The 116,451-nt window shown below is 36.3% G+C and overlaps 9 protein-coding genes across 26 annotated transcripts in view; 5 read left to right on the top strand and 4 right to left on the bottom strand.

The window, feature by feature from the left end:
- Window positions 1–10,197: 10,197 nt before the first annotated feature.
- Window positions 10,198–31,597, bottom strand: LOC112052468 (G1/S-specific cyclin-D2). Its single transcript, XM_024091561.2, has 4 exons — window positions 31,082–31,597; window positions 27,158–27,373; window positions 23,617–23,773; window positions 10,198–13,161 (listed from the first exon to the last, which is right to left on the bottom strand). The coding sequence occupies exons 1-4, from the start codon at window positions 31,316–31,318 to the stop codon at window positions 12,878–12,880; spliced, it is 894 nt and encodes a 297-aa protein (XP_023947329.1). The 5' UTR covers window positions 31,319–31,597; the 3' UTR covers window positions 10,198–12,877.
- Window positions 31,598–35,400: 3,803 nt separating this feature from the next.
- Window positions 35,401–36,869, top strand: LOC112052462 (anaphase-promoting complex subunit 10). The gene is made up of 3 exons (XM_024091549.2): window positions 35,401–35,718; window positions 36,170–36,406; window positions 36,590–36,869. The coding sequence occupies exons 1-3, from the start codon at window positions 35,622–35,624 to the stop codon at window positions 36,799–36,801; spliced, it is 546 nt and encodes a 181-aa protein (XP_023947317.1). The 5' UTR covers window positions 35,401–35,621; the 3' UTR covers window positions 36,802–36,869.
- LOC112052461 (translation initiation factor eIF-2B subunit epsilon) lies at window positions 36,718–41,943 on the bottom strand. Its single transcript, XM_024091546.2, has 10 exons — window positions 41,726–41,943; window positions 41,530–41,654; window positions 41,062–41,253; window positions 40,485–40,668; window positions 39,810–40,054; window positions 38,798–38,917; window positions 38,070–38,377; window positions 37,815–37,997; window positions 37,345–37,625; window positions 36,718–37,093 (listed from the first exon to the last, which is right to left on the bottom strand). Exons 1-10 carry the CDS (start codon window positions 41,816–41,818, stop codon window positions 36,884–36,886), a joined length of 1,941 nt encoding a protein of 646 aa, XP_023947314.2. The 5' UTR covers window positions 41,819–41,943; the 3' UTR covers window positions 36,718–36,883.
- Window positions 41,944–44,103: 2,160 nt separating this feature from the next.
- LOC128198204 (uncharacterized) lies at window positions 44,104–48,690 on the top strand. The gene is made up of 2 exons (XM_052882288.1): window positions 44,104–44,160; window positions 44,878–48,690. Exon 2 carries the CDS (start codon window positions 44,887–44,889, stop codon window positions 46,327–46,329), a length of 1,443 nt encoding a protein of 480 aa, XP_052738248.1. The 5' UTR covers window positions 44,104–44,160; window positions 44,878–44,886; the 3' UTR covers window positions 46,330–48,690.
- Window positions 48,691–48,998: 308 nt separating this feature from the next.
- On the top strand, window positions 48,999–57,048 carry LOC112053640 (Bardet-Biedl syndrome 7 protein homolog). Its single transcript, XM_052882287.1, has 15 exons — window positions 48,999–49,758; window positions 49,854–49,977; window positions 50,199–50,313; window positions 50,384–50,513; window positions 50,998–51,191; window positions 51,604–51,784; window positions 51,858–52,042; window positions 52,245–52,362; window positions 52,456–52,596; window positions 52,984–53,216; window positions 53,298–53,456; window positions 54,074–54,183; window positions 55,933–56,035; window positions 56,255–56,376; window positions 56,450–57,048. The coding sequence occupies exons 1-15, from the start codon at window positions 49,657–49,659 to the stop codon at window positions 56,584–56,586; spliced, it is 2,154 nt and encodes a 717-aa protein (XP_052738247.1). The 5' UTR covers window positions 48,999–49,656; the 3' UTR covers window positions 56,587–57,048.
- A 522-nt stretch (window positions 57,049–57,570) lies between these two features.
- LOC112053641 (probable 28S ribosomal protein S6, mitochondrial) lies at window positions 57,571–58,387 on the bottom strand. Its single transcript, XM_024093123.2, has one exon. It carries the CDS (start codon window positions 58,219–58,221, stop codon window positions 57,769–57,771), a length of 453 nt encoding a protein of 150 aa, XP_023948891.1. The 5' UTR covers window positions 58,222–58,387; the 3' UTR covers window positions 57,571–57,768.
- A 372-nt stretch (window positions 58,388–58,759) lies between these two features.
- LOC112053642 (THO complex subunit 2) lies at window positions 58,760–82,269 on the top strand. Of its 3 annotated transcripts, none has more exons than XM_052882286.1 (30): window positions 58,760–58,919; window positions 59,556–59,721; window positions 60,070–60,311; window positions 60,404–60,537; window positions 60,615–60,871; window positions 60,954–61,103; window positions 61,730–61,899; window positions 62,715–62,880; window positions 63,632–63,801; window positions 65,083–65,281; window positions 66,398–66,648; window positions 67,620–67,737; window positions 67,923–68,055; window positions 68,581–68,744; window positions 69,828–70,081; window positions 70,353–70,512; window positions 71,044–71,292; window positions 71,670–71,890; window positions 73,013–73,181; window positions 74,390–74,500; window positions 75,578–75,749; window positions 77,007–77,091; window positions 77,203–77,272; window positions 77,359–77,428; window positions 78,050–78,090; window positions 79,857–79,955; window positions 80,191–80,248; window positions 80,488–80,558; window positions 81,561–81,610; window positions 82,115–82,269. In XM_052882286.1, exons 1-30 carry the CDS (start codon window positions 58,852–58,854, stop codon window positions 82,146–82,148), a joined length of 4,302 nt encoding a protein of 1,433 aa, XP_052738246.1. In that variant the 5' UTR covers window positions 58,760–58,851; the 3' UTR covers window positions 82,149–82,269. The 3 variants fall into 3 exon arrangements, 2 of the variants coding, with proteins under 2 accessions (XP_052738246.1, XP_052738245.1); XM_052882285.1 differs by having other exon boundaries at window positions 75,563–75,749; XR_008250936.1 differs by lacking the exons at window positions 80,488–80,558; window positions 81,561–81,610; window positions 82,115–82,269 and having other exon boundaries at window positions 75,563–75,749; window positions 78,050–78,811; window positions 80,191–80,233.
- A 4,955-nt stretch (window positions 82,270–87,224) lies between these two features.
- Window positions 87,225–100,530, top strand: LOC112053635 (uncharacterized). 9 transcript variants are annotated; one of them, XM_052882283.1, is made up of 5 exons: window positions 87,225–87,402; window positions 91,549–95,593; window positions 96,559–96,679; window positions 99,816–99,971; window positions 100,047–100,525. In XM_052882283.1, the coding sequence occupies exons 2-5, from the start codon at window positions 91,563–91,565 to the stop codon at window positions 100,233–100,235; spliced, it is 4,497 nt and encodes a 1,498-aa protein (XP_052738243.1). In that variant the 5' UTR covers window positions 87,225–87,402; window positions 91,549–91,562; the 3' UTR covers window positions 100,236–100,525. The 9 variants fall into 9 exon arrangements, with proteins under 9 accessions (XP_052738243.1, XP_023948886.2, XP_023948885.2 ...); XM_024093118.2 differs by having other exon boundaries at window positions 87,225–87,544; XM_024093117.2 differs by lacking the exon at window positions 87,225–87,402 and adding an exon at window positions 87,592–88,014 and having other exon boundaries at window positions 100,047–100,526.
- A 9,168-nt stretch (window positions 100,531–109,698) lies between these two features.
- The window catches only part of LOC112056416 (MAP kinase-activating death domain protein), a 43,625-nt gene continuing 36,872 nt past the window's right edge, over window positions 109,699–116,451 (bottom strand). For 6 of the 8 annotated variants that reach the window (XM_052882328.1, XM_052882323.1, XM_052882326.1 and 3 more), the window contains 6 exons: window positions 114,921–114,993; window positions 114,514–114,560; window positions 113,709–113,909; window positions 112,841–113,209; window positions 111,793–111,890; window positions 109,699–111,001 (listed from right to left, as the gene is read on the bottom strand). In XM_052882328.1, the coding sequence (XP_052738288.1) occupies window positions 110,845–111,001; window positions 111,793–111,890; window positions 112,841–113,209; window positions 113,709–113,909; window positions 114,514–114,560; window positions 114,921–114,993 (945 nt within the window). In that variant the 3' untranslated portion in view covers window positions 109,699–110,844. Of the gene's footprint in view, window positions 111,002–111,792; window positions 111,891–112,840; window positions 113,210–113,708; window positions 113,910–114,294; window positions 114,420–114,513; window positions 114,561–114,920; window positions 114,994–116,451 lie in introns of those variants that run through there. The other 2 variants (XM_052882324.1, XM_052882330.1) reach the window with 2 other exon arrangements.

Genomic DNA, 116,451 nt, shown 5'->3' with positions numbered 1-116,451 from the left:
TGTCACTGAGGAAAATAAAAAAACTTGTAATTAACGATCCAGGTAGATACTAATGAATGACTGCTGGTACATTTAACTTTAAATGTTATTGCAACTCGAGTTTTTGATGATACCAACAATGGATGTAATTTTTACGGTACGTATAGAAATGTTTTGCAAGTTTAGATAGATTCTGTAGCAGGAAAAGGTTTCGCAGTGCGTGTGATTGATCGCCGTGTAGGGGCGACCGGCGCGAGCAGTGCTTGTGTACTACGGAAAGAAAATGTTTTTTTCAACAACACATCAACCAAATGTATACGCATTAATAGTAACCATAAATAGATAATATCTCAGAATACAAAAAAAGATAATAGTTACTTAAGACAATAATTGTACTTTACTCATATCAGTGTTAAAGATACAAATCAACTTTTGCTTGTCGTAAGTTTAGATAGAATTCCCGCCAACCCGCATTGCAGCAGCATAGTGGGTCTAAGCTCCACATCCTCTCTCTTATAAAGAGGGAGGTCTGGCCCTATAGTGGGCCGTTAAAATATGTTAAAAATGATAACTGTACCAAACCAAAGCTGATGTTTGACGTGACGTTTGAAGACACTAAGAACTTGAGACCATAAGAAATGAAAAATATGCTACGAGTATTTGCTGTACTATAAGTATTTGCTGTATTTATTGATATAACTGCCTCATTAGTCCAGTGGTTAGTCTATGTAAATTCGGATCACAAAGTTCGAAATTCGAGTCATGGGTCTGTCTATGAAATCCTGGGCTGTTAAAATAAAAATGTTCTTGGTTTGAATAGTGGGTCGAACTACGGAATATTAACTTTATTTCTTCAATAATTTTGAAATATGAAACTCTTGGAAAATCGGTGACGTAACAACCCCGAACCGTGAAGAGCAAGTTAATCTATCAGCATGGGTCATTATTATTAAAATCTTATATTAAAATTATAACAACACTTTAGTGTAAAGTGAGAAAAAAAATTAAATTTTAGGTGTACCTAGATAATATAAGTAAATAAAAATCCATGCCTAATTACAGCTTTGTAGACTGTCTTTGAGTTAAACAGCGGACAGACAAACGGGCCGATGAACATAGCGTAACTGTAAAGGGTCCTTATTGTACTGCCTCGTTGGTCTAGTTTAGCTTATGTGGCTTCGGATCACGATGTACTAGGTTCGAAAGTGCAGGCAATAAAATAGGTACTAAGCTTTTCTCCCTAGAAATTTTCAGTACAAATTTTCAACCTGGGGGTGGAGAGCTGATGGTGTTACACCCCTTTCTCGAGCACGTCAAACCGTCACTTCACATCTGATAGTAATCGTTGAATAGCCAAAACATTATCTATCATATATCACCCTAAGACCGCCAACCAGCATGGTGTGTTTAACTCCTATATCCCCTCCAATAAAAAGGGAGCCTTAGCCCTAGTCGTAGTAGGCTGTTGATTATAATGATGAAGAAAGAGCAAAACTGTATTATAACCGGTGGTAGAGTCATTAGTTACGAACAGACTCGACATTTCAAAACTGCTTGTAAACTAAGCCTACTTGAAATAAATTAATTTTAGATTTTATTGGTTCCTTGTTGACTACGGAACCCTAAAAATAGTAATACACTAGTTGTAGAGCACAGCGCCGCAGTAGGTACGTGAGAACAGGGCGCGAGTAATATTCGCGCGCCGCATCTCCCGCGGGACGCGCGACGCATCCCGTCACTTTATTTATTATTCATCTTAATTGCAACACAGTTACTCCCTTTTTTATTTTCTCTTTGATGTACATTCTCCTAAAAATTAGAAATGTATTTGTGTCGTAGGTATGCGACTTACTAGTCGCATACCTACCTAGTAGCGGACGCACGCGACTTCGCCCGCGACAAAATCGATGCATACTTGTGTACGGGGCCATTTTAGATGATTAAAAGTTACCCTTAAAAGATAGATTTTTTTTTTATTCTTTACAAGTAAGCCCTTGACAATCTCACCTGATGGTAAGTGATGATGCAGTCTAAGATGGAAGCGGACTAACTTGTTAGGAGGAGGATGAACATCCTTTCGGTCTCTACACGAAATCGTACCGGAACGCTTAATCGCTTGGCGGTACGTCTTTGTCGGTAGGGTGGTAACTAGCCACGGCCGAAGCCTCCCACCAGAAAAAAAATAGATATGCCATCTTGATTTTTTTTGTAGAATTGATAAAAGAAGTGTCTTGACTTTTCCGGCACTAATTTTCGTCATAGATATTTCAACCAAATAACTAGATAGTTATTTATGTGGAAGTTTTCGGTATATAAATTATCGAAATTTCGTGTTTATTAGTTGAAATATCTATGTCGAAAATTGTTAGTAGTGCCGGAAAAGTCACTTCTTGCGGTCTAATAGATACCGAATATACACGAAACCGCATGAAAATCCTTTCAGTACTCTTTAAGTTTATCGCAAACAGACAGATATACAGACAGACGCTGCGGACAACTTTGTTTCATATTATATATAAGAAAATTATTTCATATTATATATAAGAAAATTAATATTTTTTTAAATAATAAATACGAAAACTTAATATCTACCATTTAACTTAATAATAGTAATTTATTTTATATCATGGAAATTATTATTATTAACAAGTCTTTATAAATCAACAGATTTTTCAACTAATTCCAATATAAGGTATGACGAAAAGATCGTCGGCATGTTAATAACAAAGGTGTCACACCAATCCGAGATCTAAGCATAAAAGAATAAGCGTCGCTCATTCGTTTATTTACCCTGCAAGGGGATGAAAAACAAGTCGCCAGTAAAATATGTGATCACTTAGCAACCTGCAATCAAACTGCTGCTGCGTTGTTTTTCACTTTCGCTAACTGTTTTTCTTTTCGTTTCTCTTACTAGACTACGCTACGGCCCATTTTAGACGATATAGTAAATTAAACGAGTAAAGTATAAGGCTATATTAAAAAAGTATAGCCTGCCTCTAACCAACTGACTAATTGGTTCAGAGGTTAACCCATGTGGTTTTAGATCCTATCTCCGAATCTGGGTCAGACTATGAAATACTTAGGTATTCAAGCTTTTACGAGTATAAAATTTCCAGTTAAAATTCTCAGCCCTGGCCCCGGAGTTTGTAAATTGGTGGTGATACTGTTGTTACAGTAACATCACAGTCGCCTGTATGATGTTCAAAATACGTAGGTACTATTAAAGTGAATCGCGGCAAACTGTCAAAAGTGAAACGAACTGTCACCCGCACCATCCTACATGAAACGAATTGTAGCGATGTCTGTTCTGTGATTATAATTTATTGTTAAATCAAAATGAACGTTTTCTTTAAATTGAAGTGTTTGTCTATAACTTCAAAGAAACTGTGTTTTCTCAAGTGTTTATAGTTATTTACACGATACTAAAACACAGTCAAACTTTTCAACATTTGTCTGTCTGTCTGGAGACAGTCTGTATGTCCGGGATATACTTAGACTCATAGGACATTCATTGGAAGATACAGGAATTTATTGAGCACCATATAAATAGTACTAGCGGACACCCGCGACTTCGTCCTCGTGGAATTTAGTTTTTCAACAATCCCTCGGGAACCGTGGACTTTTCCGGGAGCCTATGTGTTATAATATATCTCGAGACCAAATTTCAGCTAATTCGGTTCAGTAGTCGAGGCGTGAAAGAGTAACAAATATTCATATCATCAAAATCATGAGTTTTCGCAAATCTCGGGAAACCGGAAACTCGGGATTTTTTCGGGTTAAAAAGTATCTAAAATAAAGTCTAAAAAGTAAAGCCTATTTTTATTCCAAATTTCAGGCAAATCGCTTTAGTAGTAGCGGCATTAAAGAGTAACAAACATCCAAACATCCATATAAAAACATCCATACAAACTTTCGCGTTTATAATATTAGTAGGATTCTTGCCACAATTCCACGTGGGCATGATTTGTATAGTTATTAGAATAAGTTAGCTTAAATTCCTTATTGTATTCTTTCTCAATAAAAAAAAGATACTACTTTTTATCTCGGAAGAATCCATTGTTCCCTGTGGATTTATGTAAAACTGAAATTCCAGTAGACAAGTCGTCGTCCAGGAGTACCTAACATATTTTTGACATTGACGTTTGCATCGCTGACTTGGACTATTAAGAATGTGACGTATAGTTCAGTTGTCGTTAATTAAAAACAGTGCAGCATGGGGTCGCAGCCGCCCGCGCCCTCGGCCTCAGCTCGACGCGCAAATTGAATTACGCGTCGCACGCGCTCTCCCATAACCGCACCATTATCAGATTAGTTGCAATACTCCGAGCATGCGATTACTACTTCTTTGTTTTGCTTTTGATTTACAGCTTACTTGCAAGGTAGGATTTAATACCACATTTTAATAGTTCTTAGGCCCGGGAGTATTTATTTTAAGGGATCATGACCTGCTCAAACTTTGTGTGTGTGAAGTGTGGCGGTTTGGACAATATGAGCGTAGAGTACCATAGTGATGATGTGATTTCCTTGCCAATCTTTAGTCATTTTCCAGATTTTAGTTTTTAACCGACTTCCAAAAAGGAGGAGGTTCTACGTTCGGCTGTATGTATGTTCTTTTTTTATTCCTTACAAGTTAACCCTTGGCTACAATGATGGTAAGTGATGATGCAAACTAAGACGGAAGCGAGCTTACTTGTTAGGAGTAGGATGAAAATGAGACAAGACGGAAGTCCTGGGTTCGATCCCCGACTAGGCCGATTGAGGTTTTCTTAATTAGTCCAGGCCTGAAGGCTTCGGCTGTGGCTGGTTACCACCGTACCTAGTTCCAGTACCATGTCGTGTAGAAACCGAAAGGTGTGTGGATTTCATCCTCCTCTTAACAAGTTAACCTGCTTCCATTTTAGATTGCATCATCACTTACCACAACTTACATCGACATTTAACTAAGCTAAAAACTAACTTAGCTAAAAAAAATGCACAGCTCCTTTTCCAATACAGGTCCGTAGTGAGTTTTCAGGGTAGATCAAGAATAAATTTATTCTAAAATGGGATCAATCAATTGGACTTTTCAACGGACGAAAAAGGCTCTTAATTCGACGTGTATACTTTATGATTTCTGTTTTTTTCATGTGTTTTTTTAGAAATGACTGAATCTAACACGGTTTGGCACCAGTTTCAAACTGATTTTTAATTTCCTTCGTACGTTTGTTTTTGAAGTCGGTGGTAAAATAATAAATTTTTACATTATGTTTAATTTTTCAATCATATTGCGTATTGCAGGTCAGGCAACAGTGACGCTCGTTGTGTGTACAGTTTTCTGTAGATTGCCAGCACGGAGAGGGGCCCGACGAGCACCTGCGGCCTGCGCCTGTGATTGATGAGCAGCTATCATTGCCACTACGATACTCGGCGCCCGCTACCGTAGCTTTGAAGGTACCTACATAATAAATATATCTACATAGTTATATGTACCTACAAAGGTACATACGTACCTATAGAAAATCGGTTAATATTATGAAAGAAGATGGTCCATTTCAGGTCCACTCTTGTACCCCGTATCATTATAAAAAATACAGGGTATTTGTTAAAATATAAATAAGTGGATAAATGTAACTAAATAAAAATAAGAAGAAATAAACAAAATTAAAACCCTTGAAGTTTTTGAGTTATATCAAGATGGCGCCCTTAAAGCAACTATGACATGACATTTAACAGCTAACGTCAAAACGACTATTGCGTCGAAAATGTCTTCAATCCACCATTGTTACTCATATTAGTGTTACATTTCTTGGGAGAGAATGAATATTATTTCGAAAGAATTGAAGTAAATTCGTAGATTTGTATAATAGAAAATAATTAAAAAATTAATTTTCTTTTATTTCCGCCAGGGTACAATGACTGATTCTGGGCTCCATACAATTTTGGACCTTCTCCTTTTATGTAGAAACGTCAGTATGTATGGTTAAGTGTACCTACCAAACACCGATTACTATAACTTTAAATTCTAAGTAAATAATAAATTTATTTTGCTTTCATTCCACGAAAATGCACGCGACTCCGTCACCCATACCTGGCAAAAATTTCTCTACCTACAAGCTCCTTTTTGTAAGTAGCTTATTTTTCTCAGTGTAGCTTACATACCTTACCTTAAAGATGTTACGGCATGTACAACTACCAGTATATATCGTTTATATATGTTATGTTTAACGGTAACACAAGGTTTCACCTGAAACCCAGCGCCACAGCTCACTGAGGCATAGTGCTGAGGTGGATACCTTTTTTGTCCACGACCAGATATTTGTATGTTCTGTTTGTTTATTTTATTTTATTACTTGTGTGTGGACAAATAAAGATATTCTATTCTATTATATTTTATGTTACGTTAGGATTATTTATTTATTTATTTTATTTATTTATTTATTATAATCATAACTTAAAACTAGCCTTACAGGTATCACCTAATTCGCTAGCTTAGTACTATATTATAAATCTAAAACTTAATTCTATTTACCTAAATATATACATTACAATTAATATTACCTACTTAGTATAACAAATACACCACTCAGCAATCCTTGTGAGTTCACTCAGAGTACAAGAGAAGATGTCGATGTTTTCAGCTACGACGTTCAGAGTGCGAAGTGCGCCCGTCAACGGAGCTTTTTTGGCTAAAATAGTACGTCCGCTCGGTACCACCAGCAACTGAGGCTTGCGTCTCCGCGACACGTAACGGTCCGGGACGTTTAGGCTCACCTGTACTAGTACCTCCGCATTATACACCTTTCCTCTTAAGAGTTTAAAGATATATAACACGAGTGCCAGTTCCTTCCTAACCCGCAGTTCATTATATCCGACCATACCTAGTATAAATAACGTTGGGTACATTAATGGATAGTATGGGTATACCCCATACAGCCTCATATACAAATATCTAATGAATTTATTCTGTACGCGCTCCAACATAAGGCTATATTTAACCTCATGTGGAGCCCATATGACCGAGTAACTTTCTAACTGGCTTCTCACCAAAGCATTATAAAGCACTATTACCGCTTTTATGTTGCTGAAGCCCCTAACAGTACGTAGCAAAAAACCTAAATTTTTGTAGGCTTTCTTGCAGCACTTTGTTATGTGTGTATTACACGTAGCTACCTATAAATCTGATAGCTCTTTAGTTAACCTTAGACCAGTGAAGGGGAAGAATCCTGTAGACGCAGGTCGAACAGTGCTGTCGCTTGTCAAAGTAGCCGCCGCCGGGTGTTTGAACAACTAATGAACGGCTCTCCGGAGACGGCGTGTTTGCGCGACGCCGACGCCGAGCGACGCCCCGAGCTCTCCTCGCCTGGCTTTTTCGAACGGATGGCTTTGCGGAGTCCCCAAATACCCCCTCCGCCCCTCCGAGCCTCCGTGTGTTTACTCCCCTGGTGTCGTATCGGACTTTCAAGTGCAAATGGGAAAATTGTAGATAAACCTCCTCTGACCGAAAAGCAAAATTTAAATTGAATCTACGTGTACCTAATATAAATATCGTCGTTATCAACCCATATTCGACTCACTGCTGAGCTCGAGTCTCCTCTCAGAATGAGAGGGGTTAGGCCAATAGTCCACCACGCTGGCCCAATGCGGATTGGCAGACTTCACCTACGCAGAGAATTAACAAAATTCTCTGGTATGCAGGTTTCCTCACGATGTTTTCCTTCAACGTTTGAGACACGTGGTATATAATTTCTAAAAATGCACACAATTGAAAAGTTGGAGATGCATGCCCCGGACCGGTTTCGAATCCACACCCTCCGGAATATGAGGCACGGCCCTAATTTTGTGTACGTAATGGTAATAGATACCTCTTTGTATTTTGAATCTTATTGCTCGGTAAACGGTCCGGTCAACGGTAAGTAGCTATAACAATATGTTCACTGATTCATCATCGGCCTATTTTAATGGCCCACTCTGCAGAGCCAAATCTCCTTCTTTATAGGACATAGGAGCCTACCGGACGCCCGCGACTCCGTTCGCATGATATTCTGTGTTTTACAAATCCGAGGGAACCCTGATTTATTCCGAGATAAAAATAACAAAGTACTACAAATACATCCAAATAATAATTTCATCCAAATCGGTTCAATAGCTTAGCTGTGAAAGGTAACAGACAAATAGACAAACTTAATTTTGCATTTATGTTTTTTACTCTTATTCATATTATTTCTTTTTTTTATTTTTAACAATGTCAATATAAATACAAAACACTATTAAAATTTTAAAAAAAAAATCAACCCAACCGGTGGTCAGGGCTCCAGAGTGAGAAACCTCCTCACAATACGCGCCGTCTCAAGAATCACTGCCTTTTCCGACTTTTGATCCAACAGTTCAGCGAAAGCTTCTTAAGGTGTTGGTCGAAGCTTTTCGCTATAAGACCATTGACTGAAACAACTATCGGAACAATAATAGTTGACTCAACATTGAATTCATATTAATAAGTACTATGGATGGATAGGGATATGGAGATTAAACCCATCACTATGCTCCAATGCGTGTTGGCGAGCTTACAGAGTGATAATGTTTGACTAATTATTAGATATCGATTATTATCAGATCTTAGAGTAAAAATATTTACTCTAGAAAAAAAAAACCAGAAACATATGACAGGCCAGTGTTGTTCTGAGGAATTCACAGTATGAAAAATTGAAAACATTTGTGAAAAACTGAATTTCACGCGTTGTCGTGCGATGTCCGCTATATGTAGGAGCTCATCGCCATCTACAGTATATTTTTTGGTTTAAGTAACTACAAAACGTAGAATGCCATCTCTTGATAAATTATTAAACTAAATAGAACTTAGTTCGACCAACAACGCAACTTTACTAGCGACATCTATCCGAAATGTGAAGAACTAAGTTGAGAAGCATGTTTTTATAGAAATACAGATGGCGCTAATTATGATGTTTTAAACATAGCAAAATTGAGGGCGCCACAAGTACTTTTCAAAACTTTCATCGATGTTTTCTGCAAACTTTTAAATCCTGAATTATTGGCTCGTAGAAGAAAATAGAAATTAGTTTAGTTCCATAGAGAGTAGGTACATTATACATACCTACTAACTAGATTCTTTGTATTCTGCAACAAGTTTTTTATTCTTATGGTCAGTTAGAACGTAGCCAAAAAGATGCTGGTGAGTTGCCAAATCTTAGATTGGAAATAATTTAATGTATTATGTTATCACAGAATAAAGATGATCCAGAATGAGTCTTTACAAACAGCGTGGTGAAGCCGGTGAAACCCATAAAATACGTCACGCGTCTCCATGACATCAGCACAAAATGTTTTCATCATTTGAATTTCAAAATTTAACACTAACAATAATTACGTAAATTAATATAATAATTAATAATTACCTAGAAAAAATACTCCAATATAGTTCTTTAGTTTTTGTGAACAGTTTTTAAAATAGGTATTTAAAAACATAAGACGCCATTTTTCTTGAATACCTAATATTGAAAATTACTGATGCGACGCTTTGTCGTTTATAATATTACTAGCGGACACCCGCGACTTCGTCCTCCCTCAGATCTCTTTAAGCCGGCTCTATCGCATTTGTTCCTATTGGAGACCTACTAACTGTAAACTACCTCCATGCCCAATTTCAGCTTTGTACATCAAGCGGTTTTCAAGATTTCGTGATGACCTTTTGCATTTATATATTACTAGCGGACGCCCGCGACTTTGTTCGCGTGGAATTCAGTTTTTCACAAATCCCACGGGAACCATGGATTTTTTCGGGATGAAAAGTAGCATATGTGTTAATCCAGAGTAAAATCTACTTCTATTCCAAATTTCAGCCAAATCGCTTCAATAGTCGCAGCGTAAAGGAGGAACAAACATAGATTCACACACACTAATATACAAACTTTCGCCTTTATAATATTAGTGTGATACCCTTGCGAAGACGGGCCGCTATATTTTTATACGTTAACAGTATTTCTGTAGTGTATTTAGTATAAGCATTACACCCAGGCGAAGCCGGGGCAAGTCGCTAGTTATACTTATAAACCTTCCTCTGCAATCACTCTCCCTATTTAAAAAACCCCAAATTAAAATCCGTTGCGTAGTTTTAAAGATTTAATAGGGACATAGGGATATAGAGACAGAGAAAGCGACTTTGTTTTATGTAGTGAAGATATAAAAAATGCATAAATATATAAGGATATACAGTAAAACAAAGGATTGTTTTAAGTTATTTATTTTCTTTTTTTAAACCAAACCTGTACAGATCGTCTCCGAAAACCTAGCAACTAACACACTTAATCAGCTGAATACCGATAGGTATAAATGTGCATAATACATAACAAAATAAAAAATATAGACTTATTGTGAATTATCATTGTAGATACGTTTGCTTTTTAATTTAATTCATTTTTAATTCCGACAAAAGCTCCTTTTATAACCAATATTTCAAACCCTCATAATTACAATAGTTTTAAGACTTAACGAACTTTTAAATTATAACGAACGTTTTAGTTTATAATTTATTAATAGCTCGATCAGATAACAATCGTGTAAAAATGTCTACGTGGTTCGAAGCCAATTTAAAGAAGCTTTCATCAACTTTAATTGTTTTAAGACAAACTTGTGAGCGCGATCATTAATTTTCCTAATTAGTTTAATCACCATCGCGTAACGTCGGACACGCTTCGGTACTTTAACTTAAAATAAATCTCCCTTACAGAAGTTTACAATATAAAGTTATTCAATACAATATAAATTACAGAAATGCCGCTTGCTCTATACTATCTTAGATCGTGTTAGGAGTTTAAAGGAAAGTCACCAATATGCGTAACTTATATCCACATAATCAAGTTTCTACTTTACCAAATAAAACAATTTTTCAAATTACAAATAATTAATTTTATAATCACGAATCTAATGCTAGCCACCCACGCTCCGATATACCCACATGCTAGCAGCGCTGCCGGCATGACGTCCGGTAAAACTCGTCGTTGCATGCATGTGGGTATGTCGGACTGTGGAAGGCTAAAATTAAGAGAGAATAGTATAAGGCAAGTGACATTGCGACGTTACACTAATTATTATTATTATTACTATTAATAACTATTCATAAGTAAATCTACATATAAAGTTTGGTCGAAAACAGGAATGTATAAAACATGTGACTAGAATTTACTAAACTTAACATCGACCTAAATAAACAAAAATTACATACTTCAACATTTTAACTCGAAATCATCTAATATTAAACATGTAGTGCCCCTGTACACGCATTTTGTTTAGAATCTACGAAAATTGAGATCCTATTTAGTTCATCATACAAGACACACGAAAATCTCTATAAACCTACTTATCTTAGTACATAAATATAAACATTTCAAATGTGTTCGAAATTCGCATACAGATGTGGACTAACAAATTACATCTTGTGCTTAAAATCTATACCGGGAAGTCCGTTTGGTTTTGGATGTAGTGGTAAGACGACAGCTAAAATTATTTTGTGTGTATATAAACTTAAAGTACAGGTGTCTATCACGTGGAACTACCGCGTGCTACATACCTGCAGTTTTAACTGAACAGTCAAATTGTTCAGTTAAATCTCCGTATGTGGTATTCGTCAGTTTTAACTGTACAGTTTATCCTAATGATTTTGATTGAAAATTCGATTAGACAAATTTTCACAGTTATAACTGTAGGTAGGTCTGTAGTCCAGGTAACTCCAAGTCCCTTCAGTTTTACACACCAACGCGCTGTTTATCAAACGCTTATCTGTACACCGTACCACTACATCCAAAGACAAACAGACTTTCAAAAGCAGTTAGACAAACTATTCTGATTACAATTATAGGCTCGCAGAAAAGCATAACAGTCTTAAAAAATAATTTTTGGAATCAACGGAGATCAACATAGAAGAAAACTCAATAACTGCACTTTCGAACTGATCTACTAATCTGTTTATTTGTAAAAATAATAAATAATAAAAAAAAAACTAAACCTAACACTAAACAAATAGGCGTTACATAAATAATAATTTGAGATCAATGGGCAACTCCAATAGTTCCAACTTCCAAGTTAGCACTGAGGAAATGCATCATGTACTTCGGTAATCGGTAAATAATGATATATTTTTCATACGACAGTATCCAGACTCATTCTTGTACACCCAGGTGCGCGACACAAAAACTATCGCAACAATGAAATGCATTCAAACGATACATAGCAATAACATCAATGCCGATGAGATCAATTGACTCCATATTTATATAGGACGCATCTATGCCGGATAATGCCGGTGATTTGCAGCAAGAATATTTTTTTTTTGTTTTTGATACAATGTACCGATAACAAAGTTTTATCTTAAGCAACATACCAAAGATTTATCTTACGCATGCACTTTACTTACGGCCGTTTTCAATAACCTATCTATCCGCCATTTCGTTTACTAAAGTTAAGAAAATCTATATTTCTGTTCTGCTTTTCAATAACCTACTGACAGATAGTTTGACTATGTAAAGATAGTTTGTCTGTTACTGATAATCAAGGATAGATATATATCCGTAAACTTGGGTAGGTTACTGAAAACGGCCTTTAGTAAATAAGTCTACTATCGAGCCTTTTAATGACATAACTAACTACTAAAAATTGTAATTCCTTGTAAATCAAAATTTTCTGTAAATAATGATACCTTTGATGACGATATTATCAATATAGTATCACGGCTCTATTAGTCATTACACACGTAAGTTCTAAATTTCTCTGCAAAAGAATCCTCAAAAGTTCTATTTAGAATACATAGAATTCTTAAAGAATCCTCAAAAAATTCTAGATAGAATTGTTTTCTACAAATCACCGACACAAATAATTAGTAATTTCACTACATTTCTTACATATCAAACTATTAGAAGCGTACATCTTGAACGTCCGTCGGAGTGTCCGGGAGTTGCGTCTGGTCTGACGCAGTCTGTTTGACTGGCTGGACATGTCTGGCCCTGGGCTCCTGGGGCTGGGTCTCCCTGGCCAGTACCCGCTCCACGTGTCGGGCCACGAGTTCAGCGGCCGCGGCGGGCGTCCGCGTGAGGGTGCACAGGTCGTTTATGGTCATGCGCACACGCAGCCCCCTCGCCGCAGCCGTTATGCACGCCACAGCGATCATCGATGGTGGCACCAACAGGAACTCCGTTTCTGTTGGCAAGAGAACGTTTGGGTCATTGAAGTTTCCTATTACATAATGTGGAATTTAAATTAAGCTGTAAACAATTAAGTTAAACATTATTGTATTAAATCAACTCAATAAAGCCGCTGTCGCTTTTTTGATGCCGCAATTAAAAGCTTATTTTCACAATAGATATTTACAAATTGTAGCTTATAACCTTCCTTTTTGTGTATAACAAACATTAGTGAAAATAGTAAATATCAAAATAATTATGTACTCGTAGCAGTATTTAGTATTAAGAAAGACATTTTTAGTACAGCTTTAAATTTTTACGATATAGGTAAACAACGAATTTAAACATTTTTCTATTAAATCAACTCAATAGCCTTGCCGCTGTCGCTTTTTTGACGCCGCAATTAAAAGCTTATTTTCACAATAGATTTACAAATTGTAGTTTATAACTTTCTTTTTTGTGTATAACAAACATTGGCGAAAATAGTAAATATCAAATTAACTATATACTCGTAGCAGTATTTAGTATTTAGAAAGACATATTTTTTAGTACAGCTTTAAATTTATAACCTAAAATTATGACGCTGATGATTACTACGAGTATTTATGTTATTGATGTTTCTTACAAATTTCATCTATAAAGCTCCGTGGTATAATATGCGGATACAAACAAAACAAGCTCGCAGGTAGAGTAGCGCATCTGTTGCAAGATAATTAACCAAACCGGACAGGTGGCACGGCACCTTGCATCTCAGCGTCCTGCGTCCTTGCATTTACTCCTCCACGTCTTATTATACCGATCACGAAATAAAACAACACGTGGTCGAGTTATCATTTGTATTACGAACGAGCGGGACTTGAGATCTTACTCGTATCGTAACCTTTGATATTATTTTTTTAATATTATATTTCTCTTATCCAAGTATTCTGCCCAATACGAGTCCATAACAGTACAAGTATCTATACCTACTATATAAAAAAGACAGTAAAAATCTAGTGTATGTTATTGGATCTACAATTTATATGTGGTGTCCCATATTAATTAAGTAAAGTCTGGGACAATTAAAAGATCGGATGCAAATAAACAAGCTATCTGATAAAAATCACAAGGACGAATAAGATCAATTTGTATTGAACTTTCTTCAATTTGATTGACCATATTGATATTATTAATGTTGGTCAACCATACTTCTGGCCAAGGTATGTAACGAAAGATAAATGTAGGAAGGTATATACACTCCGCTTCAAAAATTGCTCGGCCTGTCTATCCGAACCTTGATTCAACAGCCAAGTGAAAGCTCCTACCAATTGAGTATCGCAAAAGTTAAAATCCCAAGTTCGTCTTTAGGGGGCTCGCTCCAAAAAAAAAAAACGACCGCGTTACAATTTGCACAATACGTGACGCTATTGTTCAAGAATAAGGAAGGAAAAGTTGAACAGCTGCGAGATTTGTGCCTGCCGTCCCCGTCTGCATCTTTGTGCAATGCGTATGGGACAATGGACGCGGAATAATGGTAATTTACATCTTAAGTTCGCTAGCCAAGGGCGCAGCTGCGATTTCGCCAGGGCCAAGGCGAGATTCTATTGTCAGAATTTATTGGAGACTAATATCGAGACGCCCAATCGATGGCTCTCTTATTTATTACCGTTAAATAAGATAGATTAACCGAAGCGATTTCTTATCGTGTAATAGTATTATTCATACAGAATAACGTGGCTGTCCACACACGATCAAGCTTAACATCAAGTAAGTAGGAAGTTTAGATATGTAGGCTGTGAAAAATATCGAAAAATGACTATGGTTTCGATATTTTTTTCACTGTCCACATTCCTAAGCGTCCTTAACGATAAACTTGATCGTGTGTGGCTAGCGTAATTACAATTTGAAAGCTTTACTTTAGTAATTTCTTTCATGATTAACGGTTGACTAGTTGAAAAGAGAAAGCGTTACAAAAAAAAAACGTAATTATTTTAGTAACTATGGATTAGAATATAAACTTTAATATATTAACTAGCAGCTTTGTTAATCAAAAAGCTGTATATAAGTAGATACCTTAAGAACAGCAAAAAGTAAACAACAGCCGGTTTAACAAGCGCATCGAAGTAGGTATTCCTCGTAATATTGCATATGTACATATTTCTAACGGCGAAGGAGAGGTGATGAAGCGAAACAAGTAACAACTTGGAACGATTAGCTCGTAGGAGCCGTGTGTACGAGTAGCTGAGGGAAGTCAAGACGGCAGATGTGACGCCACCTGGCGACCCTTCCGTTTGCTGCTCCTGAGGTAACGGCGGGTCACTGGCCGCCTACACACGGCTAAAGCTCGACACATACGTGTTAGACATAGGCGCTGATAGTGTTAAGGTGCTGATAGACTTGAGCATTCACTTGTAATGAGCATTCGTGCGAATGTTACATCACAGAAAAATGCGAGATCATTTTAGCGAGCACTCTAGCGAGCAGATTTGCTTGAAGCTTTTTGCCGAGCCAAGCTTCTGTCATCATTTTGATGAACATCGAATAAAGCGTTCGCTTGAACTTGAATTCTCAAGATGTTCGTAGCAATATTTGGCTCTATGCTTGGCTCGGCTCGTTGTTCAGTTCGACAAATATGAAAACGGCGAATGCACCTAAAGGCATGTAAATATAGTCCAATATTCAATAAAATCCCAAATTAAGACTAAATTCAACCTTGAGAATTCAGTTTAAGGTTGAATTTTCAAATACGACTACTTGAATTGAGTGCCAAGAAGTTGTGTGGCACTCATTGAGTGGGGACGTTTTTTGGTCGCTGATTGTGCATCCGCTTTTTAATAGGAGATCGATGTCGGGACTGTCTAATTTCATTGACCATTGACCACTTTATAGTAGGTATTTATAGTACGATAAAGTATAATGATTTTTTAAAATTGAAAAGCCTCCGATTCCATATTTAAGATGATAACTGACTGTCTGACTAGCAAACTGAGTGTATCTATAAATAGAACGTTAGAATTATTATATTAATTAGTATAAATATAAATTATAATTAAACACAATTCAGTAGAAGTAACACACAACCAATGTGTTTTGTTTTATGTTGTTTTTATTATATTTTTATTTAAAAACAAAAACAGGAGCTAAAGTCTTAACCATTTACGCCCTAACTCTAACTTAGAAATTCCTTTACGCTACGTTATTAACAATAACTACCTGCCAAGTTAAATAATAATAGAAAAGTCGGTCCACTCGAGTAGGGTTCCGTAGTTATCTATTAAGTTAAGCCGCACTTAAAATATATAATAAGGACTAATTAATTATTTAGTGATAAGTACTTGTCAATCAAGATATTAAAATAATTGCCCAAAAACGATGGTTTTATACTACTAAAACCCTTCTTGAAAGTATCTTACAATAAAATAATCAGGCTTACTTATGATTATGACCACCTTTGTCTCCATCATTAAACCATCTTGATAAATCTTTTTTATGCATATTATATGTACAATTTTTAATTATTCAAGCCGTTTCGATCGATAATACTTAATTATTTATCGTATTAATCAGGCTAAATTAAGTATGTACTGTGTTTTAATACTCTCTGAGTTTGTTTAGCTGTTCCACGGATAGCCAGAGAGACGGACGGCCATGCACTATTAGGTTTCCTTGTTATTTAACAACGGAACCCTAAAAAACAATATCGCAACACGCGAGTAGCTCGTTATTTTAATTAGAAAAAAAGCCTTACACGTTAAGGTCAAGCTTGCGGGTAACTAATTAATTCAGCCCCAACGGTTTAAGGAAATGAAAATCTAAGTGGACGTAGACCTTTACATGTGGGTAAGGTTTTGATACACAAGGTGTAACGTTGCGAAAAAAAAAACTATTTTTTAATTATTAAAATAATAGTCAAAATATAAAATTAAATATATAACATTTTAACATTTATATAAAAGTGTAATATAACATGTTATGCAAACGAAATCGACGGCATTTAAAGCGAGGCAATATAAATGTTCTAACTAGAGCCGTAATAACCCAGTGGATATAACCTCTGCCTCCGATTCCGGAGGGTGTGGGTTCGAATCCGGTCCGGGGCATGCACCTCCAACTTTTCAGTTGTGTGCATTTTAAGAAATTAAATATCACGTGTCTCAAACGGTGAAGGAAAACATCGTGAGGAAACCAGCACACCAGAGATTTTTTTTCAATTCTCTGTGTGTGTGAAGTCTGCCAATCCGCGTTGGGCCAGTGTGGTGGACTATTGGCCTAACCCCTCTCATTCTGAGAGGAGACTCGAGCTTAGCAGTGAGCCGAATATGGGTAGATAATGATGAATATATAGGTACATATAGAATCCTAGATACCTACGATGAGGGTATTTGCTCAGATGTTATTTTATTCCAGCAATTTATTCCAACAGGCGCGACTGTGTTTGTTTGTTTAAGTTTTAAACCTTAGCTGCTAAACCTACCACCATGGGCAAATCTACATTGTCACAAGTACAGAAAAAATCATACAGCAAACAAAGTACCTACTGTTCTGAGGTAATGAAATAAATTCGATCATCTCTAACTAAATTGATTGACAACATCATTATTAAAGCGTGCTCACGCAGATCATATAGATACATAGAAAATAGATTGACAACGTATCAGGGCGTATATTTTTAACTGAAAGGGCAGGAACACCGATCGTAAAAGTTACGGGTAAACTAAACCCCATAGCAGGTACGTGTAGCTCATTAATGCACCAAATACGTATGCCAGCGTTATCAGATGTATCAGGTAGTAATCTCTGACGGTCACCGGACCGGAGCGGGCCGTTGCGCGACAGGTTGCCGTCAGTTGGCACGGACATCTGTTGGCACGAGCCAAGGGGCAGGCTAAGAATACACCCCCGTCTTACCCTATTCCTAATTACCCCAGCCGATGTAATGAGCGTCATACCAACAGACTTCAGGAACCGTTAAGTTCCGTTTGGAAAACCTGCCCCTCTTCACCCTCAGCGAATCCTTACTTATACAAATAGATGCAGAAATGCAAGGGTTGCAAATAGTTAATGTCATTATCTAATTGTGTGGAACTAGATGTAATATAATACTGAATACGTCTAATGTCTCATTTTGGAATGTTTACTTTCGTTGGGGGTTCTCAAAACGGTTGCTCGTAAAATCGGTTGGGTGTGCTTTGTTGCGATTTCACTACGCGTATGAATTTTAAGTAATGTGAGAAATGCTAACTGAATTTGCATGATGAATCGCTAATTTAAAGTTACCGAGTATATATCAATACACTTTAATGATAAGTATTTTATATACTAGAACAGTTACTGCTACTTATTCACTTTTGTTGCATTATTCACTTTTCTGAAGCCATTGGTTACATTTAGATAATTTATAATATTTAATATTATTTATTGAACCACTACTTAGACCACGTTTTCCCTAAGCTGTATCTATTCCTTCTACGAATATCCAATTATTAAAAAATACTTATTTACAATAATTCAGAGTATTTCCTTACTACATTTAATTTCATTGGAATAGGTCGGAAGCGAGAACGGATATATTATATTCATACATTGAGGTTAGTATACGTATCACAGAGGTGTGAGTCGCTAAGTATCGGGTTAGATAGCTAAGGGTCGGGTCGCCAGGTGCGTGCTGAGACGCTCTTTGTCGGGGGCCCTTTGTCGCGGGTTTTGGGCGACGACAATGGCCGCGGGACGTCTTCGCGCATTGTCGCCACTCAGCTGGCGCGGTGGCTCGGGTCGCTCCCCTTCGTCGCCGACTCGTCTCATAAGTCACCGCGACCGTGACACGGTTACTTGCGTTGTGACTTGTGACAATAATAACTGGCAACGCTTGATTGCTATCTTTGGACGTTAGATTATCTAACTCAATCATACGTGGGATTTATTAACGTTTCCATATACGTTTTTGTGTAAAATATTTGCCACTGTCCAAGGCTGGTTGGTGATGATGAAATTATGTAGGTAGATACGTGTTGCATATTCGTTCGTAAGATTTAAATAATTAAAGACAAAGTTACATAAAGTGTTTCACAAATGCGTGCGACAGATTCTTGTCTTGCCTATATCATTATGTATCTTGCACCTATATGTGACTTGTCCATAGCCAAAAAATAATTGACTAATAGTTATCTATACTAATATTATAAAGAGGAAAGATTTGATTGTTTGTTTGCATTGAATAGGCTCTGATACTACTAAACCGATTTAAAATATTCTTTCACTGTTAAGAATCTGTCCCTGTGTGCTATCGTCAGATATTGATTTTTCAAATATACGAAAAATATTACAAATTAATGTGAATTAAGAAACGTTACTGTCAAAAGTTTCATTTTATATTGAAAAGATTCAATTTAACCCAAACCCAAAGGGTAAACATTAAAGCCATGTTTCAAATTACATGGGCGTAAATCGTAAACAAACCCCGCCAGTAAGATGAAGGAAATTTAAAGGGTCAAGAGGTGTTAATAACCTGTTAACACCTAGGGTAATGCACGATCGGTTACCGGCAATTACGGGTACTTCCGGCACCCGACACCCAACACCGGTGTAGTGGACACGAGCCCTTAACATTTCCGCTCATAATCTAATCAATCACCGCTGTGCGCTATTACAATTGGCATATTCTTAAAAGTTATATAAAAAAACTAGCCAAGTGCGTGTTGGGACACGCACAGTGTAGTGTTCCGTAGATTAAATTAGTACATTAAACCCTTATTTAATGCACAAAAATACCGATAACCATTATACATTTTTTATGATATAATATGTGCATTATTAAATTATGATTGGAAAATATAGATAAATTATGTATACCACTTTCTTCTATCTTCTAAAGTCTATAAAGGGAGAAAAATTATAATTTTTAATTATCTATTTTAGACGCTGTTGTAAAGCAATGGAGGGTAACCAACTGTTGGTCATAAATAACTTTTTATCGGGATGCGATGGACCATAGGGGCCATGCAGGGTTAAGTGTCATCACAGTCCTTAAATTATTTCTACGACCGAAATAATTATACTTAACTCTCCTACACCATTCGCTCGCGGTCGTTTGTTTAATAACTTGGATTTTATAAGCTCCTAGTCATACGCGGTACGCCATTGTTGATTAGACAAGCTTAACAACTAAAGTGTTTTTCAGATAGCATAGGTACGGTGACAATCGCCTTTATGACGTTCATTATATGTACTTTTATCGTGAATCGCGGCAAACTTTCAAGAGTGAAACGAACTGTCACTCGCACCATCTTAATATATGATATTTACAAATCGTAAGTAGGTATTTGCTTACATTAAATAAAAAAAAAATCTGTGCTTCAGACTTTTTTATTATTATTCCGATATACTATTACAGTTACTAGTTGCAGTTAGTATTTTAACCACTTCAGAATTTTCTTATTAGCGGACAAAAGACCACTGCTTACTTAATAAAATTTGAATGGTTTTATTTTACTTATCTAAGAATTAATGATTTTAAACAACAACAATCTGACAATGACAATAAAAAAAATGACAATAAAAATCTCGTCGTTTTATCGTGGTATGTACCCGTTTAAATAACATTCATATCTAAGAATTGTTTAAAAAAATAAAAGCATGAAAGTACCAAAACGAAAAATATATAAGACAGAATCAGTGTGTTTTAAATAAGAATATTTTCAAAATATAGTCCATTTATTTAAAAATAAGAAACTTTAGTGGGACCGAGAACTTATGAAAACCTTTATACACTTTGCGCCAAAAAAATAGTCACCTTTTGAAAAAATCTTTAAAAATTCTTAAAGTACCTAAGTGGATAACGTCAACGTGGTCGATACATAAAAATATTACGTAAACGAGCACTAACATCAAGAATAAGTAAGTTTAAGAATCTTGAAAGTTAATAATCTACCTACAATAGGTATTTATAACATAAGTAACACTCCACATACTCGTTCATGGTATTTTAGTTTATAAAGTTAGATAAACAAAAGCTCGTAAATGTTATAGTACAGAACCGTATCGAGCATATGGTTGTATGGTGTACCATAAATCAGATTGCGTCGAGATAACATAATCGCTTTTGTATTAAGCTGTACAAATCTTACTCGGAGAGAGAAGAAAAACAAACAACTAGGTATAAAACAAATAAGCGTACTCTTCTCTCAAACTGTAAAACAAAACAAAACAAAGGCAAAAGACAGGGTTGCCAACTAAAAACGTTATTGCAAAAACTATAAAAGTGTTTTATAATCATTTGCATTATAAAAACTAACGTAATATTTTGAGTTTTGTAAGATTGGTGCGTTTTTTTTTATATTTTTAGGACGATTTACGTAAGAGTATTAGGGCCGTGATAGCCCAGTGGATATGACCTCTGCCTCCGATTCCGGAGGGTGTGGGTTCTAATCTGGTCCGGGGCATGCACCTCCAACTTTTCAGTTGTGTGCATTTTAAGAAATTAAATATCACGTGTCTCAAACGGTGGAGGAAAACATCGTGAGGAAACCTGCATACCAGAGAATTTTCGAAACTCTTTGCGTGTGTGAAGTCTGCCAATCCGCATTGGGCCAGCGTGGTGGACTATTGGCCTAACCCCTCTCCTTCTGGGAGGAGACTCGAGCTCAGCAATGAGCCGAATATGGATTGATAATGATTACATACGAGTTTGTCGTGTTTTAGACAAAAATAATAAATGTACGTATTTATCTTGACGCTAAAAGTTGATAATAACTATAGGAGTCAGCGAATAGATGCCCTCATTCAGAATACTTATAATACTTACTCAGGTTTACATATTAAGCACACTTAATCGCGGGGAATACGAAAATATGTCGTAAATAATGAAAGCTTTAAACCGCGAATACAGAAAGTTGGTCATGAATTTTACCCGGGAATAGTGAAAATACAAAATCAAAAACCGCGAAAAAAAAGGCTTTGAATATACACCATTTGTACCATTTGTATATACCCTTATAAGCCTTATACCCTAAGTATAAACTACGAGTACCTTTGTAGGTACATTATACACATAAGTTATACTAAATACTAAATACGTATAAAGCTATACAAATTATTTAAACGCAATTGCAATAATTTGTGTGTATTTAACAAAGGGAGGTTTTTGGAAAGGGTCAGTCAGTGGGGTGGGCCACAAGGTGCGCGATAGATATCACGGCACCAACAGCATGTGCGTTCCAATACATCGAACCCCCTGTAAATGCTAGTGACCACTCCACTGCACTACACGCACTCTAATCGCATTATAACAATAGGAGGACATATTTAGTGGGTTTTTGTGGCGCCCCATAACCAAAATTGTGATGGGGCGTCATAGCACAATCTATTGTGCGTCATAGAACAGAATTAAAAAGCCAAAAAACTAACATCTTAACAATAAGCCTGAATTGACTCTAATTGGTCCTTAAGTTGTAACTTCTTTTTGAATCAAAATTAAGTTTAAAGACATTTTTCTTTTCATCAGACTCCTATTACACGAAAAATCACAATTTTCGTAAAAATATGTACAAAATATGTCATGAAACAAAACTACGAGGTACGAGTAAATAGAAAGTTAGTTTCCTAAGGTATTCTGGAAAAAACATGTGGGTTTTATTTATGTAATTTATGTAAAAATGAGTTTTGCTGATTTTAGGTTTCAGTTCGTACATAAACTACCTAAGCGGCTGGAAGTTAACAGAACTGGCTAACACAATAGTCCAAGCTAGTCAGGAGTAAGTAGATATAGGTACATGGTCGTTGCGATGACTATTAATACGGACACCGATTATCCATAATTAGCATTAAGTCAAGGAAGGCCAAAGTCTATAGGACCCGCATGTTACAGCAACATATAGCTACCAACTCTAGAGTTCTATAGATAAATAAGCATAAATTAGTTTTTTAGATTATATTATAACAAAAATATACTCGAATATTGTCACAGGTAACTTCCTGAAATGCGGAGGGAGGGAGTTAATAAAATTTATTGTATTCAAACTTAATTATTCAAACCTTTTAATCTTAGAATATCCTTTACTTCAAGCTCGAACTATCATCAATATTCTCTTTCAGTGCCTTTCTTTTGAGACCCCAATAGAGTATATTTGCCGACATTCTTTAACCCCCAGAACTTGTAAACGGCTTAACCGATTTTCATCAAACATGTCTAAAAACACTTGCACATAAATCACCCTTTCATCCAAAATAAAGTCAATTGAAATCGCTTCATCCGTACAGGAGCTATGGTTCCACAGACAGACAGACACGTCAAACATATTATAACACCCCTCTTTTTGCGTCGGAGGTTAAAAATTTATCATATTGTTACAAACAACAAATCGTACCTGCGCCTTAACGACCGCTATTCAGGATTACACAAAGTATATACTTATTGGTTTCCCATGCTGCTTGTTGTTCGGATTGTTTTTAAATGTTTTAATATACCTAGAATATATATGATAACCTCTAATCTCACCTGTGTAACAAACCGAGGTAAGTGTGAGCGCGTGGGTCCGCACGAGAGGGTTGCAACGGCCCCAGGGTACCCGCGCTAGGAGTGGCTCCACGAAGTCGAAGGCGGTCGCTATGGAGAGCTGCCAGTTCAGCCGCTGTAGCAACATCACTTCCCATTGCTGAAACAAATTACCATATTATAAAATAACCGTTAGTCCCATTAAAATTGTAACAAATTTTCAAGTTGTAACAACTAAACTACAGGTACAAAAGAACAATCTGTAGTCGGATAATTTTAGGAAGGGTTATCAAAATCACATTGATCACATTGACATGGCTAAAACAAACGTTAAACATTAAGGATATCTAGAAGGATAATGAAAATAAGAAGCCGTGATAGCCCAGTGGATATGACCTCTGCCTCCGATTCCGGAGGGTGTGGGTTCGAATCCGGTCCGGAGCATGCACCTCCAACTTTTCAGTTGTGTGCATTTTAAGAAATTAAATATCACGTGTGTCAATCGGTGAAGGAAAACATCGTGAGGAAACCTGCATACCACAGAATTATCATAATTCTTTGCGTGTGTGAAGTCTGCCAATCCGCATTGTGCCAGCGTGGTGGACTACTGGCCTAACCCCTCTGATTCTGAGAGGAGACTCCAGCTCAGCAGTGAGCCGAATAAAATATATATAATGAAAAAAAGATTTCTTCGTTGAAACTAACTAATAAATGATAAGCAAACGTATCTATGTTTATGCTATCATCATAAAAAAGCCACTATAATACCGAAGCCATAATATCAATGCCTCGATTTAATTCTCAAGCAGCTAAAGTCAAGTGTGGCACTACCGTCCCTTTCACTTTTTAAATCCCATTCATCGGTAGCTTTAATTTTTAAATTACTCTACAGTCAAGACATGTATAAAATAAACAAAGATGTTCACGCAGTACAAGACGTATTTGCAGCTGAATCGTAACCGTCATACACGACGGCTCAGGCGGAAACCGCAAAAAATAGCGAATCATATTACAATTACAGCAAAGAAAAGGGCAAAACAGGGAAATCTAGGGACATTGAGAAAGGAAGCTTTATAATGAAATGAAAGGGGTCATTATTACGTATCTGTTTTAGTTCAAAAAATAAACCGAAATCATTTAAAATGCAACATTCCCACACTTTTAAAATTACGAATAAAATTAAATAGCAAATACTTAAAATTTTACCGCCAACATTATTAATTCACTTATGTGGCGCATAATTAATTAAATAAACTATAAACTAAAACAATTTTCTTTTTGTCGATGCCAACTGTTTACTTATCTATCGCACCATAGTATGGGAACGTACGCCTCCACGGCTTTCGACCTCATTATCATGCGCATTGTAGACTTATCAGGATCATCACCCGAATTAATTGCAAGGAAGTGTACGCTACGAGTACTATGCCATACGGTACCTCTGCATATAAAGAACGATGAGCGTTTTCTCACGGTCACGGTTCATAATTAAGGCATAAGTAGGTACACATTTTACCAAATGTCAGGACAATTTACGAATACGCATAAATATACGAATACTAGCTAAACTTGCGAGTATGTACTGTGTGGGAAATGAATTAGAATTACCCGAAGAGCAAGCTGTCATACTTCCCGAAAAAGATATGGGTGTTAAAAAAAATGATCACTCAAATTACAGTAAAACCTCTGTAAGTAAAAACTTGATGGGAGACGGAGACGCCAAACATTCGAGGTAGAGCTTTCAACTTTCAAGGTTCCCACTTGAGCTTATTTTGTGAGAAAATATTGGTACTCTAGTAGAGGTTAATGTTACAAAAGAAAAAATATTTATTTGCAAATTAAAGGTTTAACTTATGTCTATGTAACTCGTATCAAATTGTTTCATAGCGCTGATGTAAAAAAAACATCTATTAGGTACTTATATACTGTTTTAAAATGAATATAGAGAGGATTTATCGAGGTTCGCCATAAAAAGGTTCTACTGCAAATATTATGCTGCATAATATTAATTAACTTTATCACATATTTGTACTGGTTCTTAACGACAACAAAGCTTCTTAACTGTTAGATTTATATGCATGTGTAACTCGAATCCAGTCCTCAGGATCTAATAGGACGTCATTGTACAATGGCTATAGTGATCTATTTCAAAGCAACGATATAACAGCAAAAAAAAAACCATTTGGTAAGCGAGGGTGATAGTGCGTGTGAATAATGTGACAAGTCAAGCTCACGGTCTCTACGAAACTAATTGAACGAATCACACCTGCCTACCTGCTCACACAATATTACAATTACGACAATATGACAATCATATTCATAATGAACTTGTGTGAATTTTTATAAAACAATAGTGAGAGTTTGTATTTGTATCTACTATCCATCAAATACTACAAAAAACTTATCAGAGTATCGTGACACGTCTTATCATATGCATGTGTGACGGTACTACCCACATATCCGTCGGAAGTAGAGACTAATTCCATACTTGGCCACTCATTCGTGCCTTCTCGTAAGGAAGACGGCGTTTGTGTACATTTTTTAAGTTAGTCCGAGGAAGAAGTAATTACCGGAAGCCTACAAGTAGCACTTTAAGGAAACAGGCAATATAATGGTGTCCCTTGGGGTGAAGGAGTGACATTTGACTCGGCTAATCGAGTTCATTCACGGTACAATCAAAACAATGCACTCCGCTTTGCGGTTGTCGCAGGATGTAAGGTGTGTTGCTTTGGGACTCGGTGCCTTAATACAGATACTGATCTACTTTAAATTATATCCTACCTTCTTCATAACTATTTACTGATCTATCAATTTATAAATATCACAAATGCGTAATATTTTTTTATTATTAATAACTAAAACTTGAACGCAAACTATTTTTGGCAATAATAGGCTATAACTTACTTTGTTTAAACTGTTTATTTAATAACTGCGAGTATTTACCGTATCATCCACTTAGGAGTTTCGTCTTCTATTCGGAAGATATTCAGTAAGAACCTATTATAGGTAGGTATAACTGAAATTCTAGTATACGCCTACTTAATAACAAATTACCTACAGGTATAAGTCTGACAAAAAAATAAAGAACCTGGATTGAGGGAACCACAAATCGGTACTTTTTATGACATTGATATTATAAATAAATAAATAAACAAATAAATGCGCCGGAAATGTAGTTCATAAAGACTTACCCTAACTTCGAGTGGGTGTACAGATTTGTCGGTGTAAGCGGAGAGAAGATCCATAGAGAGCGGATGGTATTGACGGAACTTGGACGCTAGGAGTAGCGCAGTGACTGCGAGCAGCTGCAGCTGTTGTCTCGAGATAGCTCGCTGCGCCAGGAACCTGTCCTTGTAGCTCGATATACTTACCCTAACTTCGTGTGGGAGTACAGAGTTGTCGGTGTAAACGCAGAGAAGATGCACAGAGAGCGATTGGCATTGACGAAACTTGGACGCTAGGAGCAGCGAAGTGACTGCGAGCAGTTGCAGCTGTTGTCTCGAGATAACTGGCTGCGCCAGAAATGTAGTTCATATAGACTTACCCTAACTTCGTGTGGGTGTACAGAGTTGTCGGTGTAAGCGCAGAGAAGGTCCACAGAGAGCGGATGGCATTGACGGAATTTGGACGCTAGGAGCAGCGCAGTGACTGCGAGCAGTTGCAGCTGTTGTCTCGAGATAGCTCGCTGCGCCAGAAACCTGTCCATGTAGCTCACGGCCAGAGGGTACACCTGCTCCTCGCACTGTTGTTCTTCGCAAACCTGATAAATCATACATGTTTTTACATTTATTATTGTTTTTCTTATTCAATTCAATACATACAAATAAAAATATGTCTAAACATGTTTTCTTAAGGGTGGGGTGGCTTTCTAGTGGTAGGTAAAATAATTTTCAAAATCGGTTCAGTAGATCCAGAGATTATCACCTATACAAATTAACACAAACTTTACTTCTTTATAATATTAGTATTCCTTGAATTCCTTGTTAATTATGAGAAAAAAATACGTTCAAGCATACCTAGTCAAAATATTAGTAAATAGGTCACGAAATAAACCTATTAACTTGATACCCTAATCAGACCTAAACTAATGGCTCTAAGTCCAACAAGTATCTACGAGTAGATAATAATACCTATAATATTTCGACGAAGGACTTGAAGGTTAACAAGTTTAAATTCCTTTGAGTCGACTGCTTTACCAATATTGTTCTTTAGCTGAATATTAATAAAACTGTCTGTTTATTAATTAGCTATCAATCAGTATGGTCCCGTTTAATATTTTCTAATGAAACAATGTGTTTTACAAAAAGTTCATCGTTGGCGCAGTGGTTAGTCGATAGGTAGATTCGAGACTTCCAATCGAGTCGAGAAATACATAATTTACAAAGAATACTATCACTATCAGCATCATTATCATCATATTAGCCGATGAACGTCCACTGCAGCATAAAGGCCTTTTGTAAGGACTTCCAAACATCACGATCCTGAGCAGCCTGCAGCCAGCAAATCCCTACGACTCGCTTGATGTCGTCAGTCCACCTCCAGTCCAGTCACGCAGAGATACTCCGAGCATAGCATAACTCGTTCCATCGCCCGCTGTGTGACTCTGAGGCTTCTTATGAGGCCCATAGCTAACGACCAGAAGTATATAGTTCCAACCTCGGTAGTCTCTCTGTCCGAGACAGAATACTATACACAATAGGAAATACTCGGTTCTTTTTATTCTAAGAATTTTTCGGTAAAAATTCTCAGCCCGAAACGGGAAAGTTGGTGGTGTTATACCTACCTATTTTTACTAATTATTAATTAGTTATTAGTTAATACAAACCAAGTTAGAACACCATCGCATTAAAACCTAAGAATGTAAGGGCAGCCGTTGAATACATACATACGATAGAAGACGCTTTTTTGCAATCGTGGTTACGCTAAAGATTCCGTTGTTCATTGAACTTGAACAGAGCCTTCGTAAAAACTACAGCCCTATTGTAAAAAAGTTTCCGCTCGCAGCCTGCGTTTGTAAGGACTCGTAGGTAGGTACAACACGAGCATCTATCGTAATCACACGTGCAACGCGAGAATTATGACGGCGTTCATCTTGACAATACAAAGTTTTAGCTACTTATAACTAGCAGACTCCTGCGACTTCGTCCGCTTGAAAAGCGATGCAAACTTTCAACCCCTTCTCTTTTTAATTTTTAATGTATTACAATAATTAGAAGTCCATCAGTTTTCAAAATATAACTCAAAACATAAACGAATTATATTTAAAAAAAAACTGCAGCCCCATTTGAACCTTAGGTAGAGTTTTTAAAATCTTGAATTATTTTTAGTATTTTTCTGGTAGAACAAATACCATTTTTTACAAATTTTATGATTTGAAAGATGAAGGACTTCCCATACAAACTTTCAATCCCTGTTTCACTCCCTTCTGATTTTATTTTCGCGACAAAAAGTATCCTATAACCTACTTCGTAATATAAGTTGTCTTAAACAATGATTTTATACTAAATGTCAAGTGTTACTTGAATTAATTCAGTAGTTTCAGCGTGATACTCGGTTAACAAAAATAGGGACAGACAGACAGACAAAAAGATAAAAAATGTATTTTTGGCTATATTTGCCTTGCAAAATAAAATTTCAAAATCAACAAAGTACAGAATTGGACCTGTTAAAGTTCGCGTTAGTTTTTTTTATAACTCAGAAACACTATTTACTCAAGTCCTCATAACAAAGGCTGTTATTGGAAACCATGTTTAATAGGTACCTTTATTATCGTCTTGAGATTGAAAGCATTGGATGATTTTTAAATGAACGAAAAGAAATGCGAATTGATTGCCTATGAAAAGTACCTACCTACATATGTGCATACTTCAGCCGGGCTAGCACGGGCAAGGGATAAAATTTTTATCCACCCATTATATCCACTGACTAAGGATATAAATCCACCCGTCATAGCATGACCACAAGGGAAAGACAAATTAATCCCCGATTGACATTACGCGTGGAGATCTTTTCCTCGACTATGGCATATGGAGTGGATAAAATGATATACTTTGGGACTTTTGACATTTAAACGCGATAAATTTATCCCTGTGAAGTTGATGTGGGGATAAAACTTTACTTAAAAAAACAATTATGTCTCGCATGTTTTGGTCTTTAACAATTGCTTCGCAATATGGGGTAGGGTAGGGGTAGGGTAGCGGTAGGGTAGGGGTGGGGTAGGGGTGGGGGTGGTGTAGGGGTGGGGTAGGGGGGTGGGGGGTAGGGTTGGTGTAGGGGTGGGGGAGGGGTGGGAAGGGGGGTGGGGGAGGAGTGGGGGAGGGTTGGGGTAGGGGTGGGGGTGGGGTAGGGGTGGCATAGGGGTGGGGTAGGGGGGGTGTGGGCGGGGGGTGGGGTAGGGTTGGTGTAGGGGTGGGGGAGGGGGAGGGGGGTAAGTGGGGAGGGGTTGTTGGGGGAGGGGGGTTAGGGGCGGGGTAGGGGTGGGGTAGGGTTGGGGTAGGGGGGGTAGGGGGGGTAGGGTAGGGCAGGGGTAGGGTAGGGTAGGGTAGGGGTAGGGCAGGGGTAGGGTAGGGGTAGGGTAGGGGTAAGGTAGGGGTAGGGCAGGGTTAGAGGTAAAGAAGGGTAGAGTAGGGATAGAGAACAAGTGCACTTATGTCAAAACGAAGCTTGACCGGGTCCGCTAGTATGATAGATACTATAGATACCTACTACAAACCACCGCAAAAAACAATCACCAAACAAAACAATGCCAACAGAAAACAGATAAATAATATGCACAAAAAAACCAAATATTATCAAATTTACGTTTATTTCGGACTATTAATATACCTAATGCCAATTTATAAGATATATACAAATGGGTTGACAAGTCTTTCCCTCCGTTTATCCACCGGGAATATTATATCCACCGACGTGCCCATGCGCGGTGAGTGGATAAAACGAGTGTGGGGGATAAACGTTTTATCCTCTCCCCGTGGATAAATTTCTCCCTTGCCCGTGCTAGCCCTGAGTAAGTTAAAATCTATCCTCATAGTGTGCTCAAAGTTAAATTACAAGCACTCTAAAAGCGCTTTAATCGAAGGTAGAAGAAGATATTATTGTTATGAAAACAGTCAGAAAAAAATATTTACCAACTCAATTGTGACATTAGGTACCTGCTTATGTAATTAGTACATGCAATGTATTTAAAAGAATGTGCCTAGTTAATTCAAGTGGTTATTGCTTAGTTAAACTACTAAGATTAAAACAGAAATGTATGGAAAACACAAAATCTCTCAAAAAGGGTCATTCACATTATCTAAAATCAGCTGTTGTCGGAAGTTAGGAGGCGATTGTAAACATTTTAATAAACAGTATTTGTCATGTATTTTCCATTATCTATTAGGTAGGTGTTTCAATTTGTAAAAAAAATAAAAGATACAACGAATTCATATAGGAATAACATTACAATAATTAAAAATTCGAGTTTTACCTCAAGCATCCAAGTTGTAACAACTTTTCTCATAAAAGGTTGAATATCAATTTGTACATGTTGAAAGTAATCTGTGTGCAAGGCGTGCATTCGTTCCAAGGTGAGGAGGTTCAGCAGCAACCTGGGATCCCGGTCCAGGGCCCGATCGGGTCCAGCAACACACATGTCCATGACTCGTCCACTATTATTGCTGTTGTGTCCAGAATTTTGCAGATTCTCTCCACAAGACAAATCCATTTTAAACACAAACTATCACTATGTAACACTATATTGTCTGTGAGTTAAGTCCAGCTAATACTGCACGTAAGTTCACGCAATGTTTTTGTTTACGTGTACACAAACAATGTCACAGTTTACACAGCCGCTCGGCGAGCGGCCTGCAGCCAAGTGCGTAGAGCTAGTTGTCGACACTCGACTCGACTGACAAGCGTGTATCGGAACGCGCGAGTGTCGAGCTTTGCCAGAGCCCTGCTAAGGGCGAGTCCCCTCTCCTCGGGTGGCTTTCGATTCAACCTTTTATTATGTTTTTTGCACGTAAGGCTATTTGATAAAAACTTAGGGTTCCGCAACAGAATCTTTTGTCTAATGACAAAAAAATCCTAACTAGCTGTCTAACTGAATCATCAACGCAGAATTTAAACTTCTGTTTTTCAGGTTTAGTATTTAATAATTAGGATTCTGTGATTTCTGAGCTGGGAATATAAGTAGGTTTAATTCATAATGGGTTGAATTTATGGAATGATTCAAATGAATGAGCCACAAAAAAAGAATTTTTGCAAATTTTAAGCTTTTTTTACTTAGGTTATCCATTATAATTTCAAATATATCCATATAGTCGAGCGGCGAGAGACCTAGGTATCCTACGAGTATAATATTATGTAGTTATCGATGTCGATACTTAAAGTCCCGTTTCCGAAAGTCAGAGTACACCACCGGAACCCTTATGACTTGCGTGTCCGTCTGTCACAGTCCATTTTTTCCGAAACTACTGGAGCGATAAATTGTTTTACTTGTGAGGAGAAAGATGGAAAATTTAAAAAAAAATATTTGCAAACTTCCATGATTTAGTAACTTTAAAATAAATTGTTGTCAAGTGAACAAAAATGGACCACACTCCCTCCTTAACTTCGAAACTATTGAACCTAAAAATTCTGAAACTAGCTTTCTACTACTTATAAATTACAGGCAAACCTATAAGTTCATGGTTGGTGGGAGAACATATTTTTCAACTGTAATGTTTGGTTTGTAGAAAAATATTTATCGAAAAATACGAGGCCACATGTTTTTACTTACAAGTCAGATTGTAATAAATGTGATAGATCGTACGGAACCCTCTTCACACGACTTCAACTCGCGCTTCTTCCGTTTTTTATTAGGGTTCCATACCGTAGAAGTAAAAACGGGACCCTATTACTAAGAATCAGCTGTCCGTTCGTCCGTCTGTTACAAGGCTATACCTATCTCATGAACCGTGATAGTCAGACAGACTAAAGGCAAATTTGGGCCTTTTATGGGACTAGATGAGACTTTTGGGACTAGTACTTAATAAAAGGTCCCAATATGTAAACTTGATAAAACAATACATTTCATTTCAAGATGATTTGTTAAATGTATTTCAGATTTTGTTGCCGCTATAACCACAGACACTAAAAAAAAACAGAATACCTAAAATAAATATTTAAGAGGGCTCCCATACAATATTGTCGTTTTTAAAGATCCCTTTACGAACACTTCGTACGCGAATCCGACACGTACTTGGCCGGTTTTACTAAAATTCCAAATATGTACCTATAAGCACATAAGTAATAAGTAGTAGCAAACTTGGAGTTCTTATCCAGCTTTTCAGCAATTGAATTTTTGATGAATGAGATAATATTATTGATGTACTTACCTGATACGCGTGTATGATTTAAATAACTAGTAGGTACTAGTTACTACAAGCAGGTATTATTATTCATTGAAATAAAAGAAATGGTAACACGCCGTATTTAAATTTTTACTGCCTAAAATAATAACAATAAAAATTATACATTACAATAAAAATTATAAAACGAGAGGTGTTTGTTCAGAGGGCGCACAAATGCACGCGCCGGAGGAGGGCGGAGGGCTAGCAGCTGCCGACGGCCGGGTGCGCGCGCGCCGGTTGACATTATATTACAGAAAATCCCGACACACCTGATCTCTCAAACTAGTCATTACAACTCTCCATCCAAATTTCTATAGAATCAGAACAAGTAAACGCGTGCCCCAAAAATGATCCCCAACAAAGCGTGCGCTGTTTCGAATATAATTACAATTACACGTCTCAATTCATGAATATTTAGCTCAAACTAGGACAATTTATTAAAATTTCTAACAAGCTCAGTCTTGGTTTTATTCCGTTGGTTTACACTCCTTGAACTGCTTATTGTAGTAGGGAATATATAGACAGACGGCTTTCCAATCGGTAAAATACACCAAGCTTATGAAGCTAGCCGCACTGAACGCGACCACAGAACCCTTGAATGCAAATAACTGTTCCAATTGCTTTTTCCCTATTTGACCAAAACCCATATTTGAGAACTAGGAATTTCAGGAGGAGCGTAAAGACAAAAGCTCACTAAAACTTTAAATAAATTCGAAACTGCAGAACATTATAGCCACATTCACTTAGCCAAGCTTGAGTTATAAAATCATTGACCTTAAATTCTAAAATGCGTAATTTTTATTTCGAATTATTTTTTCCATGCCTTGTCAATTTGCGTGATTGTCATGATCGGTCATATTAATCATAGGCTACGACAGTGAATCATAGATTTATTCAACGACATTTTGATTTCATAGATCCTATGGTCCAATTAATAATCTAATCGTACTAGATTAAAGTTCAGTTTCAACGCGGTTGCAAAGGTTTCAACAGTTTTAAAATCGTGATAATAATATATTGTAACTGTGAGGATAACTATGAATAAGTAATTATTATGAATAAGTGATATTGTTAAACTACGAGTAGCGGACGCCCGCGTGAAATTCAGTTTTTCAAAAATCTTGTAGGAACCAGGGATTTTTTTGGGATGAAAAACAACTCAATGACCTCCTCTATCTACCACACAGCCTCGTTAATCCTATGGTTTAGCCTATGTGGTTTCGGAACAAGGGGTTCTGGGTTCGAAACCTGGGTCGCGCTATGAGATACTGAGATTTTCTTGTAAGAAATATCAAGTAAAATTAATAAATTATCATCATTACCATGTGATAGTGATCGTTTATTGATTTAATACCCTAAGCCCAATAATATTTTATACTAGAGATGGGGCTCTAGCACATCAAAATTGAGGCGGACAATTTACTTATATTTAAAAAATCTTGATAATTCTACTTTAATAATTAAATCATTACTTTATCATAAAAAGTTTGCTACAATGTTTTACTACATTTTAATCATTCATCTTTAATTTGTCCACAACGGGGACAAGACAAACTAAGGTCGTTGATTAACCACTCATTTGTACGGGTCCATAATACAGCCTGAGTACCTATTACGATATTTTTTGAAGACTTATGATTGGTTTGTTTGATCGCTTTCTTGTTTGATAAACTTGTTGTTAACAGAAAAAAATAATACACAAAAAATAAAACAGCTTCAAATGTTACTTCGCCGCTTTGTGGTTCACCGGCGAACATTTTGCCTTAGAAGAGTGATAAAAAATGTATTTTTCTTCAAGAAACATACTTATATTAAGCCAATTATTTAACCATCTGGTTAAATATCTGGTTGTGTGTTCAGTAAGAGTAAAAACTATATACCTATAGATAAATATATAATGGAATTAAAGACAAAGTTGTGCATGAGTGCGCTCAGTGGAGTCGCTAAATTCGGATCACGTTTTGTGGCGATTTTGCAGGGACGACGTAACCTATGTAAGTATACTCAGTATAAAATATTATTGCCAAAGCTCGCCAACGCGCATTAGAGCAGCGTGGTGGGTCTAAACTTCATATCCCCTGACCTCTAGCCAAGGAGGCCGGGCCCTGTAATGGGTGGGCCGTTAAAATAGGCTGATATTGATGATCTTTAAAATCGGCCGTCCCAAAGATTAACCAGTACAAACAAACACAGACAAAATTTTCAAAAATGCTTTTTTGTGTTTTGTTTTCATGTAAATAGAAACGCGATGAAAAAAGCAATAATCTCCATTTAAAATTGGCGCCGTTTTAGTCATTTTGTTGTTTTAGTTCTAAAATATTCCGTTTGCGGAAATAATAGCGCTGTTATGTCTAACGTTTTCGTGTATGTACACTTCTTCTCCTTGGAGTATATATTCTTTGCTACAGATTGTTCTGTGACATGACACTGACAGTGAAGCGACTGCTTTTTGTTTTTTGCAAAAATAAACTGAATTTCTGAATGCTTCATTCGTGTAATTTTCCAACATAATTTCATAAATTACTCAGATGTGATTGACTTGAAACTTGCACAGAAAATATAAATTCTTTTATATGTTCATAACCTCGATTATCAGAGTAAAGTATTCAATCGTTTATTTAAAGGCAATACAAAATGACTTCTGAAAAAGATCCTTTAGCTAGTGAAAGGTCTGGAACTGTTAGGGAAGTTGGCAACCATGCTATATGGAGTTTGTCCTCCTGCAAACCAGGTATGTCAAACAAATTACCTATTACTTCATTATGGTAGCAGTTTAGCTAGATTGTTGTTTGTTTAATATAAATATTTTTTCTTCAAATTACAAGGTTTTTTTTCTATGCATGACCTTTTGTATACATAGATTCAAATAATCACATTGGTTAATTTTTTTTGTGAAAAAGATTTTTTATATTAGAGACTCAACTTTTGCTTCTTGCCTATATCATTGTGCTTCTTGTTTTTTTTTAAATATATTTATCCCAATGGTTCTTGAACACATTTTGTGACTTTGCAGTTAATACATCCTCAGGCAATTTATTCTTAGCATTTATTCAAAGCTTAATTACTCTTTTACCGAGTGTTTGAAGGATTTAGGGAAAACTTTTTAGTCAACAATTAACTTCTATTTTATTCTTCTAAGTCTATAGTATTGCTATAAACATTTAGATATTTTTTCAATGCAGGATTTGGTATTGATCAATTAAGAGATGATTGTATGGACACTTACTGGCAATCAGATGGTCAACTGCCGCACTTAGTTAACATCCAGTTTCAAAGAAAAACCATGGTTTCACATATTTACATTTATACTGATTATAAATTGGATGAGAGTTATACCCCAAGCAGAATCTCTATACGAGCCGGAACACATTTCAATGACCTACAGGAAATAGAAGTAATTGAATTAATAGAACCCAGTGGTGAGTTATTCTAAAAGTCTGAGTCACGCTTCTGAGAAATGTTTATGTTTCTATGACACTTTCATTTAATATCTTTATTTTATCATCATGTGCTTAATTAAGTAATTGAAACTTTTGCAGTTTTTTGCAAGCTAAAATCATTATTTGAACCATACTATAAATTAATTCAATATCTCTTTTCAGGTTGGGAAATGATACCAATCAAGGATATCCATGATAGACCAATCAGAACATATATGATACAAATAGCAGTACTGAGCAACCACCAAAATGGAAGAGACACACATATGAGGCAAATAAAAATACATTCCCCATGTGAACCAACTTCATTTGATATCAACAAATTTAGAAATTTTTCAACTGTACAATTTCAGCAATATGCTACAATTCGATAAAATTATAATCTTAAAACAATAAAGTTCTAACTTACAGCTGTATCCAAATTAAACTATAATTTATAAACAATGTTTTATTTTATTAATCAGAGTCTTCACTTTCCTCACTTGCTTCTTGCAGCCATTCAAAGAACTTCACAACTGATGTTTGATCAACAAGTACACTTTCATTTTCTTTCAAGTCTCTGAACCACTCTGTCAAGGAATCTTCATCAACAATGTCCGACTCATATAATAGATGAATCACTTGTCCAGCTTTTCCATTTAGCCATTCGTTTTTAATGCAGCTATCCTAAAAGTTAGAAAAAAATATTTTAATTTTTCTCTATATAGAGCTATTATTAGCCTATTAAACTTCCCTCAAAATGGTAAAAGAACAAATATGAATAACATACAAAGGACATTTATCTTTGACAAATCAAATGAAATTCAAGCAGAGAAATTCAATATTAGTTCTACCAATGTATGGTTAGTTTTGTAGGTTTGTACACTAACAAAATAACTCAATATTAGACTTAAAATAAAACTATATGAGATACTCACTTCTACAGCTCTTAAACAATCCATAATAGAAGATTCACTTTTGATATAATTTGCAATCACTGGACGGAAGAACTTCAAAATGTCTTTCACAGTATTGAGTACACTTTTGCTATCAATCAATACTGGCATTGAAAGCAGTGCTCTTATGACAAAGAAGTTCACTTCATGCAACTGTATATTATAGGCATATCTTGATGAATTAATTTCTAATATTAGGTAATCACATTTCAGTTTCTCTTCATAGCCTCTTGCTAAACTGTCTATTACTTCTTGAAGGAATACTGAAAATACACAGTTATAATAACAATAAATAAAAGCATACTGTAAAACTTATCGTGGTGAGCAATGCTAATTTGAATTTGTTATTGGTAATTGGTAAAAATCTCACCATATTAAAGAATTAGAACTTGGTCTAGAATTGAAGCAAAATATAATAAATATGTTGAATAAGATTTTTGTTTTTAACTTACTGTTAGTGTCTTCTGGTACTGGAGAATCGGGTAAAGTAGATTCAGCACTGCTATCAGAAGAATAGCATGATTCACTGTCACTCCATTCCTTTTCAAATCCTACAAACTCATCTTCCCCATCTTTAGATGATTCATTCTCCCACTCTGTTCCACTTTCAGATGTTGACTTTAAAAGTGTTTTATCTATAAAAGATTACTTATGAGACAAAAAGTTTTATCAGCATAATATTTTTTCAACAATGATTGTATACTTGCCATTCTCAGTATTCATTTCTTCAAATATATGTCCTTTGTATTTACTATCAGCATCTATACATACATTGGCTCCAGCTATTACACCTTCTATATTAGAATTCTCACCCACAGTGCAGTTGTTGTCAATAAAGCTATTCAATATTTTACTATTGTCTTTAACAACTACATTGTCCATAATATGACTACCTCTAATTTCAACATTGTTTCCGATTTTACAATTGTTGCCAATCATAGACTTTGAGATTATTGACATGTCACTTATATGTGTGTCTTCTCCAATCAATACTTCCTCTTTTAATAAACATAATCTAAAATTTAAGTTAATAATTTTATTAACCTATACTAAAGCCATTCTCAATGTTCACTATTTACCAAGAAACAGATAAACAGTAAGTATGTAGGAAACTCATGTAATTTTATAATAAATTCATTTTAAGTTATGTATTGTTTTTTTTTATAAAATGTTATACAAAATAATTGTTCTAAGCTTATTAATAATTTCATTAATGTGAGAACATGTATATTTTAATAATTATTATTAGGTGTGAAATGCTAGCCATTTATGCCCTCATTTTTAATTTGTTTATTGATAAACAGTGCACATCTAGCAGTGCTGGATTAAGGTAACCTGATGCCCTAAGCAATCTTTGTGTGCCCCTCTATTCTTAAGAAATAATTGAAAAATTATAATCTTTAACATATTATTTTAACCATCTTTAAATGTTTACCTGCTCAAAGTTGAATTAATCTTTCTAAAGTTGTGGTTTCCCATAAACATGTAGCTGTTTTTGTAAAACGACCCTGCTTCAATTGACAATGGGTATGCCCAGTTGTGTAGAATATCCCGACTAAAAATTAAATATATTTTCATTAACTTAAAAAAAAACAATCTATACTTATAATAAATCTGTAGAGAGGTCAATTCTGTACATGAAATATATTTCCAAAATAACTATCAGGGGGTGATTAGTGATCGATACTGATGCCAAAAATGCAATCAGTAAAATTTTTGTCTGTCTGTCTGTCTGTCTGTATGTTCTTTATAGAAACAAAAACTACTGGACGGATTTTAACGAAACTTGGTACAATTATTCTACATACTCCTGGGCAGGTTATAGTATACTTTTCATTACGCTACGATCAATAGGAGCAGAGCAGTTAAGCTTTCGTCGCGTGTACAGCCTTAATGGTTAAAGCTACATGGAAATCATATATGACGGAAATGTTCTCCTTAAAATTATCTATAAAAACACAACAGCATATATATGTCTATCTTTTATGGTTGACTCACAATAACACGTGTAACTCCCGATAGCTTAGCAGTTCGGAGCTTTCTAATTATATTTGTCTACTCTTATGTTTATAACACTCATCACTCATCCCTAATTAAAAAAGTTAACATTATTACCTATTCAATAAAAAAAGAATCATAAAAATCGGTAAAGAAACACCAAAGTTATACAAAAAATACGCTGAGCCATCGCGCGTGAATACTAATTCATGCTATATGGATTATTTTTGTGTAACGTTTGCCGCGCTCGATGCGACTCGCGGGGGGGGGGGAATAAATAAAGAAGTGCAGCCTTAATGAGTAGGGTAGGGGTAGGGTAGGGCAGGGGTAGGGTAGGGGTAGTGTAGGGTAGGGTAGTTGAAAGTTTACAACGACTTTCAGCGGACGAAGTCGCGGGCGTCCGCTAGTATTAAATATAAACAGTCATTAAGGCCGAACAGTTATCTCACCAAACAGTTTGATATGTTTTCCAGTTTGTTATGGCTGCAGCATATTGATGTTCCTTTATTAATGTATAATACAAAGTACTTGCTAAAATATCCTCATTTATTAGGATTCCATGTATGAAATCACTTCTGGTCTGAAAGTCAAAATTATCAGAGAACAGCGGTGGCACTGATGGAGAGCAGAGAGCTATGTTTGCATCCACTAAATTGTGATGCAACTTGACTTCAGAGTGCTGTAACACAATTTCCTGAAAATAATACAATTTGTTTTTTTAATTGTATTATAATTTTCAATCATTAATTTATCAAAGCTATAAAATAATATGTATAAAAAGTTTCATTTGAAACAAGATCATAAACAATGAAAAAAGGTAGTCTTTTGCATGTTTAGAGTTTTATGCATTACTTCAATATCAATATATTATTAAAAACATGTATAGCATGTGTGGGTAATTTTTATGTAATCTGGTGCCCCCTAGTACAATGAAAAAAGGTAGTCTTTTGCATGTTTAGAGTTTTATGCATTACTTCAATATCAATATATTATTAAAAACATGTATAGCATGTGTGGGTAATTATTATGTAATCTGGTGCCCCCTAGTAATAGCACTGAGTTTGTATTACCCTGACGGTACATTTATTATCAAACACAGTAAGTTAAAGTTAAATTATAATTACCAAAGGCAAAGAAACTGAAGCTTCCTTTGATTTTGGTTTATATTTCTCATGCATCAAAACCTTATGTGTATTGCCGTCAGCTGCCAGTAATAAAGTTTTGTCATTGCTTATTAACGGGTGCTCCCAAGCCACCTCTTTATATACAAGCGTCATTGCTGCTCCTTTATCTTTCTTACAGGTTTGCCTAATTAAATAATTAATTAATCATAAACATTCAATATTATTATTTTTCTTCACAAAATATTAATTTATTTAATTTCTTTTTTATTTAATAGAAGTTAATGCATCTCTAGTAAAAGCTTATTATCTAGTTTGAAGGACTAAAAGGAATGTTCTTTTAATATTTATTTTTAAAAAAGTACTGTAGAGTACACTGAGCACATTTAGCTGTTTGTCCTGTTCATTATCATCATCTGATCTTGATTGTTACAGTGTCAAACATTATCAACCTGTGTTTGAGCAACTTGGTAACTTATGAGTTCTAAAAACCAGTTTGTATATTATGAGAGGCCTGTCTCCTCAGCGAGCCATTGAAAATAGCCGGATGATGATTCAATAAGATAATATAAAATATTACTTATGTTGCTCTAACAGAGCAGCGAAGTTTATATTGGTGATTGTGTTTACTCCTAGCAGCACAAAGTATCCACGGACCATTGCAGCAGCGTCTATTTCTCTCATTACATCTCCCATAGTCTGACAAATGTCTGAACTCATGATTTGCACCTCCATCATTAAAGTCCATGGCACTTTGTCTTCCTTACATTTTCTGAAATATTTGCATTTATTTTAGCAACTGGAATGCCAAACCAAGGTGTCTAACGTAAATCAAGAGTTGAGATTTCAACACTGAACAAACGTGCCTTCTCCATCTATATGACACTGTCGAGTAAACTGTGCTCTGTTGGCACAAATGAAAGACTAAGAAGAAATATACTTAATTAAGAGCAATGCATCAAATAAGCATGCAAGTTAAAACCATTGATTTAGTCTGTCCTTATTATTAAATTAGTAAAGTGTATAGTGTTACGCCCCTATTACATACTTTATGTGATCTTTAATTTTAGTGGCATCTTGACAGCAAAAAAGTATGGCTTCTCCTACACCTCCAGATACCAGAGATTCCAGGACGTAATCTATTAGAGGAACACCTGCTACGGGGAATAAGCCCTAAAAGATACAACGTGTATTAATTTACTTTAAAGTTTTATTAAAATAATTAGAATTAGACTTAAACTCACCATGGGTTTGCTTTTGCTAATAGGAACAAAGTTGTTATTAAAAACATCCATTATTACCACTGCTTGAACCACATTTTCTTTATCGTTTTCCATTTTTTTAAATAATATTACAGTTTTATGTATTTATCATCAAAAAATTGGTTCATGTACTTGATCTTTACGTAAAACTTTTAGGCAAGGAACATATTTTTAGGTTATGTTATTATGACCACAAACGTCAAATGAAAATGACATTTAAATGATTTGACGTTTTCACTTTTATGGTTTTTTGTCTGGGTGTTAGCATTTTTGAATCACAGCTTTGAGTACTTGCTTTTAGAATCACAGCTTCTTTTTTACACTTTTTAGTAGTCTGTGGTTAAAAGTTTAAAACGTAGACATGGTAGTAAATAGACAGACGTTATTAATGGTCTAAGAGACAGACACATAAAAAGACTAACTTCACAAAAAAAGAGACAAGGTGACTTAGACAATCAACACAAACCAGCATTTTAGGAAGCTCTTTTTAAAACGAAAACGATTACAACAATGAAACATCGATTCTATAGCAACAGTTTTTATAATCGCGTTAGATCATTGCTTTTTGATCTTTGCCAGAGGGGTATCGGTTAGCGAGACAGGTCCTGATAACTTAAGACCATTAAATTGTCTAAGCCTGATAATAATGGTCGAAGGTGGGATGGGATGGGATGCGATAGCGATTGCTATAGCGATAGCGTTAATGGAATGGAATAGAATAGAATGGACGACCCAAACCCCGATTTGAGTTTCAATTTTAAACCTAAATCAAATTATATTTCGTAACTTTTTTCATGATTTATGCACATCTATATTACTTGTACACTTTGCTTAGCGTTTGTGGATTATGAGAAAGCCTTCGATTCGGTGGAAACCTGGGCTGTGCTAAGGTCATTGCAGAGATGCCGAATTGATTACAGGTATATCCAAGCGTTGAAGTGTTTGTACGAAAACGCCACTATGTCAGTCCGTATTCAGGATCAGACTACGAGGCCAATCCAGTTGCAGCGAGGAGTGCGTCAGGGAGATGTGATCTCTCCGAAGCTATTTACCGCCGCATTGGAAGACGTCTTTAAGCTTCTGGACTGGGGCGGACTTGGCATCAACATCAATGGCGAGTACATCACTCAACTGCGGTTCGCGGACGATGTAGTCATCATGGCAGAGACTGGATGACCTTAGTACCGTAAGATGCCGCATCTTTGCCGACCTAGCCCTACTTTGCCTGTTGTGTTTTTTTTCATTTTATTAGTAAAGTATTATATCTATCATTTCCAAACTGGACGAGTTATTATAACTCGTGGCAACACTAACTTTTGTCTGTGGTATAATATTTGTAAATTGTCAGTCATGGGGGTGAAACTTCCGCACAGTTCGCTTACGTAAAATATTTTGTATGAAGTGCTGTCTTCCAGCGCTCACGGTACAAAAACTTAAGCGAAGTTTTCTCAGGCACAATATAGATGGCACGCATGAAGCACATTATTTGATTAAAATCACTCCTGTTCAAACTATAAAAATTTTAAAAAATATAGTTTCAAATATGACAGTTTAGCTTAGCTGTCTTTGAATTTTTTCTGTTGTTGCTATAGTGACATGTTGTTTAAAACTTGGTGACAGTGGTGAACGAAAAATATTAAAATAAGATGTAATCGTTACAAATAAGTGATTATACTGGGTATTACTTGTGGATTTTGTGTGCATAGTTAATAATTAACCATGGAACATGCTCGACCACCATCGGAACTATGTTCAGAAGGCGGCCCGGTGTGTCGCGAAACGGCGTGGCGAAAATGTCGCCAGCAATTTTACGTGTTCTTAAAGGTGACCAGTGTGTAGATGTTATCAGTGGTTATTTATAATCATAAACGTCAATATTCATAGTTGGTGCACTAATGTTATCAGGCTGCTGAAGTGCATTAAGATATTTTCATAATCACAAAAGAAAAAATAAATCGTTGAATAATAAGAATCTTCTTTTCTTTCTTTGATTAAAAATCCTTTAATATTTGAAGGATTATTGCAGTTTGTTTTCCTTATTTCTATATATTTATAAAATTTGGCAATTTTAAATATTTGGGTACATTAGTATTATATAGTGAAATAGGTGATTTTGTAAATATTATGTTTATGTTAAATTTTTTTCATTAATAATATATAAGAATTAAGGAAAACAAACAGCAATAGTCATACAACTAAAATATAGATTGTACTCGTAGAGAGAACGCCATCTATGGGTAGCCAATAAATCTAATTAGAATGCGCCATCTAGTGATCACGGTACATAATTTTTTTAACTGAAATGAGAGTTGCGTATCTATCTCAATATATAATGTATCATCTATGTTGTCAGTGAGCTTCAAAAATTGGTAAATGGAGGCCGCCGGTCATTTGTGCGTGCGAAAACTTTTTAGTTTGTGGGTATTTTAGTATATTTATACTGATTTCAAAGACTTATACTATATTATAACTCATCTTCCGTCTTTCTATCGAAGATTTGCGCTTTTAACACGATTTTATTGATGTAAAATTAAGAAAATATTAAAATGCTGTCCTTTTAAAAAAGAGCGACGAAACTTTGCCTAGGGCTAGGGTTGCTACTTTTCAGTTTAAGATAGAACTAGTCAAATCACATGGTTTCATATTCGAGTTAAGTTAAAACGGAGAATAACTTTTCAATTTTTGTTGTCAAAATGTTTGCTATTTTTATTAATGTCATAATCTATCTATGTACCTATCCTACTAATATTATAAAAACGAAAGTTAGTATGGATGTATGTTTGTTTGGATGTTTTTTACTCTTTAACGCCGCTACTACTGAAGCAATTTGGCTGAAATTTGGAATGAAAATAGATTTTACTCTGGATTAACACATATACCTATGCTTTTTTATTCCGAAAACATCCATGGACTCTCGAGATTTGCGAAAACCTGATGAATTTGATGGTGTAAATGTTTGTTACTCTTTCACTCGGCTACTGAACCGAATCACCTGAAATTTGAACTAGAGATAGATTATAGTATGAATTAACACACAATACTTAAAAAAAAAAAAATTCTACGCGGAAGAAGTCGCTGGCGTCCGCTAGTATTAAATGATCCAATTCTTACATATTTTTTTTCCTTTTTTGTAGTAATTGAAGATGCCTCGCCAATACGTTAATTACTCTGCCGAAATGTTAAACGTAGCGGTGGATCTAGTTAAATCAAAAAAAATATCGTCATACGAAGCAGAGAAGCAATTTGGCATACCCAGGCGAACAATTTTGAATAAATGCAATGATCATCACCAAAAAGCTGTAGGTCATCCTACACTTCTAAGCGCAGAAGAAGAAATCCTAATAGCTGATACTGTGAAAGTATCAGCTGAATTTGGCAGTCCCTTAACCTTATTAGATTTACGTATCGTGGTGTATCACCACTTAGAAAATAATGGAAAATCACATATTTTTCATGGAAAGATGCCCGGGGAACGCTGGGCACGTAATTTTTTAAGACGGCATAAAATGACTCAACGTATAACGCAGAACATAAAGAAAAGTCGCGCATCAAAGTCCGTTGCCGAGTTAAATGAATACTTCAAACACCTAGAAGTTGAAATTGCAAATGTACCTCCGTCGAATTTACTCAATTACGACGAAACTAACCTGAGCGACGACCCTGGTTGCAATAAAGCGATATTCAAAAAAGGAATAAAGCACCCTGAAAGGGTAGTTAACTCTAGCAAAAGCTCGGTTTCAATTATGTTTGCCGGCACTGCTGATGGAAAATGTTTGGCACCATACGTAGTCTACAAGGCCGAGCATTTGTGGAGTCGTTGGTGTCTAGATGGTCCTTCAGGCTGTCGATACAATCGTACAAAATCAGGTTGGTTCGACATGGTATGTTTCGACGACTGGTTTGAACAAATTATTCTACCCTGGGCGACTGGCTTAGATGGACCAAAAGTTATTATTGGCGATAATTTATCATCACATATAAGCGTTTCTACTGTAAAACTATGCCGCGAACACAATATAAGATTTGTGTTTTTGCCGCGAAACGCTACTCACCTCACTCAACCGTTAGATTTATCATTGTTCGGTCCAATGAAGAAACACTGGCGAACGATTTTGCTGCAGTATAAACTAGCAAATCAAAATGCTGCAACTATAAACAAATGTCATTTTCCACAGCTACTAAAACAATTAATAGATAAACTACAAATAAGTAACGAGAACAATTTAAAAAGTGGTTTTAAAGCTGCTGGAATTTTTCCCTTTAATGCATCAAAAGTTACTCAAAATATACCTGAAGAGACCGGACAGATGAGGCAAAAATTTGATCACACTCTTCTAGAGTACCTGAAAGCTTCCAGAGAGTCGAAACCAATGTTAGGAGGTAGGAACCAAAAATTGAAAATAACTCCAGGGAAATCAGTTTCTGGGGAAGATGCAATAATAAGCCAAAAACCAACTGAAACCAAAGGAAAGCCCACTGAAAAAGTTTGTGAAATAAATAACTTGGACAATAAAAACGAATGTATGGAAAACATTAATGAAAACGAAATTCAATTATCCTTCACTCCACCATCCCCTAAACCTTAAAAAATAAAACTTCTTTCAGAAGTTAGATTTTCTAAAGATAATAAAGCGTTCTACAATATAAGTAATATGGTACCATTAAAATTAACCAAAATTGATAAGGACACCGATTTGTTTATTAAAAAGAAAAAAAAAGTTGCAAAGAAAAATCCGCCAAAGAAAAGAATGCGATTAGCTTCAGGTAGTAGCACGTGTGAAAGCGTTGTTCAAATGAGCTCACATAGTGATTCAGACATTTTTGATATTAATACATTAAGTGATAGTGATAATGATGACATTTTTGACAATGTATCAGGCAGTTGGATCCAAACTGATAAGGAAAATAATATTGAAATGACAAATAACAAAAATAGTTTACAAAAATATAATTTTGCAGAAAAAGATAATAAAAATATGTCCCATGTAATAAAAAATCGTAAAAATCCCATTAAAATTACAGAGAAAATAAATAAAACCATCAAAGAGTCAAAGGAAGAAGGAAAAAGAAATCTGGTGAGTGAAATGACTACTTATGAAAGAGAAGTCATTGATCAAAACGAAGATGATTTCAAAACGTTGATTGATCAAAATGAAGATGATTTCAAAACAAAACGAGATAAAAGAGAATCAAAACCAAACGACATACTAAAAAAGACTGAACTAGAAAATAAAGATTCATTAGCTTTCAATGTAGGAGATAAAGTTTTGACTAGATATTTTCAACGCAATTTATGGAAATATTACATCGGTGAAATAGACAGTATTGATAATATAAAAAAAACATACGCTATATCATATTACAAATCAGTCGGAAAACAAAGTAAAGATAATTTAAAATTCATTAAACCAAAACGGGTCACCGACAAGGATATCATACCAGAAGATTCTATCGTAAAAACTGTGGATCTTCTGCAAATTTCTGAAACTCCCGAAGAGTATATTATTATGTTTGATGAAGATGGTATTTACTTTTGAAATATTTTAAAAAAGTTCCTTTAGTATCATAATTTTTTCTAATAATCTATAATCTTGATACCTTATTTCCATTTTATTTGTGAGACTATATTATTTTCAAGTTTTATATAATAATGTTACCACCGCAAATAGTTTTATTTAATTAGGTAGTTACCTAAGCAATAAATATGAATCCTCAATGAGTGTTAATTTTATAATTGTGTGCTACAATATAAATGTAAAAAAGATTATTAAATTATTTGATTATATTATGTCCTTTTTCTTTGTGACAGCCCTTGGTAAATCCCTAAAATAAGTTCTAGCATACAAAACTTTGCCTACCGACTTAAAAATAAATATAAGGGTGTTGGGATCAATTTGCGTATATGGCATGAAAATACACGAACTCTTTAGTAGATTTGTATATTTATACACTGCTAAGGTAGGTAAATAATAAAAATGTGTAGCTAGGCAATGTTAGTGTTTCGACAGTTACATTGCCTGGTTCTTTAGAACGCAATTTCTCATTCATCTTTCTGGTTTCAAGCGATTATTGACTCTAAACCAATAGGTTAAAGTTATATCTTGCATATTTGACCAAAATAACCTAAAATATTCTTAAAACTAAAACGTTATTTTTAAAAAACCCCGAAATCAAGGCAAAGTTGGAGCATTTTACGGTACCATGCTCAATGACCTCAGCAGAGTTTCTCAACAGGTGGGCCTAAAAATGAACATGGCTAAAACGAAAGTAATGTGTAATGCTCATGTATCGCTCCACCCAGTTATAGTTGAGAACGCTGCACTCGAAATTGTAGACGAATACGTATACCTAGGACATATGATCCAGTTAGGTAGGTCCAATTTCGAGAAAGAGGTGAACCGTCGAATCCAACTCGGATGGGCTGCATTCGGGAAGCTTCGCGACATCTTTTCGTCCGAAATTCCTCAGTGCCTGAAGACGAAAGTCTTCGAACAGTGCGTGTTGCCAGTGATGACCTATGGTTCCGAGACTTGGTCGCTAACTATGGGCCTCATAAGAAGGCTCAGAGTCACACAGCGGGCGATGGAACGAGCTATGTTAGGAGTATCTCTGCGTGATCGAATCAGAAATGAAGAGATCCGCAGAAGAACCAAAGTCACCGACATAGCTCAACGAGTTGCGAAGCTGAAGTGGCAATGGGCGGGGCACATAGTTCGAAGAGCCGATGGACGTTGGGGTCCCAAAGTGCTGGAATGGCGACCCCGCACTAGTAAGCGCAGTGTTGGCCGACCCCCCACCAGGTGGACTGACGACATCAAGCGAGTCGCAGGGATTCGCTGGATGCAGGCGGCTCAGTATCGTGATGTTTGGAAGTCCCTACAAAAGGCCTATGTCCTGCAGTGGACGTCCATCGGCTGATATGATGATGATGATGATGATATTACTTGTTGGTACTGGGAATTATAATGTACATATACAGCCTTTCTTGATGAGTACTGTTTGCCAACAAAGAAATTGGTAGAAAACACATGTCATTTAATAACTTATTTATTTTAAACTAGCGGACGCCCGCGACTTTGTCCGCGTGGAATTTAGTTTTTCTGAAATCCTGCGGGAGCCATGGATTTTTCCGGGATGAAAAGTAGCCTATGTGTTAATCCAGAGTTAAATCTATTTTCATTCCAAATTTCAGCCAAATCGCTTCAATAGCCGCAGCGTAAAAGAGCAACAAACATTCTAGTGCCAGTGTGTAAGTATGTTTGTTCATCATCGTTCATCATTTTCACACTTACACACAAACTTCCGCCTTCATATTATTAGTGTGATTATGTATGGTTTTTTTTATAAAATGTTAAAGAAAATATATTAACCATATCTAGTTGTTCTAAACTTATTAATCAAATTAATTTTCATTAATTTAAGAACAAGTTAATTATAATTATTATTAGGTGTGAAATGACTAGTGATTTTTACCCTCATTTTAAATTTGCTTGTTTGTAAACAGTATTCATCAAGAAAGGCTGTAGTATAGGTAGGTAATTAGGTATATGTCGTCAAGCCAAGATATTTTGGTACGGCGGTTTTTTGAAATCCTCGTGTATAAACGGTCAACTGTTTTTTATTTAATATCTTTAAGTAACATAGGTTAAATCACACATCAATCAATTTCTGAAAAGTTCATTAATATAAAACGAAGTATCGAACTCGGCATCGAACATAGTCGGCATACATGGCTATTATTGTAATGTTTACCATTTTCTGTTACCATGATAACGCTCATAAATAAAGAAGAATATACGTTAAAACTAGATACTTTAGTGGGTAGTGACCGTAGTGGTTGTTTGTTATTTAGTAGTAAAACTAATTACGTTATATTTTAAACTAAATTACTTACTATAAAAATAATTCTGAAAATGGATTACGACTTAGCACGTATCGATTATACTCTATGTGGTATAACATATCCAGATTCCCTGAAAATACTCCCAGCTACGGAACATAAATCACAACAAAAGGTTTTTTATTTTCTTAAATTTAATTCACTTCCTTCCTTAATTGCACCTGTTAAGTGCAATGAATGTTTCATAAGCTATATATTATGCATTTTCAGTTCGTAGTAGGGGACAAAAATGGAGTATTGCAATGCTTGAGTATAAAAGACGAAGAACCCCTAGTTCAATTTAAGACTTTGCCAGGAAAATCAATTACTTCGGTGCAACTTGCATCTTCATCAGGTAAAATATTATTAAGTATCCAATTCTGTAAATAATTATTTCAAATATTTAAGAACGAAGTAGATTAATTAAAGATATAAAAGCACATCCAGTATTTATCTAAAGCTCTATAAAGTGCTTTAACAGGATAATAATAAAAACTAGGTAGTAGTAGTAGGCAATTAATAAGAGAAAATTATCAAGTTAAAGAGATACTTACGTTTCAATAAATGTAATTACAGGAAACAATGCTGAAAAAATTTTCGCAGCCTCAGGAAACGAAGTAAAAGGTTACACTAGAAAAGGTAAGGTATTTCTTAGCATCGAAACTTCAGTGGCAGAAACCATCACATCCATGTAAGTAATGGATTTCATTTCGAAATGTATACGTTCTAAATTTCTTGTTAAATAGAATTTGTATCCTTAGGTGCGTATTCGGTAGTGACTTGGTACTCTGTAGTGGTCGAACAGTCACATTCTACAGGGAATTACAAGAAATATATTGTTATATGTGCGATGATAGAGTTCTTGATGCCGTTGCATTTACCACGCCTAATGTAAGTATGGCATCTATACTAATAGTATAAATCTGAAAAGTTTGTTTGTTTGATTGAACGCGCTAATCTCAGGAACTACTGGTCCGATTTGAAAAATTCTTTCAGTGTTAGATAGCCCATTTAACGAGGAAGGCTATAGGCTATATATTATCCCCGTACTTCTACGGGAACGAGAACCACGCGGGTAAAACCGCGCGGCGTCAGCTAGTATTAAATAGATATGACTATGAGTACGAATATCATGGATTTTTAAATTTAATTATTAGGTTTTTTCCAATTTCAAAATACAGGTATACTTTCTTTATTCTTCAATAGCTTCGGAGCTCCGACAACGTAAATCTATAGGTACACATTTACTCAAGAATCCATAATAAGACAAATCGTACTCCCGTGTACTGCAGCCACATTGCATTAAATATCGTTGCATTGCACTAAAAAGACACAAATACCAAAGTATATCTTTGTAATACCCTCGTTTTTTTAGAATATTAAAGTTCGTCTTCTTGTCCTGATCGCCAACAAAGAAGCAATAATAATTGAAAATGGAAGTCTGTACAAGCGCACGTACATAGCTGCTGGGCCGACTCGTATCACAGTCCCATCATGTTTACATGCTACAGAAATCTGTGTATTTTACGGAGGTGCTGATGGTTCTATTGGAGTAATATTCTATGAGGAGTAAGTGTTATTATTTATTTATTATTATTATTAATTAGTACAGACAAATCCATTTACACTAATTAAGTAGGTACATGAAAAAGAAAAGGAAAAACCCCTCACTAAAAATAAACAAAAGTAAGAAAAATTAAACAAAAAAACGAATGACATAGGTACAGATAAAAAAATAGCAATAATGACTTTAGCAATTACAATAATTATAACAAATTACAGAAAAAAAATATTTAAATTACATCCTCTTACAAAATTGCAAGATATCCCTGCACATTTTGATCCAATTAACTGCAAAAATATATGAAAAACGTCACAGTGTGGAAACTCCGACATCTAGAGCGGTCAGAGTGCGTGGTATTGGAGAAATGAATCCATCATGTTTATACATATAGTTGCATATACCTGCGTTATTTTTCAGATCAATCTTGTCAAGCAAATGTTTAGTAGAAGGATGTTGTTTGGGTTCAGTTATGTGCGTTGGATGGTTTAACAACAGTTCAGGAACTCATCTAGCTGTAGGTCGACACGACGGGTCCATACAACTATACCTAATCAATACGGAAAATTTGAAAGAGAAACCTCGTTTGAAGTTCACTTATGTAAGTAGTTTTATAGATTTGTAAAACGAGATATAACGGTTTTTTTTTAATTAATACCGATTTTATATTCTAGTTTTGCGGTGAGCCAGTTACGTCTGTGTATGGAGGTTGCATAGGTACAGAAGAGCCCGAGTTGTTAGCAACAACTTTTTCTGGAAGAATTTTTGGTTTGCGATCACGTAGACTTGTTTCAGGAAATGTTCCTACAAGTAATACTAAAACAGTGGATGCTTTTGTTACGCGACGCTCCAAACTTGAGTAAGTAATAAGTACCTACTATAGGCTATAGGTATAGGTTGATATTGATTCTGATTCTGCTTGAAATTCCAGGCGGCAGGTCTAAAGTGTTTTCAAGCAGAATGGAATCCAGTAAAATTTCCTAAAAAAAATTATAATACTTTTTAGCTGTACGTATGTGTAGTTATTCGTAAATGCTTTTTAATCAATATCATTTTTGTAGGAACGAAGTAGCAAGGTTAGAGAAACAAGTTGCAAATGAACGGGATAAATATCAGCGGAATACTCGATCTATATATCCGGGAATATCAGCACCGCCTCTGCTGGATATTCAATACGAGGTATTTTAGAGAGTATAATATACATATAATACTCTGTATATCGCAATATATTGCGAATATTAAAATTGTTTTTCATCATATCTTTTTTTGTAGCTTTCAGGAGCAACGAGTAACAGTTGGCAAGAAGTGAAAATTATTTCAGCGGTTGCTCTGGATATGTTGTTTATTTATTGCGAAAACAAACTTGACTTGCAGACAGACAGTGCTGCCGTTCTTAGTTTGTGTTCAGCTCAGGTAAGATATTATTTTGATTAATTATGCACTAGCCTTAAGTCAGCCCTTTAGTTTTCGTAATTTTGTTTCGCGTTTAATATATTATTTTATTTATACATATATGTCCCTGCTCTGCGTGCATTCAGCTCGAAAAGAAAGAAAAGCAATTTAAGGTACAAAAGGAGATCCTCTCTCTCCAAAACTTTTCTCCGCTGTCTTAGAAATGATCTTCAGAAATTTTGAATGGGAAAATATTGACGGCCGCACACTTATGATTTCCTGATGATTTTGTGATAATCGCAACACCTAAAGAGGAATCCTTTATTTTTTCTTTTGAAATATATTATATTCAAGCGTTTACGTCAGTTTTAGCAAAACGTTAAATAAGATATTATCTTATTTTCACAGGAAGCGACGCATCCAGAACTTCTTGCAACAGTTAGATGTCAAGCAGGAACTAGGCGGCTCTGGTTGCGTATGCGCACAGTGTCTTCTGCCGAGACACAGGTCGAAGGCACTCGGGTTCTCATTTATGTGTTACCGGCTGGCGCCCCAAGAGTAGCACGATTAATCAAATTACATTTACCTACTTTGCCACATTATTCTAAATATGAGCCAATAGAAGTAGAAGAAAAAAATAGGTGAGGAAGACTTAGTAACATTCCCTCAATCGATTTGGAAACGATACATTTATTGACAATTTTATTCTCATTTTTTTATAGTTGTTGGTGTGAATTGCGGGTATCTGGCGGTTTTTCAGTAGCAGAAATGACAGCCTGGTTATCAGAGGCTCTTCCAGGGGAATTACCGCGACCAGCTAATAATGTTGCATTCGCACGTTCTCATACGATTCTTGGAACGTCGTTAATTTGTCGATATCAGTAAGTTAAAATTGTAACCAAATATAATGTACACAGGTAAGGAATAATTATTTTTAGCAGATACAGGAGTTGATTACAAAAATAAGAAAACCAATGTCGAACAAAGGTTATGATGATTCACAATATTTGTTAGGAAAACTTTATTAACAAATCAAACTGTAACCAAAATAAGAATGGTTCAGCCATTCTCTGGAATGAACTTGAGTAGAGTCACGAATTTGTGATCGTTGTTTGTAGGGTTAAAGGCGCCTTTGACAGTTAACTAACACTCCCCTTTTCCACTCAAGTCACTCTCCCTGCCTATTCCAAGTAACCCATAAAGAATTACACAAGATATGTGGACGGCTCAAACGCCACGAGCATACTAAAGCCGACCGTACGACGAGCCCCTTATATCGCAAGTCGTTCCCGCCAACTGATCGCTACCCCTCTCTAACTCCCTACTCTTTACGGAAACAAGTCGCGCCACCTAGCGTCGGCACGAGCCAACACGAGGTCGAGCGACGTCATATCCATCTCGGACTACTATTTCCTACATTATATTAATAAGGTAGATAATAATAATTTACAAACTTAATGGATTTGGCAAATATTATAGATTATTGTTTGTTTTATAGACGCGGATTAGCAGTCTTTAAATCGGATAACATATCTACGATAGCCGTGCTAAAAGACGTTATTTCTAACTGTTGCGTAAAACGCAATATTAGAGCTGATATATCATGTGGTTGGTATATTTTCACATCTATTAGTATTATTACTATATAGCTGTTTCCGATATGGAGTCAATAGGTCTTTTGATATAAGTAGGCACATTTCCAGCCAGAAATTAATGTAAGTATACTAATATTATTAAGAGGTAAAGTTTATGAGGTTGTAATCTCTTGATCTTCTAAAGATTTTGAAAATTCATTGACCAATAGAATGCCACGTTCGTTTTTTATATATTTTTTGTGGGTATATATTTTATCATCATATTCCTAATTCCTACAAGAATGGGTAAAACCGCGGGAATCGTGGTTCCACTAAATAATAGAAAATTAGTTGATGATTAAGTACAATGTACATAAAATACATGCTTTTGCTTACTAGCTCAATGCTAAAAAGTCACTGTAAATTCATTGACATACAAATGATCAGAAGAAGCGTTAAAATAGCAAATTCTTACCTACACCAATGCTACATTATCAGTGAGTAACATAAACTATATTTTATCTCTGCATACCCTTCTTCTTCTTAGCGTGGTCCCATTAGTCTGCTGGGTCCGCTATCCGGCATAATCTCGCCCACTTTGCAAGATCTTGGGCGCCCGACTTCTTAAGTTTATTGGCTCTCATTTCTCAAGTCCGTGTTTACAATGCCAGCGAATCGAGCCAGCGCTGTTTGGGGCGGCTTCGGGGTTTAGCTCCAGGGACTGCGATGTTCAGACATCTGTTACCCACGGAGCTCTACGAACGTCGTGCAACGTGACTGTACCATCTGAGACGGACTTCCTGCAGCTTATCTCCGATGTCATGGACACAGCCTACCGCGGATGTGCTCGTTACGTTGTCGGTCACCACGTGTGACATTACACATCCATCGTAGCATTACCATCTCAGTGACTAGGAGTTCCTGCACATGCCTTGTCAAGACTAGCCAAGTGTCACTACCGTACAGCAGTACAGGTCGTTTTACACTTTTGTAGATAAGTCTCTTGAGCTTTAGCGGCATTCTACGATCGCATAAAACACTAGTTAGGTCCCGCCTACTAAGACCAAGCAGGTCAAATATGGGCCTTGACATCGTGGTCATTGGCGTATCTAGGATTATTTCCTAGGGTAGGCCCGGCCCCTGACATGCCGCTGAGGAGAGTCAACACCGGACACTCAATATAGAAATATCTTTTACTATGTTTATGGACGCTGGCCTCTGAGACGAGTCTACTGATTATATTGATTTTTCTTTATATATTTTGTATTTCAACGTCCATCATAACTAATTTAAAATCAGTAGCCCAGAATTCAGGGTGGACACTGGACTATTCTAGGGTGGGCACGGCCCACCCGTCCCCCCCGCTATATACGCCTATGATCATGGTCAATAACACTCATGACATGACATGAGACTCATGCATGATCAACCCGAGGTATTTAAAGGATTCTGAGCAGTGCGCTCTTTCCTCGCCGATCAATATACTACCTGGGTCCGTATCGGAGCAAACAAGGTACTGTCTTCATAACATTGAGTTTTAGACTGCTGTTTTCCAACGTTCCTTTCCAGGTGGTCACCTTACATTCTCATGTCTCTTTGTCCCTATTTACTAGTACAATATCGTCCGCATACATTAGAAGCCATGGTGGTGGGTCCTAAATGTCCTCGGTAACAGTATCTAGCAAAATATCAAATAGAATGTATCTAACAAAATATTGCACACCCATATCCTTAATATTTTAGATGTTCTGTGTAATTATTAACTGTAATGTTATGTTTTCAGATATTCCTGATGATTACTGCATAATTTCATTTCAAAATATCAAAGATAAATTTAAAATGGAGTATGATAAAAACAAGGACATCGAGATAAAGAAAGCAATAAGGTTAAAGTTACATTTTAAGTGTAAAAACAAAAACTCAATAAAAGGAATAAAAAAAATTCCTTAAATGTATTTCCACATAAATATACTCGGAGGTGCAATTATCAACCCACTTTAATATACGCGAATATATTACAGTGGGCGGATAATTGTACCACTGAGTTTAAATGAAAAATTTATATAGGAAAGGACTGTTATTATAATGATATGTAACATTTCTAGGTCTTTAGATTTGAATGAAATTTCAATAAATGAAGAAACTCAAAAATTACTATGCAAGGACTACCTACAAATATTTAAAAAATCAGACGAGGATGCAGAGACTAATTTCCACGACTTAATTGGTAAGAAAAAAAAATTGTATATAAAGTATTAACACAAAAATATTTTAATCAATAAATCAAACCATCTTTGCAGAAGCAGTGAAGAATTGGTATTTGGATTGGTGCAAATTATCTTTGAACATACAATATAATAATGATATTACAATACTTCAAAATGCTTTAAAAGAGTGTTTATTAGAAGATATTACGGAAATTTTAAGTAAACATTGAATTTTTTTTAAATGTATCAGTTTGTTTTACCTGTCCAATATAATAGATTTATTTCAATAATAAATTTGTTTTATTAAAAGATTGATAATACAATTTATCATAATCATTATCAGCTGATGAATGTCCACTATAACTGCACATAAGCCTTGACATTCCTATGAGAATAGACATTAACAAATAACATTGCTTTCTATACTAAAGCCTCGGTTTACCAACAAAAAAATTAATTAGAATTGAAGGTAGAAAACATATACTTTATTGTAACTAATTTATTTTAAATTCTGTATTGTTTTTTCATAAAATGTTATTCATAATATATTAACTATATCTAATTGTACTTATCAAATTTGTTTTCATTAATATAAGAGCAAGTTAATTATAATTATTATTAGGTGTGAAGTGACTAGCGATTTATAGTCTCATCTTAAATTTGTTTGTTGGTAAACAGTACACATCAAGTATGACTTATGACTTGGTAAAAGAATTTCAAATTTCAAAATCATTTCAGTAGATCCAGAGAGCACCACAAACTTATAACTGTTTATAAAATTAGTCATCATCATTATCAACCCATTTTTGGCTCACTGGTGAGTTTGAGTCTCCTCCCAGAATGAGAGGGGTTAGGCCAATAGTTCACCATGCTGGCCCAATGCGGATTGGCCGACTTCACACACACAGAGAATTGAGAAAATTCTTATGATGTTTATCCTTCACCATTTGAGACACGTGATATTTAACTTCTTAAATATTAGTATAGATACTTATATTATTTTTAATTTTTTGAAGAGCTCATTAGCATGTCCTAGTAAATGAGGGGTACTGAAGATATTATATTGATGGTCTCTAAAATGGTAATCTTGACAAAAAGCAAGCTTGCTTAGAATATCAAGACTGTCAGTAGCTGTTCTAATCTGGTACAAGTTACCAGTAATTTGCCTCAAGATATTAGAATCATGTCACGCCAGATGCATAGATAATAAAAGATTTGTTTGCTATTACTAATTAAACTATTTATTGTTAAAATATTTACACTCAACTAAGCACTATGGGTGGTGGTACATATTAGAGCAGTATTATTGACAAATAGGTTATAGTGAACTGCCTCCAACGCTAGATCCACTGGTAGAGGTCAATCAGTTGATACAGCTAAACTAAAATATCTATGATTATACATTGATTTAATTATTTTTGGAAGGGATAATAATCCAGTCCTGAATTGTATTTAAATTTATAAGTGAATCGGTTTACTTGTGTTTTACCTAACTCAATCATCTTCTGAACATCTTCCCGGTAAGCAGCAGGCAATAGTTCCTCTTCCAATGTGCACTTATGATCTGCTTTTTCTTGTACTTTATAAACTCTCTGTCTAATTATATCCACATCTCTACTGTATTCTTCTTTTAAATCTGCGACTGCTTGTGTTGCTGTATCTATTTTAAAAACAAAGTAATTTGCTTCCCGGTGGACTACACTATGGGAACTTGTCTTGTATGGCATCGCTCTGAAGCCCAAATTTTCAATATTTCGTATGATACCACCACTGTTGAATATAGCATGGGATATTCGTGTTAGAGTTGTTTTCAATTCTGGTTTTGGCATAGTTCTCAACATCAGAGCCAATTCATAGGTAGGCATTTTAAATATATTTTTACTGTATAAGTCTTTTCTGCAATATTATTTTCTTGCTTGGAAACCTTGGATTAGAAAGATGAATAATATTTTGATTTTTGAAATAAAAACACTTTTGAATTGAAGTTTTGAGGTTATTTTCTGTTTTTTTTAGACAAATCCACAGCCACAGATTATTTTATATGTACAAATCCACAGACCACTTTAGATTATTACACAGATTTATAAATACTACTTAAAGACTAATCAGTGGTATCGCGGCTTTGGATTCTAGCAAAGAGTAAATTAATATCTAGAGATATTAATTTGGTTTTAAACAAAATAACCATTATTTTCTTTAAAACCAAAGATTACAGCTTCCATTCGAAAGATTGCCGATGCCAAGTGCCAAGTGCCAAGACGTCACATCACTAACGGACCGGAACCAATAACCATAGAGTACAGACTACGGAGATTTAGGCTGGTCATTTTTATCTGTATTCTATTGGTTTATTTTTCATAGACATACTATGATCTATGTCAAAGAGTATATAACTAGTCTATGACTTTTTTTTTATTTAATTTTCAGAAATGGCTGCGGCGTATGTTGTGCTTAGGATATTGTTGTGAAAATTTTAAATAGACCCAATTATCAAAATGGGTACTTTTACAAAATTCGTTTCGGACTATTGTAAGGCATGGGAAAAGTTGGGACGTGAACAATTGTGAGTCATTTGTTTTTATCTAAATACATAATTGTTTCATAGTACCACATGTTGATTTCTATTTGCGTAGTCCTAACAAAATTTTAACATACTATTTACAATGTTTACAGAGGAACAAAATTGCCAAATTGTAATTTATATTATTGTTTCAGTCACGTTATCTTAGTCAATATCAATATAGGTTATAATGTCAACAAACGTTTGTAATTTCAGTTTATTGATGTGTGTAAACTGGTTTCTGGATATTATGCAGCCTTTAATTTAGTACTTTGTTTATACACAAACCATCGCAGTAGCAGTGGCAGTGGTTCCCAAACTTGATTAGGCTCCGACTCATCTAACAAAAACTGCCCATACTGGGACTCTTCACTTGGTCACCTTAAAAAGGGGGCATAGGTAATGCTCAGAAACCTAGTTCTGGTGGTCAGAGGGGCCTAGTGCTTCTATATGAAGGCTGGAGTGTGTTCATAAAGCACAAGGGCTTTGTGAAAGAACATAAGTTATCTTATGTATCAGATCCCACTCAATATTTGCACACTAGCAACCTGTGGGTCGTGACCCACACTTGGAGAACTTCTGTCCTAGGGTATGATGTTCAAAGTGCATTATGAAATACATTATGATATTTTATTTCAGCTTAAAATCAATGACACAGTTTATAAAAGATGAAACAAAGAGTCCTTTATTTTCCAAATCTGACAAACTATCAGGATTGTCTCAAAATATATATGATTTGCTACTTTGTGGTCTACGAGGACTTCTTAAAAAAGATTCTGTTGTATCAGTTTTAAAAGACTTAATTGTAAGTAAACATTTATAAATATCCAATTAGTAAATAATTAAATATCATTCAAGACTCATAAAACTTAGCAGGCTCAGAAAGAATGTGGATGGGATGTGCTGCAAACAAAATGCAGTGCTATGACATTGAAATAAAATGAAAATTTATTGTTCGCCGTCAGAAGAACGACTCAATGTTGTTTGACAGATTTTTTCTTTGACTGCAATCATCGAATCTGATGTTAAGTAATAATGCTGTCTAAGATGGGCAGGCTAACTTGGTAGCTTTCATAATGATATTGTAATTTAAATAAGAAACCAAATTAATTGATACTAAAATTTAATATACGGATTTTGTTTGAAAATTCAGGTTTTGCATGCAGACATACCATCAATACTACTGGATGTAGTATGCATACTAGATGCAGAGACATCACTGGATGTACAGAGTGAAGAAAGAAATAATTTTTGTTATTTAGTAAGAGAACTAGAATCTTTTATATCTGACAAACTTTTAAAAGAACGCTTAGAGATTGATACACTACAAGATGTTGGTACACTAAAGAACAAGAATTTCTATACAAAGTTTATAAAAATAAAAACTAAGTTATAGTGAGTATGATTATATAGATTATAGATTTACTATATTAATTATTAAAGATAATTCATTTAATTTGATTAATTAATGACTACTGTACTTTCAGTTATAAACAGCGTAAGTTTAATTTATTTAGAGAAGAAAGTGAAGGTTACTCAAAGCTGATAGTTGAGTTAAATCAAGAAATATCTGAAAATATGGAATGGAAGACTCTTCTGGAAATCATTCAGTCTCTTATAGGTAATATTTATTTTATTTATTACCATTGAAGTAACTCTTGTCAGTGATAGTAATAAATATGTAAAATTTCATTACAGGTTGCTTCAATTTGGACCCAAACAGAGTCCTTGATATCATATTGGAGTCATTTGAGGCTCGTCCACATTTAGATAAGTTATTTATTTCACTTATAAAGAATTACATGGCAGACGCTCAAGTAATCAGTGAAGTTTTGGGTTTTAAACTTGGCAACATGGAAGTTTTAGAAAGTTATAGCGAACCACCTGCTTTGATGACTATCATAGCATTACTTTTACAGCATCAAGTCATAACTCTTGATGACATTTACCCTTGGGTATGTAAATTATGCTTAGAATAATATAAAGTTTTTTCATTATTATGATAATTTCAATCAATGTCTAATTATATTATTATAGTTACGTCCAGATGACACTATTATGGCTAAAGAAGCTGATAAAGAACACAAGGCTGTTCAAGATTTTATACGTAAAATCAATATAGTGTCAACCAAAGGCCCTCAAAGCAATGCACCTGCTGAATTCATCGAAGAAAAAGCTGATCCACAGGTAAAACTTCAATATAATCTGTAGCAATTTATATTACTATTAAATTAGTGCTTATTTATATATATTCTTAACTTAAAATAGTATGCCCTTAGTTAGCATAATTAAGAGTGTTTACCTTTGAAAATAAACTAAAATACTGGTGGATTTTAAATTACGTTAATCGGTTTTTCACCAATAACATCAAAATGGATATCTATACTAATATAATAAAGCTGAAGAGTTTGTTTGTTTGTTTGTTTGATTGAACGCGCTAATCTCTGGAACTACAGGTCCGATTTGAAAAATTCTTTCAGTGTTAGATAGCCCATTTATCGAGGAAAGCTATAGGCTATATATTATCCCTGTATTCCTACGGGAACGGGAACCACGCGGGTAAAACCTCGCGGCATCAGCTAGTTATCAATACAAAAAGTAAGTAGCCTATATGTTGCTCAATAATCTCCTATCTACTAATGAAGTCCCATTTAAATTGTTGGTTTAGCAGTTCCAGAGATTAGCCTGTACAAAAATTTTAAAAGCTTGATTATGTTTTAGAATTGTGTAAATAATGTGAGACAGATTCTTAAATTTTTTTGATAGGTATTGATTTGTTTGTGTGAACCTATAGTTTGTGTTCTCTTATATAGGAGTATTGGAGTAATCAAAAGTTGGTGCTTTGTGAAGCACTTTTAAAAGTGACAGCTTGGAAGGAATTTGCAGCGTTGACTGCCCGATTGCCATTTGCACATGTTGCACCACGACCTGCGGTGGCTCTTTGCAACATGTTACATGCATTGGTGGAACCACTGTACAGAAAGTAAGAGAATTATTTATCAGTGTAACTCCTTATTATTGCTATGTACTACTAATGCATCTTTTATTTTCATTATTTCTTGTATCATATTATAAGGAAGAAAATACATTCACAGACAGTTTATTAAAAGCACAAATCTAACACGCCAGTAATTTCTCGGTACTAGCGGACGCCCGCGACTACGTCCGCGTGGAAATTCATGTAATATTTCAACTAAATCGTATTATGGTCACAAACCATGCCAAGTTTCATTTGAATTCATTTAGTAGTTTCAGCGTGATACCCGACAACAACAAAAAATATGGGCAGATAGACAGACAAAAAAATCGAAAAAAAATATTTTATTATTTCAGTACTAATTATATAGTGCCCCCCAACTAAAATTTTCAAAATATCTTCAGTGTGTACTGAATTAGATTTGCTACAGTTTTATTATAAGTATAGATTTTGCCACATAAAAAACACTGAGAGGCTTATACTTAGGCTATAGCTTGAATAGACTCTTCATCCCTTTCTTCAGTGCCATATCATCTTAAATCAAGTCCCTATAATCCAAATCTGTCACTCACCATTACCACCAATAAATCTGAGGCAAGCTACATGTGTTAGTAATTACACCAGTATTGGTTTAAAGAAAACCGGAAAGCTGTTGGAAGACAAAAGCAAAAAGATGGCAGTAATATTCTCCAGAAGAGCAACTGTTGAGTTTATTGCTGGCTCTTTTATAAATAGTCATACTAATGAAATAAACGATTGTCGAATTTGATCTTTGTACAAAATAGAGGAAAAAAGAGGAATTTGGAATTTTTCTTTTGTAGGCATTGTCGCATTGCTCCCAAAATAATAGGCAAGCCAATACCTCCATTGAAATCGCCGCTGGCACCAAAAGCCTGCAGGACGTTTGAGAGCATGAAAGAGACTGTTATACCTGCAATTGTACTCCTTGGTTCTTCACTTCACCATGATGCCATCTTAATGTATAAGGTGAGATATGTTTACTTGCTTGTAAACTGCTTCACAGAAAAATTAAATATACAGGGTGTCCTGTAATTAATGGATAAAACGAAAGTGGAAGATACGCCATCTAATTATCTAAAACTAATTTGAGTCGTTTTGATAAAATCTGTAGGGCTAACAATTATATCTTTAAATAAACTATTTTTCAAGTATAAAAAGTAATTTACTACAGTCAAGCATAGTACTATTATTTATTTTATTTTTATTATTATTTTAATTCTTTTGTTGCACACAAATAAGATACAAATTTTAATTGAATTCAGTAAGAAAACTAATTTCAGTCTGTTAGTTTTGTGTCCCTAATACACCACTCACAAAGTTATTGATGTTAATAATTATTGAATACCATTGTGTAGATAGACTTACTTTATGCAAGTTAGCCTTGCCTCGCACAACTTCCAATTGTGGTGGGTTTTTGCCCCAGTCAAAAGACTAAAGCAATTCGAACGGCGCCTCTCTACACTACCTTGCTAACTTCGGTTTAATTCGAGTAGTGTATTTGAGAAGCTTTGAAATAGCATCTGAAAACTACTACAAAAATATCTATCTCCTTAACTACTACTTCAGTTTTTCGTACCTCGCATAAACTTTGTATCAAGTTACTGATTTTCTACTATGTAACTAATTTAATAATCTACTTTTATCATAAAATTTATAAAAATTTACATTTTGGTAACTCACATGTTTCTAGTGAGTAATTTTATGTCAATTGTTTCAGATAATTCGTATACTAAGAACAGCAAGATCTATTGACGGCGATCCTCTATATTATGAAGCGATAACTGTTTTAGACACAGCTATTCTGCCCGCCCTCACATTGATGGAAGGCAATTGTTGCATGGCAGAGGAAGTGTACACTTTACTTAAGTTATATCCTTATCAATGCAGGTAAATGGTTTCTCTTCTTCTTTCTCTTGGGCTTTACACACTTGGTCGCAAAGACCATTGTTGTGTGTATAGGTCTGTTATAACAGTTTCCCTCTGTATCACTCATAAATCCTAACTAACCTATTCCAATGTTTAAAAACAACAGAGTGTTGCCGGGACCCCACTGCAATTAAGCAGGATGTGAATCACTTTATCTTACAGTGAATCCAGTTGTTTTTACTGAAATAAATATTTCATTTCCAAGCCAAAATTAATGATGAAAAAATTGATTAAAAAAACTAATTCATTTAATAGTATATTCGTACACAATTTCTCTATAATACTAAAAATCAATATTTATTGTATACTGGAATACCTGGAATGAAATAACTATGAGTATGCTTAAAGTAAATCCAGATTAAGTAAAGACAGATCCAGACAGTCTTGGAGTCTTGTGATGAGTCAGTCAAAAGTTGTTTCACTCATATATTCATTAACTAACGCCCGCGACTTTGTCCTCGTGAAACCCTACCCTAAGTATCCTGTATATGTCCTCTATCCTAGTTCTTTTCCCAAACTGGTCCCCCCGTTGTTGTTGTAACTAAAGATGCTGATAGACTTGAGCATTTACTTGTAACAGAACATCAAGCATTCGCCTTTTTTTATATTTGTCGAACTGAACAATGAGTCGAGTCAAGCATAGATCCAAATATTGCTACGAACATCTTGATAATTCTACCGAACGCTCTATTCGATGTTTTCATTCCAAGCAAATCTGCTCGCTAGAATGCTCGCCAGAACGGTCGATATGCTCGCTAAAATGTTCTCGTATTTTTCCGTGAGGCATTGTAATGAGCGTTCGTGCAAATGTTAACGCACGAATGCTTTTCTTCTCCTTCTTCTTTTCTGGGCCTTTTCCGCACTTGTCCACTAGGGGTTGGCCGTTGTGCGTAGGTCCTTCTGGTGCTGGTCCCCGCTGAAGTCACTCCAGTCTGCCGAGCTCGCTCCAGAAGCTTAGCAGGCCGCCCAGGTCGCCGAACGTTTCATGGAGTGTTGCTGGGGATCCAATGTGTGCACGAATGCTCATTACAAGTGAATGCTTAACACGACATTCTTTTACATATATGAAAGCCAAGGGGTGGTGGTTCGATCTTCGCCCCGTTGGTGTAATGTCTTACCCACTCCTAGCACAGTCTTTCGTGACTAGTTTGAGGGGCATGGGAATATTGGTCATATACAAAAAGATATGGCAAGTATTATTTTTTTTTAAAAGATAAAATAAATTAAAGATTTGTTTTTTAGATACTGCATTTATGCTCGCTGGAAAAATGAGTCCGGCGAACGTATACCAGCTCTGATGCGTGTGAGGGGCAACTCGCTGCAACGCATCAAGCACATAATGAAGCGTGTGTCCAAGGAGAACATCAAGCCCCAGGGCCGTCTTATTGGCAAGCTGTCACATGCTGCACCAGCTTTTCTTTTCGACTACATGCTTTTGCAGGTAAGTGAATACACCCTTTTCTAATAGGGTAGTTGACTCATATCAAATTTTCGTATACATACAATAAGGATACATAAAATAAGGGTCCGAAATATATCGATATTCGATATTAATTAATAAAAGTGGAGGATTTCTTATAAAACTTAATTTAAAAATCATGTATTTTTAAAAATTTCCAAACAACAAAAGCGATCGAAACTGAACCAGCAATCAGCGTTGCAAGAACCAACTCATAACTAAGGGCCCCGTATGGGTTCGAAACTACCGCCACCACGCGAGTTTTAACCGTGTTTCATGGTAAATTAATTATATAACACTCATGATAATTCTAAAAACGTAATGATTAATTAAAAAAAAAAAATTTCCAGTCAGATCCGGTTAGCAAAAATTCACGCTACGCCACTGATCCGACCCAATTACCGTGAAGCAATAGAGGTTTATAAATGCTACTTGACATTCATGCGTCAGGGCGTCAAACCACGGGCGCTCTGTGGTTTGTGCGCAATAACAACCTACATAGAGACCTAGATCTCCCCACAATAGCCCAATATATGAAACAGCTCTCGAAAGCTTATTTTGAGAGAGCCGCCACCCACCCCAACCAACTAGTGGTTGAGGCTTGCAGCTACATCCCCGATACCAACGCTATTTGTAGATCTAGACGCCCAAAAAACTTCCTTTACGATCCTGACGATGACAACGAACGACAATGCTTCCCCGGAAACACAAACATATGCTACACAGCGTCTTCCCTGGCGAAGACGAGGTCCCCGATATCTGACGACACCCAGACGTGGGCTTTTTATTTAACTCACGATCTCGGGGTATTGACTGATACACTCAGGCCAAAATACCCTTCCCGAACGGCCCTCTAAGCCGAGGTCAGAGTCTCAGAGGACACGCCTTTAGAGAGTCGTTCCGCCCATCTACTCTGCTTCTGCCTTCGGGCCCCATCAGGCGATGCTTCTGCGCTCGCCCAAAGCCCCCGGTGACGCCGCTGAGATCCCATAAGGAGCCTGCCTTACACAATCAGAAAAAAAAATACTTGACATGGCTAAAGAGAAAAAAAAAAGTTTATAAAATACAAATAAGAATGCATCAGTATTTTTGTTATAGATTCAATCGTACGACAACCTAATAGGGCCAGTAGTGGAATCCCTAAAGTATTTAACATCGCTATCGCTGGACGTGCTCGGCTACTGCCTTGTTGAAGCGCTGGCCTCGCGCCGCGGCATCGCTTTTGGCGCGGCGCATTCTCAAGCGCTGCAAGCGCTCGCCGCTTTCTCCGCCGCTGCATTCAAGAAGCATAACATTGAACTTACTGCGCTGCTACAGTTTGTTGCTAACAGGCTTAAAGCGCAGCAGAGGTGAGTGCAATTTGTAACTATGCCAATAGTTCGTTTTGTTTATGGCACATTATAAGGAAAGGAGTACAAGAGAGATAAAGATTAGTAAGAAAATGTTCGCAACCATTCTTATTGTTATTGTAATCTTTCCAGATAACCAAACTCAATAAGTAATTTAATTTTGGCGGCATCACTACATAGTATAAAACAAAGTCGCTTTCTCTGTCTATGTACGCTTAAATATTTAAAACTATGCAACAGATTTTGATGCGGTTTTTTAATAGATAGAATGATTGAAGAGGAAGGTTTATATGTCTAATAACATCCATGGTGGGAACCATGTATCAACCACGAGGGGAAAGTTTTTTATGTAAACTAAATTCCACGCGGGCGAAGTTGCGGGCGTCCGCTAGTATTTTATAAGACTTGAAAATTTCTTTTATTAACTTAATGTTGTTCTCTGGTTCTCAAAGTAAGTGTAAGTTACTTTGATTTGGAATCACAAAACTCAAATTAGTGTAAAGTAAGCTAAGCAATTAATTAAAATAGATTGTGGAAATCTAAAGATTTGAATTGTGGTGGTTGTCTTATGAAATTATGATTTATCCCTTATGATAGAATTAATTACCATGAATGATAAAAGAAATTTCTTAACATGTATTATAAAGCTGAAGAGTTTATACTAATATTATAAAGCTGAAGAGTTTGTTTGTTTGTTTGTTTGATTGATTGAACGCGCTAATCTCAGAAACTACTGGCCCGATTTGAAAAATTAGTTCGTTGTTATATAGCCCATTTATCGAGGAAGGCTGTAGGCTATATATTACCCCTGTATTCCTACGGGAACGGGAACCACGCGGATGAAACCGCGCGGTGTCAGCTAATATACTAATATATCAGCAATTATGAATCAGCATCCGAGCCACTAAATTAGTGAATAGTGCAGATTTAAGTCATGAGCAGGTTAATATGTAGATTTTTCTGTTTAACAGTCAAGATTTGCTAATTTTGAAAGAAATAGTCCAAAAAATGGCGGGAATAGAAGCTGCTGAGGAGATGACACCTGAACAATTAGATGCCATGGCCGGAGGAGAACTACTAAAAGGAGAGGTATTATTTAACAATATAAATACACATACATCATTTATAAAAGTAGAGTTATTCATCTTCAACATTTTTGCTATAACATAAATGTAATTTTTTTAGACAATGCAACTGAAAACTTTTTTAGCTTGGCCATAAAATAATAAGTAATTAGTGTAAAGGAGTTTTACTGACCGACTTTATATTTTTAGGCGGGCTACTTTTCCCAAGTACGCAACACAAGGCGATCATCTGCAAGGTTAAAAGAGGCAATAGTTGGCAACAACTTGGATATTGCGCTATGCATATTATCTGCTCAACAGCGCCACTGTTGTGTTTGGAAAGGTATGTTTGGTTGAGTCGTATCTTTATGATTTTGCGTTATAGTTTGCTTAAATATAATGTTGATTAACATTTTTACCCGACTGAAAAAATCATCATTAATAGTCTAAGGACGTCCACTGCTTTTTTTTTATCACTTGCAAATTAGTCCTTGACTACAATCTCACCTGATGGTAAGTGGTGATGCAGTCTAAGATGGAAGCGGGTTAATTTGTTAGGAGAAGGATGAAAATCTCCACCCCTTTTGGTTTCTACACGACATTGTACCGGAACGCTAAATCGCTTGGCGGTACGTCTTTGTCGGTAGGGTGGTAACTAATCGCGGCCGAAACCTCCCACCAGCCAGACCTGGACCAATTAAGAAAATCTCAATCGGCCCAGCCGGGGATCGAACCCAGTACCTCCGTCTTGTAAATCCACCGCGCATACCACTGCGCCACGGAGGTCATCAAAAAAAAGTTCTTGAAAAAAAGCGAGGTTTAAATATTTATCAGTGTTTAGTGGCTGTAAGAGTACTTAATATTGTAGAATACGCCGAAGACAGTGCCAGTAGTAGTGAGCCACCAGGGTCGCAGCTGAAGGTGGTGGGGCGCCTCGCGGACCAGTGCCAGGACGCTCTGGTACAGCTGGGCACCTTCCTCGCCTCCTCGCATGCGCCTGAGGAATATGCTGCCAGGTTGCCCAGCCTACAGGTAAAATCATTATCATCATCATCATTATCATTAACAACCCAATTCGTCACACGCACGAGTCTCCTCTCGGAATAAGAGGGGTTAGGCTAATAGTCCATCACGCTGGCCCAATGCAGATAGGCAGACTTCACACACTTAGAGAATTATTAAAATTCTCAGATATGCAAGTTTCCTCACAATTTTTTTCCTTCGCTGTTTGAGACGCGTGATATTTAATTTCTTAAAAAAAATATAACTGAAGAATTGGAGGTGCATGCCCCAGACCAGATTCGAACCTTTGTCCCCGGATTGAAGGCCACAAGGTCACTGGACTATCACGGCTACCGGTAAAATACTAATTTTTATTTTATCTAACAACAGAAGGAACAAAGAATTTGGAATGATACACCTGATAACTCTTGTGAGACTTTAATCCACTCTTTATTACAAGATCCAAACAGTTACATCCAATCGTAGATCAATAGTTATCACTTAGTCACATATTATTCACTTAATCACTTCAATGTTGCTTGACTTTAAACTTAAACTGCCTTGACCTGAAGAAGAAAGTTCTACAAATGACAAGAAAAGGGTCGAATGTTCGTCATAATGTTTTCCATAAAAAAAATGTTGACACCCGATCTCCTACTAAAAGTGGATGCACAATCAGCGACCAAAAACCGTCCCCACTCAATGAGTGCCAAACACAACTTCTTGGCACTCAATTTAAGTAGTCACATTTGCAAATTCAACCTTAAACTCAATTCTTAAGGTTGAATTTTGATTTTATTGAATATTGGACTTTGGACTATATTTAAAAGCCAGGTATAATTTTCTTTAATAATAATTCTAAAACTGTCAAAGCAAAATTGGCCAGTTTTTAAGCGATTTTTTTTTCATGATTGTGCATACTCTTATAAGAGGTCAATGCCTACAAGCAATTATTATAAACTTTGAGAACTTGAAAATCAATTCAAAAAAATCAAGAACAATAGCATGTTGTTTGCTTATACCTAAACTGTACAACACCACTTCCTGGCACAACTAAGGTCTTGTGTAACATCATTGCCTAATAATTAATTGATGGAAGTGAATCATTTGCAGGAACTACTTCGAGATTATCACGTAGATGCTGATGTGGCGTTCTTCCTTTATCGTCCAGTATTGACTCATAAGATAGCGGGGAAAGCTGAAGTGTTGAGGAAATCTGACAGCAAAACTGAAGCATTTGAAAAGAGTATTGAAAGATATAATATTGCGTCCAAAGAAGCGTTAGAGCCAATAGTGACTTCAATAACGCCTCTTCTTCCCTCCAGAGTATGGGAAGACATTTCTCCAGAGTTCTATGTAACATTTTGGTTAGTATCAATTGAATTTCTGATGTACCAAAATTGCCAAAGCAACTTTACGAGTATGTTATGTAAATTTTATAGACTGCTACTTAATTGGTTTGGATTTCAAAATTGCGTTTTGGACACAAGATACCTTGTGTCACAACAACAAAAATATGTCTGGAGAACCCAATTATCATTCAAGAAGTGGATATGACGTATTATATTACATTTATTGTACACTACAAAGTTGTAAGTAAGAGAGTTATTTTTAGTTTTAATTCAATTATCATTTTAGGTCCTTATCAATGTACGATCTCAAAGTGCCAGTGGAAAGCTACGAAAGAGAGGTAGACCGTCTTAGGGCTGCAGCGGCAATTGCGGCCAAAGACACCTCGCAAGGGTCAAAAGGAAGGAAGGAGCAAGAACGATTTATTACCCTCGTTGATAAGCTGCAGGTATGAGAATCGCAAAACATGCTAACAGACATGATTTTGTAGTAGAGGTAACACCTTGAGCAGGTCCTAGGTCTTGTGTACTTGTCTACCACGACAGTTGTTTCTTAGGCAGCGTAACGGTGTCCACGTTGCCTAACAAACAACTGAGCTCAAATCATCAAATACCCTATTTATACCATCACTGTTGCAACAATTTCGCACAAATAACATGAATAATGAATGTTAATATCACCCGTAATCGGGGAATTCGTAACATAATGTCAATTATTTATTCTAGTATCCCTATCTAATAACATCGCTTGGTAACTGACCTGTTACAAAATATAGATAGATTATTGAAAACTGGTTCGGGTGGCGTTTCCGCTTGGGCGCGTTTGATTTTTATATATTATTTTTACCTCTGCTTTTACGAGGTATTGTACCGCAACGCTAGATCGCTTGGCGGTAGGTATTTGCCGGTAACTGTCGTGGTAGATCCCTACCACCAGATTCACCAGCAATGTCTGATCACCGTAATTAATATAATCTCAGGAGGAACGTCGTCGTCAAGAGGAGCACGTGTCCCGAGTACGCGCGCGCCTGCAGCGCGAGTGCGCCGGCTGGTTCCCCGCGCGCGCCGCCAAGTCGGCCAAGAACGAAACGGTGACGCGCCTCATGCAGCTGTGCCTGTTCCCACGCTGCATCTTCACGTCGTCCGACGCGCTCTACTGCGCTGAGTTCGTGCATACGGTGCACGCGCTCAAGACGCCCAACTTCTCCACGCTGCTGTGCTACGACAGGGTGAGTACGAGCTTTGTCCGCGTCTGTGTAAGCCAGGGATGTTATAATTTCGTTAACAATATTTGTGGACGCAAACCTCTGAAATGACTCGACTTATTTTATTATTTTATCTTTGTGTCTATGGTAGGTATCAGAAATTGTCTTATAATATAAGACAATCTCTGAATTTTTCAAAATCTTTATTATAGGTTTTTTTTTACTATAAGTTGTAATGGTTATTATTTGATATTTATAATTATATTTTGTGTAAGATTATTAGTATTTCGGCGTCCATCAGAGAATTTCCAATAGGTAGCCCAGTATCCTAGGGTGGGCCCTGGACCATTCTAGGGTGGGCCCGCAAGCTTTATACGCCTATGTACACTGCTTGGTTGCAGCTGTTCTGCGACATTGCGTACTCCGTGATGTCGTGCTCGGAGGGCGAGGCGGTGCGCTACGGACAGTTCCTGTGCCGCGTGCTGCGCACGGCCATGCGCTGGCACGCCGACCGCGCCGCCTTCCACGCCGAGTGCGCGCACTACCCCGGCTTCGTCACCAAGTACCGCGTGTCCAACCAGTTCACGGAGGCCAACGACCACGTCGGATATGAGAATTACCGGTATGCATTCTACTATCAAAAATATTTTTTCGTGATATATATTAATAATAATAATAATAATAAAGTCTTTATTTATTTCTTACAAATTAGTTATACAATTTTTAAATAGATTTTTTCTTTCTTTTTATATTACGTTTGTATGAATCCCATTGTCTTGGGTATAGGCCTCCTCCAGCAGTTTCCACTTTCGTCTGTCCCGTTCTGACCTCATCCAATCCCTACCAGCCACTTGAGCAATGTCATCTGTCCAGCGCTTCTGAGGTCTGCCAACTCTCCTTTCGTGATATATATGTTTTTCTTATTTCGTAGTTCTTGATTTGTGAAAATTTTGTTATAGTTGTAGTCCAGCGCTTACATCGTCGTCGTCGTTATCAACCCATATACGGCTCACTGCTGAGCTCGAGTCTCCTCTCAGAATGAGAGGGGTTAGGCCAATAGTCTATCACGCTGGCCCAATGCGGATTGGTAGACTTCATACACTCAGAGAATTAGGAGATTCTCTGGTGTGCAGGTTTTCTCACGATGTTTTCCTTCACCGATTGAGACACATGATATTTAATTTCTTAAAATGCACACAACTGAAAAGTTGGACGTGCATGCCCCGGACCGGATTCGCACCCACACCCTCCGGAATCGGAGGCAGAGGTCGTATCCATTGGGCTATCACGGCTCTTGCGCTTGCATGCAGAGGATATATAAGACGTTACACTACTATACTACTATACTAATATACTTATTGAAGTAAATTAATTTTATGTAACATTATTATTATATTGACGGCCGCGTGGCACAGTGGGTAGTGACCCTGCTTTCTGCATCCACGTGGTTCGATTCCCACAGCTGGAAAATATTTGTGTGAAGAGCATGGGTGTTTTCCAGTGTCTGTGTGTATTTATACATTATATATGTATTTATATGTAGTATATAATTGTATATTAATATTATCATATCAACTATCTTAGCACCCATAACACAAGCTACTCTGTATGCTTACTTTGGGGCTAGATAGTGATGTGTATTGTTTAAGTATATTTATTATATTTATTTATTTACATACTTGTCCAATTAGTTTAATTAAAATTGGTCTTCAGCCAAATATATGCTTAATAACTAACTACACAGCCACGTGTGCCACAAATGGCACTACAAGATCACCAAGGCGATGGTGGTGTGCCTGGACTCGGGCGACTACGTGCAGATCCGCAACGCGCTCATCGTGCTCAACCGCGTGCTGCCGCACTTCCCCGTGCTCGCCAAGCTGGCGCAGATCATAGAGCGGAAGGTGGAGAAGGTGAATATGTTTACTTGTTTTATAACACTACACAGCCACGTGTGCCATAAGTGGCACTGCAAGATCACCTAGGCGATCGTTGTGTGCCTGGACTCTGATGACTGCGTTCAGATAGCAGGAAAGTGGATAAGATGAAACTATGTTTACTTGTTTTTATTATACTACGCCACGTGTGCCATAAATGGCACTACAAGATCACCTAGGCGATCGTTGTGTGCCTGGACTCTGATGACTGCGTTCAGATCCACAGTAAAGTAGGTAAGGTAAACTATGTTTACTTGTTTTTATAATACTACGCAACGTGTGCCATAAGTGGCACTACAAGATCACCTAGGCGATCGTTGTGTGCCTGGACTCTGACGACTGCGTTCAGATCCACAGTAAAGTGGATAAGGTAAACTATGTATACTTGTTTTTATAATACTACGCAACGTGTGCCATAAGTGGCACTACAAGATCACCTAGGCGATCGTTGTGTGCCTGGACTCTGACGACTGCGTTCAGATCCACAGTAAAGTGGATAAGGTAAACTATGTATACTTGTTTTTATAATACTACGCAACGTGTGCCATAAGTGGCACTACAAGATCACCTAGGCGATCGTTGTGTGCCTGGACTCTGACGACTGCGTTCAGATCCACAGTAAAGTGGATAAGGTAAACTATGTATACTTGTTTTTATAATACTACGCAACGTGTGCCATAAGTGGCACTACAAGATCACCTAGGCGATCGTTGTGTGCCTGGACTCTGATGACTGCATTCAGATCCACAGTAAAGTATCTGGAGCAACTACGTTCAGATCCACAGTAAAGTGGATAAGGTAAATTCTGTTTACTTTTTTTTATAAACATTGTTGTATTACACTCATCATACATGGATGTCCACTGCTGGACAATGGCTTTTGTAGGGATTACCAAATACAAAGTTCCTGAGCCTCACCTGTAATAAGCCGCTCCCTTCAAAACGTCGGCTGTCACTCTACCAAGCGATGAGGTGAGGACCTCTCTTCAACTCTACGGCTCGTGCAGTTATTTCGGTAACTTTGGTTCTGCAAATCCCCTCATATTATTCAATCACACAGAGATAGAGGATTTGTTTTTGTTATATTACACTACTGATTGTGAAAATATCATGTGCATTCGACTTTTGAGTATGTTGACTCTTGGATTTAAAACTACTTCTATAATTATTTTATTATTTGTGCAGGTGAAAGAGGAAGAAAAGCTCCATCGTCAAGATCTGTACGTGCTAGCGACCGGATACAGCGGGCAACTGCGGAACAAGGGCCAGTTGATGAAGGAAAGCGACTTCCATCAGGTGTGTACACTGACGCGTTCAATCTATACTACGACTAGCGGTCAAGCTTCGCTTTGACTCATTCCCTACCCCTATCCTACCCTACCCTTACCCTACTCCTACTTTAAGTATCCTATAGCCGTCTCCTGGTTCTAAAATACCTCTCCTCCAATTCAAATCTGTTCAACCGTTCTTGAGTTATATAGAAAGAAATAAAGAAAGAAAATATATTTATTACTACATTATGCCACACATCACAATTATTTAAGAATATATCCCTGCGATATGTGGCATAACCTAGAAAAAGGTCCTAGCTCAGCATATTGCTATATGCTCCCCATAAACAAAGAACATACAGCGCTGATTTTCATATAATGGTATAACACGATTTTCTTTTATATATATTATAACACATGAAACTGAAGTGTCTGTTTGTCTTCTTATTTGACTCAACATGCTTATCTCAGGAACTACTGGTTCGAATTGAACAATAATTTTTCTGTTGTATACTCCATTTATGAAGGAAGCATCAATGAAAAATGTGACAAAAATAGGGAAAAAAAATATTATTTTAAATAGTTTCCGTCGTGTACGCTGTTAGGGCCTCTGACGGTGGCTACGGCTGGACATTTTACCCAAGCACAGAAAACGCGCGGCCTTCGGTCGCGCACTTTATTTTACACCGGACTTCGGCCGGGGGTTTGTAATAGGGTCTCCGACCGTGGCTACGGATGGGCATTTTACCCAAGCTTATAAAACGCGCACTTTATTGTACAGCGGCCTTCGGCCGGGGGGTTGTGATTTTGTATTTTTCATATAATATAAAAAATGCGAAAATATAAATAGAAGCGGCGAAGGGGTCGAAAATGTACATCGATTTTCACGCGGACGAAGTCGTGGGCATCTGCTAGTAGAAAATAAAAACAGCGATTGAGATTATGATTAATTAAACTACAAGGATACCATATGAAAATTACGATTGTATTAAATAAGCATGTTGAAAGAAAGGCATTCACTTACTATTATATCATATATCAATACACATAATATGCTGATGATGATCAATACTCTCTCGACGGCAAGATCGTCAACTTGCAGGTGGGCACAGTGGCGAAGGCGGCGGCGGGAGCGGTCGCGGGCGCGGGTGCGGGAGCGGTCGCGGTCGCGAGCACGGCGGCGGCTGCGGGCGCGGGACCGAGCGCGGCGCCGCGGGACGAGGTCAAGCGAGAGAGAGAGTCTACGTCGCCGCCGCACCCCGCGCAATACTCAGGTATACTTAGAGCCGTTCATTTACATTTAGTTTTTTTTTTATTGAGAAAGAACATAAAGCAAACTTATCCTAATAAAACTATACATATTATGCCCACGTGGAGTACTGGCAAGAATACTGGCTGCATTTCCGCGCTGGACGGTCAGGCTGATCTATTCCGCCGCCTATTGTGCATTTCTTTTTTTTTCATTATTTTTCACTATTGTATGTTTCTTTAAGGTGTATAATAAAGAGTATTTTCATTTCATTTCAATAATTAAGCCCTTCTGTCACTAGTCTAGGCAACTAGCCGCGGGTCTAAAAACGATCTTTTTTTAATCTTAGTTTTTATGTCAGAAAAGTGCTCATCATTTTATGAATAAAATTAACTTAACTTTTGACAAAAAATATAATTTATCTGTAACAAAAACACGAGAGTATTAATTTAGTTTATGAGTAATAAATAAAAAAAAAAGAAAGTAATACTGGGTGTTTTTGGTGCAAAAATGACAAGCGTATGAAAATGTCATCATGTGGAAAACAAGCAAACATGAAAATTAATTTTCAGAAAGTTCAAAGTGTGTTTCCTCGCAAATGTTATAAAATGTCATATGACATATGACATATGAAGCTTCTGCTTCCTTACGCCTCGGCCTCGGCTGTAATTCTCAACTGCCCGCACTTAATGTAATGTTATTTAGATAAGACTTACTTTCTTTTAAATTATAATTATATATAATAAATATAAATCATGAAATAAGCTCTCTACTCATAACACGATGTTCGGGGTAAATAGTGAAGTATTTTTCAAATAATATATTTATTAATCTATTTATAATATATAGACATATTATTTTCAACAGATCATCTTATTAAAATAAGAACATAATATTATCTATGTATAGAACTAAATATCAATTATTAACAATATTAAGGTAGTTGCTGTTCTAAGTGGATGACAGAACACTGGGTTACCTTATGAACGACTTATTGTCATTCTTTATTTCGTTAAGTTCTCGTTCACCCTGTCATTCTTTATTTCTTGTTCGCCCTGTCATTCTTTATTTCTCGTTCGCCCTGTCATTCTTTATTTCATTAAGTTCTCGTTCGCCTTGTCATTCTTTATTTCGTTTAGTTCTCGTTCGCCCTCATTTATTTTCTACTCTTTTGTGTCGCACTATACATATGTAAATAGTTTCCAAGTTCGACACCAACCACAAATGTTTCCATTACATGCTAAGGTAAACAGACTTTCTGAAATAGATATATTGTTCACAGACACAGAGAAAAGGGAATCTAGGACGAGCGATAGACGTCGAGATGACTCCGATCGCGAGAAGGAGTCTAAACGTGAATCGAGATCGTGTGTATTTCATAATGTTTTTTGTCCTTTTGATTCCGTATTTAATCTTAATATAATCTTACATCGATACTTTATTCTAAATAACTATTTTCTGATATCAACCGTTTCCAGGTCATTAAAAGAGCGTGCCAAAGAGGAAATAAGAAGTAAAGATAGGTCTCCCAGAGAAAGATCACACAGAGTAAGTGTAACATACGTTATTTGTCAGTCTGTTTCGATTTTGTAGTGTTTATAGAATGTAATGTTTTTTTTTTCTATGACGTTTAGGAGGAACGTTACTTGGAGGCAGTTTCACCACCTCACGAACACCGCCATTTGTCAGATGATATTGATCGTGGTAAGAAAACAATGTCTTCTCTATCTATGTCTTTCTATCCCTTGTAGTAGAATATCTGTATTAGAATTTACCTTCAGTTTAATGGATGGAAAGTGTTTAAAATTTGGATTTTAATAAATATGTTGCAAGTAGGTTGCCACAAAAACTCTTGGTTAAACTATCTTTAATAATAGTTAATAATAGTTTGGCCAGGAAATTTTTAGGCAACCCACTCGTTTTTAGACACTTTTTTTACATTCTTGATATGAAACATTTCATCCATCAAACAGATAGGTGAAGGTCGTTTCTAATATGGAAAGTATTTCAAAATTTTCTAAATCTTTAAATATCACGTGTCTCTAACGGTGAAGGACAACATTGTGAGGAAACCTGCATACCAGAAAATTTTCTTAATTATCTGTGTGTGTGCAGTCTGCCAATCCGCACTGGGCCAGCGTGGTGGACTATTGGCCTAACCCCTCTCATTCTGAAAGGAGACTCGAGCTCAGCAGGGAACCGAATATGGATTGATAACGATGACGATCGATTTATACCTTCATTTTTAATTTGTTGGTAACACAGTGCACATCGAGCATGGATTTAGTGTGGTACAAAATTGTTAAAAAGCCTCTCGTATTGCAGATGTGAAACGCCGTAAAGTAGAAACCAGCAGCAACGGCAAGGTGAGTATCGTAGTGTATAGCCGGGCCCGCCTCGCGCTCGCGCCGGACTGACGGGGGACTGGACTCGGCACGAGCCACCGCCGCCGCTTAATACAATCACAATCTGTGCAAAGCCAAAGAGAAAAAAAAATCACAATCGCTAAAAATAAATCTAGTGCCCACATATATGGACTGAGGACTTAAGACTTTTAAAACAGTGCTAAAGTAAATGTGTGTAAAAAAAAATTTATTTAAAATAAAACGCAGTTATGAACTTTACAAATTAAATTATAATACCCAAATAAACAACATGTCAAAATAATTGATGAAGAAAATGTTGAGGATGATGGAAATAAAAATATCTGAAGTGCAACGTGCCTTTCAGCGGAGCGAGATAAATATTGCATTGTATAAAATTGTTTCGTCTTGCATGTATGTGTTAGCATAAATTTTGTTTCGATCCATGAATCTCTTAACAAATGAAGAAGGAGAAGAAGAATGCATGCAATTAATCTCTTATGGAAAAATTGTTAACCTTGAAGATTTATTAAAGAACAAAATGATCCATATAAAGAGACGTCATCCTGTCAAACTACTCAGGAAATAGTTGCTGGAGAATAAATTAAATCAAATTCTGTATAAATATTAATAATCAAAACCAATGAAATCAAAAACAAATACCAACCATAAAAAGGAATTGAAAATTGTGTAAGTTCAGTCAGCCCAGTCCTGTCGAGCACCGGTAAGGTTTTATTTAATATTCGCTGAAAAGTCGAGTCAAATTGACCACTGCATTAAGACAAAACTAGACTAAGAAAACTAAAGAAAGTCTATGAGTATATTAAAATTATTAAAATGGAGATTAAGCAAGAGCTGCTTTGTCATGAGAAGAAAACATTAATGAAAACATGAAAAGGATATTGTTGCAGATGTTTCACACCTTTGGAATTTCGGGCAGAATTGTTCAACCCTTGTGTAGAATCTACATCATGATTGTCCATCGTGTAAATAGCTTATCATTTTTGATGTCACCTTACGTTACCAGAGATGCAACTCATTTACGAAGAATAAACCAAGTCCAAAGTTCACTTAATACACAGATTTCACAAAGAAGAAACTAAAATCAACACAAACAATTAGCACATCACTACAAAGAAAGAAGAAACTAAAATCAATACAAACATAGATCACACAACTACAAGGAAAGAAGAAACAAACATAGAGCACACCACTACAAGGAAAGAAGAAACTAAAACCAATACAAACATAGAGAACACCACTACAAGGAACTAATAAACTCAACACAATATAACTGAAGAAGATAATACCAAAATTAATCAAGAAACTACACAATAAGTATAGAATAAGTAAAGAAGTTGTATGTAATTTCACAATTTATCAAGAAACTCGTCATGTTATAATTCAGAGGTTAACCCAGGATTAACCAGGAAACTCAAACGTTCACGAGAAAGAATTTGTGACATAAAGAAGTAGAACACAAAAAGCTCCACGCCTTATTTTGGGATAAAAATTCGAGTACAACTAAAAAACATTCAAGATTTTTGGAGATCAAAATGTTTCCAGTCACGAAGATTTCGATTATAAAGAAGAATAGATAAAGAGAATCAAGCTTTACTGAAATACTAGTTTTGTCTTAATTCAATGTGCTTTTTGGCTTAGATGTAAGAGTTTACCATTAAAACTTTCTGTAGTCTACAAGTTCATCTGTGGTATAAAGGTATGGTATTTTAAGGTCATAAATTAACGTATATTTTCTGCATGAGCAGGGTAGTAAAGAAATTGAAGAGCGATCCCCCGAGAAAGAAAAAAGAAAGGCTAAACTGAGGGGTGATGAAAGGAAAGAGCGTAAGATGAGTCGCAAACGGGTAAGTTTAAAATGTATATAATATATAAACTGTTTTTTAAATTAAGATAATAAAGATTGTTTAATTTTTAAAATGAAATTATAACGTAGGATAATTATTGCAATAAAAGTCTATATCATTTCATTTACAGTATTTTTACCTAACTCAACTAGTAAACGCAAGAAATCAGTAAAAAAAGTCAAAATATTTTATAATTTTTGAAAAAATCAAACACTTATATTTTTTCATTACCTAGGATCGAGCTGAAGAAACTGCTTTATTGGAGCAAAAAAGACGCCGTGAAGAGCAAAAAGGTATAATTTTTATATGAAGAAGTTGTTGCCCTGATTAAGTAATGCCTATTAGTTCGAATGTGTTTTATATAAACCTTGTCCAAATAAGTATTTAATTTTGAGTAAAATATCCCTCGATTCCCAAAATTGGTATATTTCGGGCCCTTATTCCAAGTACTATTCAAAATTATTATTGTTTATATTAAATTTGATACGAGTCAACTACTTTATTACATTAACAGGACATTAATATTTTCTAGCTATCGTCAAGGTGGGCGGACATCAAAATGGATCACAAGAAGATCATCACTATGAAAAATATCACAAAAGGGTAATTTAGCTATGATTTTTTTTTAAATACATCTTGCCCTCTCTTCAATTCATCATGTTAGCTAAAACGTTGCCCAATATGTTGGCTTATGGTATGCGGATGTTTCGAATCAGCCACAATCTTTGCCACAATGTTGGCTAACGTGATTAGCGTATTGGTAAACGTGCTGGCTAGCGTCAAGAGGGGCGTTTTCTATTTAATATTATAAATAAACTGTAATTTTCTATGTAGTTACCTAAAACTTTTAATTGATCGGGACAGTAACTTTTCTTCACCCTCTAAAAACATTTTTCTTCTTTACCTAAAAAATGTTCGTCAATTGCCGCCTTTAACTTTTCATCGTCGGAAAAATGCTTACCACGAAGATCTTTCGTCGAAGCAGGACACCTGCAGTCATTATTCCACGTGGTTTTTCTTTTATTGCCTTTAAATTACGCAGGGTATTTGCGTAAGATGTGGCAGTAATACTTTGACCCTTTTTGGTGTACTCTATCAGTAAGATTCACTTAGAATCCCAAAACACTGTAGCCATGAGTTTTCCGGCGGATGGGGTGACTTTAAACTTCTTCGGGTGGTCTGTTCCTTTTTTATACCACTGCATGGACTCTCGTTTACTCTCAGGATCATAGTGATGATCCCACGTTTCATCACCGGTCAAATCCTACAAACTAAACTATCCGGTCAAAAATGCTAAGCGGATTTTCACCACAGTGCTCCAAAAACTCTTTACAGCTGACTCCTGAGCCTCCTTGGACTGACTTTTGACAGATTCAGATGCTCTTGAAGAATAGTGTGAATGGTACCGGGGGATAGCGTAGTCCTTTGTGCTCATATTTTCACTCTAATACGGACATCATCGAATACTAGCTTCTCAACCATTTTCACAATTTCGTCAGCAGTGTCACTAGCCGGCGCACGGGGGTTGTCTTCAATACTCTCTCTACCCCGTTTGAATTCACTAGACCACTTTTTACTTTATTAAACCGTGTATTTGTTTTTCAGGAAAAATCACCGTTTCGAGATCGTTCACACGAAGAGTCAAGAGAAAAACAATATCCTTTTTAAAGAGCTTGATCAAAATACAGTAAATAGAAATCTAAAAGCGGCCCAAGCGCATCGGGCTACGCTCAGTGTAGGGTTTCGTTGTTAAATTCACAAATGCCTACTTGAGTAGTGAATTTTGTTACCAACAAACTTTTACTTTTATTTGATGTAAACTTTTACATTTTTTTTTTACTTTTACTTTTTGTTTTACTTTTACTTTTATTTGTGAAAGTTGACTGGCGTAATCAAGGAATATCGTTGAAATAACTATGTGATAGATGATCACAAAAACGAAAATTTGATAAAAACGAGCGATAGTGACTCATTTGAATATATCGAGATGCATAATGACCCTGCCGATACTGTGCTTCTAATGGCGACGACTAATCAATTACTATGAATACAATACGGAGGAAAGTTAATTTTTATTAAGATAAACAATGTACCAGCTTACCAGCTACCTTAATAAGTTTTATCAAATTGTTGATTAATTTTCTTAACATTTGCTATACCAGACGATCGAATGAGACGAAAATTCGAAGATAAAAATCAGGGAATGTATTAACTAAAGAACAAAAAAAGTTTAGTATTAAGTATGTCTTCACCTTAATGAAATGTGACGAACAGTATGTTTCATACCTACTGTAGTAAATATTGGTGGTCTATATCTCTATGTAGTTTTATTTTTATTTCGTTACATCCCTTTTTTACTTAACGTTAACTTACCGACAGTTAACGCTCCTCACGTACTAATAGCGGATATACTGTCGAGGTTAGATGAAAAGCAATTAATTTATTCAATAGAAATAAAGAAATAGAAGCACAAGGTGCCAACAGTTATTAACATTTAAGTTTACAGTTTAATTTACAGTTAAATTTACAGTTTAAGAAAAATGTGAAAATAATTAAATTGAAATTTAATGACACTTTCTAAAAAAAGTCAACCTCTCACTTCGAACGATCGAGCGAACTATATAATATCCTATCCCTCCACCCAGCTAGGCCGCACCACGCTCTCGCCGCTGGAACCTGTGCTGCTGCCCTATAGTGAGACTTAAGTAGCCATTTCATTTTTCATAAATAACCAATTCATAAGCTACAAAAGGGGGGAGGTCACGATTCTCATATGTGAGGAACATGTCTGAAGGAGAGAGGAAGCTACAAAAATTATACTTTGATATGGAGCGTCGATTTGACCTAGTGGGCCTTTAAAATTGATAAAACCATCCCATAGTGTTTTTGATTTTTAATTTACTTTTCTTTTTTTGGGTTCAGATAAAAATGGTGCGCGATTGTAAGAGCAAAACCCCGATTAACATGCATTCGGAAAAATAGATCTAATTGATAGGGAAAAGATATGGGAGGTTGTCAGGTTGCACAAATAATAAACGTGCCATTAAAGATTTTATAGAAATATAGTTACTTTACACACTAAATTCGGTCTGTACTGCAGCCATATTTTTGTCGGCTCGGCAAAATACCAGTTGGCTGCTTTGGATGCTCGAATCGCCGAGCCAGGAGACACATTGACACCGATTTACTACTTTTGGCGAAACTCAAAGCCTTGAACATCAGCGAAAAGTTGCCAGTTTGTCAGTGTATTATAGGATACTTACTAGTGGACAGCTTAGACCATTAAAATGGTCTAAGGTGGACAGCCGCAACTTCGTCTGCGTGGAATTTTTCAAAAATTCTGCGTAAAGTATGGATTTTTCTGGGATGAAAACCCATTTGTTAATTCAGAGTAAAATCTATTTTCATTTCAGCCAAATCGCTTCAGTAGCCGTAGCACAAAGGAGGAACAAACGTACACACACTAACACACAAACTTTCGCCTTTATAATATTAGTGTGATGTGATATTTTGGAGTGTGCCTGGATCTATTCCACGTCATACTACCTTCGCCTTTTTACCATCGCACCGCAAGACATCGGGTGGGTTTTCATTCCTATGTTGTACATGTCCCTAGGACTCGTACAAAATGCTTTGCGTCTTCTTTTCTTATACGCTCGGCTGAGGTTTGGAATACCCTTCCCAAGTCTGTGTTTCCTGAATCTTAACTTAACTTCTTCGTCTTCAAAACTTGGACTGTATCTACCAGGGGCGTAGCTACCGCCGTATTAGCCGTATCAATGATACAGGGCCCCCGGACTACATGGGCCGCGGTAGCGGTTGATTGTGAAAGCAAAAATTAGTTAAATTTAACCCACAACCTCATTTCATTTGGCGCTTCCCGGAGAAAAAAAAACATTAAAATGCTAAAGAGATTTTCGAGATTTGCAGCTCGTCATTTGGGCCCCCCAATTAACTTTGATACAGGGCCAGCAATACAAGCTACGCCACTGGTATCTACACTTACTATCAGGTTAAATCATGGTCAAACGCGAGTCTATTTGCAAAAAAATAATACCTATTAGGTGGGCTGAAAAGTTTTTAGGCTAACATAGAAAATAATATTTTTTTGATTTTATTTTTCTGTATAGTTGCCTTCGAAGGTGATACAACGATATTGCGGTCATACAACTATACGATACCATATTTATAGTACGATTTGTCTTTAGTCTCAAAATAGGCTTTCAGTTTTGGCGACTACCTCTTCATCAGTGCGAAATTTCTCTCCAGCGAGCACATGCTTGAGATCTGAAAACAGGAAAATGTCGTTGGGCACCTAATCTGAAGAATAAGATGGATGCGGAAGCAATTCAGAGCTCAATTCATGTAATTTTACCATTGTTTTCACTGATTTGTGACACGGTGCATTGTCTTGATGAAACGGCACTTTCTTCTACTTCAAATAAGGCCGTGATTTCGTCTTTCAAACGCTCCAATAACGCTACGAAATAATCAGTTTAAGTTTTCCCTTTTCCCTTTTTAAGATAGTCAATATATACCATGCGTATCCCAAAACATTGATACCATAACCATGCCAACCGACTTTTGCGTTTTTCCAAGCTTTAGAGTTGGTTCATCAAGTTCAGTCCTCTTGGCTGACTGTCAATTGGACTCTGGTGTAAAATTATGGAGCCATGTTTCATCCATTCACATATCGACGCAAAAATTCGGGTTTATTATAGTTATTGAACAGCTCCAAACACTGCTTAGAATCATCAATTCGTTGTTGGTTTTGGTCAATTGTGAGCTCGCGCGGAACCCATTTTAAACAGAGCTTGCGCATATCCAAATATTCGTTTACGATATGTCCTTCACGTTCTTTTGATATCTTTATCAAAAGAACGTGAAGGACATATCCGCTATCTCAATTGACTTCACTTTACGGTTATCCGAAATGATTTGTGGACTTTTTGGATGTTTCCGTCGGTAACAGCCTTTTTGGGACGTCAACTGCATGCATCATCCTCGGTATTCATTAGCTCTCGTTTAAATTTAGCAAACCACTTCTCTACGGTTGATTTGCCTGGTGCAATCTGAATAATGTTTATCAAGCCAAGCCTTGGCTTCAATAGTATTTTTTTCACCTACGCTTTTTCTATGTCTCTGCCTACGAACTTTTCAGCCCACCTGTTATGCAACTAAGTAAAGCTAACTAAGTAAATGGAAAATGAACTACGGACAATCGGTAACAAACTCTGGTTGAATACCTGCTTATATAATAAAATTAAGCCAAATGTAGGTATGTAGGTACGTTTTAACTCCTATTGAATTCGTCAACTCGCCAGATGTCGTCATGGCGTGCAAGACTGCAAGAATGATGCGACAGATCCCGACTGGTTATTCTATTTCAGAAAACTTCATTCAAGTTTAAGAATACCTGAAAGCTGCAGTCTAAACACAATGTGTGGTTTTGTAGAAAATTGTGTTTCATTTTAATCAGTCCCCAATTATGTTCATGGTAAATAGGTAAGTACGAGCTTAATCAAGGCAAAAGTTCAACGTTATCCATCATAGTAGGTAGGTACCAAAGATTTTATACTTTTAGATATGTCACTAATACGTCGAAGCTAAGGCGCACAAAAGTGGCTAATTATTGTCTTAATTTAATTTAGCGGCATAGCTAACAACGAATGTTGTTTAAACAAATAACACCAAAGTATTGTCTACAATGGAGAGTTATGTGTTCAGAAAGTATACATTACATAAATATATAATGTATGTTAACACAAAAATGTGTGCGCTCGGTGGAATAGCTAAATTCGGATCACTTTTTGCGGTGATTTTGTAGGCTAGGTAGGTAGGTTTGTAACTTGACTTTACTTTAGATTATAAAATATCGTTGGGTAGGTACCATAAACGATGCCTCATAAATGCCTCGTAAATAAATCAGTTTAGTATCTTGTTTTCTTGCTTAAAAGTTATATTTGATTGCCAAAACACTAAGGTAAATGGTAAGAGCTAGTTTTAATAACATTAAAAATTTATAAATCTATGTACCTAATAATTAATTGTGCCCCACTCTCCATAAAAGGTAAGATACCTAATGTGTATTACTGAAATATATTAAAGTAGTTTAGAAGACGGGAATAGGAACGTATGTCCGCTCTGTCTATACGGAAGTATGGTCACAGTAGATATAATGAGGTATGGTGGTATGGATGTCTAATAATGATCTTAGGATTACCTACACTTAATCTAATAAAAACCAAGCACGTAACATCGATATACTTATTATGTTATTTACCAACCAAAATTACCACACTATTACAACAAAAATTACCATCTCGTTCTGTTCTGGTAGAAGTAGGAGCTATCAAACGTAACGTGGTTCTGGTCTGGTTTTACACGTCATTCAGAATCATGTAAACATATAAATAGGTACAATCATAGTTAATTAAATACACAAAAAAGTACAGTTTATTGTAAGATACTCAAAATAAATGAATAATAAATATATTAATTTAGATAAGATAGCTATTCCATTAACTACAAACGTAAAACGTTTTATAATCTACAAATATTATTGGCCAATTCGCCATTTTGTTTTTGATTGAAAACGCAGACACTCCTGGAATCCTTGAAGACACTAGACATGAGACAGTTGTCATCTTCTTTTCTTATATGTCTATGGTCATTATTCTAAAAAGTAAGGCAGGCTACTCACATACCTGCCCTGCCGCAGAGGCAATCAAGGTGATAATAATTATGGTAGCAGGAGTAATTTAAAATTTCCTCTTCACATAACGTTAGATACACGACGCGACGTGAGAAATCAGTAAGTAAAAATGTCGGAGACGGAATGTTCGCAAATGCTTTAAGTACCTATGCTAAAGCTAGACGTGTCTGAATATACAAGTGGCAGACTAAAATTATTTTACCGTTAAAAAGTTAATAGATCATATCAATATTACACAAGGTTAATCAAACTCCAACCAATCAACCAACTTCTCCTTTTTTATAGTCGGTTATAAAGTAGGTAACTGTTAAATAATTATTATTCCTTGATAATGTTTTTAAAATGGCGAACGCCGCGACTTCAGTTCATACATATAGATACTCTTGTTGTGGCATTTAAACAGTAAAATAAAACAACGACGCTGTTCAACAATTAACGGTTATCTAAGCATGGGTTATGTTCGAGTAGATTGATTAATATTATTATCCTCTTTGGATACAAACGGCTATACGGCTATGTAATCTGTGGCAAATGGTTACGAAACTGAAAGTTCGAAGATAATCTATGGTAGGAAGTTAGAACGTGACATATCATTCTAGAAAAAACGCGCTTTTAAAAACTTAGTAACTTCATATAATTACTGTAAATCTTAAATATTAGATCTCTAAATGTTAAAATAGTTTATTGTGTAAAATCTAATAATCACTTATGTGTTTTTTGCAAATTAGAAAGGTGATTGAAATGGATTAAAGTTTGTTAGAAGATTTACTAGCGGCCATTTTGTCGTATTATCACGTGACAAGTATCTCTTCGTTGTTTTTAAATATCGATATAACCTACCTACTGAGCTAAATTACAATAATGAATATTTAAGGTAGGTAAATAATTGAATTCTAAATGTGTTATAGAATATTTTACATAGCACGTTTGATTATACATTACCTACATTATTTTAGAGAAGCGGTCTTGACACGTGTAACACGTGATCGATTTTGACACCTGTCAATGTTGAATGTCATGTCACGTTTGCAATAATATGACTTTTAAACAGTAGACACAGTAAAACTGTGCACCATTTTTTGTATTCCAATAGAGCTGGACTTTTCAGTTTTTGTTATTCTTTAGGATTACGATATATGTAATTGATTGCAGTTCTATTAAAACAAAGTTTCTTTGGAGTTTATGTTAAGGGCGAAGACCTACATAGAAGAATAAAAATTAATCAGTGATTAATTTTAATTTGTTTCGGACCGCCGAGTCAGCAGTGCCGACTGACTGTTTGTGTTTACTATTAATTATGTTTACTTTGATTCCCAAACATACCAATGCTGAAAAAAAATATCGGTATACTTTTTCTAGAAGTGTTTTTATACTTGTAATCGCGGTAATCATTTATTGTTACTTTATTGTATAGCTCTGCATTTAAATCTGATAAGTGATGCCGCCATGTTTGTTTTGGCAATGTCAAACTCAAACGTTTTAAAGTCAACAAACTCATCGCAGCTCAACTATATTCGAAAGAAGACATTTTTTGTCTAACTCAATTAAACTCTAAATGGGTTGGGCTTGCACACAGTAAATATTTTAATTATTAATAAGTACCTAATTAAATAATGTTAGGTTAAGTTGCCCGTAAGAAAATAATACACCATTACACCCACTCGACATAATCACAGTGAGTACTGAGTATAGTCCATACGAATAGATGGCGCTATTTTTAACCGACTTCAAAAAAAGGCGGAGGTTCCTAATTCGAGTCTATGTCTTTTTTTTAGATTACTGTAAAGTAGTACCTAACCTAAAACCCTAGTTCGTCCAGTTCGGCTCGCGTTACTGTTTCTACTGTACTAAATATAAAATCAAAAGATATTGTATTCTTTCAAATGTATATTTTGTTGAATTTTATTCTATGAAAATACCTACATCACGGTGCCTTAAAGTATCGGCAAATTTCTCGAGCATTAATATCACCTTGAATGCGCGCGCATTTAAAAGTAGGTATTTTACGTATTTTAGATGTGTACTGGTTATTTCAAATCTTAGATAAGTTTTATTGATTTCGGTTTGCTTTACGTATAAACAACAGCTCCTTTATTCAGCATGGAGCTGTTGTCTTTGGTAAATTGTTGTAAAATGTTTTTATTCTATTATAAGAAATTGAACTTTTACTCCAATTGGTTTTTGGTCTGGTTGTTATAATTTATGAATAGATGAATAAATTACTAATTTTGTATTATAAGTATGTAGGCTTGCGTAAAATGATAAATGCACTCACACCTGAACATAACGCAAAAGCTGGTTATATGCTTTTTTTTTTATTCTTTACAAGTTAGCCCTTGACTACAATCTCACCTGATGGTAAGTGATGATGCAGTCTAAGAAGGTAGCGTGCTAACTTGTTAGGAGGAGGATGAAAATCCACACCCCTTTCGGTTTCTACACGGCATAGTACCGGAACGCTTAATCGCTTGGCGGTATGTCATTGCCGGTAGGGTGGTAACTAGCCACGGCCGAAGCCTCCCACTAGTCAAATGCACACACGAAAATGCCATACGCGTGAAATTCGTAAGGCGATACAGTTTGCTCAGATAAAAGATATCTACTGGTTGTTGGGGTCATTGTTTATGAAATGGCTAAGGCTTATATTTATCTGTCGACACGTGTCATGACGAAACGGAGAGTATCGGTTAGAGTTTTCATTCACGTGTCATGTTTTGATGCCTCTTGATGATATTTGGGTCTCCGCTATATGTAATATATAGTCAAACATTTTAAATGTTATTCCATGATTCGGTACTAATTTATATTATGATTCGGTTCTGATTTATATTATGAAAATGATGATAAGTACCTGTTGGTAACTTTTGCCTGCACGTAATGCTTTAAACCAAATAAAAGTAACAACTCCGAAGCGAAGCGTCAGGAGGTGCGTGAACGCCGGAACCTTAAAAGAGCTTATAATGTGCTTCTTATTAAAATTTTCTTAATGAGCGAATTCGATCCAATTATATCCGGTTCACTTGACTCGTGTTTGGGGTTTCATATTGTACGAATGCAGGCACACACGGTTTCATGATGGACGAATGTTTACGTAAATTTTAAAGTCGAATTGTTCTTGTCGAGTTGTTCATCCTTATCTTAGCAGCCGATGGACGTCCACTGCAGGACACACAGGCTTTGTCGAATCGCCTGCATCCAGCAAATCCATGCGACTTGCTTGATGTCGTCAGTCCACCCAGTTAAGGGTCGACCAACACTGCGCTTTATAGTGCGGGGTCGCCATTACAGCACTTTGGACCCCAACGTCCATCGGCGCTTTGATCAATGTGCCCTACCAACGATCGTAGATAGATCGTTAGATGGGCCTCAAAGCGTCGCGGAATTGTCATTGGTTTCGCACATTGAGTACGTCATCACTCGTAACATTTCTCTTTATATATTATATATGTATAGCCACAACATTAGGCTTGTTTTTTTACGCTTCCAAAATGAACAGGAAGGCATAAATATGGGATTAAAATGAAAAATAAAACAGTAAATATTTTTTTAAGTCCACGTGCACTCACAGCATGCGCTTGTTACGTACTAAGATAAGATGTGCGTTCACGTCTTTGGGTAATGACATAAAATTGTGCGTTCTTTAGTATGGAGGGGCTCATCTAACGATTTATATCGATGTGCTACCTATGGCGACTTCAGCTTCTTCACAATTGTTTGGTTCTTCCACGGATATCCTTATTTTTGATTAGATCGCACAGAGATGCTCCGGGCATAGCTCGATCCATCGACGGCTTTATGACTCTGAGCATTCTGACGTACCTACTTACTCCAATATTTGTATATGGAGTCTACTTAATTGTTAATACGAAATATTTGTTATCATACAATCGCTCACTGAGTCAATCGGTCGGACCGATTGACTCCCACCCACCGAGGGATTGCGATAATTAAGCGGGTCTCCGTGCGGTTGGGTAGGGAGTTATTCATGTCGTAATGGTGAATGTTCACTAGTCCCGGGTTCTACTCGTTATTATTTGCCACTCGAAGGTTTTGATATTGAAACCCGTGGAATAGAAAATATCTTTTACAATATTATGTGCGCATTGAGTGCTACGAGTAACTTGGGTTTTCCTTGGGATGTTGGTTAAAGTCAACATTACATACACATGACGGTAATCTCGAGTGCAAGAGACAAGTATTTTAATACTTTTCCTTTTCAGCTTCCACCAGATTATCGTAATGTGAAACAGTAAATAAACTAATAATAAGCCTAAAGTAATATTAGGGATCATGGCACTGATCGACCGACTAGCGTTTTATCGAGTGTATTGGTAACAAATAACAATATGCTTACCTGTTAGTGATTATTATCGATCCCAGTAGAACAATCCATGAACTGATGCCGAGTTCTTATCTTTATAGTAAGGTATCTAAAGATTGACAATGCCACACTGTAGAAGCAAGCTGTTGATAGACTATTCAGATTACTTAATTATGTCTGCAAGTATTCGATATTAGCAAAATGAGAATTAATTTATAATTAAGTTTTTCAATGCCTACATAATTATTGTATTCTTCGGCCACGCACTCGTAAGGGTATTTTATTTTCATTAGTATGGGGGTGACGAAGGCCACATGCACATACGATAGGTACTTGAACGTACCCCTGTTACATTACCAAATAAATACTCATGAAGTTTGCTGCCACTTGTAGTGTAAATGTAATAATTTATAAACGTATTTCCGTTACAAATTATACGTTTACACACCAAAAGTTTTGTTGGGGCATCTTAGGGTAAATATTTTTAGGTAAAATTTTTCATTGTAAAATAAACTCTGAATCTCTGATGTGTTTACAAGAACGTCTGTGTTTTACAGATATCGACTGGGCCATGGAGTGTGATAGAAAAGTTTTCTCGTCAAACATAATTCGATCTGACAATAAAGTACAGAACAATTTGTATGATTTACTCCATATTGTTCCTGTGCAGCCTTTACCAGAGAATACTAGTATTAATACTTCAATTAATGATTGTGGTTTTGTACCAAAAACCGATAAGTTTTATGTACCAAAGAAGAAAAATGGCCGAAAAGTCCTTACAGTCCGTGGAATTCGAAATTCTTTTGAAAGAGATGTTTATAGTTATTTGTTACTTGATTTAGAAAAACAAAAGAATGTTTTGTTACGTAAGATACGATATGGATCTTCAAGAGATGAAAAAACAAAAGAACTTGCTATGAACATGTTAAAAACGGATACTCCTATTTCAAAATCAGCGTGGCAAATGTTAATGAATATAAACCCAGCAGAACATACATTTTCCTCTCAATATATTCTTTGGAATGGGAAGAGTATCCAAATAAATGGCAGCAAGGGAGGAAAACACAAATTTATTTGCAAATACGATGTAGGAAAATATAAAAATTCTTCTCAAAAGAAGAGTGGTTCAAAAATCACTAATATAAGTAAAAGAAAACAATTACTGCACCATTCGCTGAGTGTTAAATTTAAACCAGGTCCATTGACAAAGAAAAAGGATTTAGACATTTCATATCAAAGATATCATTTTGGTGAAATTGATTTAGTAGAGTTACCTGGAACAGGCTTAGAAATTCAACCATCATACGGTAAACCACTACCACCTCTAGTAGAAACTTTTATTAATAAATCATTTTTACCAACTGACGGCTTTTTAACACAAAAATGGGCTAAATTCGCTGTATCGGTTTTAGGTAAAGATGAAAAGGGCAAAGGAGTAAGACAAGATGAAGATTCTTGTGTAACATTTGATCTAAATTATAAATGTTTTCAAAATAGATTGCTAATGCGTAATGATACGGAATTTTCAAAGATAAGTATGTGTAACAAGAGTGCTAGTATCCCACAAGAAGATTTGTCAATAATATCTGAAGTTCGAAATGTTATGGTTGATGTTCTTAACGCCGTAGAAATAAATTTGAAACAAGATGAGATGTATACTGGAGAAGAAGAACCTCGGGAAATATCAGCTTGCAATACAGTTTCTTACTCCAATACTAAAAATAAACGAAGAAAGGAATTGCATAGACTTGATGTAACCGTAATAACAATTTCCGATTCGACTGAGCTTGACGATTCAAGTAGCTGTCAAAACGCTTACTGCACTTTAGGCTGTATTTGTGATTCGTTAAAATGTTCTTATAAATTAAAAAGACATTGTGGGCGGATTGAATGCATGTTCAATTGTAAGTGTGATTTTTCTAAATATAAATATATGACTTCATTAGATAACCACAATTGTTCTGATATAATTCCTGGGTTGATAAATTTGGATAAAACATTAGGTCAAACATTAGCCAAAGAGGAACAAAAATTTCACCAAACAGTACTAGTAACGGACGATAGAAGTATTTTGTTAAAATCAGACAGAAGAAACTGGAAAGCGTCAAAAAAGTATGCAGAATTTTATAGCAAAATGCACTTAAAAACTGAGTGTATTGAAACTCGAGCATTTTCTATAGTTTGTCCTAAACTTGATTGTAAAAATATTGAACCCTGGTGCATGGTTCATAATCTATACAAATGTTTCTGTAAGGGCAAATTCACGGAAAGTATGCCTCGCGTTATAGAAGAAAATATAACAGTGGAAAATGACAGTGCACTTTCAGAGCAAGTTTCGAGTACTTTAGGTACTCCTAATTTACTCTCAAATAGCAAGGAAGCGTTTGTCAACGAAACACCAAGAAATGATGTTATTGTCACTAGGTTGCGCCGGTACCGAGAAGACAGTAGCTATGATAAAAATGATCACGTTTCAAAGGTAGGTGAAAAGGAAAATGACGTTTTCTCTGATACTGGTTACATCTGCACTAGAGTGCTACCTTATACTGGCAGAAAATATAAAGACGAATATTATAAAAGTACTAACAAAAAAATTATAGAAATGGAAGAAAACGACGTGGTTTTGCAAAAGAAGATGAAAAGTTTGATCGGTTATAATACTGATTTAGAATTAATTGAAAATATTAATAATATCAATATCAATAATAATAATATCCAGGAATCAAATAATAGAGTCTTGCCTTCAACGTCGAAAGAATTTTCAGACACGGTAACTGTATATGACGATCAACGTAAAAAACGCTTGCCACAAAAAACAAGTTTAGTTTCATGGCTTGAACAAAGTTATAAGGAATATAAGCAACAATCTGAAAAAGGTTTAATAAAATTTTCCTTAGAAGCGCCGCGTATTGGAAAAGCACGTTTGTATACGTGGGAGTTTATATTAACTAGGTATCGAGAAGCGCAAAATTATTTTCTTATTTCCAACCAAAAACCTCATCGTATTTTTATATCCGTAAATGTAAACAAAGCATATTTTAAAGACTGCACCAATATAAGTGATATTAGTTTATCTGACATAGATAAATACCCTGCAACTGTAAAACATTTACTCACAAATGCAACAGATCTCAAAGAAAATTTTTGCATTTTGAAAGGATTGGCACAATGTTGGGAACTTGTTGGCACCGTGACAAAAGTAAACGAAAAACGAGATACCCAAGAAGAAAATCAAATACATCAGTTGATGATTTCAGACGAAAATGATTCAGAATTTAATACATCTTGCGACAATATCAATGTGGAAGATTTACCGATGATCCTTGTAGAAGATGGTGCACTTGAATTGGAACAGGAGACTTGTGATGTCGTGCCTCTTATAAGTGTCGTACAGTCTGAAATAGCTAAATCTAAATGGTTCGTTATGAAAGTCGAAAATGATTTTATTGAGCTTCAATTCATAAAGAAAGGATTTTTTGTCAAGTATGAAAGTATCGTCAAAGCTATAAGTGCCGCAAGATTGTATGGAAAAACTGTTAGACTTTCTCTACAAAAGTGTTTGAATAGTCAAAATGATCCACAATTTGGAATTTATGCAATACCTAATAATGAAAATTCTTGCGTTTTCATAGGACCATACGAAAAAAATGAAAACTTGGGTGTAGAAACTATTAAAAAAGCAGAAACAGTTGATTCTTTATTTCCTGAATCCCGTACAAGTGGGATCTGGGTAATTACGAATAAAATTGATAATATAAAAGTAATTGATGATCCTTTACAATTTATAATACCTACTTGCTTAAACAATGACAAAATGGTCGCACTAGACAATGAAGCATCGACCAAATACAACGAAATAACAAATGATATATCATCAAATATACAAATAAATAATCTTCACGTAAACAAAACTAAAAAAACGACAATTAAACAAGTCAAACCTATAAAAATTCGAAAGACTGATGGTTTTTATCATCTTACTTCGAATGGTTGCTTAAAACCAATTAAATCTCCTAAAAAAGATTTAAATATCAAATCTTTACTGATTGATTCACATGTTAAGAATGTTACGGGTACTGTGATGAAAAAGTCAATACAAACTAATTATTTAAATAAGGCGCTTGTCTCAAGCGCCAAACCAATTGCAGAAATTGCCCCACTCATCAAAATAAGTAATGCCGATAATATACCTAAAGTACAAACTAAAAGACCAGAAAGTGGTATGTTTGTTTTGAAACCAGAAGAGATTAACAAGAGATCTTTAGAAACAAACATTTTGAACGAACAACCACAAACTAGTAAGCAACATGTGAATTATGATGTGAACGATGAAATTTCAATGGATATTGAAAGATTTTTGGAATCGTCGGTAATTTGTACCCAACCAATAGATGAAATATTTGTAATTTCTGATGATGAAAATGAAAAGGATCATAAAGTGATAGAATCATGTAAAGATATATGGATAGTCTGCAAAAACATTGACAATCTCGGTTGGCTACCAGGAAAAATTAATCTTGAAAAAAACATAAGTTTCGAATTTCCAGGTTTTAAGTCTAGTGCATTTTATCCGGAAAGTGAAGCATTCGAAAAAATTACCCAGTAAGTATTTCCTAAATTTTGTTATTGAGATTACGCCGTGTAAATAGGTCTGTATTCGTTTATTTGTATTACCTGCTTTAGCTTGCAATTCCCTTAATTTGCAGTGACTTTAATACCGGTAATAAGGAAGGCAGATTCTACTCATTGACCTCTTATAATAAAAGGACGCACAATCATATAGAAAATTTCACTTAAAAACTGGCCAATATTGCTTTGACAGTTTTAGAATTATTGGTAAAGAAAATTATACCTAAAGGCCTTTAAACATAGTCCAATATTTAATAAAATCTCAAATTCAGAGCAAATTCAACCTTAAAGACTTAACTTAACCTTAAAGTTGAATTTGGAAATGTGACCACTCGAATTGAGTGCCAAGAAGTTGTGTTTGGCACTCATTGACTGGGGATGTTTTTTGGTCGCTGATTGTGAATCCACTTTTTAATAGGAGATCGATGATTCTACTGATAAAAATCCCTTGAAAAGTTCATTATTGTAATATCTTTATGAATGTCTGGCGATTATAATGTCATAGTTTCTTGTAGGTAGTATAGTAGGATAATATAAAAAGTGGAATTTATACTACTAAGTAGGTATCTCATGGACACGGTCCAACTCCATAGTTGTGTTCGTCTTGAAAGTTGAGAGGTTTCTGAACACAAGCTCATATCATATAGTCCTTACCTCTGGCAGTCATAAACTCTCCAATAGTTTGTAATCATTTTCAAAATCCGTTCAGTAGATCCATAGATACGCCTACAACACCACAAACTTTACCTGTTCGTAACATTAGTTTACAAGTAGATATAGATAATAAATACGTGGCGTGCACAGGTTTTTCGGTTAGGGTAAGCACTAGGTACAAAAACCATGTTAAACTTCGTCAAAAGCAGTCATGAAATATTTGAACTAGTAGGCAGTGCATTGGGGTGAACGATCTGTAGGTATGTATGTGTTTTTGTTTTCAGAATATTGGCCAGAAAAGTGTACGTGCCAAAGCATATTGAATTACAATGGCAAGTAATTGAAACTGAAGCTGAAATTGGATCAATTGAAAAGCTCGAGGCAGAGTACTTAATTTCCGATTATGTGAGTATTAATGTAATTATTTTTATAACACATTTGCTCGTAAAGGGTCTCACAATCACAATTCACCAATTTTAATATCGCATTGTATGTCTTATCGCATTTGTGCATTAGAGTAGGTATGTACTGTAAAATGCAGGATTTTTTTTACAAAATAAAAGGTGCTCCGTCTAAAAACGAACGGTACTTTATTAAAATCTATGAGTTTTTATGTCAGAAAAGTGGTCAACTTCTTATGAAAAAATTTTAATAAAAAAAATACAACCGACTTCAAAACCTAAAAACGTTCCCACTAAACTAAAAAGTGAAAAATAACATCATAATATGTTGTACATATAATGTAATCTACCTGCTGATCAGTATGGAGGCGGTGCTAAGCCGGTGATGTATTAATTCAAGCCATGTGAGAATATCTTATAGATTTAGATTTTGCAGACAGTGTTGTTTCATGTGGTCCTGTCAGAAATGGCTTAAATTAAGACAACACCGGATCAGCAGGTAGAACATATTATGATGTTATTTTTCACTTTTTAGTTTAGTGGGAACGTTTTTAGGTTTTGAAGTCGGTTGTATTTTTTTTATTAAAATTTTTATTATTTTTCCATTTTTAGTGTAAAATTTCATCTCAAATGAATACATCAGACCCCTAATGACAGTCACAACCCATCTTGGTACAAAATTCTCAGCAATACAAATTAATCAAGCCCAAGCACAAAGTAGCTACCGTAAACCGTTAAGGGGTTCCCTTAATTGACCTTGGTCTTCATCATCAGACCCCTAATAACAGACACAACTCATCTAGGTAGTAAGTTCTCAGCAATACGAATTAATCAAGGCCAAACACAAGGTAGTTACTGTAAACTGTTAAGGAGTTCCCTTAATTGTCCTTGGTCTTCATCACCAAACCCCTAAATGACAGTCACAACCTATCTATGTGGAAAGTTCTCATTAATACAAATTAATCAAGCCCAAACACAAGGTAACTGCTGTAAATCGCCGAGGAGTTCCCTCGTCTATTTTATGGCTCCATCATCAGATCGATTTTAAACCTTCATGAAATTGTAGTGCTTAAAAGTACTAAATGGAAAAGTATACGAACACACTAGACACCCATATAATTTTCGAAAGTTCCCCTCAATTTCTCCAGGATCCCATCATCGGATCTTGACATGATGGCAATGGGACCAAATGGGGACTATACCGTTTCAAACAAATTTTTGAAATCGGTCCAGGCGTCTTAGAGTAATCAGTGTATTGAAAACCTCCTCCTTTTTGAAGTCGGTTAATAAAATTAACTTTAGGATGAATAAAATAAATGAACATTTAATTCTTTAAATCTGACAATAAATTACAAATATTCGTTTTTAACAAAAACACTTTTGAAAAATGAAAGACTTCTCATATCAACTTTCAACCCCTGTTTCACCCCAGCTGCTTCAATTTTCACGACAAAAAGTATCCTATATCCTTGTTTGTAGTATATGGTTTCAAATCATGCCAAGTTTTATATTTGAATTTATTCAATAGTTTCATAGTGATGCCGTCAACATAAAATAAAAACAGACAGATAGACAGCCAAAAATATAAAAAAATATTTTTGGCTTCATTATGTATGTTAATGCCTTCCAAATAAAATTTTTAAAATGTACAAAATTTGATCTGTCACAATTTTACTATAAGTATAGATTTTACTATTATTAAATTCTTTGGGATTATCGTATTCTTAGGTATTGCTTTACACTTTGTAGGGGAAAACAGGTGACATTTTGTGGGTTAGAGACTAAGGCTATGTAATATTTTTAGACACAGAAACTTAAACATTTGAATCGTGTCTACTTAATCTATACTAATATTATAAAGAGGTAAAGTTTGTAAGTTTGTAAGTTTGTCACATTTTTTAAATGGGGTAATCTTCGGAACTACTGGTCCGATTTTAAAAATTCTTTCAACAGTAGAATGCTACATTATCGGGGAGTGCTATAGGCTAGTTTTTGTCATACAGGTCGGACTGAAAATCCTCTTAAACAGACTTATTCGCATGCGCTGCCTTAACTATTGTGTATAATTGAAATTAATGTATGGAGGCTTTATGTATCTTTACAAGTTCTACAAAAAAGTCCGCGACACTATATATCTATCTTCTATATATTAGCAGATATAGTACCTTTTGTGTTTTAGAAATTATTAATTTTATATACTTAGGTTTACGTCATTATTTATACAACTAAACTTTAATCCTTATTAAAATAAATTATTTAATAATCACAAGGATAGGATGAAGATAAGATTTGCCCTTTACAGTATGTTAATTACTTGAATAGTTTCGGAGATAATACAAAATTTCCAAAAGACGCAGAAATTCCGCTATATGACGCCCCGCGCTTACATTTACGTAGTTCCCGTTCCCGTGTGGATATGGGGATCAAACATAGCCTATGACACTCGCAAATAACGTAGCTTTCTATTGGTAAAACGATTTTCCAAATCGGTCCAGTAGATCCAGAGATTAAATCCTACAACCACACGAACTTTACCTCTTTATATTATTGGCATAGAAGTCTCTATTTCTCTTGGTCATACCACCACTCTCGAAGGACTGGACCGATTTTGCTAAGGGTAGGAGTAAGATAGAGAAGTTACAGGGTAGGGTAGGGTACGGGTAGGGAAGCGTAGGGGTAGTATAGGGGTAGGGTAGGTTTAAGGCCGGGTTTAGGGTAGTGGTAGGGTAGGGGTAGAGGTAGGGTAGTGGTAGGGTAGAGGTACGGGTAGGATAGGGAAGTAATAGGGTAGGGGTAGGATAGGCGTGAGATAGGGGTACGGGTGGGATAGGGGTAGGAAAGGGACAGGATATGGGAAGGGTAGGGGTAGGATGTGGGTAGGGGTAGGATGGGGGTAGGGTGTAGGTAAGGTAGGGGTAGGGTAGGAGTAGGTTTGGGGTAGGGTAGGGGTATGGTGGGGGTAGGGTAGGGTAGGGGTAGGGTAGATGTAGGGGTTGGGTAGGGTTGGGGGGTAGGGGTAGTAGTAAAGTTGACATCGAAATTTACGCGGACGAAGTCGCGGGCGTCCGCTAGTCATCTTATATAACTTTGTTCTGTTGTATTTAATTTAATTATATTATCAGTTATTTATTAATTTACAGATTTTGACCAAGAACGGACTACGGCATAAGTCTGATCTGAAGACGTCATTGGAATCATCGAAAAACGCGAAGAAAATAAAAAAAGAAAAAATCCCAAGAACAAAGCATGAAGAGAGTGGTAGTGTCATGGAATTTTCGCTGAAAAAACTGAAACAAGTGAGTGTACCTACTTTTGTAATCTACTTATTATTTTGTTTAATAGGTACCTTCATAAACGCACGTTTATTCCAGAAGAATAAAATCATGGAGTACCTTGAGGAGACCAGTCAAACGCTTGAAGACGAAGGTTCATTTCTATGGAATGAAACTATATCTAAAAGAGAAGCAATATTGGCGTCATTTTCAGAAACGTCCGAAGAGTTTCAGAATGAATTCAGTGAACAATTGAATTGTATTTTAGACAAAATTACTGATAAATGAGGGTACAGTGTTCCAAAGATGTGTTTATGTAGGAAGATGTCTGTCTACCTGTGTACATGGGCATAGCCAGGATTGTATCTAGGGGGGCAGGTATAATTAAATTGAGTATCTCATATAACTAATTGATACTGTCCGACCAAACCAGTTTTTACGGCCGAAACCGAAACCGAATCTTAGCTTCAACCACAGTTTCGTTTTCAGCTGTAGTTTCAGCCAGTTTTCAGCCGAAACCGATACTAAGCCCAAACCCGTTATTTCGCCAAACCTTTTCTAAAACCAAAACAGAAACCGTCGGTGGAACACTATTTTGACAATCTCAATTCACGATACGACGAACGTCGAAAGCAGACGAAGTACTGAGATTGAAAAATAACATAGTATAGTAACCTCAACCTCGAGCTGAAGTAACCGACGGCTCTCGGCGGATAGTGTACCTCGCTACGCCCATGCCTGAATAGTGTGTACGTTCTAGTACAACTAGTGACATGTACAAGGGTTGCCACGTACGCTTACGTACTACATATTTGTACAAAATGGAGAATTCCTTCTTCGATTTGTAAATAGCACTAGGTTTGCTAAACTGCCATATTCATTAAATTTTAAGCGTATGCAACAGTGACTTTCAGCTGGATCCCTGGTCTATTACGTATGTTCTTATTAGGTAGGTATGTATATGATTAAGGCCTTTTTTTGTTGAATAAAGACTGTTAATTTTAGCAATAATATATTAAGATAGTTTAAGGGCAGAAAAACAGGGCTTCCTAATGTAACACCATAAACTAACTTGTCTCTTAGGTCTAGTTCGTATTACTTTAGTATTTTAGTCGAGTATGAACGATTTTTGAGCGGTAAATACAAAAATTGTTCATACTCGACTAAAATACTAAAGAAGTCTGAAGAACGGCCTACTAGGCGTTTGTTCTTGAACTATTGTGTACCTACGAATACTAGTCCGCGACTCCGTTCGCGTAAAAATCACTTTTTCACAAATTCTACGTGAACCGGATAACCCATGTGTGGTCCGGGGTGTATTATGTTCCAAATTTTAACTAAATCAGTTTAGTAGATGCTGCGTTAAAGTGTAGCAAATATAGGTACACCCACGCTTACACATAAAAGATGAAGGGCATTTCTAATTCGGATTTTAGACTTTTTAGTAGAAAGTTTCTACACTCGACAGTGTAATATTCGAATTAGAAACGACCTTCACCTACAAAAGTGTTTTTCTTACCTCCTGGCCAAACTACCATATATGATAGTAAATAATGTTTAAAAGTATGGCCAGAAGGTTTTTTAAGGAGAGAGAATAAATTTAGACAGTATATTTTGGATCTAAACAAGATTTGCCCATAAAAATGTGTATAGGTTCCTACCTATAAATGTTTTAAGTAGGTATAGTTTTGTGTGCTAAAGCTAGTTCTTGTGAATGAGCTATGTAATATGTACCTAATTAAAAAAGTAATTTGCGTAGGTAACTATTATAAGCTAAATTTGAGTTTGAAGTGAACCACTATATTTAGCCGTCTAAAATTGGTTCATTTTGTTCACGTCATTGTCATTCCTTGAGCCCATTGTTCTGTTGTTCCAAAATGTATTCTGGTATATATTTTTATAAAAATTGACTGACTGCTGTTGCGGCACACTGTTTTGTCTATAGTGCCACAAACTTACCTGACCCAGTGGCCAAAGCTGGAACTAACGCAAAGTGTAACGTCGTGGCGGTAGCCATTTTGAAAAACATTATTTGCAACAAAATTGTCTGTCGTTACTTGAGAGGGCCGAGGTAAACTTACCCATCGAAAATATTCAATACTAATAAATATATCCTTTGTCTTTACACTACTCATAACTTTAAATTTGATTCGCAATACACTCACGTGTAATTTTTACACAGGCTACTAATCAAATCGCTTACAAACACACACAGACGCACACACGCGCACAAATTATTCTATTATTTGATCGATGTTTTGCTGTACCGTTAGAAGAATCGATTCTTTCTAAATATTGCTTTTATTACAACCTTGATATAATTAAGCTAAAAATACAAATGAAACGTAAATTTATATTTTAGTGAACTACAAGGTCTTGACCATTTATGCCATTTATCTATACTACCGGCATTTTTAGGGAGGTCTTTATACGTCGATTACAACAATGAAACATCGTTTATATAGAAACAGTTTTTCTAAACGCGTTAGATCATTGATTCTTAACGCGTGAGATCTTTGACCTGATCTTTCTTGATCAGAGGGGTAACATTTAGGCCTAGTTCGGACTACGGACTACCTAAAGTAGTCTGAGCCCTCACTGGGCCAGATAAGTTTGTGGCTTAATCATTTTATTATTGTGAGCAGGAAAATTATCTGTGATAAATGCAGTTTGTTTTGGTCCATCAAGGCAGATTGATTTAACTTTAAGGCTTTAATGTTAAAAAAAATTACTTTAAGGTTACATTAAAAAGATAAGTTTAGGTATCTCTTCAATAATATCTATAAACATAGTTTCGCGTAGGTAGATTTAGAATAGGTACGTTATACCTGCCTATGCCTAATAAATGGTGATACCCAAGCAATAAATACAGATTTGACCGTAGAAGTTAGACCCCGGCAAGTAAGTTGAACCTACCTATATTTTCTTACTCTGAGGTTGAACCCATGTTGCACCAAAATAAAAGTTGTCTGCTCAAATCTATTAATAAACAGAATTGTTAGACACGTGTTCCGTGGTTACCCGGTAGCTACCGACCTACATTAAAGATAAATGAAATACTCGTATGCAATTGTCGTACGAGATAGTAATGGTGTCAACGTGTTGCCATGGTTACTCGTGGCAACTTTGTCTGTACGTCGCTTACGCTCGGAAATGTGTGGCGCATAGTTCAACTTACAGGCCGCTTACTATAGGTAACTATAGTACTAGTAGTAAAGTGAAATAGTCCGCACTAAAAATAGTAAATAGTATTTTAGTCGAGTACGAACAATTTTATGATTTACCGCCCAAAAATCGTTCGTACTCGACTAAAATACTAAAGTAGTCCGAACTAGGCATTAGTGCCTGACGGTTGGTATATTTTTTTTTAATAAGGATTTTATACATTTAGATGCGAGCGATAAGTTCCGTGAATAATACATCATTGTGTATGAGTATTTATGATATACCTACACAATGATTTTATGAACATGACAGGGTAACGACTCTACTCGCACGATTTTTGTTTATATACCAGTATGTTGTGAACTTGTTTAAGACAAAAATCTACGTAGCTGTAAAAAATAATTCCGTCTAATATCTGGAATTCAGCTCTGCAGTATCTACGTACCTACCTTCAGAATTATGATGTATATTTTATTTCGTTATTTTGTTCAACGACACACTAATACTTATAGACCTGCTTAGTTTAAATATGGAAATATTAAATACATGTCTTATTTCATTTTTCTCAAATTATTTTATATAATGTACGACTACCGTGGAATATCGTGGCTAGAGTGCGCACACGATAAACTACCGGCGCAATTATATTGCCAGCTTTAGTGATCTATCTTACCCGCCAATAAATAGGTAGAGATACACGGCAAGATGGCGGCGCTTTTGATTAGTTCCGAATTTGGCCACGCGCAGACTTATCGTGCGCGCACTCTACTAAGCAAATAAAACAAGATGGGTATTAGGTATAATACACTATTGTTTATTGAAATAGATAACTTTTATTTTGTCAACCCTGATTTTCTTCTAGATTAGTACTTACAAGCATCCAGGCTGTGAATTTAAAATAAGGAACTTCACCATAAACCGTTGCAGCAGCGCTACCAAGTAAAAAGAAGTGCTGCCCGACCATAGTACTACTGCAGTAGACGTGCTCCACAATTAAAGTGCTTTTTCATCGCAAGACAAATTCTGAATTCCGATGGATACTGAAGAAAAGGCATTGCCTGTATTGATTTTATTAATACAGGCAATGCCTTTTCTTCAGTTTAAAAAAAAAGTAATCACATTACCATAAATCAATACCATTTCAAAATATAGAGACAGAATGTTCAAATGGCCTCGTTGACTGCGTTTTGACTCTTCTACATATTGTATGAAAATAAGTGAATGTGGGTCTTCTCTTGGTCTTGTGTGAACCGGGTATGGGCATCGAAGTCTTCGTCCTTACCTGGTTAAGCGCGGGGAGCCTTTGCTTCCGCAGCGGCGGTCAGTAATAAATATCGACGTCCTGAGACTAACACCTAATGCTGATACAGGCGTCACTGCAACGCTTCTTGTCTCTGATTTGAAAGCGTCGACCGCTGTACGGACGTCCTTTACCTCGCGAGCTCACGACGAAATCGACGCTGAATACAGAAATCGACACCAGGATGCAGGACGTTGCCAATCATATCGACTTCGCGGGACTCCCTGTAGAACTATTATGATGCGCGCCACTAACAATATTTTATACCACTAGAGATAGGGTGTAAAAAACTGAGGCGGACAAATGTGGCTAATTGTCTTAATTTCATTTAGTCATGTATTAAATAACGGAAGTTATTTAAACAAACATAAATATTGTCTTCAATGTCGAGTTGTGTGTTCATCAGGAAGTATAAAAACTTATATATGTAATAAATAATGTAAGTAAACACAAAATTGTACATGTGTGCTCTCAGTGCAGTAGAATTCGGATCACTTTTTATTTTGTTTTAAGAGAAAATATCATAGTCGACCAACAGCGGCCGATTCGGAAATATAACTCTATTTCATCCTATTGCAACGAATGTCATTTTTAACCGACTTCCAAAAAGGAGGAGGTTCTACGTTCGGCTGTATGTATGTTTTTTTTTTTTTTTTTTTTTTTTATGTATGTCCAGCGATAATTCCGTCAATTATGGACCGATTTTGAAAATTCTTTTTTTGTTTTGTAGGGTTTACTTCCAGGGTGGTCCCATTTTTTTCTTGTGAGGATCTGATGATGGCATCCTGGAGAAATTGAGGGGAACTTTCGAAAGTTGTAGAGACGGCTAGTACGTTTGTTAGTGTTTCCATAAGGTATTTTAAACCACTACAACTTTATGAAGGTTTGGAGTTGGTCTGATGATGGAGCCGAAACACAGACGATGGAACTCGTCAAGGATTTACAGCAGTCACCTTTTGTTTGGGCTTGATTAATGTGTATTGATGAGTACTTTCCACCTATATGGGTTGTGACTGTATTAAGGGTCTGGTGATGAAGACGAGGGACAGTGAAGAGAACTCCTCGACGGTTCACAGTAGCTACCTTGTGTTTGGACTTGATAAATTTGTATTGATGAGAACTTACCACCTAGATGGATTGTGACTGTATTAATGGTCTAATGATGAAGACGAGGGACAGTGAAGAGAACTCCTCGACGGTTCACAGTAGCTACCTTGTGTTTGGACTTGATAAATTTGTATTGATGAGAAATTTCCACCTAGAAGGATTGTGACTGTATTAAGGGTCTGGTGATGAAGACGAGGGACAGTGAAGAGAACTCCTCGACGGTTCACAGTAGCTACCTTGTGTTTGGACTTGATAAATTTGTATTGATGAGAACTTACCACCTAGATGGATTGTGACTGTATTAAGGATCTGATGATGAAGACGAGGGACAGTGAAGAGAACTCCTCGACGGTTCACAGTAGCTACCTTGTGTTTGGACTTGATAAATTTGTATTGATGAGAACTTTCCACCTAGAAGGATTGTGACTGTATTAAGGGTCTGGTGATGAAGACGAGGGACATTGAAGAGAACTCCTCGACGGTTCACAGTAGCTACCTTGTGTTTGGACTTGATAAATTTGTATTGATGAGAACTTTCCACCTAGATGGATTGTGACTGTATTAAGGGTCTGATGATGAAGACGAGGGACAGTGAAGAGAACTCCTCGACGGTTCACAGTAGCTACCTTGTGTTTGGACTTGATAAATTTGTATTGATGAGAACTTTTCACTTAGATAGGTTGTGACTGTACACACGCAGTGGGTATGCTAACACTAAAAATAAAAAAATAAAAATTTTAATAAAAAAAATTCAACCGACTTCCAACTCAAAAAATATCTTTAACTAAAAAGCAAAAAATAACATCCTACCTATGTGCTACCTTCTGATCAGTTTGAAGGCGGTGCCAAGCCAGTGATGATTTAATTAAATACGTTTAAACTACAAAATTTCTTTGGTTTTTCCAGAAACAGCTTTAATTAAAACACGACACTGGCTTGGCACCGCCTTCAAACTAATCAGAAGGTAGCACATAGGTAGGATGTTATTTTTTGCTTTTTAGTTAAAGATATTTTTTGAGTTGGAAGTCGGTTGAATTTTTTTTATTAAAATTTTTATCTTCATGAAACAGACGGCAGCGCGCATCTTAAGCCTAATGGATATGACATCTAAGCCCATAAGACCAAGGTGAAAAAAGATCGCCAAGTGGACAGAATAAAGGTGGCCCTGTAAAATGAATCAGTGCTTATAAGCGTAGGTACATCACTCTTCAAGTATGGTGACGACGCCCACGTGGACGCCGAATAAAAGTGAGCTATTCCTATCTGTTCCCGTCCAAATAACCAGTTTAAGATCCTTTAGTCCTGTCTTAAGCTGTCGAAGGAATTTTAGGCGTTAAATAATCACCACCAAGGAAGCAAGTTTTCCAGCGCTTTACCTGGACAGAGGTTGACGACGAGGCTTGTAGGTACCCCCACCAGGCTCATCCGGAAAGAGAAGTCCCACACATCTTCGTAGAATATTTTTTTCGTGATATTCCACAAAATAAAAATATTCCATACCTATATTATAAATCCGTTATTTAACGTTTTAAAATAATCTGCTGATCTGCAGGATATTTAGATCCATTGAGACGCTTAATTACACCAATTATTGCTCACAACTAATTTTATAGTATAACCTACCTATATTTTTTCTATTTCTTTAACATTTTTACATATTTAAGGATATAATATAACCTAATTATTCTATATAGTTTATTGGTAACAGTTTAAGTATTTTAACTCTGAAAAATATATCTTTGTTATTATGGACAACCTACCTATTTAATACAGCAGACAGGATTATTAAGTTTTATTAGACAAGTTTTTGTAGAGATATCAAAACTAATGAGTGGTTGTCCGGTACAATTTCTGCTTTTCCGTGAAATTGAAATCCCATTATCTATTCCTGCCTTATCTTATGCTATCTTTTATCAGAGTTCCTGTTTTGATGGATATTATTTTTATTGGATAAGTTATACAAACAGCTTAAAACTGAGGTAATCTGGAAACAATTTTACTGACACTATTACAAAGTACCTAGTACGAAGTCCATCTTATTAAAATGAAGCAAAATAATCAACGATACACATATATAGCTCTTTCACAGACATTGATCTGTGTGTGTGTGTGTGTGATTATTATATAAGTCGTGATAGCTCAGTGGATATGACCTCTGCCTCCTATTCCGGAGGGTGTGGGTTCGAATTCGGTCGGGGCATGCACCTCCAACTTTTCAGTGCACACAGCATTTTAAGAAATTAAATATTACGTGTCTCAAACGGTGAAGGAAAAACATCTTGAGGAAACCTGCATACGAGAGAGTTTTCTTAATTCTCTTCGTGTGTGAAGTCTGCCAATCCGCATTGGGCCAGCATGGTGGACTATTGGCCTAACCCCTCTCGTTCTGAGAGGACTCGAACTCAGCAGTGAGCCGAATATGGGTTGATAATGATGATGTATCAAATATAAAATGTCAATACTTAGTCCACATACTTAATATAACGTAGATACATACTTTTTACTGAGATCAGTGAGATAATCTGGCTTGGACATTGCTATTATTTGCTAGGACAATATATTGTCAATATGAGACGATAAAAAATGTTTATTACAGAAATAATTTCCGTATTTGTTATTTCTGTCAGCTAAGTAGAGCAGTTACACACTAGCGCTACAATAAACGCACCGTTTTACAAGTAAGGAACACAAATTATAAACTATAGAGTAAGTCAGCGAACATTTTCACGCTACATACAGAAGTAGTATAATCCCTACGCTCAGGTTATACAAAAAGTACGCTAAAGTTGAGACGGGTGAAGTGATGTCATGTGGATGGGAGATGCGCGCGGGGTGATACCCTGCCGCCACGCCCCTACGTAACCGGTGACACTTAAAATCTTAATGCACGATGTTCCGAAACGTCGTCATCACATCCGACTATACTTTTCTGACAATGTTTTTCTTTCTGTTGCCATCACACCTACAGTCGACAAGTCTTGACGATGTCTTGATTACGTTAAATGCTGATAACGACTAGTGTGAATCGACACTAAATCGTATATTATTGATTAACTTAGAAAAATAACATCAATTTGTACAGTACCTATAGATACGTGATTTTTACAATTCATTCATTCATTCATTATCAACCCATATTCGGCTCACTGCTGGGCTCGAGTCTCCTCTCAGAATGAGAGGGATTAGGCCAATAGTCCACCACGCTGGCCCAATGCGGATTGGCAGACTACACACACAGAATTCTCTGGTATCCAGGTTTCCTCACGATGTTTTCCTTCACCGTTTGATACACGTGATATTTAATTTCTTAAAATGCACACAACTGAAAAGTTGGAGGCGCATGCCTCGGGCCGGATTCGAACCCACACCCTCCGGAGTCAGAGGCAGAGGTCATATCCACTGGGCTATCACGGCTCCCAATTTACAATACTAGCTTCAAATTGACAACTCAACTTTACACCAAATTACTTTTTCTCAAACATGCTTGGAAATTTGAGCATTATTTTGACAACATTCTTCGAAATAAATCGAACTTCCTGTTCTGGTCGAGCAGCGGCCGGCAATAGTTGTATGAAAATCCATATCCATATCTGTCTTGTTTAGCGGCCAAATAAATTACTATGCAAAATCATATTTGTCGTGTAATTTAAAAATGGAACGATCTTCTACTCCGCAACATTGCGACCAAAGAAGTAACTTGTCAAAAGTTTGATTTAAATTTCGAACTGGATTGCACATAGAAAGCTGTTTAAAAACTATTGTTATTAGTTGGTCGTCAATTTCGCCATTGGTTTTAAATACTTTTGTATTTGACAAAATGAGTTCAAGTGAAGACAATAAGTGTGATATAATTATTGTACATTTAATTATTGTATTTTCAAATAAAAGTTCTGAATTGTGCTACTTGATTAAATTTCCGTGCATAATTTGAGAAAAGTACTATATAATAAGCCTTGCCCGCAACTAGGCATTGATGGTCTTACGTAAGTGTGCCTCGGCTTCGCCTCGGCCCGCATTCGCACGTTCGTCCATCAATGTCTCTCTTGCCGGCCGCTGCAGTAATGTACTATTTAAGACACTTTCGCATTTAAGAAAGGGTCTATTCGGCCAGGAATAGATATCGGAATATTTTTGTTGTAAATAAAGGTTAAAAGAAAAATCTTTTCTCATTGCACAATATTTGCTATAGATATATGTATATTTATTTATTTAACTGCGGTCGGATAACAACATAGAGCCCAATGCTTTATGCATAGGTTAATTATTATTGTCAGGGCAAAGGATTTCACTGTACAAGCAATTCCACATGGAATTATTACGTGAAAGACTCTACAACTTGCTAACAGTATTGGGTGTTTCTAAACGTAATAAATCTATGTATAAGTCGCGCCATTCTAGAATAGATAATTTAAAAATGGCGGCCGATATCGTGGCATCTCACAGTCACACCCATCACGCAGGCGTCTCTATTTCACCCCATACGCTGAGAAACTGTCGTTTTGCGTTCATTTATTTATATTTTATTTTTCACACACGTAGAGAGTTTAAAAAATTCTCAGGTATGTAAACAATATTTTTATTTTAACTTTTGAGACACGTGATATTTAATTTCTTAAAATGCCCATAACTGAAAAGGTGTATGTCACAGACCGGATTTCAACCTACGCTATTCGAATCGAAGGCAGAGGTCCACAGATTAAGCGGTAACTAGATTTATAAAGTGCCAATTCTTTGTATTGAACCCAGCGTACCCAGGAGCGTGGCCTAAATGGCTGTTTAATATTTAGTGAAAAATGAAATATGTCACCCTAACTTTAGAGTTGAATATTATTTATTCCTTTTGTCACCGGACCTTGTGTCCTTTTGGACCGTTGACCACCGGTCGAAGGTGATGCATGGACCGCGGCGGGAAAGGGGATCTCAACGTCGTGTGTCGTCCAGCCCCAGAAGGGGGAGAGTGAGTATCAAGGGACAAGGAGCGAAAAGAGAAAATAACTTGTAGGGAGTCAAGAAGGCGTCCCGGGAACACGCAAAGAGCAAGTACCGGGTTCGCCCTCCCTCGATTCGGCCCAAATTACCGAGAGGTTGAATGGGCCATGGGAGGTGGTGGGTTGTCCCTATTCCTTTTATCACAGAACAAAACAAGACAGCTAGTACAAGCGCAGACACGCTTGCGATGTTCCGCACACCCGGGTGTACGCGGGCTACGCCCCCTTGCTACTTCTATTGCTAAAAACGTTAGCTTTTAGCGTTGTTTGTTATAATACCGTCCACTATTTCTACATAGACTATTCTCGAATGGGTCAGCTTGTGAGTAGTCGGTGTCTAGCTTCGGTCGGCGGAGGGGCGGCGCGCGCTGCGCTGCGGGATCACGAACTCGGCGTGACGCGGCGCGGTGAAGGGGTTGCTGGAGGGGAAGGGGCCCACGGAGCCCTGCCGCGCCAGCCCGCCGCGACGCGCAGGGCTCGACGTCGGCGAACTGCTGACAAACATTCAAAACATTCATCAAAATCAAAATCGAAATTCATTCATTTCAAACCAGCGGACGCCCGCGACTACGTCCGCCTTTAGACCTTCTTAATCCGACCCTGTCGCAAAATCCGTTCTTAGCGGACGTCTACTATGTATAAACTACCTCCCTGCCAAATTTTATCTTCGTTCGTCATGCGGTTTTCGAGATTTCGTGAAGCTAAAACCAAGTTTGTGGGGTCGCCACCCTTGTCCCGCGGCCGCCATCTTGAAAATATGCTATGGTTTTTACGATATATCTCGTAAACTATTTATCTGATAAAAAAAGTTTTTAATATTCTTTTTAGCAAATTAAATTCTCTACAACTTTGGTTCAGTAACTTTTTATCGTAGAACAATAAATAAAAACCCCAAATATAATCATTCAATGGACTATCTACCTTTTTTCGCATTTATATATTAAGATAGAAGATAGATTCAGTTTACAAGCAATTTTGAAACGTCAAGTTTGACAAGTCTGGCAAGTTCGTTGATAACATTCCCAAAATATGCGGGTGACGGACGAAATAACTGCGCGGGTGTGAAATTGTGCGTGCGGGGAAGTGACGTGCATCAGTCGTGGGTTTCATTCATGGCTTCACGTCCCGTGCCTCGCGCGCAACATCGGGAGTGTTACGAACGAAGTTGTCAAGCTATACCTACCACTCTCTCGCAAACCGCCGGTTGAAGGAATTGAGAGGAATAAGCGTAATAGCGTAATAAAAAAATAATTAGGTCGGGAGCGTTATTATATCGTGTGGTTACCGGGGACTGGTGCTGATGTCCGCGGCGGCAGACATTTGTCTCGGCGGTAGCGCGGGCGGAGCCACGCCGCGCGCGCTCGCTCCCACGCGCGGAGGAATCTGCGCATTCGTTATACACATTGAATCCCAAGGGTGGAAATAACCCCTTATTAGTTTTATTGGGAATTAAAAATGTCTTTATTTCAATATTATACCACCTAACACAATATCTCCCATAATACGCTCTTTCAGTGGCATTATGCGATCGTATCACCCGCGTACCCGCGCCACGGAGGCTGTCAATAACTGCGAGGAATGTACTTTTGGCTTTTCCAATCTTTTTCGTAATCTTTTTTGTAGGCATATAACGTATCTTTATAAAATACTAGCGGACGCCCGCGATTTCATCCGCGTGTAATTCAGTTTTTCTGAAATCCCGCAGGAACCATGAATTTTTTTGGTAAAATTTATTTCCATTCCAAATTTCAGCTAAATCGCTTCAGCAGCCGCAGCGTAAAGGAGGAACAAACATACTTACACACACACAAACTATCGCTTAAATAAATAAATAAAATAAAAATAAAAAAGCCTTTTATTTCTTCTTATTTACAATTAATTAGGTGATAAGTAATTTAATTTGTTAATTGATAAATTAAGTAAGTTATAATTTTAAAATGATTATTTTCTTCCCTTTTATTTAAAAGAAGAACCCTTTACGGTGAAGGCCTCCTCCAGGTGCTGCCATTTTGATCGGTCTTTTGCCTTCAGTAGCCTGTTTTTGCCGGTGAAATTCATGATGTTGTCGACCCACCGATAACGTGGTCTGCCTCTGCCTCGTGATCCTTTAGGTCCCGGCCATTTCGTTATTCTGACAGTCCAGCGGTCATCTGTGAGTCGAGCGACATGTCCGGCCCATTTCCATTTGGCTTTCATTGCGAAGGTTAGGGCGTCGATTATTTTTGTTTTCTGCCTGATGATGGAGTGACGGATTTTGTGATTTTTTTTGATATTTGTTATGCTATAACTTTCGCTTATAAAATATGAATGTAAAGTGTGATAGTAGTAAGTACCGTGGGCGGGTCGTGCGGGCGCGGCGGACACGCCTGCGAGTGCGCGCGCGCGAGGCGCTGCTGCGGCGGCGTGGGTGGCGGCGGGCGGCGCGGCGGCAAGCTCTCCGTGCGCGTCGCCGCCGGCCGCTCTCTCTCCGCACTCTCTCGGCTCTCCGTGCGCTGCGCCGCCTGTCGCTCTCTCTCCGCACTCTCTCGGCCCTCCGCGCGCGCCTCAGCCGTCTGCGCGCCGTCCCGACTCTCTGCGCGGACCGGTTGCTCCGGCAGTAGCCTCGGCCTCTCGGGCAGAATGCGCGGCTGCCTGTCCGGTGGCAATCTTTGCCTCTCGGGAGGAACGTCGCTGGCTCTTATTTCCGACGGCCTTCTATCCACCTGTGAAAATTAAATTTACTTTTATAGCGCCTATGGTAAATAATACCCGGCGCGTCCACACGCACCGCCTTACACGTAGGTTGTTATCTTGAGACCGGCCCCTCGTCGGACATTGAGGCGGGCCTCAACCAGGCTAATTTCTGGAACGACTGAATCGATTTAAACGGACCTTTCGTTGGTTATTGTGCAATATATAGGTTACTTCATCCCAGAACCTTGGGTCCCTCAGGATTTATGAAAAACTCAATTTCACGCTACCGAAGATGCGTACGTCCGTTAGTGTATTATACAACAGTAGGCGACGACTATAGGTAGGTATTCAGTCTTTGGCATGCCGACTTCTCTTCTCTTCGGATGGGTGCCCCAGCCTACAAATGGCTACCCCAATGACCCTGACCGTTTTCACGGCAAGCGTCTGCCATCACAGTAAAGGTGTTTAACCCCGGAACTGTCTTCTGCACACCCCTGCGGGGGTGAGAGACGGATAATCACAATGTACCTGCACTGGTGGCTGGGCCTGCACGCGGGTGGCGTCAGTGTCAGCGGGCTGCGGCACAGGCGCGGTCGCGGAAGCGGGAGCGGGTGCGCTATCTGGCGCAGGCTGCACGCGCGCCGCTTGCTCTAAAATAGCTTTCTTCTGCTCCTGGCCCGCCGCGAAATACGAGAACACGCATAGCACCGCGTAACATATCTGATCTGCCTGATATTTAAAAAAATATATTATACATGTTACCTTCTCGCACTTACCTAGATATAAAAAAATAGTAAAACATTAATAAAATATGCAGCTCACAATTGGCTCAATATAAAAGACTAATCGTACAAACCTTTAATTAAAATTTACATTTCGAATTTGTATTTACAAAAATTGTGGTAGTATTTAAAATTAAAGTGTTAGCTTTCGTGTTCATATTAAAAATGTATGTGCTCTATTAATAAAAGACAAATACAACAAGAAATTAACAAAAGCAGTTCCGCACCCTCGAAAAATTAACCGAGACAAATGCGAGGAAAAGACAGCAAAGCGAGAAAAAGAGTTAAGTATAAATAGATATAAAATAAAAAAAAACAACACGTGTACATACATCAGAGTGAGTTATGAAACGTAAGGTGCATAATTCGGTTGATTCCCATTGACCTCGACAACTAGATAGTACCGAGTAAGCCATATTGAGAAGAAACGATGGAGATCAAGCACTACTTTCTCTGCCTACAACATAAAACAAGGATTCATGAACAAAATAAAAATTAAATAAAAGAAGATGAGGCGATGATAGATTGAACACTGCTGGTGCATTACTTACCATTATTGACTTGTATTTTCTCTGTATTATCTGTCTCGTTTTGGGATCTGCAAGAATAAATAAATTAATATTAGTCATGTAGTTAAAATTTCCAGTAATTACTAGTATTTTTTGTTTTAAAGTCCAATTAGAAACACTTGTAACTATACTAAAACCAAATTCAATGTGGAATGTTTATTTATTTAAAATATTGTTCTTTTTAAATATTATTTGAAAGATATCAACTATATGTAATTGTTCTAAGGTTATTTATTGTCATTAATTTAGGATTAAGTTAAAATGATTATTAGATGTGAAATGACTAGCGATTTATTTGTTTACCAACATTTCACATCGAGTTTGGCTTTAGTATAGGGACGTATGTACCTTGGAAAAAGCATAATATAAAAGGTAATAGAACCACTTACTAAATTCTTCTAAAACAAAGATACCGCCATTCTGAGTGAAGCATTTTCGTATGTGATCCAACCGCACGAAAAACTAGAAAGAAATTCATTCGATCAATTAATTTGATGAAAGTAGTTGTCGTCCTATTGTTGGATCTAAAACTTGAGGAATACCATGTCACTGAGACTTTTAATTGACTGTATCGGAAACGTGGAATAAAATTACAGAGTAAGTATAAAGTTACCCCACAATTTACAGGTAAGGGATATAATATGAAGGAAGATGTATTTGTTTACTAAAAAACTCCTTTATGTCTTTGAAATTTACAGTCTTTTCGATAAATTTTAAAGCGTGCCCAAGTCTTTCCTTTCTAATTGAGTGCACAATATAAATGCTAAGTTAGTGCACTATTTGCGTATAAGGTGCGTATCTGATTTTATAAAACATTTTTTTTTCTTAATTTATCTAACATTTATGTAAGTATAATTGCTATAAGGACAAATTGTATCGTATTCTTAACTTATAAATGTTGCTTTTTCCAATACTGCCAAAGCTTATTATATAGATTCATATTATTAATTAACTACCTAAGCTAAAGCTACCTAAACAGTCTTTGGTTAAAACATGACACTTCTTAACTTATCAAACACTACTCATCGATAGTGTACTATCCAAAATATATTTTTTCATTTTAATGTCATCATAACTATTCAGATATAAATAGTTATTAATAATATCATTTTTATTTTTATGAATAAAATACGTGTTATTTAATTTCCTATCAACATTTCGAATTTCATTGAAAATATTCATATATTTGACTGTAACAGAAAGTAAACAGTGCGCAAAACATACAGTTGCCTACTATACCAACTAAAAATAATTAGGTACTTAAAAGTTTGAACATACAAAAATAATTTTCATATTTCTCTGTCTGTCCTCAACAAGACAAGTCCTACTTAAGTAGACCTAGAGTCAAGGTGAAATCTAATCGTAGACTGAATTAGATATGTTTATTTTCAAGAACTAAATTTGACGCGGGCTAAAACTAGATACCTAATATGAATGACTTTTGTGTATATCTATTAGATTTTCTACGAATGTGCTTAATTAAAATAAAATCTAAAGAAAAGTATATAAATATGCATGTACCTAAAAGTAAAACTACGTTAAATTCAAGTATTTCTATTTGTACCTAGCTAATAGGTAGATATTTAAAACTACGTGTAGAATTAACGTTGAATGAGCAAAATGAAGCGTACAACCAAACTAACGCACATTGAGATATAAACATTTTGCCAAAAAAGTATTCAATATGAAAGTATAATAAGCATCTCATAAAAAATGCGTCATTTGTCATATTAATGGGTTATAACAAGAATGTTGAAATGAAACATGCAGGAATCCATTTTTAAAGGGACAGAAGTTTGAACACTCGCTTTAAAATGTTTGTCAACGTTTAAAAGTTATAAAGTGCGCCTTTGACTGTTTGAAAGTGAAGCTAAGGCAACCGCGGCTGTGGTGTGCAAGCGCGAGCTCCGGCGGGTGGCG

This window comes from Bicyclus anynana, chromosome 6 (genome assembly GCF_947172395.1).
Source record: "Bicyclus anynana chromosome 6, ilBicAnyn1.1, whole genome shotgun sequence".
NCBI lineage: Eukaryota > Metazoa > Arthropoda > Insecta > Lepidoptera > Nymphalidae > Bicyclus > Bicyclus anynana.
The sequence above is the reverse complement of the archived record's forward strand: the minus strand, read 5'-3'. Positions and strand labels throughout refer to the sequence as shown.

What these genes read in the sequence shown, in the direction of transcription:
- LOC112052461 (XM_024091546.2), bottom strand. Translation starts at nt 41,818, where the DNA reads ATGGAAAACGATAAAGAAAATGTGGTTCAAGCAGTGGTAATAATGGAT. An exon ending in TTAGCAAAAGCAAACCCATG is followed by an intron (nt 41,655 to 41,725) that starts GTGAGTTTAAGT and finishes TGTATCTTTTAG; the next exon opens with GGCTTATTCCCCGTAGCAGG. An exon ending in AAAATTAAAGATCACATAAA is followed by an intron (nt 41,254 to 41,529) that starts GTATGTAATAGG and finishes CAAATATTTCAG; the next exon opens with AAAATGTAAGGAAGACAAAG.
- LOC112053635 (XM_024093115.2), top strand. Translation starts at nt 88,580, where the DNA reads ATGAAAATACCTACATCACGGTGCCTTAAAGTATCGGCAAATTTCTCG. An exon ending in AGTACTTAATTTCCGATTAT is followed by an intron (nt 96,680 to 99,815) that starts GTGAGTATTAAT and finishes ATTAATTTACAG; the next exon opens with ATTTTGACCAAGAACGGACT. An exon ending in CGCTGAAAAAACTGAAACAA is followed by an intron (nt 99,972 to 100,046) that starts GTGAGTGTACCT and finishes CGTTTATTCCAG; the next exon opens with AAGAATAAAATCATGGAGTA.
- LOC112052462 (XM_024091549.2), top strand. Translation starts at nt 35,622, where the DNA reads ATGACTTCTGAAAAAGATCCTTTAGCTAGTGAAAGGTCTGGAACTGTT. An exon ending in TTTGTCCTCCTGCAAACCAG is followed by an intron (nt 35,719 to 36,169) that starts GTATGTCAAACA and finishes TTTTCAATGCAG; the next exon opens with GATTTGGTATTGATCAATTA. An exon ending in TGAATTAATAGAACCCAGTG is followed by an intron (nt 36,407 to 36,589) that starts GTGAGTTATTCT and finishes ATCTCTTTTCAG; the next exon opens with GTTGGGAAATGATACCAATC.
- LOC112052468 (XM_024091561.2), bottom strand. Translation starts at nt 31,318, where the DNA reads ATGGATTTGTCTTGTGGAGAGAATCTGCAAAATTCTGGACACAACAGC. An exon ending in TACACCCACACGAAGTTAGG is followed by an intron (nt 23,774 to 27,157) that starts GTAAGTCTATAT and finishes AATTTGTTTCAG; the next exon opens with CAATGGGAAGTGATGTTGCT. An exon ending in TACCTCGGTTTGTTACACAG is followed by an intron (nt 13,162 to 23,616) that starts GTGAGATTAGAG and finishes TCTTGCCAACAG; the next exon opens with AAACGGAGTTCCTGTTGGTG.
- LOC112053642 (XM_052882285.1), top strand. Translation starts at nt 58,852, where the DNA reads ATGGGTACTTTTACAAAATTCGTTTCGGACTATTGTAAGGCATGGGAA. An exon ending in ATGAAAAATATCACAAAAGG is followed by an intron (nt 80,559 to 81,560) that starts GTAATTTAGCTA and finishes TTTGTTTTTCAG; the next exon opens with GAAAAATCACCGTTTCGAGA. An exon ending in GAAGAGTCAAGAGAAAAACA is followed by an intron (nt 81,611 to 82,114) that starts ATATCCTTTTTA and finishes CATTTGCTATAC; the next exon opens with CAGACGATCGAATGAGACGA.
- LOC128198204 (XM_052882288.1), top strand. Translation starts at nt 44,887, where the DNA reads ATGCCTCGCCAATACGTTAATTACTCTGCCGAAATGTTAAACGTAGCG.
- LOC112053641 (XM_024093123.2), bottom strand. Translation starts at nt 58,221, where the DNA reads ATGCCTACCTATGAATTGGCTCTGATGTTGAGAACTATGCCAAAACCA.
- LOC112053640 (XM_052882287.1), top strand. Translation starts at nt 49,657, where the DNA reads ATGGATTACGACTTAGCACGTATCGATTATACTCTATGTGGTATAACA. An exon ending in TGCTGGATATTCAATACGAG is followed by an intron (nt 52,363 to 52,455) that starts GTATTTTAGAGA and finishes CTTTTTTTGTAG; the next exon opens with CTTTCAGGAGCAACGAGTAA. An exon ending in TAGAGCTGATATATCATGTG is followed by an intron (nt 54,184 to 55,932) that starts GTTGGTATATTT and finishes TTATGTTTTCAG; the next exon opens with ATATTCCTGATGATTACTGC.